This window comes from Mytilus edulis, chromosome 4 (genome assembly GCF_963676685.1).
Source record: "Mytilus edulis chromosome 4, xbMytEdul2.2, whole genome shotgun sequence".
Classification (NCBI taxonomy): domain Eukaryota; kingdom Metazoa; phylum Mollusca; class Bivalvia; order Mytilida; family Mytilidae; genus Mytilus; species Mytilus edulis.
Window position 1 is genome coordinate 67798105 of NC_092347.1, and position 144179 is coordinate 67942283.

Consider the following 144179-nt stretch of genomic DNA (forward strand, 5'->3'; position numbering starts at 1 on the left):
AAATGTTTGGTGTCAGATGGTCTCTTACATATATATATATCATTATATATGTTAATTGTGTTTTCTTTGTCACTCACTATAAGTTTATTTCATTTTATTAATCTCAAATTTGAGAAAACATATGTAATTGACAAAACTTCATAACAATTCGTGGAAGTATGTCGAGAGCCTCAAACCTTCTCTGTGAATTCGACTAAAAATCAGGAAAAATATAAAGTCATTGGAATAGCCGATAACCTTTTGTCTATGGTGCTTCCATTCATTTCCCTTACAATCTTCTGTTGTCAATTGCAAAGGTACTTAGAAAACATACAAAGCTTTGGAAGATGCATAACAAACAAATAGCAACAAGAGAAAAGTCTACAAATAGATTGGTAGATTTCTCAGATATCGCACCATCGTTTTTATTTATTGCATTATACTCCAGCTTTATCTTTAATGTTTGTTATATCTGTTGCATTCCAATTACACTTTTTATGTTTAGCTGGCTCTCGTCGTCATTTCGAAATGGTATGAACAATGCATGTGCAAGAATTTAAAACAGCAATGTTATATCTGTAAACTTACTTTCCTTTATCGATTGATGACTTTCTTCGTCGGCTTGAAAAAGCTCTTACATTTCAGACGAAGTATATGTTAATTATAGTGTTCTCTTTGTTCAATCCTATGATATCCGTAGGAGAATATCATAAAATACAAATATGTAGATGCTACTGCTTGCTAAGTTTGACAGTCCTTTACCAAAAACAGCGGATATGTAAATTAATCCATCTACATGTATATATATAAAACATCATGAACTGTGATACAACTCTAGACGAAGACAACAAGAAAACTAAGCATCACTCGATTGACGAAAAATACTTTTTTATAACCAAATTGGTCGAGTGGTCTATAGCAGGGGACAAAGAGCAGGTGGTGTTATTCATTAAAAATATTGAGTTGTTGTTACATTGAAGTGTTCTCCACTTCTCCTTGTATTCATATTTCTTCAGGACGAGCGTGCAAAAAAAACCGCAATAACACAGTTGTGCTGAATTGTGTATATTCGCTGACCAAGAATTTCAGCTGCCACAGAAACATCGATATGTTTGTGTAGGCATAATATCATTATATGAATCTTTAAATCCAAAAATTAATTAGGTAAAAACCATCTCACACATATCAAATTGTACTTTTAACACGGTCATTTTGTTTCAAAACGGACATAACTAGAAATTGACGTACATTGTAACTTGATGCCCTATTGTTCTAAACCTATTGATTATCCTTAAACGAAAATCTTTTCGCAGAGTATATGGAGGTTGCTAAAACAAAGTTCATGAGATTTTTTGGTTATTTAAAAAAAACGTTCATCAACTTTCTTTCTTTCCTATTTTTTTTTTTGTCGTGTAACACCTAAGTCATTGAAAATTAAAAATTGAATAAACTTTTTGTCAGTGTCAAGTAAGAACATAACTTTTGTTTAAAGATAAGGAAATTGTAATTTCCCCAACTATGTTGGAACAAAAATAATGATTCCATACATGTAAAATCTTAACTTATGTGCATATATTTTGAGTACATTATTATATTGTTTATACGCAGTCCAGGATATAAAATACTGACGAGGCCCCTCATGGGGGGGGGGGGGGGTCCTAGTAATCACATAATCACCATTTTTTTGCCAATATAATCACATAATCATTAAATATTTGCTTATCTTTAGTAATCAAATAATCATAAACAAAAAATACAGTCCTAGGTAATCAAATAATCATGAAATATTTGGCTTAATAATCAAATAATCATTAAAAAAACGGCCAAGTAATCACATAATCAAAAACCCCATGAGGGCCCTCACTGACGTAACTAGACATCATTGAGATGGGAGCCTTCTCTGTGGGCCCCGCTGTAAATAACGTGTGGTAAAAAATTTGTATTGATAAGCTGATATGAAGCACTTTTTTAAGTTATTACATAGTTTCGTTATGTGCTGAGAGTGATTTTATTCTATGTTTTTTAGTTAAAGTGTTGGTTAATATAAATGTCAAGTATAAACTTTGAAATCATAACGGTTCTCAAGATACAGCGGACACGATATTTACCACAGGACATGCAGTTGTCAACTGAAACCAAAGTTTTTTTTACCTAGGAAGTTGTACATACATTATGACACACCCTCTATTGTTGGTTAATGTACATGTCAAGTATAAACTTTGAAATCATAACGGTTCTCAAGACATAGAGCCGACATAATATGTATCATAGGACATGGGGTTGTCAACTGAAACTGAAAAATGTTTGACCTTGACCTTTGACCTAGGAAGTTGTACATACATTATGACACATCCTCTGGTGTTGATTAATATACATGTCAAGAATAAACTTTGAAATCATAACGGTTCTCAGGATATAGAGCGGACACGATCTTTATCATAGGACATGCAGTTGTCAACTAAAATCAAAGTTTTTGACCTTGAACTTTGACCTAGGAAATTGTACAAACATTCTGACACACCATCTGGGGTTGTTTAATATACATGTCAACTATAAAGTATGAAATTATAACGGTTCTCTAGATATAGAGCGGACACAATGTGTTACGGACGGACAAACGGACGGACAGACTGATCACTAATTATTCTTTATTTTGTTGGATTACATTAACTAGTATACAGAATTATAAAATATATAACAAAACGCGTTACCTTGGACAAAACCAAAACTGCAAAATAAAAATGTAATGTAAAATGTCTTGTTAAGACATTAGTTTTAGCACGATAACAAAATTTATTAACTGCAACTTGGTATATAAAAATATCAAACATTTGAGGTACACCTTTTATTTTTCTTCGGTCAATTTTGTCAATTCTAAAAGTTGTTGTAATAATGCCCTAGAGTTGAAAGATGGGGTCCGTTCTCATCAAGAAGGCTGGCTGCTGGGAAAACCCAACCATCTCCATGTGTTCTGCTGACGAACCATGAGTAACGGTAGACATATGAAGCAGATTCAAGTCGAGGTAATACAGCCTTCATGTAATTTAGTTGGTCGTTGACAGAGTTTTTCTGCGGACATGCAAATTCGGTAAGCCATATTGGTTTGTGGAATCTATCCCATAATTTCTTTAAGAAATTCATTGTAATGTCTGCATTACACCAATAGGCATGAGTGGCTATGTAATCAACTTGGCAACCATGACAATGTGAAAAAAATTGCTCTAACCATACCACTGGATCTAGGTAACCACCCGGGGCAACGGCAGGGCTTACCAACTTTCTCCCGTGAGCAATTGATTCCAATGATTTCCAGTGAGTTGCTGCATCTTGGGGTGACATATTTGCTTGTTGCCGAAAATTTGGTTCATTGAAACCCAGGACATAGTGGGTGTTGTGTTGTAAATGGACTGGTTCATCAATGTTATGTCGCCATGCCCAGACCATTGGCACATATCCTGATTTTACACTTGACGAACAATGTTTTGTGCTGTGTTGCCACGGAGACTCGTGCCAATCATACCTAAAAGTGTAGAAAAAACGGTTTGCTTAAAAAACAGAAAATTAAACTTTGACACCAGGAGAATAAATCTCCAACCGCGGTTGGCATCGACCCAGTGTTTTTCAATAAACTCTTCATAACCAGGATTAAAATTGTGTATATGTGCCAGACTATATGCGTTTCGTCTACAAAAGACTCATTATTTACTCTCGAATAAAGAAAAGTTACGAAGGTGAATTCGAAGAGCATTGGGAACCAAACATTCATATTTACTTTGCCAAATACAGCTAAAGTAATCTTTTCTTGAGGTAGAAAAGCCTGAGTATTTAAAACATGTTAAGTTTTGTAAACAGTTAATTTATAATTATGAACATATCAATGATAGCGCATGTCAACACAAAAGTGCTGACTACTGAGCTGGTGAATAGTCACTTACCACCAGTGGATATTAGTAAGGGCATCTTCGTCTCCACAATGGTAACTGTGTCCGCCATTTATGGCAACTCCCTTTTTGGTGGAAGCTTCACAAAGACTGAAAATCACCAGCAAGCAGAATGTGTAAAGCATTCCTGTTAAAAAATAAAATGTTGGGCATTAATTGGAAAAGAGCTAAACAACCTTGGTATTCATTGTCGAGGATAATCTTTAGAATGTAGTATCATGGTGAAATTTAAAAAAAATCAAGAATTTAAATCGATACTTTTAGTCGGAAGAGTAAAGTAACACAATAAGCTAAGCATTTCGCTAGGTTATGGGGTTCCTTTTTGGAGATATTTATTTTTTTTAAATGACTCGGAATTGTACCTTATATAAAAAAAAAAATGTTATTATCTGGGTCTCAAATTGAAAAAAAACGAAATCTAGAATTTTGGTGATTTACCTTTTATGAGCTTAAGAAGTCTTATAAGAACAGAAAAATGGGCGTAATGGGGCAAAATTGGTTTACTCTGTATCATGGGGGACAAATTAGGAGTCCGACCATCTGATACAAATTCCTAAAATTGACATAAGTACACCCTTTAATAATCTTTCAAAAATCTGAAGAAAAAAATAATCAGGTTCAAATAGTAGATAGAGCGACAGAGGCAAACCACGTCACATTAGGACTTTAGTAAGAATTACGACCAAATTACTTAAGAACTCTTTCAGATGCCCATAATTGTAAGTGACCCGTTCCAAGTTTATTTTTTCGTCCTGATTATAATTAAAATAGTTTCTACTGGATATTAAGAGAGCAACAATCAATTAATTACATACCTATTAATTCGTTTAGTAGTACGTGTATTCGAAGATATCTTTTCAAGAAACCAAGGAAACTACCCGGTATATGCTATAACTATATATACGTTAACAATAGTTATAAGAAGATGTGGTATGAGTGCCAATGAGACAACTCTCTATCCAAGTCACAATTTGTAAACTAAGGTAAACCATTATAGGTCAAAGTATAGTCTTCCACACGGACCATTGACTCACACAAGCTTTTAGTGTATTTTTTTTTATATTTTTTATTTTTTTCTTACCTTACAGTGGTGTTTGATTATTTTTGAGACTTCTACAACACTAGTGCTATAGTAGTCTCAGATTATTTGAACTAAATGTACACTCACCCATGTTTTGGTATTACAAATCCTGTCGTAATACGACACTGATCTTGTACCTTAACATTGCTTTTCATTTTATATAGACTGTTTATCTTTATCTCTTAAAGATAACCCAGGTGTTAATTTCAAGAATGACAAGTGTTACTATGTGTTTCGATTATGCCACCGATCCAAAAGAAATGACCTGAAAGACCTAGTTAATTTAAAACAAAATATACGTATATATAATTTGGGTGTTGCTTCGGATTTTGATGAAATTCTGAATGTATCTATATCTCGTTAAACTGCATCTGAATTCCGAAAACTAGCGTTTATAGTTTGTAATGATAGTCTTTTGAAAATGTAATAAAGCTGTATAAATGTATAGAATATATGTTAAAAAAATAACGTAAAAGATATGCACTTTTTTCAATTTATATTGGAATTTCTTGTAATTCTTACAGCTGTTAACAGTATCGTTTTAACAATACGAAATTATAAGGGGGTCGCCAGATTCTTTTTGCTGTATGTACTGTCGGGTATTGTGTGAAAAATAGAAAAGTAACGATTGTCTTTTTTGTTGTTTTCCGGTCCAATTTTCAAGTTACATGTATCGAGGCTTATGGATTTCTATTGACTTATAAAAATAAGGAGATGTGGTATGATTGCCAAATGAGACAACTCTCCACCAAAGTTCAAAAGAAGTCGATGTAAGCAATTATAGGCGACCGCAAGAACGTTTCAATAGCTTTAGTTTTGTATTAATAAACACCCTATTTGACCTGACTTGGCACTAACATTAAAAGGTCGTTTGACTTTTTATCTGCACTCAGTTAAAGCCAGTTATTACTTGTTCAGGTATAAATGATAATCGATTCTGGATTATTTCACACAAGAGTTTAAGCAGCTTAAGGCTGTATCCTAGGTGTAAGATGATTGACCATCATTTCACTGCCTCACGGCTTTGGTCCTGATAACGCTTCCTGTCATCTTTAGCACTACGTCCAAGACTCATCTACCAGTACTCCATCATCGAGGTTAGCGGGCTGCCAAGCTGACCAAACTGGCCCTGAAAGCAGCCGTTGTGAAGAAATAACAACAAAATAGTAAACAAACCTAAAAGAACTCTCAAAACCAAGATGGCGACCTCCAAAATGGCGACCACCACCTGTCAAATTGGTACTTTTACTATAGGGTATTATTTAAAGATCGAAATAAGCTAAAAAAAATATTGATAGGTCATGGAGCTCCTTTTTGAAATATTTGATTTTTAAAATATGGCGGGCGGGAAAAGGCTGACTCGGACTTTACCTTATATTTGCATTGGTATTATTTGGGTCTCGAATCACAAGAAAGAAAATCAAGAATCTGTTTAAATTCTGTCAAATGACCTTTTATGAGCTATTTAGAATAGTCTTATGTTAAAGATGAACGGGTTTTATGGAGAAAAATATTTTACCTTGTATCGTATTGAAAAACACCGAGGAATCCGAACAATTGACCCTCACCTAAGAACATCCTTAAAACAAAGTGCAGGACAAAATTTTCTTCATCCTAGCTCCCCACCCTAACAAAATCAAATGGTAACTTCTTTATTGAATCCATTCATTTTATGTAAAATAATTCAATTTAAATTTAAATCCTAGCAGAGCAGTGGCGGATCCAGAACTTTTCCTAAAGGGGGGGGGGGCTGACTTACCTAAGGAAGAGGGGGCGCTCCAGTCATGCTTCAATGATTCCCTATATAATCAACCAAATTTTTCCCACGAAAGAGGGGCCCAGCCCCCGCAGGCCCCCCTAGTTCCGCCTATGCAGAGACATGTATACTAAATGTATTTATATGTCTCTGATCCTAGACATCAAACGTGTTATCCACCAGTTTTCAACGCAAATATTGCAGGCAATAGCCCTCTTATTACATGCAGTGCCCTAAAACGAAACACAAGAATGTATGTGCAGCTGCAGAAATGTCTCGTTCACTGACAATTGAGTTTTATGTTGAAAGTCTTAAAAGTAAAGGTAAGACTAAAAGCATCACAGAAAGTCCGGTTCGATAAATGATGTCAGAAAAACATATACACTTACATTTTTTTATTACACAAAATATATTTCAATGATTCAACTTTGAACCATTTCATTTGAAACTGTAATTAATTTGAAAATTAAGCTCGACTAAGAACGTTGTTGTGCTTTGTTCTTATAACTTAAATTTTGTGTTATTGTGTGTATTATAAGTTGCTCTCCGTAAAGGATATCACTTCCGTTTTCATCTAAAAATGAAAAATTCGACAGTCTAAAGTTAAACTACAGATTATAGTACTTTGCGTCTTATTTTCGATGAATGCAATCAAATCATTGTTACAGAATGTTGTGAAAACTACACCACATTCTTATGAAACTGCTCAAGGTTCACAAGAACTGTACATCGACGTAAAAAATAAGAACAACAAACCAGACGTCGTTTCTTCAAATGAAACTGGCAAGACAAAATCTGCAGTGGTGTTACCAGTTATCGACCAAGAATGTAAACAACTCCAGGAAACCATATTTGGTAAATTTTATGACTTTATGTGCACATTCAAGTACTTGTTCAATCTTGTAAAAACTTGGTGTCATGTCAACCTCTGTTGTTACAACCAACCAGTTGAATCCGGGTCCGTTTGCACCCATTCACGTTCGCACCCATTCATGTTCGCCCCTTTCACTTTCGCACCCTACATGTTTGCACTCAAAGTCTGTTTGCACCCAACATGTTCACGCCCAATTTTAATTGGTTTTGTATTTATTAACTATAGCTTTTTTATCAAGTTTTGGCAAGTGTATTCTTATATTTGTTGTCATTGTCTCAAAATAAGTGAGACAGCATTTTTGGAAAATGACGCAGTCATTGTTCCATTACTGGCGACCTGAACTTCATTACATTTCTCTGCCTACCGCGCTTGGTTTCGTATTTACTATTTTCTATACAAACTAGAATCTGCTTGTGTTATCATTAATTATGCATGAGAGGTCATTGTGTAGTAATCAGCCAGGAACCAGTTTACAAACTAACTGGTTTCTGCTTGTATTCCACTAACTCAGACAAAGTGTTGTAGTTTGACGGGAACCAGTTTAGAATTTGTAAACTACAAAACATAATCAGTTATTGTTCATTCCGTTTTGGTGTTTCATACCGACTTTTATGGTTTGAATAAGCTTAAGACCCTTCAAACATTAATGTGATAGGTATATTAAAGACTGTTTTACAAAAGGATGGAACTGTTTTGCTTTCAAAGTCGTACTATAGTGATATCTGTTATGTACGGATTTCCACTCTCTCCGGTTAATTTCTTTTTTTACACGTGCTTTTGAAACTTCCTGTTTAAACATTGCAAGTTTTAAAATTGTTTTTTGAGTGAATTTAACTTATTTTAACAATCATGAAGCGTTCCAGAATCATTTTCAAGCAGTTTCTTCTTCTCTTTGATGATGGAAAATAGGTTTTTCTCAAGAAAATACCGCAAACGATCGCAGAGGAATTGAAACGTACAAGTCAAGTCGGCACCTGGTTAAATTGGCATCTAGTCAAATCGGCACCTATTTGACGTCAATTCGGCATCCAATAATATTTGTTATAATATTTTCTATTCAATTAATTAATAACTGTTACCCAGTACATAGTGAATATGTTGTTGTGTATTTAGGTAAACAACGAAACCAAAGTGAAATTATGTTGTTGTGTATAAAGGTAAACAACGAAGACCTTACCCAAGCTGTTGTTTTAACAATTAGACAATTATTAAAAAAAAATGGAAAACTATGAGTCCCTTTCAATAAATCAAACTTTCATGCCAAATAATAAGCAAATTTAAGGTGTTTTTTTTTCAGTAAAGTCAAGGATTTGTATAGTAAGAAATATATACAAATCCTTGGTAAAGTTTAAAAAGCATTAAACAAACAATCCTGTCAAATGCTCAACTGGTTTAAATAATGCATAAAAATATCCAATATCTCATGTATTAGTCCAAATAATTATGACGTCTGGCAAGGCTATTTTATTTTTTTTCTGTGACGTCTTCCTACGAAGTTCGTAGGAAGGCGTCCCAGAAAAAAATTAACATAGCCTTGCGGTCATAGAAAGGTGTCCCAGAATAAAATTAAAAAAGCCTTGCCAGACGTAATAATTAGTTTGACTACTCATATATATATCATTAAAAATACACCAAAAATGTCATTTAGTTGAGAAAAATAAATATATACAAAATGACTAAATGTACAATGAACACCCAAAAATGTGAAAGTTAGTATTTAACTCTTTTTGCTTAAATACTGAAAAAAATTCTGGCAACCCCTTACTTATTTTTACTCTATTTGCTTAAAATACTGTTAAAATATATATTTAACATGGGTGACGAATTGACTATATCAGGTGTCGATCTAACCAGGTGCTGATTTGTCCAGGTGCCAATTTAACCATGTTAACCAGGTGCCGGTTTGACTAGAATTCTTTGACAAATGTTTGAAATTACCGGAGTTTCATTAGACCTTTGATAACAGTAACAAAAAGATTATTTACTTAATATTTTGTGGTATCAGGTCTGTTCGCCCCCAATACACTTTCGCACCTTGCAGGTTTGCACCTCGCACGTTCGCACCTCGCACGTTCGCACCCAAGGTCCGTTCGCACTCTACTCATTCACGCTCAATTTTAATTCAAATTCAAGTTGAATAATTGGAAAATCATGATTGTTGTTTTAAATTGCTTTGGTGTAAATACTGAATATATTTATAGCTTGGTATGAGTAAAACATTGAAGATTTTAAAGGAAAAACACAAAAGATAATTGTTTTTAACAGCTTGGTCCCTTTGATCTGAAACAACGAAACAATAAAATATGGGAACCAAAATATAGCAATCCACTATTATAACCAAAACTTGATAAAATCTATTCAACACACAGAAAAAAACATAGTCAGAATCTCACTTCATTTTGAAAGAAGTCAATGAAACAAAGTTATAGCAATACACTAACCAAAACATGATTAAGAGTTATTCAACACAAAATAAAACGTTGACAAAATACCACTTTAATTAGAAAGGATTATTATTATTTTTAACAATACGCTATCCAAAACATGATTAAGATTTATTCAACACAAATAAAAATGCTGTCTCACTTTATTTTGAGACAATGACAACAATTATACTTATAAGAAAACACTTGCTTACAGAGTTATTAAACACAAAACCAATTAAGATTGGGTGCGAACATTTAGGGTGTGAAAGTGAAAGGGGGCGAACATGAGTGGGCGCGAACGGACCCGGATTCAGACTATGTACCAGTGAGAAATATACAAGCCTTTCTACGGTATTTATTTGTACAATTCAGGTAGTCTTGACCTATTCATTTGTCTTAAAAAAACAGCCAGTTGTCACCTTCACTTCACACACACACATATATACGAATATCAATTATATGCTTACAAGACATGTTGCATTGTTAAACTAATTACGGTATGTGAAAATCAAGACTTGCATAAAAACTATCCCAATATTAGAGACAGTGGCGTCATTTTTCTTCAGAGCTTTCAGCTCTTTGATTTTTTTGTGTTGAATAAATCTAAAGTCATGTTTTGGATAGTGTATTGTTAAAAAAAAAATCCTTTCTAAATAAAGTGGGATTCTGTCAACGTTTTATTTTGTGTTGAATAACTCTTAATCATGTTTTGGTTAATATGAGGCAGGCATTACCTGTGAATGGGGACGAAGTTTGTTTAAATTATTTTTTTGTTAAAAAAAAGATACGGAAATACCGTAACGTTTCCGATTTTGGTTCTGTTGTTAGGCATTTTACTTGTGACGTTATTTAAGTTATGACGTCATGTTCAATGTAAACAAAGAAACGCAATTCATCCGGTAGGCCTAACGTTTATTCATACCAAAGACAAAGAATGATTAAAAATGAAACATTGGTATTGTGTTCCTTGAGTTCCTATATTTTACTAGACTAATCAAAGTCTCACGACAACAAGACCGGAAAAAGGAAGTAGAGTTATGTGTTCTGCGCAGATCCGGAAATTTAAAAACACGACAAAAAAAAATTGAACGATTTTGAGTTCATTAGTACAATGAAAAATTCGGGAAATTTTACATTGTCCCCATATAATAGTGTATTGCTATATTTTTATTGTTTCGGATCAAAGGAACCAAGCTGTTAAAAACATATTTTTTTTGTGTTTTTCATTTAAAATCTTGAATTTTTTACTTACACCAAAGCAATTTATAACAACAATCATGATTTTCCAATTATTCAATTGGAATTTGAATTAAAATTGGGCGCGAACGTGTAGAGTGCGAACGGAGCTTGGGTGCGAACGTGCAGGTGCGAACATGTAGGTTGCGAAAGTGTATTGGGTGCGAACGAACCTGATACCCGACCAGTTGAAGTTATTTCATCAAAAACTGTAGAAGCTTTTAAAATTAGTATAGACCATCATTGGAAGTCTAATTCACTAAATCAAACATTTTTTTCTAAAATTTAGGTTTCATTAAAGAAATCACAGATCCAGGGATAATTCAGACCTCATTTACTTATTTCATATTTCAGGGGTTTTTTCTACATGTTCTAGGTTCAAAGTACATTTGAAGAGGTAATGTGGAATAAATTATAAAGTTAATTCAGGCATATAATTTACTCTTTATCAGATCTCATTAGAGGTATTATAGATCCAGAGAAGCCACAGACTTTAGAAGATTTAGAAGTGGTAAATGAAGAAGATGTATGTGTTTACAGACATGATGAGGAATTATGGGTCAGGCTTATATTTACTCCAACTGTTCCTCACTGCTCACTGGCATCATTGATAGGTGATTATTTAGATAGGAAGTGACTGAAAATTCGTTCAAGAAGTGTTCTTTATAGTATTTCACTATTTGTAATTAATACATCCCACACAACCAATGGATCACCCACTTTGTCAAGGGTTTTACTGTCAGTTAGAAGAAGATGTACATGTGATCCTATTTTTATACCCTAGTCACCTTTGTAATCTCTATCATACAGATGAGATTCAGTCTGATAAAATTATGTCACAACTAGGAATCTTCTTTATATCAGTATTCTGAGTTAACAAAAAATGAAATTCTAGATGAGGTTCAAAATATCTTTTGTTTTGAACTTGAACAGAATTGATAGTAGTTTCATTTTTTCAGTCATGAAATACATGTAACATTCACCATAACCTTATCTTGATCTTGAGATGATCATATCTCATACAGTTCTAAAAATTAGCTTATGCATTCTTCAAACACTCCCCTAATATAGAAATAACAAGATGTGGTCTAATAATTGTCAATGAGACAACCTGAGATCAAACAAAGAGTATGTAAACAACATTAAAGGTATTATTTGGACTTCAACAATAACATGAAAACAAGTTAACATTTCTTGAGCAACATTGCCAATTCATAAACCTATAACAAGTAACTATATGCACCTGTAAAGAATAAATATGTATACAGTGTAGGGGAGACAATCAATTTCATAAATCTATATTTTTGACAAATTTTTATATCAAATTCCTTCATCTGTGTACATCAAATAAAACTTTTAACTTGTCATCAAAAGTAAAATAAGTCATATCCTTTTCTTCTTATTTCAGTTTATAGAAACTATAATGTTTTGCAATATGAATCTAAAACATTATCATGATCATTCAGTTCAGAAGACTATGTAATTATATGAGCATCTATGAGATTCACAATGCTATTAACATGATTGAGTATCAAACATTCTGTGAAAGTTTTCTTGAATGCAGCAAATTGTGTTGTGGATACAAGACACCAACGTTTTTTATACATTTATCTATATGTCAAAATAATTTTTTTTTGTGCTTAGAAATCTATATATAAAAAATGAAATATTAAGTGCACATTGCAATTAGTTATCACAAATTTTATGAAAGTTCCATTGTTACTATCTTATAAAAAATGCCTAGTTCTAAATGTGAAAGGCTTCACAAAAGTACAAATCTTAAAGAACAAATAATGAATGAAATGAGTATAATTTTTGGAAGACTCATGATGAATTATCATATCTAATTTTAATCCTAATCTGTTTTCTGATGCAGGTCTTTGTTTAAGAAGCAAGTTGGAGACATGTTTGCCTGAAAGACATAAAGTATGTATGTTTAAGTTAACCATCATTCTTGGACATTTTAATGACAGATACATTTACATACTTTGCAGATTTTTATCTTTGTCAACCCTCCAACTATGTCTACAGCTAATTTGAAAACTTTATTTATCATAAAAGAAATTACTTATTTTATTCCATTCAAAAAACGAAATAGATTATTAACAAGAAAAAAAAAACCTGCTCAGTTATTTATGTGTTTAAAATAGTTTAGATAAGAGTCTATAAAAATAATAATTTCTGTCCTCATTTCTATAATTATTTCGTTTTTGTTTAAACTAAAATCTGGAAGAAAGGTTTTTCTGCAGAATAATTGAAAGAGTTGTTATACAAATTAGAAATAATAAAATCAAATGCTTCTCATTTAAATTCATATTCATTGAAATTGGTATCGAGCTGTTGACCTGTTCCATATATTTTCTGCACTAAACAAACAAGTACGCTAAGGGTTGAATGGTGCTTTAACCTATTTTAATTCTTATCACTGAATATGAAGTTAACCCAGATATCAGTGTCCAAAAGTAGTAACAGATCTTTAAAAAAGATAATTAACAAATGACAATAACATAAACTGACAGAAGTAGATTAAATGAACAATGATAATGATGAAAATGTGCACTGAATATATAAAAAAGAAGATGTGGTATGATTGCCAATGAGACAACTGTCCACAAGAGACCAAAATGACACAGACAAAAATATATCACATCTTAATAATATCTCAAATCTTTATAAACTTTTAATATTGTTATTAACAGAAGTAGGTAACAAACACATACAAATTCTATTAATCTTATGTAAAATAAGAAAATTTGTTTGTAAAACCTGTGACTATTATATTTATATATTATGTCTCAGCTAAAACTAAAAGCAATAGAAATTCTATCATAAAAGGAGATAACTCTGTTTACAAAATTATATAATGTTTTGGAAGATATAAATGTAGGTTTGCATGTTTTTTTGAATTTCTTATACATTTGTCATGATGAATTCATATTGTCACAGATTTTAAGAAGATTTTGTATGCCAAATTGAGTTTGAAATAAAAAAAGAAATAAACTAATATTGTTTTGATTTTTGAAATACAATGTAATACTAATTCACCTCATCTCCAATCATAGATTTTTCTTATAAAATGATTAACGATAGTTGTTGCATTAAAGATTGCCATTTATTTGATTTATGAAAATTATACACACAACATATTCAATCTTTATGGAAAATGTTGCTAAAATCTGTAACAATATCCAACTTATGCGTCTTGACACTAATGTCTTCTATTTGTACTACAGTATAGTATATTTAGCTCATTAATGCAATAATTGGATACACAATGCAAAAAAATGCAAATTTTTAGCTATGAAACGAAAATTTATCAGAATATTAATTGTGTATAGAAACTTTATTTGATTTAGATTAAAATCAGGGCATTTCCATATCTAATTCAACAGGTCTTTAAATGAAATATTTACAGATGTTAAAATTGTGCAGGGTTATTTGACATCATATAAAGATCATAACTTTATTAATTGGTACCTTAAGATTTTTTTATGCCAAATGTTCATTTATATTTGTTGACTACATTTCAATTGCTAAAATAATCTTTTGCATTATTTTTTAATAGGTTGACATTTATATCAAAGAAGGAGCACATTCAACAGCTGATGAAAGTAAGTATTTAGTCCATAAGACTGATGGCATGGCCATTAAATTGGCCATAGTTGAGAGTTGATAAATTTTCAAGGGGAGATAATTGTTTACATTATCATGAACATTAATGTCCTGTTATAACCAGTTTTGTGTAAATGTGGTATGAAAATCAAAACATATTTCATATCAAGTAAATTATAAAATGAAATTGTTTGTTGTTTTTAAATGAAACAGTAGACCAGAACCTTCAAAAAAATAATTAAGGCCAACAGGATTTTTTTTTATAAGGATTTTAATCCTTTATACTAAGTCACAAAGGCAATCAAGGTAATAATTTGGCATTATCAGATTGATATTAAAAAACAACATTTAGCTACAGAATTTTAATATAAATTTGATGTCCTGCCGAAAAATATTATATTGAAAATGCATCAATCAGAATGTGCAACTTCAGCATGCTATCATTTTCTATTTATGAATGCAAAATCATGCTGTCTGAAATTTAACTTTTGTTTTTGAAAAGCATATTTTCCTTACACCAGATGTTGACTTGACAATGGTAAAACACAGTCCAGAGACCTATACGTAAAATCTGTGTATATTTTCAAAGCACAATTGTATTATAATAGTTCATTCCACATAAAACTTTTGAACAGAAAAAATGTATGTTTATTGAATTTGAGTGGTATTTTGGTAACGAGATTTCCCAAAAAAAAACAATAAACTAAACTGCAAAGAATAAAGTATCAAAATTGGCTGAGCTGCTCAATTATCATCACAAAAAAGGTAATAAAAAATCAGAAAATGAAGTCTGCTTATTTTCAGTATTTATTGGATTTATGAAAATAAGGTAAAAAATGTTGACAATTTGAGGAATGAATGCTATTTGAACTGAAATGATTATTTATTTAATATCATGACATTATTTACTTGTATGTTAATTCAGAAGGGAAGTCTGGGCAAATATTTGCATGATCATGTACTTCGATAACTTTATCAGTTTGTTATCATTTTAGAGATATCATTTTCTTCTATTCAAACTTTGATATGATTTCAGCAGTACGTTCATTGATAAAATGTTTGATGGGGGTAGTATTTTTTCTCTGTACAAGGTTGAATGTGCATGAGTTAAACATATGCATTTCCAGTGTAAACATTTGCTTTTTACCATTAAACTGTAGTAATATGTAACTTAGACAGGGAAACAGAAAAATATCAATTAAAAACAAAACTGGCATTATTTTAAAAATCAGTTCATTTAACTAGGGACAAATCTACACAAAAGTGGTAAAACATACCCTTTACTATATAAAGATAAAAATTTAAGAAATAAGCAATATGTCTAATATATATGCAACATCTAAACAGTCACAATTCACAAAGAAAAGTTCAATCAGCATTAAATCTTAGTTATATGCATTCGATTTAGTGATATGTATTGAATTGATTATCCAGCTTAAGTATAACTTGAAGGTCACCTTTCTATGGTGCACATGCTGATTATCACCATGTTTATACTTGTCGTAATCAATAGTGCATCAGTAACTTTAATAACACTTCTTCAGGGGCCTGAAGGTCAGCCGTAGTTTAAAAAGGATTCATGTTTCTCAATAATTTATTTTGGAATTACTGTTTTTTTAAGGATGTATTCTATTGATGTTTCAGTCTCATTCGAACTCATTGAAATCTTATTCTGGAATTATTTCCAAAACGTGTGATACAAGTGGAAAATAGCAATGAATTTGATAATTATCATAATCAAACTTAACTCCGTGAAAGAATTGTGTATTTCCAATAAGTAGATTTGAGTAATGAAATTTTCAAATTTTATTACTAATCAAGTCAGTCTTTTTAGCTGAAATTTTGAGAAAAATGGGTGACAAAAAAGATTTTACCAGAAATATAAACCATATAACTTTTTCTTTTCAAATTTATTAGATATGTATTTGTTTCAATCATTTATAACACGGAAGTAGAAATAATATGCATTTTGTTCTTTAACGAGAAAAATCACAAATTTACAAAATTGACAACATGGTAAATTTGACACGAAAAAGCATCAAAATATGATAAAATTTTCTTATATTAACATCTACCTATAGTTTTTTTAGTTGAATTAATTCAGATTGGTCACCTTCATCTTTATTGAGAGTATGAAAAAAAGTTCAATTGTGGAACTGTGATTTTTTTTCACGATAATTGCCCAACAATGGGTAAAAATTGATGTAAAATGGAAAAATCATCAAAATTGTGTACTTTCAAAGGACCTTAGCAAAAAAGGAAGTGCACCACCATATGATTTTTAGCTCACCTGGCCCGAAGGGCCAAGTGAGCTATTCCCATCACTTTGCGTCCGGCGTCCGTCGTCGTCGTCCGTCGTCCGTCGTCGTCCGTCGTCCGTCGTCGTTAACTTTTACAAAAATCTTCTCCTCTGAAACTACTGGGCCAAATCAAACCAAACTTGGCCAAAATCATCATTGGGGTATCTAGTTTAAAAAATGTGTGGCGTGACCCGGTCAACCAACCAAGATGGCCGCCACGGCTAAAAATAGAACATAGGGGTAAAATGCAGTTTTTGGCTTATAACTCAAAAACCAAAGCATTTAGAGCAAATCTGACATGGGGTAAATATGTTTATCAGGTCAAGATCTATCTGCCCTGAAATTTTCAGATGAATCGGTCAATCGGTTGTTGGGTTGCTGCCCCTGAATTGGTAATTTTGAGGAAATTTTGCTGTTTTTGGTTATTATCTTGAATATTATTATAGATAGAGATAAATTGTAAACAGCAATAATGTTCAGCAAAGTAAGATCTACAAATAAGTCAACATGACCAAAATGGTCAGTTGACCCCTTTAGGAGTTATTGCCCTTTATAGTCAATCTTTAACCATTTTTCATAAATCTAAGTAATCTTTTACAAAATCTCCACTGAAACTACTAGGCCACAATCATCTTTGGGGTATCTAGTTTGAAAAATGTGTCCGATGACCTGGCCATTCAACCAAGATGGCCGCCACGGCTAAAAATAGAACATAGGGGTAAAATGCAGTTTTTGGCTTATAACTATGAAACCAAAGCATCTAGAGCAAATCTGACAAGAAGTTAAATTGTTAATCAAGTCAATATCTATCTGCCCTGAATTTTTCAGATGAATTGGACAACTGGTTGTTGGGTTGCTGCCCTCCAATTGGTAATTTTTAAAGAAATTTTGCCGTTTTTGGTTATCTTGAATACTATTATAGATAGCGATAAACTGTAAACAGCAATAATGTTCAGCAAAGTAAGATCTACAAATAAGTCAACATGACCTAAATGGTCAATTGACCCCTTAAGGAGTTATTGTCCTTTATAGTCAATTTTTTACAATTTTCATTAATTTGGTAAATTTATGTAAATTTTTACCAAATATAGTTCTCTGTTACTAATGGGCAAAGTTCATTATAGATATAATTGTAAGAAGCAAAATCGTTCAGTAAAGTAAGAACTTCAAACACATCACCATCACCAAAATAGAATTTTGTCATGAATCCATTTGTGTCCTTTGTTTAATATGCACATAGACCTAGGTGAGCGACACAGGCTCTTTAGAGCCTCTAGTTTCTTCACTAATCATTTTTTTACATTCATATAAACCCAAAAATCAGGTTTAGAAAAAAAGTTTAATTCTAGAAATTTTTGGCTCCTCAGAGGTGTACATCCTTTAGGGATTGGACGTCTTGATTGAAATAATAATCCTCTACAGCAAGTGTGAATTTATTTGAAAAATGTATTAAAAAGTAAAAACTACAGATAAACCATTGACTGCCATTTTTTTTATCAATTAAAGTCAAGGTTTGAAACATGGGAAAACATTTTGTTTTATGATTAATATATTTTTATATTGCTTCAATCATATGAAAGTCAGTGCTTTGCTTTTTGTAAATGTTTAAATAATTTAAAGGATTGTTCTTGCATTCTGCAGTAAAACCACCACTCTTGTATATAACAATTCAAAAATTGTGCAGAATTTATAAAAACAACCACATTTTGAGTAACTTATAAATTTTAAAAGCAACCCAGATTATCCCCTGCAGTCACAAAAAGTGCAGATATGTGCATATCAATATTATATCTAAATTTTAGCCTCATTAAAGGCATGTATTTACATATAAATTTCTATATTATCAGTAGAAATACTATAATCAGTGTTTGACGTCACATATAAATGGTAATGAATTTAGATAGTTTCGATTGATATACACAGATAAATATTTGGAATTCTTGTTTGTGCACCAAGCACATTCTAAATGCACTGGAATACCAAACATTGTCAATGTTTTGACCTTGGAATTTTGTCTGCATTGGGGTTACAAACTGTTCCGGCTTTAACCAAACTGTTCCGGCTTTAACTGAAGTGTTTTGAAGGAGATATAACGATTATAAAGCTATCAGAAAGATAACCTGAATTGTTGTTGTTAAAACTTTACCCCCAAGACTTGTAGGAAAGTACTTTTTGTCAAGATGACATCTCCCCTGGTGAAAATAAATACTAGTTGACTGCAGGGAACTTCCGTGCAATTCTTTGTTGGTAGTAAAGAAATTCCATATTGATCCCCAAGATCTGTAGGGGTTATAACTTTACATAATGTACTGAATTTTACATATTTAATTTAACCAGCCACGTCTAGTGCAAAATTATAATTAAAATGCATGTTCTCAATACCCCTGCAAAAAAATTGCATTCATTTATTGCTTTCATGTCATTGCCAGAGACAGCAAAGTCTGATTTTGATTCAGTTTGATTTCTGACAATAACTTTAGTATGCCACTTGGAAATATTAAATTTATGGTTAGCTCTCTCATGGGTACAATTCTGGACAATTTTTATGCCCCATATATGGGCATAATGTTTTCTGGTCTGTGCGTCCGTCCGTTCATTTGTTCATCTGTTGTACCGTTCGTCTGTCCCGCATCAGGTTTAAGTTTTGGTTAAAGTTTTTGGTTGAGGTAGTTTTTGATTAAGTTGAAGTCCAATCAAAAATTTGTACACATGTTCCCTATGATATGATCTGTCTAATTTTAATGCCAAATTAGAGATTTCCCCCCATTTTCACAGTCCACTGAACATAGAAAATGATAGTGCGAATGGGGCATCCCTGTACTGGGGACACATTCTTGTTTATAAAACTTCTATAGTATAATATCAGCAATATTTCAGACAAGTCCTATAATGATGTAGGATCTACTTTTTTTAAAGGGTTATGTCCCTTTGAAATATTAAGTTTATGGAAAACGACCTCATTAGCACTCTCTTAGGAACAATTCTTGCCTGATTTTGATAAAACTTATACAATAGGTTAATATCAACAATATCTTAAAAGTTCTGTAATGGTGAATGATCGCTTTTGTTTAAAAGAGTTATGCCCCTTAGAAATATAAAGTATGTGCAACATGGGAAATTGGAATTCTTTTCTTTTATAATGTTTTAAATCTTTCTTTTTTAGTTAATAAACAGATTAATGATAAAGAGAGAATAGCTGCTGCAATGGAAAATCCAAATCTTCGTGAGCTGGTTGACAAATGTATTGCAGATGAGGGATAATAGGAAATGATATTTTCATTCAACTATAACTCAGGAATCGTGCTACATTCAAAACTTGCATTACAATTCTCCAAAAATTTTCATGATACAAAGTTTTTTTATAATTTAATAATATGTTATTTTGTATTTTATGATCTCAGAATGGCTAATGGCAATGTCTTTTCTCATCATCAAGTCCCAGTTAGTGATTAATATTTATTCAGTCAATTAGACAGTGGTTTATGAAACCAGGGTAAAGACAAAAGTTTCAAGGGAAGATTATAATATACATTATTTTTTTATATATATAATTGCATGATCTTGTGATTTAGAGTAATTCCTTTTAATTTTTTATCAACTCTTTTATATTCATATTGGTTTGTTTGATTCTTTTAATTTATGTATGGAAATTAATATAATATAAAAATCATTAATTTTTAACAAACATTGCGTTCCAGTACAATCTTAATGCTGTATTTTAAAATAGCTGCTGCCACCAGTAAAAATTTTGCCTGTGCATACTCTAAAATCTTACTTATGATTACCGGTACATGTAGAACTCTTAGATATTTTGAAGGTTTTGATTTTAATATGCAAATGGTGACTTGCATTATAATTTCACTTTTATGAATATTATAGCTCAGAAAAAGAGTGGTATTTGTGAATGTTAGACAGAAAAATGATTTTTCCAAATAAAATAAAATGTTGAACATTAGGTTATTATTCTCAAACTCAGCCTTCCCATACATATAAATCTTCAGGTCTTTGTGTAAAATTCTCAGATGCCAAAATTTCATGATTAAAACAATTTTCTGCTGTAGAGTTATTTTCCTTACATTTGGTGTTGCATCATAATTCTTCTCTATGCTGTGACTTTTAAACTGTATAATATAATACAATTATGTTTTAATTGTTTTGAATAAATGCACCTATCAAATTATTTCAACAATTTAAACAGTGTAAATTTTAGGGAATTTTAGACGAGATATATTGTTATTTCAGTATTTTTTTAGTGTTTTTTTTTTAAAAGTGATTGTTGCACATTTGACAAAAATTCAAGGTATGCTATTTGGATTTGAAAAATGCTTCAAACAAAAAAAAAGCTACCACACTGTAAAATGCTAAATGTTATTTTCTCTAAACTGATATTGCAATTTATGCAATAACAAAAACCATCACAAAAATGTCTGTTTGAAATATTTAGTCTTGTATCCAGTTTTATTGGAATTATTCCTGTGATATTATTTTTTATATTATATAATTATTTATTTAAAGTTATTACACTAGCAATCATTTTTTATCTTTTTTCAATTATAGCCAAGAAAAATTTCATGAATAAAAACAGTTACCTTAAAATAATATTTTCATAATAAGATTTCAACTTTTGTCTGTTGACAATCTAATTCACTTATTAAAAATTGCCACCATTAGTTTCTGATTTTTTTGTTTAACATGGAAATTCCTAAAAGAAAAGTCTGAAATAAATATACATAATATATAAAACCAAAATGAGAATGAAAATAATGTTTTGTATTATCAAAAGTTAATTTATATGTGTAAATATACAAAATAAAAGAAAGTGATTTATAAATGTTCTTATTACTTATTCCAAATATTATAGGGTTATTGCATGAATATTGGGGAATATTGTCCCAAGTAGAATTTTATATTGCATGAGCTTGCGAGTGCAATATATGTTCTAAGAGGGACAATATTCCCCAATATTAATGCAATAACCCTTTTATTGTATAGCAATATAATATTTGAAAGTAAAAATTGGTTTAAACTAACATTTTGTAGTTGAAGATTTATTTCACTTGTGCAATATTGGAATTTATTGCATGCTTACTTTTAGTTACTTTCTGTGGGAAATATTATATTGCTATACAATAAATACTTGTATTATATGATCAATTCTGATAGTACCAAAGTGTGTGAGATAGAACTGAGAATTGAAAAAGGGAATGTCTCAAAGAGACAACAACCCAACTAAAGAGTAGAAAACAGCCCAAAGTCACCAATGGGTCTTTAACACAGTGAGAATTCAACACCCCGAGGCTGGCATCAGCAGGACCAGAACAATAATATATACTAGTATACTAATTCATAGAAATGGACACCATACTCTGAAACAGGTTGAATGTACCAATATTTTTTTTATGGCTGTACATGTTTGTCAAGTATTTCTGTAGTGTTTTCAGTGGTCTGCAGCTAAGTCGATGAACTAAACATTCTCTGTTTCACTTGAAAGGAAATCTTTAAAGACTCAGAATATCTTTGCTTTTCCCTTAGACTTTGGTGACTTTACAAACATTCAAATCAACCTGTGCAAAGATAAGATCACATTATTCCAAAACAAAGTTGGAGTATTCTCTACTTTCATGTACAGTTTCTTAATTGTTCAAATTCCAGTAGGATTTACCAACTTTTAGATTTTGACCCTGCAAGTGAAACAGATACATATAAGAGGAACTTGGCCATACTTATTTGAAACACAATAATAAAAGTTGTCAATGGTAACTGAAATGAGCAATTGGTATGGCATAACAGAAAGGAGACAAACATGGAGTAGGAGCAAGACCATGTTATCTCTGGCACTTCACTTTGCAGACTGATTTATTTAAAGGCCACTGAAAAATGCATGAAGTTAGGCTTTTAAAAGCATCAAATAAAGCTTTATTATTTCAATATCTGTTTTAAGAATAGAAGAAATTGTTTAGAAAAGATTTACTTAAGTTCCTTGCTCCCACAGCCAACTTCACACTATTCTGCATAGGTTTATCCTACAAAATTCAATTTTGGACACATTTTGAATGGTATTTAAATTTATTCAAAATGTATTTATGCACGTAAAATATCAGCTGTTTAATTGAAAATGATAGGGATGGATGCTTTATGTGCACATTAACTGATGCACTAATTAGTTATCATGTTTGTTCCCCTTTTTATATCGAGGGTTGCAAGTTTTCCTGCTGAACGATGATGGTTCTCTCCAGGCACTTATGTTCCCTTCAACAATAAAAACTGTCTGCCACAATAAAGTGATCAATTCGTTTGTTCTTGGAAAAGTCAGATATTGCCGAAATAAGATTGAATATGCATTAAATAACTGCCACTGGACGTTAAGCAAGCAACAATTAATCAATCAAGAAGTGAGCTAAAAAGGGCTAAACTTGATTTTCAAATATCCTTTCCTGAAGAAAAAAAACTACTGAACCAATTGAACTGAAACTTTCCAAGTATGTTCCTGCAAAGGTCATTAGCCAGTAATGTTTCCAAGTTATATTCTTGTGGAGGTCTTTATTGAACAAGAATTTTTATTTAAATGCCATTCAGAATCTCATAATGCTCTACATTGGAACCACATGAAAAAAATATATGTTGCTCCTCTTTTCAAGAACTGATTTAATGACATGAAAACAAAACACACGAAAATGGTATTAAGAAAGTACCTACCAAGTGTTACGTTGGAGCCTCTTAGACTTCGTTTTTGATGAGGTTCGTGTTGCTCAGCCTGTAGTTTCCTGTGCTTTTGTTTTTTTTTTAATGTTACTTGTCTTTTCATAGTTTCTTCAATCTATGATCCATTGCATTGTCAGTCTTTTTTCTATTTATGAATTTGAATATCCTGTTCGTGTTTATCACATCTCTATGGTTGAAAATTATAATATGGTTAAAGGGAGAGAATAAGGTGCAAATGGCTTGCATTGGTCCAATCTTAAAGATCATCTTCAAGAATCAAACCGAACCAAAAACGTTTTCCAGTGAGCCTAGAGTTTTTTGTATTAAATTTTGAATTGTTTTGATCTTGGTTTTTTTATTTATTGTTTTGTGTTTATGACCCATGCAAGTCCTCAAAAGGCCATGAGCTGACGTCAAATCAATATCGGACTACTTTGAAGTGAGTAGATCCAGTGGCGGATCCAGCCATTTTAAAAGGGGGGTCCTAACCCAGGACAAAGGAGGGGTTCCAACTGTATGTCCCCATTCAAATGCATTGATCGGCCCCAAAAAAGGGGGGTTCCAAACCCCGGACCCCCCCCCTTGGATCTGCAAATGAGATCATTAAATAAGACCCCGTTTACACTGACAAAAAAGATCGATCTTCTTTGGTCCAGTGTAAACGTGTAAAATCGATCTTCAATCGGACTTGAAAAATCTACCTCTTGAGGTGGTTTTAAAAAGATCGATCTTATTTGAATCGATCTTTTTTTGGTGTAAACGCTTAGATCGATCTTTTGCATGTGTTTGTTATATTTAGATAGGAAAATAAAGGTCAGACTGTTTCTTTTTATGTTGTAGTGTAAACGCACTGGATTAAATAAGATCGATCTCGATCGATCTTGCTTGTGCAATGTAAACGCGAACAGGGCTGCGTTCAATATCGTAGCTGCTACGTAGTGCTACGTAGATTTTGACTATTGAACGTGTAGCTATAGACTAGCTGCTACATAGATATTGATAGCATCTGCTACGATATTGAACTCAACCCTGGTCTTTTTAAGATCGATTCAAATAAAGATCGATCCAATTTCGTTGCCAGTGTAAACGGGGTTTATAAGATCAACATGTCTGTTATTAGTCTGAGGTTCTGAACTAACCCTTGCTTCGTGTTGGCTTCTTCTGAACAGTGATGCAAGCTCCCAGATTAGAGTAATCGCCTTTTGGTATCAATCGAGTTATATATATATCACTAGGAAAACAATAACAACGTTTCCTAGCTGTAAACAATCGATGGTACAATGTTCATAAAAAAAGAAAAGAGTGAAATTCTGTAACGTTTCCAGAACAGGCTGTAAATAGTCGATGGGACAATGTTTATGCAAAAAGAGAGAAAGTCCATCACGTTTCTAGAACAGGTTATAACCAAATGTTACTGACCTACTGAACTTTTGTTGGAAAAGATATACTAGTAAATATATAATTAGGGATTTGTCCATTTCAACATATGTAATGACAACCAAATTATTTCAATGTTAACCTGACGCCTATATCAAGGCTATTGACATGGTCATCAGGTTACATTCTTGAAGAAACCAGTTCTGATATTACAAACATTTTTGACCGAATGCGATTTCATTCAGGGTGATTCGACGCCAAATACTAATAAGTAACAGATTATCTTAAAGCTGGAACTTTACCAAGGACATAGATTTTATTCCAAATATGACCCCTCGAGTGGTAAATAATTGAATGCTCCAGATGAAAGTCATATAATCTACCCGTCGAAGGACAATACAAACTAATTGTCATTGTAATAAGCAAAAACAAATCGCTAAATATGCAGAAAAGATTTCATTCCAAGTATGGTCCTTCAAGTGGTAAATAATTAAATGCACCCGATGAAGGACACATCAATCCGCCAAAGACAAATACAAACTATTGTCTTTGCTATATCTAAAGCAAATAGCATTAGGTATACATACGGAAAAGATGAATAAATGAAATTCGAAACATGCAGTGTTAAATAAGATAAGATATAAGATAAGATATTTTTTATTTCCAATAGTGGACCCATTACGGGCATAATATATATGTATCTTACATTTATTTCTATTACATAATCTGTTAGAGCATGCATACGTTTTGAAAAGATATTCGGTTTTGAATATGATCGATATGTCTTGAAAATACGTAACCAAACTTCTAAGCACGAACCGAAGCTTTCAAACTCCACACTCAATCTAGATCTACAGAAATATTCGCAGAGCTGACAATCGTGCTTCAGAAGTTGCAAACTGACCTCAGACTTCACTCATAGGATTTTTTTTCAACATGGCGTGTTACATTTTGGGTGAAAGTCTTTTTTAACAATGCTCTGAAAATCGGTAATAGGAATCACGTAATCGATTTTTAAAAATTTTCTTTATCTCTCCCGAGTTTATTTTTTCACTGAAAAATGAAGCTATACCTCAGTGTGTCTAGCTGAAATATGGACAACACAAAAAGCTAGACAATATGATTATACGGATGGAGGAAAGACAAGCCGAGAAAGCATATAATATCTTTTGTTAAATAGCATGACTGATTCAAAACCAGTAAGATTGGATATCACTTTATATCAACTAGAGTTATTTAATTTTAATTTATTAAGAAACACCAGAGCCTTTGGCGAGATTATTATTACTATTTAAATTAAATGAGGATATTTGATATCAAGCTATATTCAATCTTGACGAGTTGTGAAACATATTTTGTTATGATACATTCTCTTTGTGTTAATTAGAAGTTTCGTGACTCGTTGATCTAGTCTATTGCAGATACGCATTTGGCTTCAATCTGAAACATCGAACAGTTTAAAATTTTGTACGCTACGGCATGTTTTACAGATGCAATTCAGACTTTGAAGAAGGTCATTGGTCTCTGAGAAAAACTTGAGATTGGTAATCCAAATGGTGTTGTCAAAAACGTCTCGTCCCTTTTCTTAAGAAGTTCTTAGAAAAATCCACAGACTTTATATATTATTATTTAGTCTCTACTTCACAAGTAATACAAGAAGGTCTTGATGTGACAAAGATGTGTATCTTTTTATTTACTTAACAGTTTTCTTTATATTTGTCTTTATTATTCTTTTGGTCGTATGACTCTTGACGTGAGGCTCTGAATGTATTCATGCATTAGATATTTAGCCTGTTACAGGTGGGTACATAGATGTGATTCGGACTCGAGAAAACTTTAGTGTTGTTTTCATTTTGGTTACCATGTATTTTTTTTTTAATTACTTAATTTGTACTTTATCGAGAAAGAGACTGCTGCGTATACTATATATACTGAATGTACTAACTACAAACACTTGTTTGTTGGCGTCTTTGTCGAATTCGTATCATCTACAAATAAAAATTGTCGGTGGTTTGCACAGGCGCTTGTCTCAGAAATAAAATCCTATAAACCTCAATATAACATTATATTAAGATATACCGGTAAAGGGCAAAGAATATTCAGATACAAGTGCCTGTGTGTTTTTGTTAGACGTATTTGTACATGTGTTTGTATTATTTATTCAGTTGAGTTGTATTTCTGTTGTGTATGTTTACACATATTTGGCTGCTGGATCCTAATTGGTGTCCTATTAACCCGATTGGTTTTCCCATCCTATTATTTCGGTATAACGAAAATATAAATATCTATCATACAATTGGGAGGTTTAGCTAGCTATAACGTCAGGTTTAACCCATCATTTTCTCCGTAAAATGCTTGTATACCTTGCCAGGAATAAAACAGTTGCTTTCCATTCAAACAACCTGGTTTCACTCAACTTGTTTCAACTTTCGATTTTGTTAGTTTTTATGCCCCCCCCCCCCTTAAGTTTTACGTCAACTTAAGATATAAATAGTAAGCGGGAAATTCATTTACGTGTATGATCATCCAATAAGGATCATTTAAACATTTATAAAGCCTCTAGTATATATAACTCAATTCCAAAAGGTCTTACCATAATTTGAATTTTTTACTAGTGTTTGTAACAATATCAATCTTTTTTTTTAGAACTACACGAACTTTGTCATATCTTGAGTAGGGTGTTAAGTCACAGAAACTACTGTAACACAAGAACAAACAGATTTTACATTCAAAAGTTATGAACCAGACCGCTGAACAACTATCAGTGAAATTTTCATATTATTGCCATTATACCTCAGTCTCAAAAGACAGCAGAAAGAAAGTCGCTCATCAACTGGCCATTTTTAATTGATATAAGCATTCTTGCAATTTCATTTTTTTTTTTATAATTACAATGTTAATGTTACTTTTGGTAAATGTTGGGGGGAAACAGACGGCAAGGCAAATCCTCTGGTAACATTTTGTTCTTACATAATTGACGATTGATTTCTTAGTTTATGCCGTAGTATGAACCGTTTGTATCAAATACTAGTATAAAGTGACTTTTAATTTTGCTACATGTACACATTCATATTTCATAATGGCATAAACTGTATAAATTGTAAAAGTGTAAGATTTGCTCTCTTCTCCAAATACAGACCAACGTGCCGCATATTTCGATCATGGGGCATTTCTCTTATGTATCTAACTCTATATACAAGTGTTGACTGGACCGTAGATCAAGTTTAAGATGTCCTTGACCATGCAAAAATACCAAACTGCACGCATGTTTTGTACTCACATGCAAAAGACATTCCTTAAAATACTATAATGTTAGTTTAGTGCATTTTGTTTACATGTATAGCTGCATTTGTGAACCAGTATATATCAACAGTTATTATCATTATTGATAAAGAATTAGGGCAGCGATATGTTGTGGAATGTTGACTTACGGTCCGACCATATAAATCACGCATGTCCCTTTTGATTTGGTTCTTTTCATTCGAGACAAGCTCTGCGTCGGACCAGATTTCAATAGTCTGTTTTCAGCTATTTACCTGGTAAGCAATAAACACTTATTGTTTTCCTTTAAAAAAATGTTTATTATAATATATCTAAAAAAAAAAACTTTTTAAAGATTTCTTATATATTGGATTAAGATTAATACATTTCCCTCAAAATTTAACTTTTTTAGAATCTGATTTTCATACAAAAAAGAAGATCAAATTTGTTACAATATATAAATATTTTTTAATTTCTGATTATTACTTTTACCATTTTCTAATTGTGATGTATGAGTAATTAAGTATATGAGAACACGATACATCTATAGATTTGACGAATTTAGTTTCTGAGAAAATAAAGCTGCAATATTACTTTCGTTGATAATAAATTGATAATTTGGTATTAAAAAAACGATTCAATGTTTGTCTTGCATTTATAAATTGCTGAAAAAAATACGTTTCCCCAATTAACGTTTAGGAATTTTGGTCCTCAATGCTCTTCAACTTCGGACTTTATTTGGCCTTTTAATTTTTTTTTAGATTCAAGCGTCACTGATGAGTCTTTTGTTGACGAAACACCGTCTGGCGTAAAAACAAAATTTTATTCTGGTATCTATATGATGAGTTTATTTAGAGAAAGAAATAAAGATCTTAACTGTAAAATAATCTGCAGGCTGCATCTTCGCTGTGACGAAAATATAAATATTGATCAATTTAATGCAAAACAATCATTAAAAACAGTGTTTTTTTTTATTTCATTCAGTTCTATCATTTTTAAGAACTCGGCGAGTTTTTTTTTTACATCACAGTCATAGACTACATGCCGTTACATATATTGAATTATTTGAGCTATGCCCTTTCAATCTAAATAAGTATTGACTCGTAACTCCTCCTGTATGCTTAATAATATATATAAAAAATTAGTTATGCACGTGTGCATTTAGATAGTATGTTCCTGGCCATTGAGCTTATCTGTAGAGTAATGGCCCTTATACACTGCTGGTCCATCTCATCACGATTTTGTCTTTTAAGCGGCAACCTCTAAAAATGAATGAATCATTTTTTGTCAATTGTTACTTGGATGGAGGGTTGACAAACTCGCAAAAAAAGTTTGACTTTCCGTTGGTCACAGTTACTGAGCTTTGTCTGTAAATCCATGGAAGTCATAAAGACATTTGCTGAAAGTTTGCACAGGATCCTAATCGGAATAACTTATACCTTGTATATCGTGAAGAGACGTGTGTATATCTGATTCTCTGCTTTATAAATATTTTACACTGATTCAAAAGGCGTTTAAATTTATAGTAGTCTAATATAAATTATTATGACGTCTTTTAGGTAATTTTAGTAAGTAGATTCATCTATTTATAAATATGAAACCAATACACACAGTGGCGGATCCAGACATTTTCATAAGTGGGGCCCACTGACTGCCTAAGAGGGGGCCCACTTTAGTCACGCTTCAGTGATTCCCTATATGAGCAACCAAATTTTTTCCCAAAAAAGGGGGGGCGGGCCCCCTGGGCGCCCCCCCCCCCCCTAAATCCGCCTCTGAAACATACGGACATGGTATAACTAAGAAAATCACAGGAAATTTCCTCTGAAATAATCCCTCAGAAAAAAAACTATATATATTTTAATTTATTCAAGAACGGATTATTTTTATTGTCATATACAAATCCTTGATTCAAGTTTAAAGGTACAAAAAATCAGAGATAAGTGTCTGTGCCGAAATTCGCGGAAAATACAAAGACATATATATATATCAGGTCAGAGACATATGTAATACAATTGCATAATATGTCTCTTCTCTACTAATTATAGTTTAAAAATCCAAATCAACACTCTCTGTCGGTATAATATCGTTTTTTGCCACGGTTTTGAAATTTTACTCGGGGAAAACATAAAACATCAAAGGTATGTTACAGTCGAATCAGATACGTGTGTGTAGGCTTAAATCGTTAGAAACAAGGGATCCAGAAATGTTCATAAGAGGGGGCCCACTGCATGACTGCCTAAGAGGGGGCCAGCTCCGGTTATGCTTCAGTGATTCCCTATAAAATCAACAATTTTTTTTCCTGGTGGGGGGACCCGGGCCCCCTGACCCCCTCTAAATCCGCCTCTGATCAGGAACATAGATATAATGACTGTTCCCAAAAGAAATATACTGAGTGCTTCTGCTGAGGATATATATATATTATGGCGTATCAAAAGGGTCAAAAGTATATTTTGTTGCAAAAGCTATATCTTCAATTGCAAATGCTATATTAAATACTGCAAATGCTATATAATTAGTGCAAATGCTATAATAAATACTGCAAATGCTGTAATTGTTATAGCAAAAGGTATTTTACCTGTATTTGTAGCAAATGCTGTATACTTACGTATCAAAAGGCTCAAAAGTATATAATGGTGCATTTGCCATCACAAATGTAGCATTTGGACTTATAAGTATAGCATTTGCACTAATAGTTTTAGCATTTGCCATCATAGATGTAGCATTTGGACTAATAAGTATAGCATTTGCACTAATATTTATAGCATTTGCACTAATTAAAATACCATTTGCACTAATATTCAGTTACCATTTGCAGTTTATAAATATAGCATTTGCAATAGTTCAAATTATTTAAATTTTCAAGAATTATGGAAACGCCTTGTTATTTCTTTTTACTTGAGACTCCACCTATTTCTAAATTTACCTCAGCCTCTTTTAATTACATGTTTGACATGGCAGAATAAGAACTCTTCTGACATTATTCCTGTAAAATTGGTAAACTTCTACAACATGTGCAGCGTTTTTTCGTTAATGGCGTATACAAATAATTTGCACGGATTTCTGAGCGTATTTCAAAACATTGTTAATGACGTGACAATGACGATGCTTCCTTTAATTTTCTGGATGATGCATTGAACTGGGTAATTGCATTGTAAATAAAATTTTCAAAACATCTTTTTGAACAAGTAAAATACATACAAACTACTCATTGAAGTATAATTACTTCGAAAAGGAGTTATAACAGCTTGAATTTTAAAATTAAAAGGTCTATAGTAGAGGGTTAAGTATGTTTTTATTTTTTAAATATAACGTCCATAGTAGGGGTTCAATGTAAAATACGGGGGTCGCCCCGATATTCCGACACCTCATTAGTCCGACACTCCAAATTAGTCCGACAAAGTCTAATAACTATACAGTAATAGAAAATCTTCTTCATGAGGGTGTGGGTGGTGTTAACGGAACAGAGAATAATGGGTGAACAGATACAGAATAGAGAAAAAAGGACAAAGAAATAAAGAAAAGCATTTATTAAGATGCTAAAATATAAATAAAAATGTACATACAAATTAAAGTATACAGAAATGTATGACCCCCCTTCAAATCAAGACCCTCCTTCGTAGAATCGTTGTTGACATGGTATTTGAACTACTCTTTTTTATATTAGTATACCACAACAGATACATGTAATACCATACCATCTATCTGGTATTACTATAAAAGATATACCATGACTCGAGAACCTTGCAAGTTTTGATAAACATATACAAAATGTGATCTATATGGGAACACGTTGTACTAATCTAAGGATATGTCATCAGATGTGGAGTTAATTAATAATACGCTCAAAAATAGGCAAGTTTAAGTTTAAACTGTGACATCGATAGTAAAATTATCAGTCGGTGACAATGTTTCTATACAAACAAGTGTGGACACAGATCAGTGTGAATAGTACGTTTGGATGTTTGACAGTGTTTTCTGACAAAAAGAGTTTTCTGGTTGTCCGCATTGGGTTCTATGTTGAACTGTTGTGCCCAGTGACAGTCAACCTGTACCAAACACTAAAAATGATAGTCGTACATTCAATATTGTGTTTTACCGTGATCAATATATATAAGATGTGGTATGAGTGTCAATGAGACAACTGTTACTCTCCATCCAAGTCACACTTTGTAAAAGTAAACCATTATCAGGTAAAGCAAGCCTGTCATGAAGGAGACACTACTTTAATCAGTGCTGACCGTTCATATATTTTCTTTAGCTAGACATTGCTTTTAATATCAAATCTACATATTTGGAAGAGATATATAGCTGCGTTTTTTCATGTTAGTTATTCGACAAAACTTCACAAATAGATATAGGAAAATGTGGTATGAGTGCCAATGAGACAACTTTCCATACAACTAAAAATGTATAACAGTTATAGCTCAAGGGACGACCTTCAACACGGAGCCTTGGCTCACACCGAACAGCAAGCTATAAAGGGTCCCCAAAATTACTGGTGTAAAAACCAACGGTCTAATCTATATAAAAACCAGAAACGAGAAACAATTATGAACCACATAAACAGACGACAACCATTGATTCACAAAGTGTGTTCTCTACTCCGCATCTCAATTATTCTATATCATGTATTAAACGTTGTTTGAGTAAATATATCCCACCATTTTCACTAATACATATAGTACGGTGACCGAGTAAGGAAAAGTCGCTTATTTAAGGAGTTTAATTGTCATTCGGACTATACGGCTATAAATCACAGTATTGGTAGTTCAAAGATTAAACTTAACATTTTGACTTGTCGTCAAAAAATCGTACGGTGCAATTTTCGTAAAATGGGCTTTGAAGTACGTTAATTAACTTGAACGAAAAATCGACTAAGAAATGTTTTGAGGTCAACATTGTAAAATAACATCCATGATATGATTTCTGTTATTTATATGTTATTTCATACATTTGTACCTTTATTAATCAATAGTATCAAATTCATTTGTCTCAGAAGCACTATTTCAGCAATTGAAGCCAGACAAAATTCATAACGCTCATATGACGGAGCTATTCGAAGCTCATATACAGCCTCTTATAGATACATATACGCTATTGGGATGTGATGTATTACTTACATTTACATACTGGGATATGTTCCCTGAAGCAGTAGACATTTACCTGTCAAATGTTAGAGCAGAACGAGAGGGAATTGGTCTCTTCCTTGAGATCGTCATCTCAAATGTAAAATTATATTTTTGTAACCAACCGTACTCCACGAAGGTGGATGCCATTTTACATACTCGATATGCTTCAATTTTCTGTGAACATTTGATCACCTTTTATAGATGGCTACTTTGCTTTTTAGACAGATTCCTGGGCATTTTAAAAGTACTACGACATGGCAACAGAAAAGACCGTTATAAAAGCCTCAAGGGGATTAGGTGACACTGTAGGCATAACAATTCAAAAGTCTGCGCTTGTTGGATTGGCCCTTACTAGACATTTCATAGAATCCATTAGTCGTGTAATACTGAAAAGGAATGGAAATGCTGAAAATTATGCAAATTCACAGTAAGAAACAAAGCCAACAGCAATGAACAGAGATGAAGAACATGTTATTGCCATTGTGAACCATCTAAATGATCCATGACTGATCCCTTTGGTGTGGAATCCCACCCTCAATGTCTTAGCAATATCTCTTCTTAAATGCATGCTTCAAGACGTATTCGAGGTTCTTTGCTCACAGTTGTCGAAGAAGGCTTGAAAATGTCTAAACATTTTATCATTAGTGCTCTTTCTTAAGATCACAAGGAGTTCTTATAGTCCAATATCAAAGTCAAACACAAACCTGAAAAATAAATCGGGGGAAATACTTTCAGGTCGCATAAATCCATAACTTGTAATTGGACGTGCACTAATTTCGGCAAAATGTAGAGATGATGTTATCAAAGAACATGTGTTGTCGCACCCATTCCATTATCCCCTTTTCAAAATGACGGCACAATGAGAAAATCATGCAAGTCGGATTTTGTGAAGCAATTCGAATCTTAAAAGTCTCTTGTGCACTTTCCCTACCTTCCTTTATATCATCGCTCACAACTTACATAAGAGATGGTATGGCATTGGTTCAATTTATTAATGCTAAGAAAGGTAAAACATGCGGCGACCTTGCAGCTTACTATTAAAAAAATATGTCCCAATGAATTTCTATGGCGCACATAGTAGCACATGTTTTTGATCGCTACGACACGAACAACTCTATAAAGTCTGCCGAAAGGGAACGCCGCACAGAGACTACAGCTTCCATCAAAGTGTATCAGATTATAGAGCGGAGAAGTATTCCTGACTGGAAAACCTTGACAAATCCGATAAGATTCCACCTGATGTGAGCTTTACATAGTCAGAACGTTTGAAACTTAGTTATTTATACCAACACTGTTCATGGCTGTCGTAACTTGTTCAGCACTCAAGAGAAGGCCTATACCCAATGCCTTAAACTTTGACACGGAGTTAAGGGAAATGTGAAAGAGTGGAAGAACAATCATACAGACCTCTTATACAATTGTAATTGTTTTGTGTGTTCGCTACTATAAAACTAGGACACATACAAGCGAGTTGTGGTTGCAGATGTGGAACATTAGCAGTGTAAATGATGGGCGGAGATTTTCACCCATTCAATAACTATGTGTCTGTCTTTCCCCAACAATTTGTAAACTATTGCCTGCTGCACATGTACTTACCGGATGCGACGCAACTTCGTCTCTGTTTGGAGTAGGTATACAAACTGTCTACAAGACTTCGAAGGACACGCACGACTATTTTAGTTGTGTTTAGAGTTTCGGTAATATTGACAATGATGAAGCCCTTGTTTTGGCATGAAAGATAATTTCAAAGGTTTATGATCAGAACTATCTCTTTAAAACCACTCCATCATAATAATTATTCAAGTTTACCCCACGTAAGATGTAAGTTTAGTCAGGTTACCTTCCTGCGAGACGGCACTGAAACAGTATGTTTTACGTACTTCGTTTCAAACAAAAAATTTGAAACGCATTACACATTGCTAAACCCCTATCCGGTCACCTTTAGAATACGGTTGGCGAGATTAAAATGATTCATTACACCCCATGTATTTTAAAAGGCATATTTCAGCAGAATTCTTGCAGGATCTTGTGTCTTTATTGAAGGAAAATCTGCATGTGAAAGAGTCATGTGTTTGTTCACTACAAAACCTTACATGTCCGGGGCTTTGGTCCTGTAAAGGGTCAGAATTATGTAGAAATTTCAAATCATGTTTCTTGACAATTAACCAGAAGATATAATTCTGTTGTGTGGATCTCTTTGATTGGAATGTTGAATTGTAACTATTTTCGAATAATTGAGTGCTTTTTAGTTTTAATGAATTTCATGAATGGTCTTATGCAAAATATGCCTTCATGAGAGAAGGATGCAGGTAAAAATAATTTTATCATTTATTGATAAGGTTGGATGTTAGCCGGCAAGGTAACTACAGAAATTTTAACAGAATATGTGGTGATCTTGTGTAATAGAACAAATATTTGAAAAACGCCAATTTCCAGAATAAATTGATTTCTCTTTCATTTTTTTTAACATTTTCGAGATGATTCATTGAAAATTGATATAAGAAAATGTATGTATCTAGAATTTAACCTAAATTGTTCTATATTTCTTCAAATTTTGAAAGTATAGAAGACTGAGAAAAAATAAAAACAGAATTTGATCTTTGACCTCATTTTATGCAAAACTGTTACCACATTTCTTTTTGACGACATCGATATTTAAATAGTACTCATTTTTCCGAATCCAATGATACATAATATAGCCATATAGTATGTTTGACGATTAAATCTAAAAAATATTAGGTCTGGTCACCGTACTAATATCTACCAACCAACATTGATAAATTGCATTATCTGTTCTTAGTCATTCGATGGACAAGTTCAAGTGATTTTAATATATATTTACAATGCAAGTGGATATAGAAATATGATCATTTGGTCTTCTTCCGAATGGCAGTAAACCCTTGCCAAAGTTGGACGTCCGTTTGGTTGTGCGAGATGCAACAACAAATGTCATGCAGAGTGGTGTATATAGAGAGTAACACGCTCTCTGCAGGTTTAGAACCATTGCAACAACTTCTTGAGGGGCTGTCGGTGATTTTTGTCTGAGTATATTGGAGTTGATACACATACTTATTGCAACTGCTCAGTTATCCTTGTTCTTCTTTCGTTGTTTGTGTGTCCACTGTCCTTCTGTGGAGTTCTAGTTCGATGGTTTTTTTTTTTATCTTGATCTATTTTCTTTTTACTAGATCTTCGGTTTCCACCTTTCGTTTCAAGGGATTGATTCATCACTATTAACTACACAAATAAAAATATTCGAGTTGGATAACTCTATGTACCCGCCTTCTTTGGTCGTATCATTGTCTACCCCTTGTACATGTATCACTCATCTGAGTTTTATCTAATTTTGTGGCGAACATTAGCGACTAATGTAGCGTGAGCGAAAAATGATAAAATCAGGAGACAAATTCAAACCCAGGACCTTAAAAATTAGAGTGGACGAAATATGTGCTCCAAAAAGATGAGCGATTCCAGATTATGTCAATTTATTAAGACACCCAACCGTGCGATTTGATGAATATCGTGGTGACCATGCAATCAGACATAAATGACGACACTCATAGGGGTTCCGATTTTATATCGCGAGCTTATTTTAAAATTCCCCCAAACATGCTACTTTTATACTGGTTGGGGGAGGGGCAAGGCTGATAAAATATAATAAAACAAGTTACAAAATACAAGTATGACAGACATGAACCAACGACAACCACTTAACTACCAGCTATACTGACTTGGGACAGGCGCTTTAAGAATGTGGCGGGGTAAGTTATTTGAAGGCACCCTACCCAAACCTGGGAAAATGGTGTAACAGCACAACATCCTGAAAACAAACTATATCAAGAATGTGTCCATAGTACACGGATGCCGAAATCACACTATCATTTTCAACTTAATAAAAAAAACTACCTTCACCAAAAACTTCAACCTGAAGCGGGACAGACGGACGGACGGACAGACAGAGGTAAAACAGTATACCCACACAGAGGGTATAGATTGGGTCAACATTAAGATCAATCTAATTAAATTGCATTAAGATATTACAATACTAGTATAATATAGTCATTATTATATCACCATAAGCCTCAGTCAGAGTCGGAGCCAAAACAAAATAGAAATAACAACTAACATATTCGTGTATCAAAGACAGTGACGAAATGTCATCATTTCTTAATTGCGATAATGGAGTTCGGCAAGGAGAAAACCTTTCACCTTGCAGTGTATTTATAAAAAAGAAGATGTGGTATGATTGCCAATGAGACAAGTGTCAACAAGAGACCAAAATGCTACAGACATTTTACAACTGTAGGTCACCGCACGGCCGTCAATGATCTTGGAGACTTATTTTTAGAGAACGATGTTACCCACTTGCAATGTCATAAGACAATTGTCTATGATCTATCAAAGCTCTGTTAGCATTTAAAAATTTTTGTCTAAATGTTGTGCCATACAATGTTCAAATCGAACGAATCCGAATTGCATAAGTTTAAATGGATTGAACATGTTTAATCCATAGTTGACAATACTGGATTTAGCTTCATATGAAACACTCAATCATTTTTGTAAGGTTTTGACGGTCGTTGTTCTTATTACTTAAAAAAAAAACATAATTTTTAGCTGAAAACTATCCCCTTTTTATCTCACCTGCCCCAAAGGGCCAATTTAGCTTTTCTCATCACTTGACGTCCGTCGTCCGTCGTTAACTTTTACAAAAATCTTCTCCTCTGAAACTACAGGGCCAAATTTAACCAAACTTGGCCACAATCATCATTTGGGTATCTAGTTTAAAGAAGTGTCCGGTGACCCGGCCAACCACCCAAGATGGCCGCCATGGCAAAAAAAAAGAACATAGTGGTAAATGCAGTTTTTGGCTTATAACTCAAAAACTAAAGCATTTAGAGCAAATCTGACAAGGGGTAAATTTATTAATCAGGTCAAAATCTATCTGCCCTGACATTGTCAGATGAATCGGTCAACCCGTTGTTGGGTTGCTGCCCCTAAATTGGTAATTTTAAGGAAATTTTGCTGCTTTTGATTATTATCTCGAATACTATTATAGATAGAGATGAACTGTAAACAGCAATAATGTTCAGCAAAGTAAGATCTACAAATAAGTTAACATGACCGAAATAGTCAGTTGACCCCTTTAGGAGTTATTGGCCTTTATAGTCAAATTTAAACAATTTTTCGTAAATCTTAGTTATCTTTTACAAAAATCTTCTTCTCTAAAACAACCAGGCCAAATTAATCCAAACTTAGCCACAATCATTTTTGGGATATCTAGTTTAAAAAATGTGTCCGGTGACCCGGACATCCAACCAAGATGTTCGCCACAGCTAAAAATAGAACATAGGGGTAAAATGCAGTTTTTGGCTTAAAACTCGAAGACCAAAGCATTTAGAGCAAATCTGACTGAGGTTTAATTGTTTATCACGACAAGATCTATCTGCACTGAAATTTACAGATTGATCGGACAACCTGTTGCTGGGTTGCTGCACCTGAATTGGTAATTTTAAGGAAATTTTGCAGTTTTTGGTTATTATTTTGAATATTATTATAGATAGAGATAAGCTGTAAACAGCAATAATGTACAGCAAAGTAAGACCTAAAAATAGGTGAACATGACCAAAATAGTCAATCGATCCCTTAAGGAGTTATTGTCCTTTATAGTCAATTTTTAACAATTTTCATAAAATTTGTTAATTTTCACTAATATTTTCCACTAAAACTACTGGACCAAGTTCATTATAGATAGAGATAATTGTAAGCAGCAAGAATGTTCAGTAAAGTAAGTTGTAGAAACACATCACCATCACCAAAACACAATTTTGCCTTGAATCCATAGATGCATCCTTTGTTAATATTCACATAGACCAAGGTGAGCGACACAGGCTCTTTAGAGCTTCAAGTTGTAAAGTCGCATACGCGTAGTCGAAAAAATCATTTATTGATATAGATTTCCACTTTTTGGAGGAAAAAAGATTCAATTTGTCGATCGTTCTTCAGTAAAAAGGGTATTTATTCAAATTGGAATTAGATATTCAATTTTGTTTTTCCTTGAAAACGGCATGCGACCTTTTATCTTGATTTTTGAAGTACTGCACCATATTATCTATGGACGACCAAAATAATCTCAAAGTGTTTTTTTTTTATTATTATCAGATGTAAATGCTGTATGTGTGTGCACCAAAATCGGTCATATGATTTTTAAAAGGCGTAAAACTTTTATATATTAATTGAAGTTGCGAAATTAAGGTTCACATTAGCCATAATTATATATATTGATATATCCATGGCTATATGTATCAAAATTATATGATCTATAAGATATTTATTCAGTCATTTTTTTATATATATATATCATCATTATTATTATCAACTTTTATAATCATATATATTGTGTGTTTCTCGTCATTAAAGATTTTCTTTATATACTGTAAATAGTATTTTATTTCATATCATTTAGGGGACGACCATTTGATATTCTGGGGGGTGGGGGCAGGATGATTTGTTTTTGATCATTTATTTATATTCTTAAACTAAGAGGGAAGACTATTCATTTTCTGCACTGTTGAAGCCAGATTTTTCAGTTTCATTAAAGCAAGGGACTGATTATTCATTTTCACAACTATATTTATGATATGCAAAATCATACAACTTTTAAAAGATTTGTTTATTATAAATAATACATGTATAGTCAATTCATTATGTATCATTTAATCAGAATTAATCATCATTCTCTGCAGAAATGAATCTTTCCTATCCCCAACTGCATATTACATGTACTGCATACATACATAGTATTAAAGTTTGGTGTAACTAGCCTCTTGTAAAAGTCTTGGAAAACATATTTTGCCGTGCGGAGCGAGGACATTTTTTTAAGGGTTTTGGAGTCACTGAAGGCCCAAGAAGCTTTTAGAACAAATGATGCAAAATCCTGCTTTCTGAGTGTTCAGAAGAAATATTCATAACTTTGAAAATGCAAAGTTTTGTTTTAATCATTTTTTTTTACAATATTTTGGTCTCAAAGCAAAATGTATAAATTTAGTTTAAGACTTAAGTTTCTAGGGACAACATCAAAAGACCAATGTGCATGATAAAGTAAAAAAGGAAATTCACATAGTTAAGTCTGTGGCTGCTGTTTTTTTTAAACTCATGATCAAGTTTATAACAAAATTACTAGATTACAAAAAGAATGCGACATTAACAGAATACAGAAGGTCAATGAACAAAAGACAAATAAATAAGAAACATTGATCCCGAAAAATCAGGGTTACATCTGAGGGAAAATAATTGCTTCTTGCAAGGCACTCACTTTGAACACAATTTGATATGGAGACAATTAGCATTTGGTTTTGAAATTTCCTACATGAGGCATTTGCCTCAATGTAGTTACGGCCCTGTTAAAATAAAAGCGAGGTAAGGTTTCCTGAGACAATATATCTCAAGTTAAATGAAACCAATTTTAAGACATTTCAAGTATTTTTAAATAATATTTTTACTTTCATTATAAAATAAAATTGTGATGTGTTTCCCCGATTTGTTTTGGGAAAAAAATGAATTGATGAAGGAATCTGGTGCCTTCTCATACTTTCGATTAGACCTGCTGAGTTATTTATTTTCAATACATTGCAAGTCAAGTAATTTATTTTCAAATTACCACATAACAAACCATTTATTTTTGTTGTTATCAAGGCTGAGTTATTTATTTTCAGAATCCCCCCCCCACCCCCCCGAAATATCAAATGGTCGTCCCCTTAGTATATTTTTTTTATTAAAAAATGTTTAAAAGTGAGTTCTCACTCAAAAAATGTCTTATCATCTCAACTAAAATCAATATTTGTCAAAAGAATAATTTGAAATACCTGCATGACTGATTTATAATATCTTGTGGTACTTATTTTATATATTATGAAATAAATAACATAATATGTAGAAATGTTTGAAGTTTAATTGACCTGACGGGTTAAAATGCACACATAATATACACATGTTACAAGAAACATAAATACATGCACTTGTTAAAATAATTATATCATTAAAGGGCAAGTAAAAAAATCACTAAAGACTGCGATTTGGGCATCTTTGTTAATACAGGTATTACATAAATAAGGCCGTTAGTTTTCTCGTTTCACATACCGCATAGTCAGCTATAAAAGGCCCCGATAAGACAATGTAAAACAATTCAAGGTTGAATTGTTTTACATTGTCTTATCGGGGCCTTTTATAGCTGACTATGCGGTTGAATTGTTTTACATTGTCTTATCGGGGCCTTTTATAGCTGACTATGCGGTATGGGCTTTGCTCATTGTTGAAGGCCGTATGGTGACCTATAGTTGTTAATGTTTGTTTCATTTTGGTCTTTTGTGGATAGTTGTCTCATTGGCAATCATACCTCATCTTCTTTTTTTTTTATATTATCTTAAGATTGTCTTAAGATACCTTGAAGGCTTCGATGCACATGCAGTCTGAGATATATCATAAGACTGTCTTAGGTTTGTCCTATAAGTTGTTCTAAGATAATTTTATGACAAATCTTAGGACACTTTTGATGTCACAGCCCGGACCCCATTTCTCAGTCCCAGTATAACTGTATATTATGTTTCATAAATAAAAATTGTGTTTATTAGTTTTATTACTAAAATATTTTTCCTTCACCAATAACTAGATTCCAAATTTATTGAATCGAGAAAAGGGTTAAAAGCCCCCCCCCCCCCCCCCCCCCCCCAATAAAAAACCAACTCGGTAAAAAGGAAAAACATAAATGGTCGGTGTCTGATATTAACAAAGTGTTAAAAAAAGTTCTTGAATCTCTTGATCTTTGGCTAGTTTCGGGTATCATTCTGCAAATATTGACACTGCATAGATGACTGACTAACACACCTGCATTATAGAATTTTATAATTGGCATGAATGTATAATAAAACTAATTCATTGTAATATTTATTATTCATTCATGCCATATTTCACCATTTCATAAAATAAGGTGGATTATATATTCAAATTTATTCTAATAAGATATAATCATTTAGCAAAAAGTAGGAGGACCTATTGAAGATTAACCCATTTATTCTGAATGCATTTGCGAAATGCAATTGCGAATGGTGCAAATGCTACAATTTGTTGCTTTTGCAGTAATTTACTTTTGACCCTTTTGATACGTGAGATAATAGCAAATGCTACATTTAAAACAAAAATGGCATTTGCAGTTTTAATTTTTGCATTTGGACTTACAATTGTCGCATTTGCATTTACAATTGTCGCATTTGCTGTTACAATTTGTCGCATTTGCAGTTACAATTACCGCATTTGCAGTATAATTTATAGCATTTGCTATATCTATTAGAGCATTTGCAGTATTTAATATAGCATTTGCAACAAAATATACTTTTGACCCTAATGATACGCCATAATATATATATACGACTTTTTTGTGCCGTGCTTGTTCTTTAATCCCTATTTGCTGCCCATGTTTTTATTGAAAAATTAAAAAGCAATCCAAAAAATGTGAAGGTATTTTAATGTACCCCCGCAATTTTTCTCCAATAATGTATAAATTTCACACCTGTAAAAAGTAATAATGAATCACAGTCACGTGATATCCATATTTGGAACTTATTCAGGTCAAGGTACCAACCGGAAGTGCAGAAGTTAAAAATTTTACAATTTAAAAATACACACACAGCAAGAATGAAGACAAAACGAAAGAAAATAAAGTAAGTTGAGGATCATTATAACCCAATATATATTCCTATGAACTCATTTACTAACAAACAGTCATAAAACATAACTTTAGTGAAATTGTACTTGAACAATAAACAACACCGGGAACGACAGCAGGTGCCCTTTGATCGAACAGTAACTTTGTTTACAAACTATTGCCCGAATATTGGGATCTGTTTCTGTTTCCTACTCTGACAACCATATCAGAAGAACAGTTCTAACCTACATATCTGTCTCGACAGAAGTTTTTTGCAATCTGTTTTCATTATTTGATTTCATAACGTTTGATGAAATGACTATTCATTTAATGAGGGGTCGAATTCAAGTGTTTAAAAAAAACCCACTTCTTTGTACAAAAGGGCACATGTTTACATTATTTGCAGAACATTTTCACACAATCTTGAACGAATACATCCATCTGGTATTCTATTGAACAAATGCTTACTCTTTTTTATTTTTGAAAATAAGTGGACCCTTCTTTTAGAAAAGTTGTTCAAAATATGATGAATTTTAAAAAGCAGGAACCGTCTGGCAGTCTCGAAATGCTAACAACAACTGTTCAGGATTAAAGCAGATTTCAACAGTTACATTTCGATATTATTTGATCATTCAGTATAAAGATATATTTTAGTACTAGTCCATAGTTCCTAGTCCAGATAATTGTGAAATTTATAAGATGCATTAATGTTATCTTGAATCAATTTCCGTCCCATTAGAGGTAAGATTCCTTGTCATTCATTTTGTCATTCCTCTAAATCAATACAATCTGGGAACAGTATGTCTAACATATTTGTTCCTGATACAATGTAGAATAATGTAGAGACAATACATATAGGGTCCTTCAAAATCACCAAAAAGAGCATTTTATTTCCTAAAAGTGTTATTTTTTTGGTGTCTTCTAACAACATTGTTTATAAAGACTATGATTTTGAAATCATTTCATAAGTTTTTTTCTCAATTAAAATACAATTTTTGTGTTTCTGATGTACGAATGCCAGTTCCTTGAATGACAATATGCAAAACTTTGAAACTTTTGATCTGACAGAGTTATCTAACTTTTGCATAACTAAAAGTTTATGTCCTCTGTACTGTTATGGATTATTCAACTAAAAGTGAGATCTATGAGGGTCTGGATGGGGGGTCTGTTATTCTGTAAACATTTAATTTTCACCCCTTTTTTCTCTAATCCTTAAAAAATTTACCCCTTTTTTCTCTAATCTTCAAAAATATTTACCCCTTTTTTCTCTAATCTTCATTTTTTAAGGGCATTATTCTCTAATCATTTAACCCCATCCAAACCCTCATCTATAATTGATTTATTGATTTGTACTCTTGTATTTTTTGTTGCTTTCCTCATAATTTTACCAAAACTGTGAGGTAAAATATAATTAGGACCTGTCTTTTTCATTGCCAGACATATATATAGTGGAATGTACCTTTTCATCCTTTTTGTGTACAAAACCTTGGATGAAACCCAACTTAACAGAAATTCCTTTGAAATGAAAAGTTTTTTAAAAATATAATGTAAAAATTAACATATATTAACATCATTTAAGTTTTAAAGCTTGTTATAACAATGTGTAAAATTGAGAATGGAAATGGGGAATGTGTCAAAGAGACAACAACCCGCCCAAATAAAAAACAACAGCAGAGGGTCACCAACAGGTCTTCAATGTAGCGAGAAATTCCCGCACCCGGAGGCGTCCTTCAGCTGGCCCCTAAACAAATATATACTAGTCCAGTGATAATGAACGCCATACTAATTTCCAAATTGTACACAAGAAACTAAAATTAAAATAATACAAGACTAACAAAGGCCAGAGGCTCCTGACTTGGGACAGGCGCAAAAATGCGGCGGGGTTAAACATGTTTGTGAGATCTCAACCCTCCCCCTATACCTCTAACCAATGTAGTAAAGTAAACGCATAACAATACGCACATTAAAATTCAGTTCAAGAGAAATCCGAGTCTGATGTCAGAAGATGTAACCAAAGAAAATAAACAAAATGACAATAATACATAAATAACAACAGACTACTAGTTGTATACAATAACACTTAAAATTGAAACATTATTGTGTTTGTTTTGACATAATTTTATTCAGTTTTGTATGAGATTTATGGATTAAAATTCTTATTCGTTTGATATTTTGGATCAAACTATCTTGAACATATTAACCCATGACATCATGGAGAATCAGTGGTGAGATTAATACCCCAACAGGTAAATTGATGTATATAACTTTCTGACAAAGACTGTATGTACCTGTATTAGAACTGACCACATGAATGTTGATGACTCAGAAAATTTTGGTTTTTGCACCCACTCAACCTTCTGGCCATGATTTTTTTCAAAATATTTACATTGTATATGATGTTAATTTAGGCTATTGTGAATGTTCAGCTACAGAGGAGAGAAATATTGTGTCTTTTCTAAATGTGGCCACTTTAGTACAAAAAAAGTGAAAAAATATTTTAAAATAATATTCAATTTGATAGGAATGCCTGGTTTAATATATCTGTCTGTCACAAGTCCAGAGGACTTTTCAGGTATGGAAATAATAAAGCATGATTTTCTAATTTATTAAGCATGATACATGTACTATACAAAAACTATCCTTCAATAATCTCAAGTTCATTTTTTCAAAAAATTTACAAAAATTGTACATCTTGTCCTCTATAAATGTTGATATTCAATTCCAAAAATGAGTCAATGAAAATGAGTCAATAAAGGAATTTGATCTTATAAAGAAAAGTTTGAATTCAATTGGACTTGGCCTTCAATATATTAAAAATATTAGATGTTAAAGCATAGTATAAGGTAAACGGTTATATAAACGTATCACTTCATTGGTAAAGCATAAAGGCAACATAGAAAGGAGACTATTTGTTTACAAAAAGTCTTTCAAGAAATATATATTCCCTGCATAAATGCATTTGATTGTGTAAACACCCTAAAATTATTGTTGTGTAACTTCGGTAATACATATTTTTTAAATCCCCCTCAGCTGTGTTTTTCTGTATAATTTACCGATATAGATTTATAACGATATTGGGTTTTTAGAAATGAACACTTTTATACATGTATTTGTCATACTTTGATTGTTTTGTTTACATCTATTTTTAGTTTGTTATGAAATTTATCAAAATATTTTGTTTCAACTTTTGATTTCTAAAAGGCATTTTATTTGACATTTTATTGAAATACCTTAAACGTTTGAAGACTGTACGATGTACATTTGTAATGCTTTGATGGTTTTGTTGACATCTATTTTTAGTTTCTTATGAAATTTATCGATTTGTTGTGTTTCAACATTCAATTTCTACAAAGAATTTTTATTTAACATTTCTTCAAACTATTACAACACCTGAACTTATTTTAAGACCATTTAATAAAAGAACAATACACAATTTGATTAATACATGGTCAACCAACTATTGAGGGGAGATAACTCAGAACAAATTAAACACTCTCACACCTTTGTCTCAAATAATTTGGTTCATTGATTCCTCAGTTAATCCCTAGAGGCTGTTCACTCATTGAACTGTCCAGTCCAGGTGATTGTCCATACATAATAAAGATTTATTATCCCCTGGTATTGAAAATTGATCAAGCATTACTTGTATAGGTGCTCATTTGAACAGGTAATCTCAAAATCATTATGGTCATTTTGGACTTTGTTTGATGTTGGAGTTTGTAAATAATGAAATGTCATGCATACAGTATATTCAGAAAATGATTTATTGAAATGAACTTTTAATGCTGAGGAATTGTGCTATAATATTCAACATGAATTGGTCCTTATTATCAGGTATGTGTTATTTTAAAATTTCTGTTATCTAGACATTTTAATTTATGACAATGCATTTGAATTTTTTCTCAATTGTTTTGTTCTTGATGCCTTTAGCTTTATGATAATGCACTTATATAAGGATTAAATGCTTCAAGTGTAAGTTATTAGGGGTGCATCGACATCACAATTAATAGTTAATGTTGGCAGAAAATGGCTGAGCTGGTTTAGTTACATGAAGCTAATTATTACTATAGACCATCTTTGATAACTTTGCAAGGTTTTATTATCTCTTGTTTCAATATGTATTGACTTGCTGTAAAATGTGAATTAGGAAATTTTTGCATGCATTTATTGGGATTTTTGAAGAATGGACAAAATTCTAGATTGAGGATTTTGGAAAAGCTGCATACATATACATTGTATATATGTGTCAGATACATTGTATCAGTATTTCAGTTCTTATTATTGCATTATTTGCCCAGTTGCATGATTTGCAGTAATGAAACCTCACAATTATTTACAGAATTCAATTAAAAAACAAAGCTTACTGATGTGGTACTAATCAGTTGTGTATACGTAGAAGGGTAAAAGTACAGAATTACGACATAAACCAAAACTGGTTATTCAGGAAATTAAATGCTGTTTTCTCTTCAACTGTACAAACTCTCCTATGGCCTTGAGCCCCTTGTTTAAATGAAATGGATTTAGAACATAATGGTTTTATTTGATCATTTTAAAAATAGAGGACCATGGCCAGAGAGTAAGAAATATCAGATTTTAAAAAATTTGTTCATGTTCGCAATTTGTTTTACATGTATGTTCAATTTTTTACATTATAAATGATATAATCTGAACACAAGATTATGTACATTATCTATCATTCACCTGATCTCGTGTATGTGTGAAGTCAAGCATAGGTCAACCTCCAACATAATGTTTCGATTTAACATATAAGTTACTAAACTTCATGGTCTACTCTACAACTCTTGATTCTGTTATCTCCCATATTTATAGCTTGTCATATTTGTCCTGAAGACATATTTCTAAAATTAGAGGTAAAATTACTATTTTTGGATCTAGTGAAATACATCAATTTGCCCTATGGTTGAATAAGTCTTGGTATAATTTATAACAAGACTGATACCAAAGTTTAAACTGTTACCTTATATTTTACCGGGCTAGGATTGTACTTTCACATTGTCAACTGTCGATCAGCTGTTGAAGGAGATCCACCTGACTGAGCAGGAATATAAAAAGAGACTTTAACTTTCCCATTTCACCAGACAGATTGTTGGTCTCTTTGGTCCAGTTCTAGGGGAATATTGTGTTAAAAAGTCTAATAGATAACTTTTATTTAATAAAGTTTTGATTAGTTTTTGGGAAACAAAATTCGAAAAAAAGGTACAGTTATTTATTAATTTCTTTCATGTAGATGTGTTTTCTTTATTCATTCATTAGGTATATAATGTGCAGGACTGTTAATTATGATACTCTTGCCTTTTGATTGAAAAATTCAAAGAAAGCAACTGTTTTTATTTATGAAGATGTAACATGCTATTAAGCAGCTTTTGTAATATTACATATTTCAGATCATGAATTTTGTAAATGAGTATTTGAAACTAATTGCTTTGTCAGGGATTTTTTTTTTTTACAAGTGAAGATCATCATCACAGTTATCAAGTTTATTTTTATACCCTATATATTTCTTTTTCCAAATCATGAAAATAAGGGATTTATATTTATTTGTTATTGATACAAATCTTGCAGAGTCCGCATTTAGCAAGTATGACAGTGAAATTTTTTTAAAAGTAAATTTAATTTTGGGACAGATTTACAAACAATTATTAATTTAGACTAAGTTTGTAATCTTATCAGATAATTTTTAATCATAATTCTTATAATCATGATAATAAGATAACAAAGATAAAGAAGGGATAATCTAATTAAGACTTATATGTTATGGTAATCAGAAGAATTGTTCTTCAAAAGAACACTGTCCAACACGTCTAACCTTTTGACACCACCTGTTTATCATTCTATGTGATGTATACATTGTATATATTTTGTCCTGTATATTTGCATTAATAATGTTGTGACAACAACAACAAGATTAAATTTGTCTGATACTGTTTTTGTTTAGTCAGCAAAATTCTTAGTCTGATGTTCAAATATTTTGCTATAAACATCAGCATCTTTGTGTTTGAAGAGATGCCAAAAAAATGAATTATGTAAATTAATGTGAATTATTCCGGGCATATGATATTTTTCAATTTTTGCTTCTTTATAATCTTTGTTCCATTGTCATTGGCACACTGTTGCAATTTAGACTACAGCTCTTTGGGTCATCAGAATAGAAATAATACTAAATTAAGTAATCATGACCCTGAGTAACTATGACTACAGCTTATTTACTAGTGCTTATAATTAAAACTATCATCACTTCTATATTGAAATTGCTGAAAAGTCCAATCAAAATTCTTTGTCCTTCAAAGAGAATTTTATAGAAATCAGGAGATTACTTCAATCAAGAGTTCAATTGGCATGGAGAAAAGCAACTGTAGGTCAATGCACAACCTTCAACAATAAGCATAACCCAAACCTTATACATCAAGCCTTGGTTTATTGTAAGTATATAAGGTTACTAGAGTGCAAAGTGTTACATTTGGCAAGTTTTTTCCCTGAAGACAAACCAGATGGTACTCCTAATAGAATCTTGTACAGCTTCTGAGTGGATGATACTGAATTGTAATTACTTTTACTGAAAAGATTATTCAATTAAGTTTAAAAAAAATCTAGAAAATCAAACTCAAATTTTCAAAGTATCTAAAATTTTATTAAATTTCTGCATGTAGGAGTCTTAAAAAATTTGCCTTTTTCATGAACCAACAAAATATTCACTTTTTTTTTTTTTATTTCACTCTCTTTTACGTCAACTTGTGCCCATAGCCTGGGGTCCTGGCTAATCTTGTCAGTATAGCCAGGCGTGTATCAATGTACTGCCTGTCAATGATTGGTTAATACTAATTTTGTCCTCAATGTTTGTTTTACATCTGTATTCAATCAATTCTTGTTTAACATCAATTAGTAAAAATTAGACTGTAATTATTTTTCTTTATGAATTGATGTATAGTGTTATCATATCTAATTATACCCCACGCAACGAAGTTGCGGAGGGTATAATGTTTTTGACCCGTCAGTCTGTCCGTTCGTCAGTCCGTCCGTCCGTCAGTCCTGTTTCTTGTCATCGCAACTCCTCTCAAACCACACAACAGAATTTCACGAAACCTTTTCAGATAATAAGGACATACTATGTTGTTGTGCATATCACCGGGAAATTGCGATTCAATTTTTTTTCTAGGAGTTACGCCCCTTTGAACTTATTTACTTTAATGTATTACTGCAACAGTTTGTCATCCCAATTCCTCTCAAACCACACAACAGAATTTCACAAAACCTTTTCAGATAATAAGGACATACTATGTTGTTGTGCATATCACCGGGAAATTGCGATTCAATTTTTTTTCTAGGAGTTACGCCCCTTTGAACTTATTTACTTTAATGTACTACTGCAACAGTTTGTCATCACAACTCCTCTCAAACCACACAACAGAATTTCACGAAACCTTTTCAGATAATAAGGACATACTATGTAGTTGTGCATATCGACGGGAAATTGCGATTCAATTTTTTTTCTAGGAGTTACGCCCCTTTGAACTTATTTACTTTAATGCACTACTGCAACAGTTTGTCATCGCAACTCCTCTCAAACCACCCAACAGAATTTCACGAAACTTTGTAGATAATAAGGACATACTATGTAGATGTGCATATCAACAGGAAATTACGGTTCAATTTTTTTTCTAGGAGTTAAGCCCCTGTGAACTTATTTGCTTCAATGTACTTCTGCAACAGTTTGTCATCTCAACTCCTCTGAAAACACACAACAGAATTTCATGAAATTTTGTAGATAATAAGGACATACTATGTATATTGACAGGAAATTATTATTCAATATTTTTTTTATACAATTTTTTTTTCTTGTACTTATTTAATTTCTCCAATGACAATGTGGGGACGTGGGGTATGTGAGCGTGCTCACTAAGGTTCTTTAATTAGTAGTATGATGATAATTAGTAAGCAGAAAAGGGTTAATTCTTATCTGCAATCGCCTGGTGAGAAAGTTAAAAGTTTAAGATTTCACATGTCCAAGGTGTCAATTGGATTCCAATTGTGCTGGTTTACATCAAACATCAAAATTTATGCAAATATTTATTCAGCCTCACTTTAGATTCAGAGTCAACTGGCACTGAATCGCTCACATGGTATTTGTTCCCCCCCTGGCCCTTACGACGCGCAGCTAGATTGGGCCGGATCCCAGGCTACTTGTGCCCATTGGATATATGGCTGTTATGCAATGATGACATCTCTAGTATAAGGAATTGATACACATTTTTTTGAGTTTCTGTATTCTTCAGGAAATTAAATATGGAACAACACTGGTTCTCTATGCAAAATGCATTACGATTAATTGTGTTCTTATAACCTTAAATTATTTTTTAACATTTAACCTAATCTTTTACAAACTTGTTAGAGCTACAAATTACTTAACCATGTAAACATTGGTCTGTAACAAATATACACAACAAATCCAGTAGCATGTAGGCTTGACAAACAGGAAACTATTAGGGAGGGATGTTGTAAGTTTAACAAAATAGAGGTGTAATTAGATTGCCTATTTTAGTCAATCTTGTCAAAAAGATAGATTTTGTCTTGTTTGTATCCAATATGGAAATGGGTTTGTTCACCTTGCATCAGATTTATGTCACATTTTAGAGTTTAAGTCTGTTTTGAGATTGAACTTTGTTAACATGGTTAAGATGAAAAGATGTTGAAGAAAATAAGATTTGTTAATATAGGTAATAGAGGAACATAATGGAATTTAAATTGTAAAATTTGCATGCTGAAAATATAACTTGTAATTAGAAATAATAGACCTTCATGGCAAAAAAAGCTTTTTTTTAATTAAGACAAGTTGGATAGAATAATAGCACTTGGGTTTGAAATGAGCCCATCATACATGACTAGACTAGACTAAAGCTTAAAGTGAATTGAGAGCCGTGAGAGGAACCATAAAACCTATTTGTAATTGGTACAAGGAACAAACAGAATAAGCATTTAAATTATAGTTTATAACATTGTAAACAAATAAGCTGTGCTATAAAGGACCAACAGCAGTGTTAGCGAAATCTTTTTCCCCCTGGTGGTCCTTGAAGAAAATCTGCTGGTCCTCACTATCAATTCTATTGAAAAATACTAAAATTGTGTCAGTCCTATGCAAAATTTTGATGGTAAAATCCTGAGGACCGCCACTTTTCGCAAACTCTGCGAACAGAGAATTTATAAAATGGCCCTTTGGATCTCTGCTTATTTTTTTGTTTGCATTCTTTGTTATAATCATATATGTTCTTCGTTCGGAAAATTTCTTTTTTTGTTTTGAATTTTTGTAAGAATTTCAAAGGTATTCCCTTTATATACAGGGATTGATTTACTGGAACTTATACATAGAATTCAAATAGAAATATGAAAGGCCTGTTTTCATTACATTGACTCAATATTTGAAATTTGAAATTAAGAAAAGAATTGTTGATTGCAGGTTTGAAGAAACTGTTGATAGTAAAACCGTAGATGTACAAAATCTGTATACATGTTACATCTATGGTAACATTAGTTTAACAATGTCACATTGAAAGTAAGAGGGTAATAGAACATTTTGCAGAGCAACGGTATAATTGAGTACACATGGTAAAGAAGTAAAACTTTATAGAACTGTTATAATATAAAGATTTGAATTCAGAACATGTCCATGTCAAATTGAAGAGCAATTAGTTTCTCTCCTAATAATAAGTTGTAAATATCTTACATGATATTATGTAAAAAGCCATAAAGTTGTGACTTCTATGTCATAAATACATGTATTACACAGGTTGTCTGCTTATACATTTTAGTGTGTTGGTGTCATTAATAGAACTTTTGGTTGGGCAAATTGCTGATCAGTATATTCTGATGGAATGATTAATGTTGTGATATGGTAAAATGTAAATTCACATGCAGATATTGTAAAAGGTCATGATATAATAATTGAGAGAAAGAATAGTCTGTGTTGCTGTGATGATTTCCTGGCTACATTGTACATTGGCCAATGATAATATTGATGAGTCATGTATTAGCATTGCAGTTGTAGAGAATGAAGAATGATGAGTCTATACATTGTCCACATATTTTGCAAATGGCACTAGCAGGATGTACAAAAACATTCATTTATTTTCTAATACCTTTTAGTCTTCAGTTGATTCAACTATCTAATGTAAAAACAAAATGTTGCAGGCTTTGGAAATTTGGAAAGTCTGACATGGTCTTGGGGAAAATTCAAAAAAAATGTTTAGGCACTTTCTGTTCTTCTTTTTGGTCTATATGCACTAATTATGTTTTAATTCTTGATTTTTGTATTTTGTAGGACTTGCAGACATTTACCAGATTTAAATGAGGCCCAAACTTTCCAGCACGATGAAGGAGCGTAGGCATTCTGCTTCACTCTCCCTCGAGAATCTTATTATGGATTTTGAAAACCCCTTCACCCCTATTCAGAAGAACTACAACAACGCTATTCTACGACAATCTCATGCCAAACAATTGTTAGTTGGTGTTACATCATTTGAGATTTATCGTAACAGAGTACCAAAGAAAGTGAAATTATTGGACGTCAAGTTATCATTTTCATACCAAGATAACTACCAAACTGAAACAGATCTGTTGGAAAAGGAACTTGTCCGTAATGGCAAGAAATGGACATGGCCATTAAAAAAAGGGCAGGATCACTTGATTACATTCCCATACGCCCCTGGGGATCGTGTCAATCTAAATTTTGGCATGACTGTATTCAAGACAAAGAAAATGAGCGTGTTTAGCTCTGAGACTTTAACATCACCTGTGGGAAATGTTACCGATTGTTTTGTCCTCGCCAAAAACAATGGAGTAGGAATTGGACTTCCACTTGACTCTGTGATCACAAATCATGTGAGACTGAACTTTAGTTTAGATGGTTATGCTCATCACATGACCATCAAACTTAAACTTGGTTTGATCGAAGAAAGTAGCGGAAATCCATCACTGTGGCTGCGGCCAATCTCTATAGACAAACCGTTTAGAAGTTCACAGACTTTATTGGAAATGTTAGGTGATCCAACTACCTTTCCTCCAATGTCAAAATTCAATGATGAAGAAGTGGTGAAACACAGAAGCTATATAGCCAGCTCACAGAAGTAAATATTTAATTTAATACTGAATTTTTGATGATCCCTTTTTAATTGACAAGTTAGACACCAAGGTCTTTAATTGACCAAAGCAATTTAAACTTGTTCAAAATCAAGAGCATTAGTCCTGCGTCATACATGTATATTCGTCTAATTTTGTCTCCATTGTATTTGTCCATGAAGAAAGTTTGAAGCTTATTTTATTTCAAGGTCAGATACCAATATGAAAATACCAACATACTGTAATGATGGGAGATAATAATCTGATTTAAACTTATCATGCTTGTAGATACCCTGAAGCTCTTGTCTGAAATTTCTTTTCTTTTCAAAATCATCCAAGCTCAAGGTCATTGAACAAGCTGAAACTTCATTTGTTTTCATACAGATATCAGAATGCAAGTTTTTATTATTGCAATATTCACCAAGTTACGTTTTTCACAATATAAAACCTCATAATAATTTCTGAATTAACTGTGCTTCTCCGTGACTCCCTCTGGTATCTTTCATCCCTCTTTTAAATAAATCCCATTCCTAATATTCCTGACACTGCCATCATACAAAATTTTTGGTTTTCTGTACATAAGATCTGATAGCACAAATTAACCTATGTTTCTTTTATTTTTTATTAGAATGGTGAATTATTTAAGATCAGGAGTTTTGGATTGTTGGTCTGTACGACCATGCTCAGGCGCTTCTGAACTGCCGTCCGGTATCCAGATCAGAATGGCCTCCTCTAATAAGCCAATAGCCTGTATACTTCCTGTTGTGGAGAGATTGGAAACACTACCAGATGTATGTATACCATTCAATTTGAGTTAAAAAAAACAACCTTGAAATATTCCACTTACATATAATATTGTATTTATATATTTGAAAAAATGAGGTGCAATATCTCTAGAGAAATGTAAATAGTATGTGGCAGGTTAATAATGATCTACTTTCAAAATACAGTGTGTAAAGGTAGCTTGTAATGATCCTGCTAAATACCCGGCCTTGTACCTAAATACTGAACCATATCTCATGATTAGAAAATTATTTCAATTTCATATGTAAGTATATCGAAATCTACATGACAAAGGTTAATTTAAATTTTAACTTTGAAAAATGAGATGGCCTGCATCAGATAACAGCAGAAAGATCTTTAAATATCCATCTTATGATGAAACAAAATTAACTTTCGGTCTTTAGGTCATGGACAATAAAACATAAAACCAATTTAATGTGGGTTTAATTTGGGGTATTCATATTCATTCCATTTTGGTGTACTATTAGATGGGAGTATTGATGTTCATTTCACGGGTAGAATTACTGGCAGACAGTCGGATAAGAATTTAGAATTGACACTTTGTGAGGATGATCTATATCAAGGCCATGGCCCAAATATAAGCATTTTATTATAAAATAAGTAGAAATTAATGTACTTAGAAGTAACACAATAGAAGCCATTTAAAGGGGATCATTATAAGGTAAAAAATAATTGGCGGGTCATCAAAAAAATATGTTAATTACAAAAAAGGTGCCATATGTTAATGAAAAAAATATAATATCTTATTTTGAAAGTATCATCCATTTAATTGTTCTTAAAATAGTTTTGTTGGTAAAAATATAAGAATTGGTGAACCTTATAATTAAGATCCATGCTTCTAATGAATTCATTTATCATTTTTCATTTGTCATGTTTATGACAGACTTGCAAATTTATTTTTCATGCTCTAAATAACGTTCTTAAGTGGTCATTTAAATTATTTAATATCTATTGATATAACTGCTGAACTGAAGAAGGTCCTTTCTTGTCAATACACAAAAGTGAAGGCTTTTCTTTGATATATTAATTTTACTACTAAAAGTGTATTTACAAATACTTCAATCTATATTGATAGAGGATAGAGCCTGCTACTGTAAACTAAATTTGATCTGAGATTTATCTGTTAATTGTGCTTGGAAAAAAAAAACGTTTTGGAAACTATGAAAAAAGTTTTTATAAATTTGCAGCATATTGGTACTCTAAAATATGTTATACATGTACACACATTTGTAGCTAGCATACATCAATGTACAAAGTATTTATCCACAACTAATCATATTTGATAGAAAGGAAACAGAATACCATATGGCCCATGGCAATTATGATAAGGATTTGAAATGTACTTTTGACCAGTGACCTATACAGTAGTTGTTAGTCTTATACGTCATAATCGTCATTTAGGATGTGACAGTGGTAGAGAGTTGTCTCATCAGCGATAAAATAAACATCTTTTTATACTGTTATTAATGTCCTCTTTATCTGTACAAGTGTCCATAGGTTGCAACACAAGGGACCTTGGGATTATCGTAATGAATATGTTTACTAACAAACAAATAAAAAGAAAAAAGCTGCGGGATACAAATGATCTGTAAATGATACAATCAAATAGTACTAGGGGTGTTTAACAACCTTGACCCGCTGCAAAAACCATCCATGCTTAATCGGAACAAAAGATATAAAGGCAGTGTAAGAACATAAACCGTTTGGTCTGAAGTTGACCTTTCTAAAAATAATCACACCAAACGGAATGTTTCATTATTATTCATCTGTGAATTGATGATCATCGATAATTTTGTACAATGTAATAGAAGTAAAGGTACAGATATTATGCTTCAAACTTGTTGTCCATTTAACACACGTTTTGTCCCGTTTCCTCTGCATAAATTATGAATTTGTAAGCTATAGGCCGAATAATAGATTCAAGAGATTCTATGCATGGTCAGTTATCTGATTAGAAAATATGATGGCCTGAATAACACAAATTGAGAGAATACTTACTATAGGCAGAAAAATGGTTTTATTTATGGACAAATAAACCCCATCTTATATGCATGGTTAAATGGAACTTAATATTTAACCTTTTAGGTATAGAAATTTGATTTTAATTACCATAGTTAGGAGAAATTTACACTGAAATGAGAAGATTGATATAAACGATAATATTTAAAGTAAAGATGATAGGAGTATCATATAAAAAATACCATCTGACATTGAATTTAATAAATGCTTGGTCTATTTTAATATACCAGTAATAAAAGGTGGGATGAGTACAAATACATTTTGTGAATTTTAATTTGCTTGGTCATCATTTGGTTTTCAGTGGACAAATGTCAATGTCGAATGAATAAATTAATAATAAAAATCATTCTCAAACTCCTCAATATTGTACCTTAAATAATGTTAAAACTCAATTTTTTAAAGAAACAAATGATCTTTACGTACAGTGTCATATTTATATACAAGACTTTTTTTTCGGATGAAAGAAATCCTCAAAACTGTTACACGTATATCATCCCTTACAGCAAGAAAATACTTTTTATATTATGCAATATGGCATATAATATTTGAATAAGTGTTAAGGAATGTGTTTTAAAAGTATTTAAATTTATTAGTCCAAGTTTAATAAAGTATACAAGACAGTGGCCAAAAAGACTTTAAAATACTGTTACTTTGTGTTATATTTCCTTGAAGCATGCATTTATATTATGTTTCAACTGGGAATCAGACACAAGTTTCAAGCAGATTAAAATTGTTTTTCTATCATATCCCATTTAAAAAATATATTGTTTTGGCGAAATAGAAAATTGACCCAGGGGGAAACCTGATGACCAATCCCATTTAATATATATTGCTTTTGACCAAAGAGATGGCAAAATATAAAATTGACCGAGGGGAAAACCTGATCATTTTACATGTATTTCCTATGATATCTGTGATGCTGCAGTCAAATCTGTGATGCTGCAGTCAAAGTTAACGTGAAATAGAAAATTGACCCGGGGGGAAACCTGACCATTTTACGTGTATTTTCTAACATATCTGTGATGCTGCAGTCAAAATTAACGTGCTAATTATTGTCGTCATTGTGCTCAATGACTAATTAACCTACGTATCTGTGACAGACAACTTCCTGAATATCTGACCTAAGAATGATGTCATTTACACATCAGTATAACGATAGTATGTCATCTTACACCTGTATAGCCATCAATGTCCATCGTCGTGACAGGTATATTATACCTTTATATTACCTGCGTTTACCTGTCTGATTAGTATAGAATAAAACAATAAAAATTACAGGAAATATGGCCCTTATAACTTGTTTGATGTGAGATTTAATCCTTAGATAAGCAAAAAATGTAATTTATTCAGTAATGAATTGTCTCAAGATTATGGAAATTAGATTGAAATTGCGTTTCTTGAGAGTTTGGGTGACTAGAACACTTGTTCTCTCGTGGAGACCGTGTGAGTGCTGAAAAAATATATATATATATATAGCCAATCAAGGTCGTTTAAAACTCCCATCATCATAGAAAACTTGTTCTTTGTTGCCCTTGAAATAGATACATGTATGATATCATATTTCCTCAAGTTTTTTCTGGAAGAGATCTATGCATGTTCCATGTGCATGTACATGCATTGTTGTGGTTATGGTTAATAAATTATGTCTGACACCAATTGATAGATTTATTAGTAGACTTCAACAGTTTTGCATCCCTTGTTTAAAATGGTTATGGACAGAAAACGTGATATGGGTTTAATACTTTTTATGCTGTCAGATCAATTCCCCGCCAAATTAGGGAAAATAAGACTAGTACTAATAGAATTAAAATATGCAAAACTGAATATTTCTTATAAGATGATGTGTCAGCCCATGAACTTAGGAATTATATTACATGTAGGTCACTGCACTGACATTTTACAGCCATATTTTTTACTTGATTGGGCCTTTTAACTAGGGAACTAGGAGGTAAAAGATGGTACTGTGCATGATGGTCTAGTGTATAAGCTATGGTATCATTCTGATTATGCATGTTATGTTTGCTGCTGGATCATGTCGATGCCTAAGCACCAATTAATCAGTCCAAAGCTAAACTCCTTTTATATTTAAATACATTTACCTTTGTATTCTTTCATTTCATTTTCATGCACTATAGATTGCTCTGACATTTTGCAGCCTTATTTTTGACTTGCTTTGACTATGGAACTATACCTAGGTCATGAAAAAATAGTGGTGGGCATGTTGTTCTAGTATATAGCATGGTATCATTCTGATTATGCATGTTATCTTTCCTGCTGGATTGGATGCCTAATCAGTCTAAAGTTGAACTCCTTGTGTAATTAAAAACCTTTTTATTGTTTATTGATACCTTGTCATGAAGTTTAAATTAGTACATAGCATGTAAAGCCATACATCATATTATGTCATTATTCCAATTGTGTCTTGATGGTCTTCTGTCAGTTTATAGTCCAATTATGGTATCAATATTAAAAATAGAAAATATCCCTGAGCTTGCATTTTCAAGTCTACATCATTGGTCTACATCATTGATAGATCAAGAACATGTAATATCTAGAAGTTAGCCAGTTATTACGAGTTTGCTGGAAGGTACTTGTACATGTATTACATGTTACAGTTTTTGTAGTTAGATAATCTAAGGTGGTTTTATATGTAAATATTAAACGATAATTAATTTATAGAGAGCTTTCATTCTGACACTATAAATCAAGAACTTCTGATTGAACATTTGTGAATCACCATAAATTTGAAACAACTTAAGGGCATCATGTCTTATGATTTTTATCTGGATTTTCCAGTTTCGGAGGGAGAATTCTAGTTATTTGCTCACATGATCCTCTTTAGTGTGGGTCTCATTGAGTTCTAAGCGTGACACAGATTGTCCGATTATTTTAAGCGTAATTTGTGAAAGTCAAATTATTGTGAATGAAAAGGGAAACAAAGTCTGGCAGGGCAAAGTGAAATAACAAGTGTTATTATTCCAATGATAAGCAGGATAGTGGAATCTAATAAAACCATATAAGCAGGATCAGACCCCCTCTGAACTTTTCCAAGCAAAATTTGACCAAACTTGACCACAATCATCAGAGGGATATATCTAGTTCAGAAAAAGTGACTAGAAACCCTGCTTGTCAACCAACATGGCGGACATGGCTAAAAATTGAAAATAGTGGTAAAATGCAAGTTTTATTTTCCTTGCAATGCCTATTGAACCAATTAACCAAACCTTTTCTTATTTAATATGTTGATACTGATAACAAGATGGAGGTAAAGTTTGATATTAACAATGTTAACTTGTGCTGTAAAGGAGTTATTGATCTTGTTAAATTGGAAAATGACACCTAATGAATTGTTTCTTGGCAAGAACACATATATATGAATCTTCTACAAAATGTAACCAATGCTTAAAAATTCAATATGTTGTTACTATGACAAACTGAGGTCAAGGTCAATAATGATTAATTTTCATCCAAGACTGAGGAGTTATGGTCCTTGTTAGAATATGATTGGCATAGAAATTGGTAAGTCAAACAAGCCTGAAAGTGACTTCATAATGCAGAAAACTTGGTGTGCTGTCAATTGGACAGCTAAATTTTTGACTTTTCTCAATCTATTTTAGAATGTGAAATAGATAATTTTGTAAGGGTTAAAACTATTGATCCCCATTCATATATATTTGACCACACTTTAAAAGTTTTATATCTTCCTGACATAAGATGTACATTTGTGACATCCTGTTTAGTTAATGCCAGTTACAACAACAGATCATCAGTGTTCATACTGTTATACATAAATTGAATTTACTTATAACATTTCCTTGAGGGTTAGATATATATTTAGACCAGAGCTTTCCTTAATTAGCAACATACAAATAATCCTCATACAATAACTATATGTAACTTTTTTAAAGAGACATATTTACTTAGATATTAATTATGATGTCTGAAGGGAAAGTTACCTTTATATTTAGTTAGCAAATACAAATATTTTTGGCTGTTTTTTTTTCTTCAAAAAATAATTTCTTAGCCAAATTATTGAATAGACATATATGAAAATTGAAAATTGGAAATTGAACTTATTTTTTCATCGGAAGATGTACCTTTAAATATATATGAAAATCTGTATGCATTATTTAGACGGGTAAAACATATAATCAATTAGCCAACTACCACAAATAGTTAAATAGTTTATATTATAATTTAGAGACAGTATGTCCAAAGTATAAAGAAGTGTCACTGTAACAAGTGCAAAAAAGTAATACATATCAGTCAATGATGATTTAAAAGTTTGCTCAGTTTACCTCGTCAGAATATAATTACAAGTCTACTGTCTACTGTATTTAATATTATAGGCCTCTTTCTATTGTGTGTGTATTGAGAAGTATTTAATAGAAAAGTCGAAGAGGCGTAAGATGGGTGTTAGATTATTGCGAAGTTTTCAGCAAAAACCAAATCTATTGAAAGTTAGAAAATGTTAATAGTGTTTTATTTGATTGGGGAGGTCATTGCACCATTATAAATTTGGTATTATGTATAAGCATTCAACAATGAAATTATGTCCTTGGCAAAAAGATTATGAGAAATTAATGGTTTCTTGCATGTGCAAGCTGTGTTTGTCAATTTATAATAATATTAAAGTTTTAATTTCATATGTTCTAGTACTAGTGTTGTTAGGGTAAGCCTCCTTTGATGTCCAGTATAACAATAGGATAGACAAATCAAGGTTGAAGTGATATTATGAAATGCAAAACAGTGAAATGATCCTGTATCAAGCTAAGCTTCAAATGTGTTACGTAAGACACGATAAAACATCTCAAAACATATTAAGTTCCCACAATATTTTGATTTTAAATATAAAGGATGAATTAGCAGTGAAGTTTAATGTGAAATGTTATCCCTTTCTCACAATATATTCCTCCTGATGTGTTTACAAACAAGGTTGTGAATTGTGAAGGATTTACACATTGCTGTGCCCAAAATGCAAATTTTTAGTACTTTTAGTTTAATATTTTGGTGTAAACAAGTCAAACACCAATGACGATGTTCCTTAAAGTTCATCAAACTTTGTATCATATGTCTTCCTAAATACCAGACCTCAAGTAACTGAGACCTTCGTACTGAGTTAAACAGCTCAGACGGAGACCCTTTGTACTGTTGGGTACACGAATACTGATAGGTTATTGACGTACAAGATTTTCCATCAAAATTTCAAAACAGCAATTGATAGAAGTGGTTTTTTTTAACAGGACAATATAACTTGATAAATTTATTGTTGTTTTCTTAATTTGTATAGTTGTAAACATTTCATGACGATGATTTACATTCAAGTTTGTTGGCATTGAACTTTCTTTGTTAGTATCTCATCCACCAATAGCAAATGCACCATAAACTATTCAAATTGAAACTGTTTAGTACTTATGATCTTGGCCTTTTTGGACTGGAAAGTACATTGAATTTATTTTTTCAAGCACTTGATAATTATTTACAACTAAAAAAGAAAGAATAGTGAATTTATGATAGTATTACCATTATTAAGTGTACTTTTGGGGGTGTACCGGTAGGTACATATACTAATTTTTAACTCGGTGAAGGTTACACTGAAAAATCATTCAAGAAGCTGTGGTTTCTTTGGTGCATAGTCAATGCGTGGAGGTCTAAGTAAGAGTTACTATGATAGGGAATGCAACTTTGTACTTTATTTGGCCTTTTTAACTTTTTTGGATTCAAGTGTCACTGATGAGTCTTTTGTAGACGAAACGCGCGTCTGGCGTATATACAAAATTTAGTCCTGGTATCTATGATGAGTTTATTGGACAACATGTAGTTAAACTTGATTTATAATGGTGTTTGTGCATTATAATATGCACAGTGCAGTGTCTGATAAAAGTGCATGTGTCTTGAATTGCATTTATTATCCTTAAATGAAGAAGGGAATATGCATGTTCTTTTGTTGATGGAATATTTCATCAGATTTTGTTCATGAGTTTTAGAATTTTACACAATATAGTCATGAGTGTACATGTAAGAACTTCATCAAATTTGTTCATGATTGAGAATTTGTCGTAAATTGTTTATAATTCTTTTATTACTCAATTACATCTCATAATTGCTGTGGTAATAGTCTTCCTCAAGGACAGTTTGGTACATTTATTACTTACATATATATGAGGTAGAAGTCTCCCCCATGGATAATAGGTATATCATATAGACTTATATTAGTCATAAATCCTTAGGTACATATATACATGATGAAATCAATGAAATTGAATGAAATTTATGAATTGAATTGCATAGATTTTTTTTTAATTTTCAGACAACACCACATCTTAGACTTGGCTTACTAGTAATTTGTGGATCTAAACCTTACTGTTTGTGTTCAGCTAAATGGAGAAGCTCAGGTATTAATCACAAACTTTTATACCATTATGACAATGATGATACAAAATGAACACTATCCATAACTATTTTTAGACTTAATGCTTACCTTGGGACATACTGCAGATTCATTCATTTTTTTGTGATGCCAATTTTCATGGATTGAGGACGTATTTCGGTGAATACATGTAGTTGTCACATTGATATTGGCATCAAACAGTATTTGCTAATTTTATAGTGATGATGTTCAATACTAAAATCCTTGATAGATTGAGGTATATCAGGTCTCAAAAAGTTGGAAAGGCTGTATACCTATTTTTTTTAAATTAGTCATTTTTTTCTGATTTTCACTTGACAAGCGGAAAAATCTTGAAACCTGAATTGAATACACTAAGCTTACATGTTTAACTAACATACATGTCGAAAGTAAGACTATTCTTGGCAAAGAGAAAATAAAGCAAATACGACCAGAACCAATTTTGTAGGGATAATTTGGGGTTCAAAACTGGATAACAATGCATTGCAGAAGATACTGAAGAGACAATTAACATGCATGCTTTTTATGTTAAATGCTGATAATAATCTTTTTTATGTTTTGACAGATAAGTTTGACTTCAAGATCCACTACTATGAAAGTGGTGAGACATGGGGACAAAGAATCAAGTGGAATTCACGAGACTTTCTGGACATCAATCATATCATATTAAACAGTACAGGACATCAGTATTTCTTCAAACCAGGTCACGATACGGCTTTACAAGACATATGTATTGGATTGTGCGGAAAATTCTTGGTCCGCTTCAGTAATGAAATTCTTCCATGGAAAAAAGAAATGTCAACTCCATTAACTGAGGTTGATTTGGATTTGGACCATACAGATGAAGGATATTCTGATGAATCATTAAAACTAAAGCCATGTAATCCAATAGACAGTTGTTTGAGAACTATCCCAGAATTCCTCAGATCACATGGTTTGACATTATATTGTGATATTGCAGCAAGACTTGATGAGATTCAGAAACTAGACCATGAGAGATTGGTAGAAAAACCAACGTTACGGAGAATTAATAGTGCTAGTAGCTATGGTGACACGTTTCAAGGTTATATCAAGAACGATAACAGAGGTTCAAGAAAAAGTCTCAAGAAATGTAGCAATAAGGACCATCGTGGAAGCGAAGGTGATATTACGACGTCAGGTTTTGTGGAAGATTTCACAGGTTACTCATTTTCACGAACAGCATCGTACAGTAATATTGAATCAATGATTGATTAATGACGGCTCAATGCTACAGCTCATTTATTAGGAGTTCTTCTCATTATGTGCATTTAATACACAACCTTTGTTAAGTGTATTGCACATTAACAACAGTCCCGTGTACCTATTCCAGAATATAAACTGAGAAGGGTGGATCAATGCTTCTTAGTTTTACAATGAAGCAATGGTGATGGACGGTCCTACTAAAGGGATTTTTTGCACACAAACATATATATTTATATATACATAGACTTCAATAGAAGCATATAACTGTAATATAAGTTATTGAAACCAGTATTTTATGTTAAGATGTGTTTTTTAGCATGTAGGAATTGATGTAATTGTCTTAAAGACAAGTATGAAAAAAGTGACAAAAACATTAAAACCGACTTTTTATACATCTGCCTCTAGGAAATGTGTTATGACAACATCAACATTCAGATACTTGGTACCACATTGTACAAAAAGGCTTCACACATTTGTATGATATTGTCATGATTTAGTTTTAATAACATCTATTTTAAAATGGTTTTGTTTTGACAATTTCATATTCTGAAATGCTATTTTTGAAGTTGTTTAAAATACAGTACACCTAGTTAAAATAACTTTGAAACTAATCAGTCACATGCTGAAAGATCACCATTTACTAATGACATCTATATCAGTATTTTATCAATACATTGTATCACTAAATGAGGATGTATTCTAACTAAGTGTGCCGTGATTGTTTAGACTACTGTTATATGATGCAATAGAAATACCTCACTTTATTATTGTTAAAAGTTTCTATATTTTATGACATATGAATAGCCATTTCATTGAAATGCAATTGTATTTTGTGATTTTGTTTTAAATCCTCTGTAACATCTTTATTTGTTGTTTTTTTTGTATTTCGGGTTGTTGTCTCTTTGATGTAAACCCTATGTCTACTTACATTCATATTGGCAATACTTTTTAACTCTTATAAAATATTAGGAATTATTCAATCAATTGGTTTTTAGGGGCCATTTTTCAGTTGGAGGGTAATATTGATAGAAAATTCATAAAAATGTGCATGATTGTATTATTCTACAAAGTATTTGGTTTGAAATTGCAAAAAAATTAATAATCCAAATTACATGTATAGATAGAATAATGTTTTAATATTGAATCTCAACTTAAACAGTATTTGTATAAGTTTGTAAATGTATATTATATTCTTAGTTTTAACATGTTTAAAGAATATATATGTAAATGGGAGAATAGATTTATCATGTTTCGCCAATTGTTTCGCATTTCGCTCAGATAGGTTTATTCTTTCAAAATCTCTTTTATAAATAAGTTTTTTCATTGAAATCATGTGATTTCTCATGCTGCAGTTTTTGTAAGTCAGTGATAACTTGTTGTACAACATTAATATTATTTCAATTGCGGTTGTTTCTCTAGATAATTTTAATTCTAGATTTTTAACCCGCCAAAATTGACAAGCTCAAATAAATGTTTTTGTTATTTGAAATAGGATGTATATGTAAATTAGAAACTCAGCAAATTTTTAATCTAAGGGAACATTGCCAGTGAAGGATTTTGAACTTTATAAAAATGTATTCACCTACTAAATAGTCACATGATAGTCATGTGATGGTTTTTACAGTAAAAAAAGTACTAAGTTATATATTAGGTAGAACTAAGATACTTTATCACTATCTGTTCATATTTTGATTGGCACAAGTTCTATCCTTTTTATCTGTTCACATTAACAAAATAAACAAAATTAAAACAAATTATTGATAACACAGTTTATATTTCGATTTGGAAAAAGTTATTGTTAATAAGGTGAATTTGATATCTTTGATTAAGTATATTGAACTTTCACCTTGTACGTACGTGTATTTTACAATATCTGGACCAGATTTAATTCATGTAAACAACTTTTAAATATGGGTGACCACAACAAATAAACAATACAATACAATCAGTTTCACTAAAATAACTTCTAAATATGGGTGACCACATCAAATAGACAATAACATACAATCAGTTTCATTATAATTATGATAGTTGGTATGTACAGGGCATAATCTGTAATGGCTAGGTTGTCAAGTTCATATCTTTATATCATATATGTAAATTCTAAAGTTTTGACATTTATTAGACAAATTTGTAGCATTTGGCAAAAGAAAGTTAGATAGGAAGAACTTTCAATTGCTGTGGGATAAGAAATTTGAAAGGAATATGGAATCTTTTTTTACTTTTGGTTGGTTAATTCCAAAGTTTTTATGATAATTTTTTTTCAATCTCCAGCAGTTTGGATGTTTTAGTTCTTAATCAATGATTATAATTATTGCATATTCAAATATTTTCCATGATGATTTACACATTGGAATTGTGAAAAATAGTATATCTCTATTATTCAACCAAATCTTTTCAACATGAAGTAGTATTTTGGAAATTAACTGCTAAGATGTTGGTTGATGAAATGAATACATGCATTACATTTAGCTCAATTTGTTTTTTTTCAAGGTTAAACTGTAATTAATTCTTGACCATGTTTATATGATATAGGTTGTATATGAGTTTTAGAAGTGTGCAATAGTGTTTTACAAATGTAAATAAAAATTTGTTGGGAAAGTTTTATTTCTTTTGAGAAATTATTCTTTAATGTCTTTATAAATATATTGTATGTAATGTTGAAACTTTTCTTATATATATATGTACTTTCATTTTTCAATATTGACATTATATTTCAAGCAATGAAAAGCAGCATGTGAATTTTTTTCTGCAATTCTTGTTAAGAATGTTTTGAAATGACAGAAATAAAATGTTTCAATGTTAGCTAGTCTAGCAAAAGAAAAGTATATTTAATCAAGATATATTTCAATAAATAATTATATAAACATATAGTTTACCTTATCAGTATTAAAAATTGCACGAATTGAAAGAGAAAAAAATCCTTTCTTACACCAACATTAAAATTTACTAGAAATAATTACCAAGACGAGACACGTTTACGGTATTTAACACTAAATTCAATACAAAATTTGATAATGACAACCAACAAGTTAGTTTCATAGTAAATTGTATTTAAAGTTGTTTTTGTTTTGTGTTTCTCCAGTGTAATCATTGGTGGATAATTATTTGTTATTTATTTTCTTTAACATTTTCATGATATATATTTAGTCCCATTTTTGTATGACCACATAATTATTCTGCATATCATGATATAACTGTGGTTACATTGTTTTAATCTTCCCCTTATATAGGTATGATGATTATTTCTTTTGCTTTAGTTGAAAAATCTTAATAAAAATGTTAAATAATAAACATGATAAACACAAACTAAACCAAATCTTAAAATACTCAGGCGCGGATCCAGAGGGGGGTTCTTGGGGTTGGAACCCCCCTTTTTTTTGGCCGATCAATGCATTTGAATGGGAGCATATAGCTGGAACCCCCCCCCCCCCCCTTTACTCTGGGTTGGGAACCCCCCCCCCCCTTTTTAAAATGGCTGAATCCGCCCCTGATACTTAGATTTAACTCTTGAATTTCATGGGCACTTTTGAAAACTCTGCTTGCATTACAAGTATTAATATTCAATGAGAATTGTATTAGCTGTTACAGTTACCAAGTACTATTGGCTAATGCCTTTATAAAATTGGTCCAACTTTTTAATTTGGCAAGCAGTGGTCTTTTTTTTTGGTTATATGAATTACACTAGTTGAACTTTTGCTTATTGACATGCTTTCGTCATGCCATACTATGTCAGATGTAGCCCTTAATTAAAATTATGTAAATATTTAATAGTCCCATATTTACCATAGATTTGTACAACACTAAGGCCAAATAAAAAAATATGTGTGTTACCTATTTTCTTACTTACCCTATATTTTAACCTTAGAAATAGCATACCTTTGATTTATTTTGTCATTTTTCAATAAGTGTGATTAAAGTAAGAATTCCTCTCCTATAGAGTCAATGTAAAAAAAATTGTAAAATAAAATAATTCCCTACCTACCTACCCTAATATTTTCAAAGATGTAATAGGAAACACACATATTATTTTATTTTGCCTTAGCAATAAAATTCTTACACAAACCACATTTTCTTTTAATATGTATTATAGCACCGAACTTAAAACATTTTATGCAGACACATGTTTCATTCTACATAAGTATTGCATTTATTATAGAGTATTAATGTATATTGTGTTTTATTTCCTGTGGTTTTTTGGGGATTAAATTCATTTATAGTGCCTTGACAACAGTGTCACATTGTTTCTGTCATCCTACATGTATGTCATGTTAAAAATGAGTAATTAGTTATTTCAATTCAGCATGAAATTTATGATGTATTTTGTTAATAAGACATAGGTCAAAAGGTTTATAGAATGCATCTTGTGCACATTTATGCACAATATATGTTAACAATGTAATTACTATATTTAAAACCATTAAAACAATCTTAAAATTATTATGTCATTTGTTCTAGATCTAAAATTAGCCAGCTGAATGATTCAAAACGTCAATTTTTTTTTTGAGATATAAAAAGGCAAAGTAAAAATGTTCATCCTAAATAGAGAACCATGTCAAGAATTGTTTCAATCACTAATGAAAACAATTTCACACATGTACACATTGGAAATTAACAAATTAAAGGAATCATTATCCTTAAATTTATAAGTTGTGTCATTCAAAGATAATGAAAGGGAAAGGGGCAGGGCAGGGCTTTCATTAAAAAATGTTTGGTTATACTTTTCTATTTCCTTGAATAAAATCTAAGCTCACATGTAAAATTGTCATTGATTCATTAATCAGATCAATTCAAAGGTGAAAGGATGATTATTATATTCAAAAATTATTATTTATGTAACAAGTTTATTCAGTAAATCTATAAACCATAGATTTTTATATCATATGTATGCAAAGCAATTGTGTCAAATCGGTGCTCTTGTTAAGGTCATACACTATAGCAAAAGGTTACAGAAACATATCAGTCATTTATATTACCTGTTTTGTCCTTCATAAATATCTTTTTTTAAAAGCTGACGTAGTAGATATAGAAAGTGTCATAATTGAGACTTCGTAATTAGGTGGTTAATATACTGCTGTCAAAAATATTAATGATTCAGGGATTTCCCTTAAGTGTCCTCAAGCTAATTTGACAATTGTATAATTACATACTCTCTAACAAACAGTAATAATTTATACAGAAATATTACATTTGTTATGAATGTTGTTTTCTGTAAAAGAAAATTTAAAGTCACATATTATATTTACTCCTAACTTCATAAAATGTAATATTGTTTGTATTTGTGAACAAACATTTCATATAATTTTTTCTCAGCTTTTTATTTTTCTATTCATTTAGTAAGGAAATGTCCTCATTTATGCAATAACCTGTGTCTTTTTTTCATTATACCATATCATACATTGTTGTATAGAACTCAAATGATGTCCACACACATGTGAATATCAGTATATTTTGTTTACTCCATTGTTCATTTTATACAGAAGTTTTATCATGTAGCTTTAACATGTTTAATGATATTAAAATTCATCAAAGTATTTTAGTTTTGTTAATTATAGATATAGGAATATGTTACAATTTATAAAAGTAAACCATTGTAGGTAAAGGTACGGTCTTCAACACAGAGCCTTGGCTCTCACCGAACAGCAAGCTATAAAGGGCCCCAAAAATTACTAGTGTTAAACCATTCAAACAGGAAAACCAACGGTCTAATCTATATAAAAACGAGAAACAAGAAACACTTATGAACCACATATGTTTGTTTTTGCCATGAAAATGTAGTTGTTGTCTGACATACATGAAATGCATTTCACAGACCTTTTAAAAAATGATTTAAAAATCAAAGTAGAAATGAACAGCAAGAAAGCATCCACCATATTTTAAAAACAGCATCTATAACTTGCATCTATAACTTACACGACATAATTGTTACATCCAAAAAAGAAAGATATCTTCATTACAGCAGGGACTAAAACTACAACTATGTTATGTTCTGTCAGTTTCTGGACCATGTATTGTATGCCAGATTGTATTATCTGTCCCATTTAGTTTCTTGGAAGTGTATTGGTTGCCATTACAATTTTATCTCTTCAATTTCTTGACCAAACAATGCCATTTATATTTTATTTCCTTTCAGCTTCTGGACAATTTATGAAAATAAGGAGATGTAGTAGGATTGCCAATGAGACAACTTTCCTACACAGTTCAAATAAACTGGATGTATTAAGCAATAATATGCAACCATACGGAAAGACCCATACTCTATAAAATAAAATTAAGAATGGAAATTGGGGAATATGTGAAAACAATCTGACCAAAGAGCAGACAACAGCCGAAGGTCACCAATCGGTCTTCAATGCAGAGGAAAAATCTCGCACCTGAAAATGGTACTCAGCTGGCCCTAAAAATAAATTGTGTACTAGCTCAGTGAAAATGGAATTTCCACTAAACTCTAAAACATTTAAATGAAAATATGTTGAAATTTAAAAAGAATCAATATATATAAGACTAACAAAGGTCATAGGCTCCTGATTTGGGTCAGACGCAAACATGCGGCAGTGTTAAACATGTTTTGTGAGATCTCAACCCTCCCCCTATACCTTTAGTCAATGTAGAATAAGAAACACTTATCAATACGCACAGTAAAACTCAGTTTAAAAGAAGCCAAAATAGGTAACAAATGAAACTAAGCAAAATGACAATGATACATAAATTATCAAAAGACTACTAGCAGTTACTGATATGCCAATTCCAGACCTCAATTAAACAGATTGAAGGATTATGTCTTCATCATATGAAAAACATGTACAATTTTGTAAATGTTCTAACATGAAAAATGTGAAAAATTCAAACGAGAAAAGGAATGTCCTTAATTTATAATAAACCAATGTATGATAAAAAAAAAATGGACGAACACTGAACTACATGCTCCTTACTTAGGCATATAAAGTATGTTGCAGTGTCTAACTTGTTACCCCCTAACCTAAGACCGTAATGAAACATGGCATGTCTCTCACAATTAAAAAAAAAACTGATTATTTTAGAATATAGTGTCCTACACCACCAGCAAAAGGACACATTCTACAGCATACACACAGCACGAGCAACAAACCCTGCAATCAATATAAAAAAGGGATATATGGTATAATTGATAAAAAAAACATGTGATGTGGGAGAATTACCAACGAGAAAACCATCAACCAGAGATAAAAGGAAGTGGATGTAGGCAAATTCATACAACCACACCGCCTCGGACAATGAGGAAAACCCACACTGTATAGTCATTTAAAAAAAAAAAGAACATGACAAATTTGATAAAAATCCAACGTTAAAAAACCGAGGCCCATATTTACAAAAAAACAATTTACGAAGAAACAAATACAACAGACATCAACTGTAGATTCTACTGTTTGGATTAACTATTTTAGTTTCTGGACCACAAAATGTATGCCATTTTTAGTTTACGTCGGTGCAGTTTTTGGATCATATGATCTTTGCAATTATTATATAATGTCCATTCAGCTTCTGGACAATACAATGTTTGCCATTACTTATATATATCCCTCCAGTTCCGAACCATATTAAGATTGCCATTGCTGTACTATCTTTCTTCAGTTTCTAGAATATGTTATGTTTACCATCACTATATTATGTCCCTACATTTTCTGGACATTATAATGTTTCAATGTTTTGTCATTAATACTAAGGCACGTCCTTCAGTTCCTGGACTATATTATGATTGCAATTGCTATATTATGTCCTCTCACTTTCTGGACCATATGATATTTACCATCACAATGTAATGTCCCTATAGTTTCTGGACCATATACTATTAAAGTTTTCCTATTACTATGTTATGTCCTTACAGTTTCTGGACCAAATAATATTTTGCAATTACTACATTATGTCCCTACATTTTCAGGAACATATAATGTTTTGCCATTACTACGTTATGTCCCTACATTTTCAGGAACATATAATGTTTGGTAATTACAAAGGTATGTCCCTTCAGTCTCTGGACTATATAATGTTTTATAATTACAATTTCTGTCCGATAAGTTTTTTTTTATCATATATTGTTTGCCATTTCTGTCCCATTGCATATTATGTCTCTTTTTTGTTTGTTTTACACGTAATGAAATTGTATGCTACTGTCATATGAATAAGAGCTTTAGCTATATATAAAACCAGGATTAATCCATCATTTTCTACATAAGGAAATATCTGTACCAATACCGGAATATGACAGTTGTTTTCCATCCGATTGATGTGTTTGATCTTTTGATTTTGCCATTTAGTAAGGGAATTTCTGTTTTGAATTTTCACTGGAAGTCGTTTTTTTGTTTTGTTATTTTACTTTTTAGTTTTTTATAGACTTCTCTTTAGTAAATATTGATATAAATTTCACTTTTTATTCTATGCTTTTAATTTGAAAACCATATATTCATTGCAATACCGACAAAGTATGGTTAACAAAAGCCAATTCCACTCTGATTACTTGGGACATTTTGAAACACATTTCAGATTTGATAAAAGAGGCGATGTAATGCGCAAAGTATTACTAATAAATGTCATCAAGTCAATTGTATTGTTACATATTATTTACAGCAATTATTTAAACAGAAATATTTAATTTTTTATGAATGTTGTTTTCTCTTAAATTAAAATTTAAAGTAATTTATATTTATTCTAGCGTCATAAAATGCAAAATTGTTCGTCATCAAATATAAATTGTGCGTATTTTTGAAAAGAAAATTACTTTTTCTCAGCTTTTAATGACAATTCATCAAGTATAAGGAAATTACCACATTCATGCAATATCTCTTTTTTTCATTTTACAATATCAAACATGATGTATAATACTAAGATGATGTGATGTTTGCCATTACCATTGTATGTTCCTTCAGTGACTGCACCATGAAATATTTGCCATCGTGCTTTGTTTAGTTTAAACATATTTTATTTACTCAAAGTAAAATGGATTGGACACAAGTAAGCCATACTTATGAAGTCCTGTCCGAATGACAATAATTTACAATACAATTTAATATGAGCATGCAATATCAAAATAAACAATATTTTACGAGTCTATCAATTGAGAAAAAAAAATGAAACAGAAATATATGTAAAAAATGAAAACGATAATGATGATGATAATGATGACGTGGATGTACTGTAAATACATTTTTCTACATAACAAGAAATCTCTGAGACCTTTTGATAAATTCACGTTTTGATCATATGAGAGATTCGGATTACCAGATGTAAGTAACTTATCGTGCTTTGTATGTCCCTCCAATTTGTGGACTATATAATGTTTGCTGTTAATATTTAAGGTCCTTTCAGTTTCTGGACTATATAATCGTCGCCATTACTATTTTGTGTCCATTCAGCTTCTGGTCCAAATAATATTTCCATATATCTAGGTGCTTTCAGTTTCTGAGACTATATAAAGTTTGCCTTTACCATTTTATATCCTCAAGTTTCTGGACTATATAATGTTAGCCATTACTATTTTGGTCCCTTCAGTTTCTGTTCTTTATAATATGTGCCATTAATTTGTCATGTCCGTTAAGTTCCAGGACCATATAATGATTCCCATTACTATTTAATGTCTCTTCAGTTATTGGACCATATATTGTTTGCGATTACTATAATATGCCCCTTCACGATATTTTGCCATTACGTTTTTATGTCCCTTCCGTTTTTGGACCATATAATTTGTGCCATTACTTTCCATGTCCCTTCAGTTTCAAGACCACATAATGTTTGCCAATACTAGATTGTGTCCCTTCAGGTTCTGAAACATTTAATGTTTGCAATTAAATTGTGTAAGTCCCTTCCGTTTACGGACCATATAATCTTTTGTCATTACTATTGTATGTCCTTTCAGTTTCTGTGACATATAATTTTTATCATTACTATTTAATACTCTGTAAGGTTCTGAACCATATGTTTTTCATTACTGTTTCTATCCGTTAAGTTTTTGTATCATAATAGTTTACCATTTCTGTCCCTTTACCTATTATGTCTACTTGTTTTGTTCACACACTGATGTTATTATGAGGTGCATACAAGTGAGAGGTTTATTTACCTTTAACCTCAGGGTTAAATCAATATTTTCTACACAAGGAAATGCCTGTACCAAGGCAGGAATACGACAATTGTTTTCCATTCGTTTGATGTTTTTTGGCTTTATATTTTTGCCATTTTATGAGGGACTTTTTGAATTTTCCACGGAGTTAGGTATTTTTGTTATTTAACTCTTATGTTTTATACTAGTTTTTATATTAGTATATATTTCACTACTAATGTTATCCATTTAATTTGTAGACCATTTATTCATTGCAATAACATATATCGACTAAGTATGGTTAAAATGGGGCAATTCCACTCTTAATTACTTTTGACATTTTTAAACAAACTTCAGATGTTGATGAAACAGGCGTTGGTATGCTACAAATATTTATAATAATAATCCTCAAGCTAATCTGACATTTGTATTATTACATACTTTTTAACAGTAATTATTCATACAGAAATACTTTTGTTTTAATAAATGTTGTTTTCTCAAAAATTGAAATTGAAGTCAATTATGTTTTACTCTAACGTCATAGAATATAATATTGTTCGTCATAAAATGTTTAATGAACGTATTTTTGAAATAAAAAACACTTTTTCTCAAACTTTTTTACAGTTCATTTAGTTAGCCATTGATCTTATTTATGCAGTATCTAATGTTCTTTTTCTTTATACCATATCATTGATATTTTACAAGATAAATAAAGGCAACAGTAGTATACCGCTGTTTGAAATTCATAAATCTATTGAGAATAAAACAAATCCGGATTACAAACTAAAACTGAGGAAAACACATCAAATATAAGAGGAGAACTACGACACAGCAGAAACACTTAAATGTAACACACACAGAATCGAACTATAATATAACAATGGCCATTTTCCTGACTTGGTACAGGACATTTTAAGAAAAAAAAATGATGGGTGGAACCTGGTTTTGTGGCTAGCTAAACCTCGCACTTGTATGGCAATGTTAAATATAACACTAAAATGACACCAATACATGACAGGAATACAGTACACATAGATGCAAGAACATTCAGGACAGAGAATTATGCAAATAATACAATACAATATAGTACATCTCGACAACGAAACAACAGAAACACTGAAGTGAACAAAAAATAAACTACGATGCAACACACACAGAAAAAAACTATACGATAACAATTGTCATTTTCCTGACTTGGTACAGGACATTTTTGGGGGGGGGAAATGGTGGGTTGAACCTGGTTTTGCGGCTAGCCAAACCTAGCGCTTTTATGAAAATGTTAAATATAACATTAAAATGACAACATTACATAACAGGACTACAGTAGAAATAAATGCAAGAACATCCAGGACAAAGAAATACACAAGTAAACATTACAATAGGACATTTCGACATGCTAATAGTTATCAATCGGTACCATGCTTATAATTCAATACACCATACATGCGTTTCGTCTACACAAAACTCGCCAGTGACGCTCAGATCAAAATAGTAAAGAAAGCAAAACAAGTAGAAAGTTGAAGATCATTGGTGACCCACAATTATAAAAAGTGGTGCCAAATACGGCTAAGACTCCAATAATGGGGATCATACAATGCATGTCATTTCTATTGTATGTCTTTTCAGTTTCTGCAACAAATTGTGTTTGACATTATTAATCCAGGTCCCTTTACTTACTGGACTTTATCATGTTTTTCTGTTTCTATTTTGTCTCCCTTCAGTTTCAATACCATATATTGTTTTCCCATTACTATTTTATCTCCCTTCAGTTTCCGGTCCATAAATGTTATCCATTAGTATTTTAGGACCTTTCAGTTTCTTGGCTTTTATCAATTATATGGTCATTTGTATAAATTTCCTGTTACAAAACTTTGAATTTTTCGAAAAACTAAGGATTTCCTAATCCCAGGAATAGATTACCTTAGCCGTATTTGCCACAACTTTTTAGAATTTTGGGTCTTCAATGCTCTTCAACTTTGTACTTGTTTGGCTTTATAACTTTTTGATCTGAGCGTCACTGATGAGTCTTATGTAGACAAAACGCGTGTCTGGCGTATAAAATTATAATCCTGGTACCTTTGATAACTATTTAATGCTTTCCATTACTGTTTTATGTCCCTCCAGTTTGTGGACTATATATATTGTTTTGTCATTACAGTAAGTTGTTCTTTCAATTGGAGGTCTAGTGAACCCTGTCTGACGAACATGAAGTCCGACCTTGCAAGGAACCCAATTACCTGTTTTATAGTTATATTAATCAACATTGGTGGGAACTTGACATGACAAAACAACTATTAGTATGAATAAAATTCAGGAGTCGCTGAACCATGAAAATGAGGTCAATAAAAAGAATATACGACAGACGAAAACTTTGTCACATAGGGTATAAGTATGCAAGGTATGAAACATTCATATTTTTTACTCTTTGAAATATAAAGCTTCTGACAATCAGTTGACGCCAATGATGGATTGTAAAACCTATGTCTTGTATTCTCGTAATTGCAACTCGAGCAATATATTCTATGATAGTGTTTACTGTTTGGAAATGAGACAATTTTTTTTAAAACTTAGCATTGTAAGGAGTATTGGAAACACAGGCACTTTAGTAATAACAATCAACAAACTTATAGAGCTGCTGTCCATAAGCCAAATGCTATGTCAACACACTGGACACAGTACACATTACTTAATAGAGAAAGTGAACTGCAGTTTCTTCTAGAGTCCCCACGGGAAAAAGATAACGTAAGCTGTATTTGGCAAAATCTTTCGAAATTTTCCATCACTAAACATTGAATAGTGAAAGATGTAGTGATATTTTTCTAATGGGGATGTATGATTAAAAAATCATGCCATGTCATTTTTCGTTGCAGATTTTGTTCTCTTAGCACAATATCATATGCAAATTTGAATTCGCATCTTGTTTCGGAATAAGAAATATGATGATATTTTTGTTGAGTTATTTTATGCATTTGAGTAACCTTAGACATGTATAGTATTCTTTTGTATTATAAGTCTCTGGAATCATAAAATAGTTCATATATAAAATTGAGATAAAAATAAAATAAAAACTGTGATAACCGCCAACACATTTATCCTAGTCATACCAGAGACATACACAAGCAACGAAAGATAACTCAAGCTTTCAATGCACTTTAGTGAAAACCTCTACATATTTTTTTAACTAAGGAGATCAGGTATGAACACTGACACTAAGTCAAGTAAATAATATGAAAATAAATACATATATAATGTAATTTTATTATTCTTTTATTCACAATATATATGTGGTTTTAAGCTTGATTCTGACCAATGCTTAGCCTTATATTCCAAATGTATATGTATATATATGCCGCTATTATTGTTGTTATTACCAATTATGTAAATCAATTGTAACTGGTTTTATGCCCTTTATGTGGTAGAGTGGATTTTCTGCCATTTACCCTGGATGCATTGATTATATTATATGTACTAATTCTAAATATCTCTTGCAGATGATTTATTGAAGTAGGTGATTCGTTTGCAATCTACTTGTGATTAGGTCTTATTTTATTGGTCATTGGTGGTCTTGTGATATATTAGAGAGGGAATTCAAATTAAATGGCTGGTCAATTTTGGTCTTTGTTTACAAAAGTTTAAATAGTTTAATTATTTAGTATCCAGTCTTTGTAGTTACTTTTCATATAAGGATTGAATCATTCAGTGATATTGGATACATTTATATTCAGTCAGGAACCACAAATATAGCATATTTTGGTAAGTTACATTTATTTACATTGAGAGCCTTTGTTCTGACAGATGGATGAAGTATGAATCCTGATTATGATATTTCATTAACATGCAAGGTAAAAGTAAGTTTCCCCAATGTCCAAGTGAGTGTGAGATTTTAGTTTGAGAGATGATTATGTGATTTGCTTGTTTTGAGAGCTTTTGTGTATTCGCTGTACGGGTGAGTTTGATTTATTTTAACAGTGACCTTGACCTATGTATAGTATGGTATTGTCAATAATGACGTAGACATTTAAAGGTAAACAAGTTGGATGATATTATGTTTGTTTATAAATGAAAGTACCTTTTTGTAAAGATTTATTTGATTAATAGAATCTTGTATTTATAATTATATTATTGATTTCAGATAATGATATTATGTATTGACCATAGATCCATGATATATTGATCTGTATAAGGACACTAGGATAGAAGTTAAATAGTGTAGCTGTTGATGTTATATATTGTACAAACTCAGTTCCACAAATTGGTGAGTTTACTTAACTGTGTAAATTGATTGCATTTGTATTTTATTTATGTTTACCTGTATAACTTGACTATGACAGATATTTCATTGTCACTTTGGAAATATTACACTGGGATTATCTTCCCTGATTATGAACATTCAAGCTAGATTCACATGAAGTTCAATATTTATGTTTACATTGATGATAAATGATAATTCATTTATATTATATTATAAAGACATTATATACGAAACTCAAATTATCTGTAATGATAATTTGCACGAAGTTATTGTTTATTGTTTGTAAATTTACATTTTGATATTTTCAAACCGTATACCGTTTGTATAGAATTTATGATGTTTGTATGTATTCAGTCAGATCGATTGAGAGAAACGGTTATGAGTTTAAAGGTTAAAATATAGGATGTTTTAACTATATAAGAACATGTGAACTGAAATGATAATAGAAATGTAATAGACTAGTATTTTAAGCTATTGAATTGTATCGTTTATTTGATTATCTTTACCATTGTTTATTTGTTATTCCAGGGTTAGTGTATGTAATTGTAAGATGAATGTATGTGATGTACAATTGACGAATAAAGAACCCTATCACTCAGAAAACTTAGTTGTACTTGGTGAAACAGAAAATTAGACTTTTACATTTATGGGCCCTGTAATTTGGGAAATCAAAATATTCTATTCTATTCTATATAAAAGCTTTCATTATAAAAAAAAATCATTCCTTTTCGGTTGTTAAAACATAGAGGGGGCAAGGGGTTTAGCTGTTATGCTGTTATGGGGCATTTTAATTCTTTGTTATCTTTTATTCTGAAAATATATTTGCTGTTAGCTGTTATTGACTTATTCTTTGTTAGCTGTTATTGGGCTTTTAAATTTTTTGTTATCTGTTATTGTGATAATGTATTTGCTGTTAACTGTTATCGAAAATTGGAATGTTAGCATTTTTTCGACAGCCACGAACGAACATATAAAATTAGAACAATTCTTAATATGACAAAAGGAAAACATATGGCCAGGAATATCTGACAAGGATCTCAATTAAGGACTAGGTCCTTGCAACCAGTTAACCTTTTATATTATATGGTACATAGACTCAGCTCTTTTCATAGCAGAACCAAATACATTGTGTACAATGAAAGTTCCCACCATGTACTGGGTCCAAGGCCGAAGCTGCACATAACTCATTACAAACAAAGATTTATTTCGTCTTCAAGCCATCGTTCCACTACTAAAGTATGTATTCTACTTATTAGTAGACTTGGTACAATCAAAAACCTGATAAAAAATTGTTCAAATAAGGCCTATGAAAATAGAGGAATAAATTACTTTTGGAGTGTCAAAATTGGTTCGAGATACTTGATAAATTGCATGCTTATAATTGGGGCTTTTGATTTTTCTACCCTATATACAACTTGGCCTATTAGTCTTATTCAGAAAAAATCACACACCTCATTAAATGGGCATTTAAAAAAGTCAGAATGCGAATATATATATTAAAACTCTTTTAGGTCATTTTTTTGTAGCAACAAACACAAGAACTATGTCAATGGGACCTTCCTTGATACCATAACTGCCCTTGAATTTTTACTAGATATCTTTTTTGTCTCTTTGACATATTCCTCATTTTCATTCTCAATTTTATTACTCACTATTTAAATTACAAGCATGTGTGAGTTTCTATAATTGTACAAAAAAAAATGCTGAAAAAAAGTATACTATAACAAATAAATAGCTACGCCATAAGCACATGATACGCCCGTCACCTTTTTGAAATATTCAAGAACTTCTCAATGTCATATCAGATATTTATAAAAATCAATATATATCATGTATATAAACAATACACCAAAGTTTCATGAGAACTGCTGAAAACATTTATGAGTTATTGTCCGAAAACTGGAAAATACCGTCTGTTTTAATGAATCAACCCCTTAACTGAATAACATAAAATCGAAGAAAAAAAATAAAAAAATAAAAAGGTTGCTTACAACAATAGATATAAATAATTCAGAAAAATTTCATGAGAACTGCTGAACACGTTTTTGTGTTAATGTCTGAAAACTAGAAAATCCCTTAACTCGGAAACGTAAAATCTAAAATTTATAAAAATTGAAAGGGAGCTCATGACAATAGATATAAACAATTCACCAAAATTCCTTGCAATTTTGTGAAAGGATTTTTGAGATATTATCAGAAAACTGAAAAAAAAACCACCATTTTTATTGAATAAAACCCCATTACTCAGAAACTTAAAATCTAAAATTTATAAAAAAAAAAACGATAGGGAGCTCACGTCAATAGATATAAACAATTTACCAAAGTTTTATGTAAATTGTTTAAAGAGTGTTTGAGTTAATGTCCGACATGTTGACGACAGACGGACAAGAAAATACTAAATACATATCTAGATACATAATTCTAAAAACCATGTTCATAGAAAATGGAATTCATTACAAAGGAGTGTACCCGTAATAAGAAATACTGGATTTGACAAGGACTCGACTTATTTTAATATTTCATTTACTGTTATCTGTTTTTGTCCATTTCAATTCCTTGTTATCTGTTATAAGCCAAATCAATTTTCTGTTTTGCTGTTATTGGGGCCCCCTTGCACCCCCACCCCCCTCAACATAGTCGCTACTAGTTCTAAACTTTGATTGACTTATTTTCCGTTAAAGCTGCAAAACAAATCTTTACAACAAATCATTGTCTGCGTTCGTGCATGTACACTCCCTCCCCCACCCTCCTCAAAAAGAAAAAAATAATCTTTTATACTAATTCTCAGTCAGGTAAAAAAAACTTACCCCTCCTCTCAAAAATATATTATGATTCTTCAGTAGATATAAATAGTTATTTGGCATGGCTAGCGGTTATTTCGTCTCAGAAATTTCAATTTGGGATTTAATTTACGTGATGAAGGAATGGAAAATGTTTTCTCGTTGGGTGAATTCGTGATGAGACCCTTTCCTACCTCACATCCCATTATTTTACATTGCAAAGCTTTTCTTTTCTTTTTAAAATAGTATCATTTGTGTAATAAACTTTAATTTATACCACTGGTCGAGATTCAGTGATTCAGTATCAAATACAAATACCAATTACACTATTTTTATTGGCACAAACTATTTAACGTTACAATAAATGGTTAAGACCTAATTAATATTGCATATATATAATTATATTAATTGACATAGTAGAAATGATGATGGAATGAAAAGTTACATATTGATGTATCTCTATTGAAATATTCATTTCCATAATAGATTATAATATGAGCTGAGACTACTATAACGCATGTGTTATAGTAGTCTCAGATATGAGGTACTCCTTTACTGGAGGAAGATTCGCCATGCAGTTACAGATTTCAATGTCTTACAAGTCGAAAAGCAGGTGCTCAGTGGCACGTGCTAATTAAAAGTCAATTAACGTGATAATTAAAATATCTTTCTACACCAAAGTTTAAGTCATCCCCGCAAGAACCCCATGTTATTTTTATCAATCGCTCCTTCGGTACAAAACAGAGGCTCGAGAAGAGGGTACAAAATGGCGACTGGATAAAATAGTGGTTTTCTTTGCTATTCCTCAGTGACTGCTAAACGAATGCAAAAATGGACAGTGGCGAATACATGAGTTTTACGGCCCAGGTAACATATTTACACATTATAACGCGTTTTCAATCGCATTCAGCATACGAACTCTACAAATTTCAACATGTCTGCGAAATCGTCTGACCCACTTTATAGAAATGTTTAGAGCCTTATTAACATTTATAAGTAATTACTTCGTCGAAAGTTCAAACAATTCGTATTTATTTTTTATATGATGCATGCTGCCATTCTTATAAATAACTGTCACAAACCGCTAATGTGAGGTTTGCATTGAGAACGACTTCTCTCAGTCTCAAGGGATAATACACTTTTGTATAGGGGAGGCTCCGGTGGGTTCGTGATAACACGTTAGAAGGAAATAACATATATATGCATGATATGAGCATGATATGGCTGTGTTTTCGCCACAATCTACTCTAAACACAACACCTGTGCCTATAGAAATTTTAAAGACATGCCAGGAATAGAAAAGATAAAGATATTAAAGTTTTATTCCAATTGAAAGAGCAACGTAATATTTACAATAATTGACATAATAATGTTGATGTAAATCATACATGAATATACATTCATTGGGGTAAAAATGTGCATTTATTTAATAAACATATAATATAAATATGAATCTAATCATCTCAATTTTTAGATTTTAAACCACAGCCAGATTAGAGCCATTCACATATTATTGAAAAAAAAGCATAACAATTATCTATTATTCATGATATTAACAGGCAAATATTCATGATACTAACAGGCAAATATTCTCAACAGCATTAAACATAAAAACATATCTGTACTATATTGGTTTTACACTAGTAATTTTGGGGCCCTTTATAGCTTTTTGTTCAGTGTGAGGCAAGGCTCCGTGTTGAAGGCCGTACATTGACCTATAATGGTTTACTTTTATAAATTGTTATTTGGATGGAGAGTTGTCTCCTTGGCACTCACACCACATCTTCCTATATCTATATATTGCTAGCTTTCTGAGTTAAAAAAAATTATTAATATAAATTGCAATAATTTTCAATACCTCTAGGTTTTCTTGAATAAAAGACTTATTAAATTTGGCGCTTGTGCTTAATTTTTTAGAAATTTTTACAACTTTAATATCAAAATATTATCATAAAATTTCTTTTCTCATGAGATTATCCAGGCGCAATTAACTTATAAAATGGTCTTTGTCTTCAACTTTATCCAAGGTGCATAATTACATAATCTGTTTGATTAATCTACATGTATATAGTTTTTGGAAAGATTGGAACTTGTTCTAAATCTTTCCTAAGGCACTGGCCTCCCTAACAACATGACAGGTTAGCTACTATTACTGCACTTATTCACATGAAATATAGTTCCCTATAGTTCTCATGTATGTGCACATAATACACATATAAACTGCGAAAAATGGGTACATTTTTGGAGCAGTTCATTCAAGAATGTATGTAATTAAGGTGTGTTGATGTGCAGGCTTTTTTTAAGCATTAGGTAATTAGTTTTGATACAATACTAGTATGATTGACAACTGTTATTATCACCAAACAATCAGGGACAAGGTGGACCTTAAATTACAATGCCCCACCTCCTAAACTGTCAATCAAATTGACCACATTACTTATCAACATCAGTGTTACATAATTGTACAGACCCAATAAACATCTATATAAATACACAAATATTTAACTGTGTTATTACAGATACTTTCACCTTAAAATTTCTAAATCTGTAATAACATATGCTTGTTATTTGTAAAATTATTTCATTTATAGTGGGCTCTAGGGAACTCTTGAGACTTTGCACAGAAACTAAATGCATAGTCTTGATAACTAATTTTTTAATTAAATTAATACATTTTTGATGGACCATGGTAAATCATGAGTGGAGGCTATTAAGGTGATAAACTTAGCTGTGATAACAAGGCTCAGTAATAAAGGAATGTAACTTATTATAGAAGATAAGATAAGATAAATACGTTTATTGCAATAAGCACAATTATGCTATAGCACATTTAAGACACTTGGGAATTACTGAGAAACTTGTGCAGAACCTCATTACATGCTCTGGTCATTATTACTTACAATAAAACTACATTGTAATTAAGCATGATGTACGTATGTCTGAGCAAATGCTTTGAAGTGATATAGAGAAGCTGTGATAACACCCTTTAGTTATTACAGGCATATTTTTTCTATTAAATGTATAACATATAGGTGTACTATGCAAAATTGGCAAACAATGAACTGTTATATCTTTAAATAGTTAAGTATACATATAGAAAAAAGTAATATCAATAGAACTTTTATACATTTTAACTAAACTAATGATGTATATTGTCCCTTTGAAACATGTAACATACATATGTTATCATGAGTTCTTTGATTTTTTAGTCCACAATAACAAATGTATGTTATTTTTCTGTAATAACCCTATAGAGTTATATCCTTGACTGATAATTCAATACACAAATGTATATATTAGATGTTTGATATATAAGGATGATAGATTTATTTATTGCCTATTACTTTTGATCTACATTACATAAAGTGATTCTGTAAATTATGTCTGAAAGATAAATGATTAAGGATTAACACTTTCTTTAAAAAAAAAATGAAATATAAATATAAATATTAATATATATAAAAGGTATTCAATTTAGGCCTATAATTTACTTGATAAATTTCCAATAATCATCTGTAATAAATCAACAATTTAGGTAAGTTCACTTTTTTTTTTATCAGAAATTGGCTTGAAACAGTTTTAAAATTTTTATTTATTTATTTATGACAAACCATTTTTTATTAATTTATTCCTCATCAATCATTATGTCTATTTTAGTCATTTGAATTTTTATAAGAAGTGAATATATATTTTTGCTATCAAGAAAAATCTGCATTTCAATAAAATAAGTTTTTTAATTTGTTTACATTGAAAAAGTACATTTTCAATGCCCTGTGCTGAATAAATACTTTATAAATATATCAAAAGGCACTCTACAACTTTTAATCTTCAATGTCATATAACCTGTTTCAACACTTTGATTTGCATAGGAATATGATTAATTCTAAATAAAAAATACCTGGCCTACAATAGTCCAGTCAACTAGAATAAATTTGACCCTAAACCTTTAAGTGATTGCAACAGATAATTTTCAAGTTTTAATTTTTATCATTATACGGTGTTATACCCCAAATATACACAGAAAAAGTCCAACAAAATCTAACTTTAGAAAGACTAAAAAAATCAAAATTTTAAAATTCCTATGGAGATTTGTATTGACAATGGGAGATAACTCTGTAAAAAAAGACAGAGAAATATCAATAAAAATTGATACAAAATTAGAACTTTACATCTTCTATCCAGCCTATGTATTGATTCTTGCTAATTTAGCCGTCTTTAGAGTATAACAAACAACTCTAAAGATGTTTTCATATCTTTTATCAAGCTACAATCTAGATTTCGTAATTCATTAGTTGACCATTTATTAAATTTTTCAGCATGTCAAGTTAAAGAATTTTAAATTTGATAAAAATAATTATTAAAGCATATATTCTTCTTTTTGTGGTTTTAAAGTTTTTTTAAACAAGTTAAATGCTGAACAAATATAATTTACAGATATAAACAATACCAAATTTTCACATTATTTTTTCAAAATGGTCACAAAGCCATAAATTAGCAATTTCTTTCATGAAAAATGAGCCAAAAATAAAAATACCCATAACACTTCGGTTTTGTACATTTCATGAGCAGAAGATTATATAAGAAAGTTAAATACAAACTTGTAACCCCATCAAAGTATCATACTTTACACAAATTTTAAGAAAATTAACCAAAAATTGAAAAAATAGACTAATTTTTGCAGAGTTATCTCCCCTACCAATGTTAATTTTCATTTAAGAAATTAAAAATGATGATTTTGAGTTTTCCTCAAGTTAGATTTTATGGGACTTTTTTCTATTGCAATTAGTTTGAGGTTAAAACTTAATTTGACTGGACAACAAGGGACAACCTGAGTATTTAACCATGTTAACTATGACCTTTAAATTTTTTTTAAATGCATTATGTTTCAAAAATTAAAAAAAAAATACTTAGATTTTATGATAATCCTTTTTTTTCAAACAGAAGATGGTAAAATAAACAAATACTTGCATTTAATTTGACCTATTTGCCCAGTTAACATGGTTTTTATTTAATTTTAGATATTGTTGTTTAGAATTTAGCCAAAGTGCTCTCGACCAATGAATTGATTGGTTCCTGCTCAGTAGTCATGCACACTTTTATCAACTGCAACATTTTTTAATTGGTTGATTGATAGTTTGTCTTGATATATATATTATGGTATTAGACATCATATTTTAGAAGTATTAACTGACATGCATTTTTCATTTACTTTAGCTGAAAGAAGCTGAGAAGATTTTCCTCAGACTTACCACAGAAGAAAAAGAAAAGGCATTCAAAACTATCCTTACATTTAAAGCGAAGTGTACGGAAGCTGTTAACAAGTCCCACGAAGCTGCTTATAAACAGGACAAGGTAGCTACCCAAAAAACAACAAGGAAAAAATCAACAACAAACAAGAAAAACAACAAAGAAAATAAAGAGGAAATTAGTAATGAATCATTCATCAGAAACTGTCTTGATGAACTTGTCTCTGATGCTGTCAGTACGGTGGAAGATAAAAATAAAGTATGGCCATCAAAACGATTAAGGAAAAGAAAATCCTCCACATTACCAGAAGTTAATAATGAGGTTGACGATGATGCAGCTCTATCTCCCCAAGCCTGGGAAGATGCAGCAGATGATACTGATGATTATGAATTTGCTAATTCTCCTCTTTCTACGCCATCAAAAAGAAAGAGGAAACAGAATTTTCCAAGAAGAACTACAGCTTCAGAGAAAACATCTCCAAAACATAACTCAAAAATTGAAGATTCACGATCAGAAAAGGTTAACTTGAAAGTAGGGTTATCACCAACAAGAGGTGTTGACTTAAATGAAGATGACCCTGTGATATTAAGACTTGCAAAAGAGGCAGTTGAGATGGCAAATGCTTTATCTGATGAAGAGTATAATGATGATAAACCTAAAAAGAGAAAGAGAAAAATGAAATCTAAGAAATTCACACACCTAAAGATTGGACGTCCCAGGATCTTGTTTAAATGCAAAGACGATAATGAAACATTCACTCATTCAATTTCTTATTTTGAACATATGACCAAACATGGGCATAGTCCAATGTCTTGTAGGATGTGTATGAATGAATATGCAACAGCTGATGAATTTAAAGACCATATTTGCCAACCAAAAGAATTTAAAAAATGTATTTATTGTCCGAAGCAGAATAAGCGATTTCTTAGTGTCAAAGATTTAAGGGCACATAAAAAAGAAAAGCATGTAAGTGAAATGATGGCAAGAAACTATAAGTGTTCCTTTTGTGACAAGGCATTTACTACCAAACTATGGCTTCATCATCACTTGAAAAACCATGCTGATGGAAAGAAAGTTTGTCTCAAGTGTGGGGAATTTTGTAACGATGATGAGACTCTTCAAGAACACATGAAAATCCATGAGAAAGATGTTCATTACAAGTGTCTGAAATGTGATGCTGGTTTCTATCATGCACGTCAGTACGATCAACACTTACTGGGTCATTATCAGCGGGAATGTAGTATTTGTGAAACCAGTTTTCCGTCACGTACTGAACTTTCTCGTCACTGTAGGTCAGAACACAGCATGAGTGTAAATGAAGTCAACCAGAATAAACAGAAGTATCCATGTGATGAGTGTGAAAAAACATTCGATAGACCAAGTGCTTTGATTGTACATCAGAGGATACATACAGGTACGCAAAAGTCAAATAGTGAAGTTTTTTTGTTGAGTCTGCAACATTTCATGCATTTTGTTGCTGAAGTTAGACATAGCGAACCTAATTAACTTTCATTCTTCAGCTTCATCAATACAAGTTTCAGTCTGTTGACCAACCAAGAGCAGTCTGCATCATAAACTTTTTCAACTACATGTACTAGTCAGAAGACCAATATTCCAACATTTCTTTTATTTAAAATCCACTAGTCCAAATAAATTTTTTCAAGTCGGGGGCATTGGACTAGTGGCCGGCTAACCATGCAGACTGCAAGAGGCATTATGTTTTTCTGTCTGTGTGTCCATTCATCAGTCCGTCCGTTCATCTGTCTGTAACGCTTCAGGTTATAAAAAAAAATTGTCAAGGTAGTTTTAGAAGTTATATCCTCTTGAAACTTAGTACACATGTACCCTATGATATGATCTGTTATATTTCAAAGTCAAATTAGAGTTTTGTTTCATGATCCACTAAACATAGAAAATGATAGTGTGAGGGTATTAGTGTGCTATGGACACATTCTTGTTTTGTTATCAAAAGTACATGTACAATATATGTATGGAATTTTGTTTTTAATTCTGCTAACCAATTGCAAGGTAATTAGCCGGAAAGTTCAAACCCTTGATGCATTCATTTTGAACATGCAATATGGCATAAATTTGCAAAAATCCAAAGAATTTGAAAATCGAAAATAATCATAATTATAGTTATCTTTCTTTCTGACATATGACGGAATTGTTTCTAAATGTAATAAAGCAAACAATTTTAAGAGCACTTACATGTATAGCATGGACATATATATAACAAGTTTTCTTTTCATTCCAGGAGAAAGGCCAGTGGAATGTAAACCATGTGGACAGTTTTTCAGAACTATGAAATCACTAGCTAAACACAAACAGACATACTCACATACATTGAAGGCTGGAGAGAAACTCAAAGAAAGAAAGTTTCTCTGCTCAGACTGTGGGAAAGCTTATTTCAGGTTTGTTCATGCTATAGTTTTAGTAAAATACATCTAATTTACCAACATTTGAAGTTGATTTTCTGTAATATTTTTTATAACTGTAAGATTCAAGTTATTTAATAGCTAACATTCTAAATATGAAGTCAAAATAACGCCCTATATTATTACAGAAACAAAGAAAATTCTAACAAAGGGAAAAAGTTTAATTTTAGTCAATTTTCAAAGAAGTGTGTCTAGAAATCTTAATATAGACATTTTTTTGTCACAAAATATATCACAAAGATGATATTGGCATGATTGGTGTTCCAGTTTGAATGATGAGATAGAATATTAATAATAAGATTAATATAAACATTTAATTTTGGTCCACACATACACTATAGATAATCAATGAAAGCAACTGCCGATTAACAAATTGGAATTTAAATCAATTTAAAAATGTTAACTCAATTAGAAAATAGTAGGAAAACTAGATAACACACATTATAGTCATCTGAAAAGTAAGAAAAGATGAATTGAGGTCATCGACAGTAGCAAGATTAATTTATCAACTTCCTGAAAACTGTTGACAATGCATAAAATGGCTCATCATAAATCATTTGACTATATGACTATCTCATGGAAAAAAGTTTTATCCCTAATGGGCTTTTGTTCCACTACAATATCATTGTCTACAGAAACCAGCTGCAATCTCATTAAATTTGAAGAGAAAAAAAACAAGATAGAAAAGATTTAAAATCCATATAAAAGAATATAAAAAAAATATATGCAGCAAAAATTACATAAACACTTGACATATTTCAGCTACTGTGGATTTATTTATTTTCATGTGTACATGTACCAATTTTGGTGGTTTGAGGAAAATTTGCATATTCGTGAATATTTAATTTCGTGGTTTTGCCAAAGTCTTCACACATTCCTTTAGGAAATTTGTAATTTGTTGAATATTTGAAATCGTGGTTCTTCTATACCATGTATACCCACGAAATCCACGAAAATTAGTATCCAACGAATATTAATGAATTCACAGTACATGTATATCAGAATATATTGATTCACTAAAGATTAATTTATACATTGAATTATGCAACAATGTGCACATTTTTTTTTACAGAAAACATGCTTTACAGAGACATATGAGATACCATACTGGTGAGAAGCCACATACTTGTCAACATTGTGGCTATCAGTGCCGCGAGGCAAATAATCTCAAACGCCATCTCTCACTCCACTTTGAATCTGAAAGAAACTTCATATGTGAATTATGTGGATCTGCTTTTCATGCCAAGAAAACTCTTGAGATGCATCATGCTTATAAACACAGCGATATTAGAGAATATTCTTGTAGTGTATGTTCTTTAACATTTAAAGCCAAGAATGCTCTGAAACGACATTACAAAGTACATTCCACAGAAAAAGATCACAAGTGTTGGTGTGGCACAGCATTTAAACGTATGTACAATCTCCGTAGACATCTAAAAACTGTACATGGAGCAGACACTATTTTACCTCCTGTGAGGAGAGTTCAACCTTTGGATCAACCAACCAAAGCTCCTGTTTCTAAAACAGATTTGCAAAATCCAAAGATAGTGGCTGAGAAGAAAGAGAAAGTTTCTAAACCTCGAAGGAAGCCCTATCAAACCATGCCAAGAGAATTAACCAACAATCCAGACATGTACCAATCTATTACCCCTACATCCTTAGCCGATGAAATCACTGAAGGTTTGAAGTATGTGCCATCTTTGTTAATGAATATTGATAACCGGAGGACTGACCACAATTCAATGTCATCAGCAGAACATTGTTACAGTATACAGACTTCTCCACCCACTTCTGCTCCTTCTCCTCACAGACAACAAATCATGAGACAACAACAGCACACACCTCATTCTCAAGCAGAACCAACTCAGCATATGACAACAGAAGATGGGCAGCAAGGAATAAGGTACAACACCAGCCATGATGGTCAAGTGTACTCAAACATAATGGAGCGTCCAGCACCTTTACCTCATAATATTGACCCAAATGATCCATTTATGCAACACATGAACACTTCCATTGGAAATCCAAATTTTATTCCACAGGCTGTGGCATACTCCACCATCATGAGAGAATATGGGTCACAGTTTCCCTTCATACCAGATGGGACTAACTATCATAATTATGTTAACAAGGCTGTCTGAATTTTTAAATGCATATTTCATTAGAATTTATATATGTTAGTGTATATAATGTTTCTTTAATGTGATAATGTTTTTGATTATGCATAATAATGGGCATATTTTTCCAAGCAATAAGTCCTAATCATGCTAATATAAACACTTCATAGTAGATTGGTACCTTCTTTATTGATTGATCTATAAATGGCTTTTTAAGAATACCTTTAATTTACAGGGACTTTATTAAGATGTAAGAATTTTTTTCCATATATTTGTAGATATATGTACAATAATGAACATTTCAGAGGTTTACATCTTAACCCAATTCAGTTTTAATTTTGTGGGTAGCAAGACAAAAAAAGAGGTGTTAAATGCTTTTATTTAAAAATAAAAATGTGCTTGATTTGAAAACTGAGGCAAAAATATCCAACCCACCATAATCCTGACCTTCATACATGTACATATTTGTAACACTTATTTGCTCATTCATATAATTCTTCAAAATTTTACTGGCATTGTTCTTTTGTTTTGGCCAGTTACATAATGTAATATTATCTCATCTTGAATGGTTCCTAAGAGAAGCCTATGGAAAGTCAACAGGGTCAAAATTCTTAATTCGTAATTGTCAATTTGTAACTTGTATCTTTTTAATTTTAAAATTCTCAATTTGTAATTTGTAACTGTGTGATTTCAAAATTCTTTATTGGTAAATTGTTTATTTGTATATTGATGTTTTGTAACTTGTATCATGTCTATTCGTGAAATGCCGATGTAGTATATATATGTCTCTGCAAAGATACAAGTTACAAATTGAGAATTTATGAATTAAGAGTTTTGAAATTACAAAGATACAAGTTACAAATTGACAATTTACAAATTAAGAATTTTAAACCTGTTGGCTTTCCATAGAAACCAAGGCAATACACTGATGTGTTTGACAGTTTGTTGAGCATTTTTCATTTTGGTAACTGATTGGTTTTTTGCCTGAATTAGTATTAGTTCAATTGTAATACTTTTTCAACAACAGTTGGTTTATTTTTAAACAATCAATTATAGTAAACAAAATTCAGGAATACATTTGTACAGTATCATGTTTAAACATTGTTACGAAAGAACTTGTATATGTATATAATAATTGCATCTTTTTTTCATTATGTTATGTTTTATACTTTAGGTAATTTGCCTATACAGTATTTGTTGTTATTCTGTTATTTTAATTTTTTTTTTTAGCCCAAATGAATATTTTGTATAGACTATGGTCATCCCTTTGTGTACGTCATTCAACCAGTGATGGCCTGTATACAGAGCCAATTCCAAGAATTTAAATAGTTGAAGGTCTTCAATAAGTCCAAAGTATTAATGGCCTGAAGATATCTTGAGTTCTAGTCACATATAAATGTTAAGAAAGATGGTCAACAAAGTTGCCTTGCTTTTGATACCAAGATGCCATATACAGGGAATATAAACTAAATAATTCACTTAAATAAGAGAAAGACCATTAGATTAACTTGATTCGCCAATTTTACATTGCTCTTCTGTTCATGTTTTTTTATCATTTACAGCACAACAACAATAACAAATACATTTTCACACATATAAACAACTTTACTTATTTTAACATTTATTTTAAAAACCTGCTTAAGAGACCACCTGTATTAAGCAAAAACCTGTATCATAAGACCATAAATTTTAGATTTAATATAGTTTGAACCTGTATTAAAAGATCCACCTGTCTTCAGAGATACCTTTTTGTTCTCCCTCAAGTGGTCTCTTAAAACAGGTTTCACTGTATATATATATACACCTTTTGACTCCAAGACTAGAACCCTTTGATAAAATCCAAACGGTTGATACTTTTATGCACCAAGATTTACAAACCAACTAGGTCACATGAGAATTCATATCTTGAACCTTCAGTTTACTAGAATTTTTTTTTTGGCCTTTGAAACTTAGGATATTGACTTTAAAAACTATCTCTGTTATCTATGGCACGCCGTTATTATATTTATTCAATTTTTAGATATCTTATTTAGTTAAATAAGATATCTTATAAACTAATTGAGATATCTTAATAACAAAATGAGATATCTTAATAACAAAATGAGATATCTTATATATTAATTGAGATATCTGATTTATTAAATAAGATATCTTGTATATTAAATAAGATATCTTTTTAAAATGTTTATAAAGATATCTTATTAAATATATAAGATATCTTATTTAAAATATAAGATATCTCTATTAATTTATAAGATATCTTTTATATAGTTAATAATAGAGATATCTTATTTACTTAATAAGATATCTCCATAAGTTAATAAGATATCTCTATTAGTTTATAAGATATCTCTATTAATTAATAAGATATCTCTATTAGTTTATAAGATATCTCTATTGATTAATAAGATATCTTATAAGTTATGTATTTAAAACATATCTTTATAAAGAAGTAAGATATCTTATATACTTTATAAGGTATCTTATTAATTAATAGAGATATCTTATTAACTTATGGAGATATCTTATAAACTAAGATAGATATCTTTTAAACTAATAGAGATATCTTATTTACTTTCAATCTTATAAAAATTAAAGATATCTTAATACTTAATAAGATATCTTGTTAAATAAATAAATTCAAATTTGAATAAATATAAAAACGGCGTGCCATAGTTATCAGTCAATAATAGCTTTTTCATTTTATTTTGTCTGACTGTTGATTCCAGTTTCATTGTTAATAGTTCTCGACTTTTTGTGAATAATTTTATGCAAAATGATCATATTTGTAAACCTGTATTTGTGATAGTTAAATAACTGTATATAGCTTATCTGTTTCAGTGCTTTGTTATAGTAAAATCTGTAACAAATTTTCATCACCTTTTAAGTTGGCTGGATTGTGTGTTCTTCCTTTGTTAATGTTGTTATTGTATTTGTTCTTTAAAGATTTGAAGTTTAGTAATTTGTTTAGATCATGAAAATCCTATTGTTATTTTGATAAGGACATAATATGGAGAACTATTGTACAAGTAATGAAACAGTTGGATTTTTATAAAATTAACTATTTTTCTAATAATTTAATATGCCTTTGACATAAAGTGGAAAGAACATATAGAAATAGTTGTATCACAGTGGCAGATCCAGAACTTTTTGTAAGGAGGGGCACACTGACTGACCTAAGAGGGGATACTCCTCTTTCCACATACATTAAAGGTTCCACTCTTTTTATTTATCATCTTGTAGATATTTTGAATGCTGTTGTTTAGGTAAAAAGACACAATGACATAATTTTGGTTGAATCATTGTTCTTTGACTAGAAACTCCTGGAAAAAAATAATAATTGTGTTTGTATATAAATGACTACCGTAACCATTTTGTATGCAGTTGTATGTTGGGAAGTAACATATTAAAATACTGTAAAATTCAGAAATTATTGTGTGCATTTATTATTGCCATTTTGTCATTTTAGACTAAAAGGCGATTTTAATATTTGCAATACTCAGAAATATCCTGTTTGATACATATAAAAAAATTCCAAAATGCGAGTTTTAATTATTGCGATTATAACCCAGTTGCATTTGTTGCAATAAAAAAAACATTGCAATATTTTCTGAATTAACAGTATTTCATCAAATGTTTTGGGTAAAATTAGAACCCTTCACTTCAGAAAGATGAAACCTATATGTGTACTTGTACTTGACCAAGTTTTCTTTATTTGATTGCATTGTGGAAATTTGCTAATTATATTATTTGGAATTTTGTGTAATTTGCAAGTTGACATACTTGTGTATGGTATTTTATGATAATTGTGGTTTACATACTGTTTTGGTTTAATTCTTTATAAATTGATTATTTTTAGCTCACCTGGGCCAAACGGCCAAGTGAGCTTTTCTCATCACTTGGCGTCCCTCGTCTGTTGTTCGTCATCGTTAACTTTTACAAAAATCTTCATCTCTGAAACAACTGGGCAAAATTTAACCAAACTTGGCCAAAATCATCATTGGGGTATCTAGTTTAATGTGTCCAGTGACCCGGCCAACCAACCAAGATGGCAGCCATGGCTAAAAATAGAACATAGGGGTAAAATGTAGATTTTGGCTTATAACTCTGAAACCAAAGCATTTAGAGCAAATCTGACATGGGTTAATTTGTTAATCAAGTTAATATTTATCTGCCCTGAAATTTTCAGATGAACTGGACAACTGGTTGTTCGGTTGCTGCCCCCCAATTGGTAAATTTTAAAGAAATTTTTGGTGTTTGGTTATTATCTTGAATACCATTATAGATATAGATAGAGACAAACTGTAAACAGCAATAATATTCAACATATTTGTTTAATATGCACATAGACCAAGGTGAGCGACACAGGCTCTTTAGAGCCTCTATTTATGTTTGTTGAGGGTATTTGTTAATTTTGTGCCTGTTATTTTAACAATTTTGACATCATAGAATTCCTGATTATAAAGAAAACTGCTGAGTCATGAGGAGTGTTCTTTCTTTTACATGAAAACACAGATTTTTTATTCTATGACAGAAATGCATAAAAAAAATATAAAAAAAAAATTAATTTGTAAATCCTTTTAAAAAAATTTTGGCTTGCAAATTTTTCAAAAGAGAAAGTTTGAAACATTTTTTCAGAACAAATTTTTATTGAAAAAAATAATGGAAATCTCAAATGATTTAAGACATGCTACAACCATTACCATCAGGCACATAGTAAAGGTGTCATAGGTGGCCATGATGCTCTGACGTGAATAGTCAAATTTCAGTGTGAATCTCGACTTAGATAGTTATACATTTTTTTGCTTTTCAATAGATTGAATATTAAGAAATGCCTCTTTTTTTTTGCAGTGGCTATCACTTGCTGTCAATCAATGTTGTTTTAATCATCTGTCATTGTAAAAAAAAAAACTTCCGGTAAAAACCTCTTGACTAATTTCATCTAAGCTGAATGAATGTTAGGGTATTTATTATAAAGTTTATGTTTTCTGGGTCTGTCAATCAACAGACTTTGTTTATAAATAGAACTTTAGCAATGGTAAAATACATAAATTATCCAAAACCTTAAAAAAAAAAACACCATAAAAGATAGAGAAAATATTGATTAAAATGTAAACTATTTCCAATATTATTAGCTGATGACTCCTTCTGATAGTTTTAACCTTTAGAAGACCATAATATTTAGTTTTAACCATTACAAGGCTATATTTTTATTCTAAAATTTGAGTTTTTGCCTATAATCTTTAATATGAATGACAGAGAGATAGAAACTGTAAACAGTTGAAAAATAATTACCAAATGATTTCCCTTAGATGAGGTTATTTGCATATTAATATCTCAATTTATGACAGATGAGGGATTAAGGCTTTTGGAAGCCTCTTAGATCTGAAACTATCCTTAAAAATGTTTTTTTACATCTGGGGTCGGTTTAGAATGTGTCAGCAAGATCATTATTCATATTAGACTGCTATATAAAGAAAATCAAGTGAATAAAACCAAAAATTATGTGAAAGGAGTGAAGGTAAAAAGTGATTATTGTGCTAACCATTTTTTTTATGCCTCAGTTATATTTGTTAATTGTGCTAACCAGTCTTTTGTGCCTCAGTTATATTTGTTAATTGTGCTAACCAGTCTTTTGTGCCTCAGTTATATTTGTTAATTGTGCTAACCAGTCTTTTGTGCCACAGTTATATTTGTTAATTGTGCTAACCAGTCTTTTGTGCCACAGTTATATTTGTTAATTGTGCTAACCAGTCTTTTGTGCCACAGTTATATTTGTTAATTGTGCTAACCAGTCTTTTGTGCCACAGTTATATTTGTTAATTGTGCTAACCAGTCTTTTGTGCCACAGTTATATTTGTTAATTGTGCTAACCAGTCTTTTGTGCCACAGTTATATTTGTTAATTGTGCTAACCAGTCTTTTGTGCCACAGTTATATTTGTTAATTGTGCTAACCAGTCTTTTGTGCCACAGTTATATTTGACTAGTTGCAGTTTGCTGCTTTTTAAAACAGGTTTACAATATTAGTGCTGTATTTGTTGCTTATTTATAATATTAGTTGCTTATTTACAAATAAATCAGAAATAAATTTCATTGTTCTTTCCTTTTCTATGTTCTTCCTTTTTATACGACTGCAAAAAAAATTTTGCGTCATATAATGCTATCATGTCGTCTGCTTCTTTGTCGTCGTCTGCTTCGTTGTCGTCATCTGCGTCGTCGTTGAAGATGCATTTAGATTCCGGACAATTACTTAAGTTTTAGTGAATAGATCTTTATAAATACTAAGCAGAAGGTTCAATACCACTAAAGGAAGGTTGAGATTAATTTTGGGAGTTATGGTCCCAATAGTTTAGGAAAAAGGAGGCCCAAATAAGCATTTTTGTAGTTTCCAAACAATAACTTGTGTTTAAGTGTATGAATCTCTGAAATAACACAAGTTTCAATACCATGATGGGATGGTTAGTATTGTCTTTGGGGGGTTATGGCTCAAACTGTTTAGGAATTAGGGGGGAAACTAGTTTTTTTCTGGTCAATGAACAATTAAGAAAATTTAAAAGCAGTGTAAGGGAGGTAATTAAAAAAAAAATTAAAATACAATGTTTGGTATGTTCAAATTTACCTCCCTTACACTAATTGTAAATTATGTATAAAGAAATGTCAGGTTTTGGACTATTTGCCAAAAAGAAGAGAGGGGGGGGGGGGTATTGCACAAAAGCAAAATATGTATAAATTCAAATCATACTACCAATTCTAAGTTCTTAGCCTACAGTTATTCTGTGTCAGAAACCTAACATGTGTCAAATATATAATACCAATCAAAATTCAAACCTGTATCAAGCACAAATATTGTGTCCATTTTTGCCCCAACTGTTCAGTGTTGGACCTCTGTGGTCCTATCCAGCTGAGCTCAGCAACGCAATTTATTCCTACATATGAGAGAGCAACTTTTAAATATGATTCCACGACAGTCTGCACACATGCCCTCATGTATCAGAGCTTCTTAGAGGTCTGTTAATATAGATCATTTAATTGTTATAGGATGTAATAGTATTTATGTATTTGTTTTACAGATCAGTTTTGCCCAGTACCTCTCCCTAAATGATAAGATGTTTGCAAAGATTGTCATATTTTGCCACCATTTTGATACAATATATTTTACAAAGAGGTTACATTTTCTTTGTGCCTTGCCTTGTAACAATTTGTATTAAAATCTCCTTAATCATCATGAATTGAATACCAAGCAAATGATAGTGCCTGATCATATAATACAGCCCTCATCTGTTTCAGTTTATTACTAGATAAGTCATGCCTCTTCAGCATTTTGTATTTGCCAATGCATTTAAAGACCATGTAATATCTTTTCTTTAGGGATCTGTCTAGCCTGTAATTCCTGCAATTGTGTTCTGAAGACCTATTGGTGACCTTCTGCTTTTGTCTGTTCTATAGTCAGGTTGTTGTTTCTTTGATACATTCCCCTATTTCCATTCTCAATTTTATATTCTACCCTGGAATTTCTGTAACCAGTAAATCTGGTAACTGGAGGTGAGCCATAGACCCAATGAAATGTTTATTTAATCCTATAACCATTTTCAGATTTTTTTATGATATTAAAAAGAAAAGGACTTTAATAGGTGAAATTTTTCAGCAAAAGAAATAACAGCAGAATAAGATCTTTAATTTACCCAAATTTTGTTTTGCTTGGATATATATACAACATTTGATTGCTTGTATACCCATCTACGTTCTATTGAATTATAGTTTTACATACAATTTAGTATTGTCAAAACAAGCTGGTGTTCAATGAGCTAGTGTAATTGTGTATGGTTTGCCTCCAGTCTAAAATGTCAGCATATTTGGTGTCACTTCATGATTGTATATTAAGCAAACTGAATGGTTTGCACTCTAACCAGCCGTATGTTGTCAAGAAAAAAACAGACACTTGCCGTGAAAACAATTTGATATGAAGACAAGCTTTTGTTTCAACTTTTTTTTATTTTCAAGCATGAGTCATTTGCTCCATTTGCCTCCATGTAATTACGGCCCTGCCTTTGAAGGATGTACACACATGGTGTTTTTTTTTTTTAGAAATAGCCTTCACGGTAACTTGAATGCAAAAAAAATCTTTAAATATGTTCTTATTTATAATCTGAAATACGTTAAAATTAATCAATCAAACTGGCAATCTGTTTGTATTTACGGAATGGCCATCTCCAAATATGAGTCATTTACATCATGACTATCATAAGTATGCTCGAACCTTACTGTAGCTGGGAAAACACAGTCATTGTTATTTATAACAACCCTTGACGGACAAAAAACATCATGATTCGATGTGGTAAATCATAAATTTTATTTCAAAAAGTGTACTTTCTTGACATGGATGTTCAGTTCTTATGGTAAAAGCATCTAAGACCTTTTTTGACGATACAAGTCATCAACAGTAAACTGAAACCAGCCTGAAATGACAGAGAAATTATAATTTCAGCTTCAGAATACTAAAGGCATAAGAAAAGGTGGTCACTAGAGTCTTATAAACTCACCTTAACACATACTACACAAATACTACAATAGTAAATGAATTATTATCACTGTAACCTGAAAAAGGGTTAGCTGCAACATATATATTATATGTCTCTGGCTGCAAGTATCTCGCCATGTAGATTGGAAGTACATAATTATACGCCATGTACGCAGGATTCCCTATCTTCTGCGCTGACAATATTATACTTTTAAGTTTACTACCATACGATCCAATGAAATACAAGAAATATTGGGCACAGTATATTATACATGTTATACTTATGATGGAGATCATAGACTTCAATTACAGTCTGTGATACTGTGTGCAAAGATATCACTACGAAACCGTGGTAAAAAAGTGTTGATGTGGGATATAAGGTAAAAATAAACTGCTTCGCTGAGTGCAGCTGGATACGCCTGCAGAGGTCCAACCCTGAACAGCTAAGCAAAAAATGGACACAATATTCAAGCTTGATACAGGTCTGAATTTCGATTGTAACTAAATATTTGACATGCGTTTCCGTGAATAAATGCAGTCAAAGAACTTGAAATTTGTTATATGAATTGAATTCATATTGAATTAAAGGTTTCTTGCTGTTGTGCAATACTAACTGACTTAGTAAATCTTGAAAATCACACTTTTTTTTTTTAAAATGAATAAAATCTTATAACTCGGAAACGTAAAATCGTAAATTTATAAAAAAAAAAAATCAAAAGGGAGCTCTCAGCAATAGATATAAACAATTTACCAAAGTGTCATTGAGTTATTATCCGTAAACTGAAAAATCCCCCCTTTTTAATGAATAAAAACCCAAAACTCTGAAACGGTAAATCCTAAATCTGTATAAAAAACAAAACAGAAGGGAGCTCACGTCAATAGATCTATATTATATAATAAACAATTCACCAAAGTTTGATGCGTATTGGTTGAAGCGTTTTTGAGTTGATGTCCAACATATTGACGACGGACGGACAAACAGACGGTCAACGGTACACCATAATACATCCCGTAAAATGAGGTCAGTCAAAAGATTAGATAAAAATTAGAAATGGGGAAAACTGAAATGCAGAAAAGCTGGATTTAAGAGAAGAGCAACCCGTATATCTCGTCCTCGTCGCTGTTCATGTATGGTTTTATACACTATACATGTAATGATTGTCCTGATTAAATATGTCTGGGCAACAATTTAATATTATCCCCAAAGAGAGCCATGGTGTAGTTGTTAGTGCATCTGACTACTAAGGTTCCTTGTTTGGATCTCCTTCGGCTCTTCCTTGACACCATTTGCGAGTCAATGATGGTCTTGAGGAAACGATGATAGTCTGAAGGGGACGATATAAGACTGACCCGTGTAAAGAGAGAGAACAATATCTCTTACACGTAAAAGACACCCTTGTAGATTTCGAATAAGAGCAGACTCATGTCGCTACAAGTGGAAAGGGATCAGTAATGTAAGTTGATATAACTTGTTTACCAATCCAATATGGTTTGTAATCCGCTATGTCTAGCTCAGACCACACGCACTCGTCTCAGAAAGATATATAAAGGTATATAGGGGGTGGGAATCTAGCTGAGACGAGTGCCTGTTCCTCAGACTAATTTTCCTAGGAGGTCAAATCAATGCATAGGGGCACTAAACCAGCCCCTGTTGTCAATTTCATTAATATTCCTTAGTAAAAACGTTTAGTGTCTTTTTTATAGGAAAAATATTATTGATGATAAAATTCAATTAAATAATAAACAATGGACTATTTTTCCTCAGAACTCATATCATGTCCACGTTCTAGTTTATATTAAGACTTGTGTATTAATATTCTAATACGATTAACAATCAAGTCATCTATGAAGTGCTCCTTACATTAAGGAGGAACATACAGATATTTTAAATAACAACATGTTTTTTCCCGTTTCATTCCCCTGGATGGATAGGACCCCTAAATATTCTAGCAAAAATGCAGAACATTTACTTCACACTGTTTTATGTTAAGGTATTATATACAATCCACATATGTATGCATATTTCGGTAGTAACACATGCGTTTGTGAAAAGGCCCACCCTTTCTTATTTTTGATGGTGCTCATTTCTTTTTAACAGCTTATTATTTCTAATATTCATGTTGTTTGTGGATACATATTATACAAGACTACGATTACAGTTACAGTTATTGTAGTCTCAGATATTATATATTAGATATACATGTAACCTTTTCCAGGGTTTCTATTTCATTGATGAAACATTTGTTTTCATGTTTTGTATTGAAAAAAATCCTATGCGAATCAAGTATGTAAAAAAAGAGTTCCATGGAGGAAAGGGTTTACTTCTGCCCTAGTGCATGTAGTGAAATAATCTCTAAATAACTTTGTCACTGTTAATGTTGAAAGATGACATCAAAATTTGTTTTCATTTTCTGAATTTAGGGTATAATAAATGTGTATTCAGGGTTACAACTATATACATGTGGTCCAAGGACACAGTTATCGTGCTTTGGTTTTGTTGTCTAGGAATATAGTCCCTAGTGTAAACAGTGTATAACTTGCATGTTTTATTTGATACACTTTCCCAATTTATTTCTTGATATTAAAGGGAAACTTCGCCAAAAAATCAAAAATTGATATTATGTTCATTCTGTATAAAAATGCTCAAATTCATAGATATTAAAGTTTTATTCCGCTAGATAAGCGATCACCATCGATTTTAAATTTAGAGTATCAATTCTCTGTGTTCGGCCATTTTGTCTTCGTTCCAGATTAATAACAACGATATGTCTATAAACCACAAAGGAACAAAACTACAGTAACAGATGTAGTCATAATTGCGTGTCGATATCTTGTCAATCGTACGGTTGTTTTATCCGACTAACTAACTTGATACGGAAAATATTCTTATTTTTTTTAAATTACCATGGTCTGTTGTTTTTAAACTGTTGATAATGGAATTAGGTAAAAAGTCAAAGTTGAAATCATAAATAAGTAAATAAAATTGTTTTCGAAATTCTAATTTGTTCATAATTCTTTAAAGTAATAAACTTTTTTCAAATAAATTCTGATCTTCCCTCATCTGATCACCAGCATGGCTAAAGGTATTACTTTCAAAGGTATTGTGAGGGGTGTGAGGTGACACGTCCAGGTATTCAAGCGATTTCCTGTTGGGCTTGCAAGCTCATGCATCGTTTCACTTCTGCAGGTATTGATCAGTGTACACGGCCATTAACTTATAACTTTCCATTTTGAACTATCAGATGTATAATATACAACTCTGTCTTACATGACTTTACTAAACTCATACGCTTGTTTATAAATAATATTTCTGGTGTAAAGAATATTATTCATAAAAATATAAATAATACCCAAAAAATAAGATTTGATGAAATTAAAACTCTATTTAAATATTTTTTCCAAGGGTGAAGTTGGGAAAATGTAATATATACTCATTGTCAATAGTGAAGGACAGATTGGAACATACCAGAAATATTGATTTTAAAAAAATGTACGCACTTGTCGACGATTCGTTTATACGACTGGGGAGAAAGTTACGGCACTATAGCGCAATTTAAAATATATACATGTATACATTGAACATAAGAAAAAAACATATATTTTGAATAAATTGGGCTAAAAGATTTGTAAATAGACTAGTCCACGTATGCCAACAGTATGTAATCATCGAATGTCGATAGACTATTGTATACCAGAAGAAGAAGAAGAGAACCAATTTGATTTAAATACAGGTCGATGTATAATTTGCTTTGGTTCATCGAAGTTGTGGACATAGTAAAATCACAGATTTATATTTTAATATTAAGATTGTTCACGAACAAAGGAAGGAATTCGTCATCACAATTGTTATATATATGCCACTGGACCAACACTGATTATCCCCAAGGGATGTGAATATTTTGCTGGGAAACTATTGAGTATCAAAGTTTCAAATTAATTTCGGGATTTATTTTCTTTCTTGGTATTCAATAACAGAAAAAAGAATAAATTACTTGTTCCGCTAAATAGGGGTATTCTTGTCAGATAAAAGACTTTTAGTTATATTTTAAAAATAGGGAAATATGACATTAAATTGGTTCTGTCTTTTTTTTAAACATCGTTAAAAAGATGTGTGTCTAAGGTGAAAGCCACAAGAACCCTGTAATACTAGTACGAGAGTATAGCATGTAAACATTCCTTCTCAATAATATGGTTGTATTGGAAAGCTTTTCATACAGATTGACAACTCATTGTCCGATATGCATGTAATATTTCCCACATGACGCCCATAGTTCTTTCTACCATCATCATCTTATTCTTTGATATTGCTGTAAACATCGATGGTTCACACCCAAACAAAATGGGAGTAATGTACCTTCAGAGCTTCTCCGTGTTATACACTTGTGAAACTTAATATATAGATGAAATTTCTGTATTGAAATGAATCTTCATCTCACAAACAGGTTTCAAATAACGATTTTGAGTAATCACCTTACAAACCAATATAAACGTATGGCAAGATATAACCATGAAGGAATTTAGTTTTTGTCAAACGCAAGAACTCATCACTATCATTTAACAAGAATAAATTAAAAGATTGATTATGAGAAGGGCGTGAAATATTCGCTGTGTTCAAGAACGCAAATCGCCGTACACTATGTCACAAATGACAAATGTTTGCGAGTAAAACACCTTGGATTTATTTTATTTATACAATGACTTTGTGTCAAGAAATTTGGACTGTGAAGGAAACCCAAAAGCGTCAGAATCGTGGAACACATTTGACTGGAATAAAGAAATTGACACAAGCAGGAACTTTTTAGATTAATGACCGTATATTGAGTTCAGAAAATCGACAAACATACGCATTTTTAATTTATTAATTTACAGCAAGCTCTTAGAAATAAATTTAGCCATGCCTTTCGTTTTTTTGTTTAAAAAAAAACAACAGCAAACATCCTCTGTCCCAATACCCACGATAGAGTCATTAAACAACTCTGTTCTACATTGTAATTATATTTGCATCTTGCATATTAAGGGCCAACCCTATTATTTCAACACTGTTTGAGTTTTCATTTTATTCTGTACTTATCGTACTCGTGTTGCATACCAATGGATTTGCTTCATTTTATTCGGACAACAAAACATAGCTCAGAAAGCAAAATATATTTCATGTAGGTAGTCCAACTTAAGAGAGCATTTCCTCACATTTCTGCTGTTTACTATAAAATAGGTTTCTAAAGCGGCAATTACATGTAGAAAGGTGGTGGCCAATCAGAGATATATACTTGAATACGAATTTGAAAAAGCGGCACCAGCATATGGAGTAAATGTGTCTCAATCTAGAGCTAGCTCAAAGTACATGTATGCTGATTTCGTTGAACGAGGAGTACTGCTTTCTCAAAAGTTGCTAAGACAGGGCTATGAATCATCAAATTAAGGTCATCACTCAATTGTATGGTTGCCATCATGAGCTGATTGGCCATTATGACAAAAGTGTGTCAGAAATCATATCTCAGTGATATTCTTCCTCAGTCATAACAACCTTCCATCATTATTGAACTGGACAAACAAATAACGTTACGGGTGCCGTATACGTTACAGGAAATGCTTACCTTTCCGGAGCACTTGATTTCATTCCTGGTTTTTAGTGGAGTTTGTGTTGTTTCCTACTTATTATTTGTAACTGTTGGTGCAAATGTCTTTTGGTTTTATGAGTCTTTGGTTAGCTCTTGTTATTGTCTTATACACGATACCTAATAGATGTATTTACATGATACAAGCATATTATTACACTTGCATATATATGATCGAATAACATGTGACAAGAAGGTTTCATATGAAATAAAATTTAAAAAATAAAATCCTCCCACCCGCCCTATTTTGTTCAAAAATTTGGATGAAAATCTACTAATTAATTTTAATTGGCCTTACCTTCAAAGTTTAAGACTATACTTCCAAGTATTAATGCATAAATTAAGATTTCATTTGAAAGTGTCATTGGGAGATAATTTTTATGGTTCTATCAAGCTGATCAAGCCCTATCAAGCTGTATAAGTTTACACAGTAGAATACACATGTAGTTATCGTCATATAGTGAAATAATAAAATTGAGAATGGAAATGGGGAATGTGTGACTGTCAAAGAGACAACAACCCGACCAAATAAAAAACAACAGCAGAGGGTCACCAACAGGTCTTCAATTTAGCAAGAAATTCCCGCACCCGGAGGCGTCCCTCAGCTGGCCCCTAAACAAATATATACTAGTCCAGTGATAATGAACGCCATACTAATTTCCAAATTGTACACAAGAAACTAAAATTAAAATAATACAAGACTAACAAAGGCCAGAGGCTCCTGACTTGGGACAGGCGCAAAAATGCGGCGGGGTTAAACATGTTTGTGAGATCTCAACCCTCCCCCTATACCTCTAATCAATGTAGAAAAGTAAACGCATAACAATACGCACATTAAAATTCAGTTCAAGAGAAGTCCGAGTCTGATGTCAGAAGATGTAACCAAAGAAAATAAACAAAATGACAATAATACATAAATAACAACAGACTACTAGCAGTTAACTGACATGCCAGCTCCAGACTTCAATTAAACTGACTGAAAGATTATGATTTCATCATATGAACATCAGGCACAATCCTTCCCGTTAGGGGTTTAGTATCATACCATCATAACATATATGAGAAGAACATAACCCGTGTCATGCCAATAACTGTTTTTAGAATAAATGTGTTTAGTTCTGATGCAAAGACCTTATCAGTGACTCAATATTAACGCCAAAATATGCAATCTTTAATGACTTGACAACAGTATCGTAATTATATCCTTTCTTAATAAGTCTATTCAAAGGTTTTGTAAGTTTCTGAGGTGAATACTGATACCTTTGTGCTCTATAAAGAATATTTCCATAAAAAATTGGATGTGAAATACCTGAACGTATTAGAAGTCTGCATGTTGAGCTATATTTACGAATGATGTCTTTATACAATGTTATACCGATGATAAAATTTAGTAAATGTTTTGACTAGTTTGTGATATCGAAAACCCTGGTGTAATAATTTTTCAGTAATACATAAATTTCTCTCGTTAAAATCTAAAACATTGTTACATACACGAGCGAATCGTACAAGTTGAGATATATAAACACCGTAAGATGGTGACAAGGGAACGTCACCATCTAAAAACGGATAATTAACGATAGGAAATGAAAAATCATCCCTTTTATCATAAATTTTAGTATTCAGCTTTCCGTTAGTGATATATATATCAAGATCGAGAAAAGGGCAGTGGTCATTGTTAGTATTAGCTTTATTTAAAGTAAGTTCAACAGGATAAATTTCATTAATATACATACTGAAGTCGTCATTATTGAGAGCCAAAATATCATCCAAATATCTAAAAGTATTATTAAATTTGTTTATCAGATGTTGTTTCGATGGGTCTTTGCTTATTTTTGTCATAAATTGTAACTCATAACAATACAAAAACAGGTCCGCAATAAGTGGTGCACAGTTAGTCCCCATTGGAATTCCGATAATCTGACGATATACGGAATCCCCAAAGCGAACAAAAATGTTATCTAGTAAAAATTCAAGGGCATATATAGTATCAAAGCATGTCCAATTAACATAGTTTTTTTGTTTATTGCTACTAAAAAATGACCTAAAAGAGTTTGAACATATATATTCACATTCTGATTTTTTTAATGCCCATTTAATTAGGTGTGTGAATTTTTTCTTAATGAGAATGTGAGGCAATGTGGTATACAGGGTAGAAAAATCAAAACTTTGAACAGATTCAAAATCACCAATATAAGCATGCAATTTATCAAGTACTTCCAACGAGTTCTTGACACTCCAAAAGTAATTTATTCCACTATTTTCGAAGGCCTTATTTGAACAATTTATTATCAGGTTTTTAATTGTACCAAGTGTGCTGGTAAGAAGAATAGACAATTTAGTAGTTGAACAATGGCTTGAAGACGAAATATATCTATATTTGTACATGTTGTAAGGGGTTTTGTGTAGCTTCGGAAGCCAATACATAGTTGGGACTTTCATTGTATTTGGCTCTGCTTGTAAAGCGGTGGCTAAAAGTTTATGTTTGTTACAGATTTCGTTTTCTGAAAATGGAGTCAGTTGGAATGTTGGTGAATTGGTGATTTCCTTTTTCAGAACCTCAATGTAAAATTTACGTCAAACAATAATAATATTATTAGCAGCTTTATCGGCTGGGACAAAAACAAATTCCTTCGCTAGTTCTTTTAGTTTATGTTTGATACGAGAAATAGGTTTATTGTGGTTATTGTTTATAGTAAAATGTTCTTTAAAATGTTGAATACGTATATCAACTATCTTCATTACTGAATTAAAAAAAAGAGTCCAAAGATTTTTGTCAGCTTTTTCCTGTTTTATCCATTTCATACAGTAAGTATGGAGTGAGTCGTGGATGATATTACGACACTCATTCCAATTTATAATTGACGGGGGACGATATTTAGGTCCTTTACTGAGGAATGATTTTAACTCTCGGTCTTGAACGATGTTAAGATCTCCTGTTAGGAATATCTGTTGACAGTTCTGATCGTCTTTATACCACAAAATTTAATCTTAATACTAAACAGAGTAAGAACTACCAGTTTATAACATGTATAAGCCTTGCATTTTCAATGAGCATGATGAGGTTTTACACCCACTAAGAAGATGCCACTGCTGGCGGGTATCACCACCCCATTAATCAGCACTTTGTGCTGACTTGAAGTTTCATTGAAGTGTTATTTTTCTGATATTACTGTTTATAAAATGTTTGGATACATTCAAAGTTCTATGTGGTATGTCTACCCTTGGCACATGTAGATATGGATTGCTTAAGCGGTATTTGGCACAACTTCTTGGAAATTTGGAAAATGTTTAATTTCATGCTGTTTTATTTGACTTTGCAATAATTTAAACTTGAGAGTCAATGTCATTTAGTTTCTGGTGGTCATTTGTCTCATTGGAAATGATGCCACATGTTCATATCTTTTAATTTTTTCCTGTATACTCTTGAAAAGTCGGCATGGATAGACCTAAATAAACAAAATCTAATTACGTTATGTTTTAGAAAAAAATATAGCTTTCCTGTATTTCAAAGATATATGGTTTAAAAATGTTGTTTTCTAGGCAATTTATATTTATTGAGTTAGTGGCTTTTGAGCTCTAATTTCAGATAAAAACATGTTTTCCAAATTTTGCTTGAAAGCACATTTTTTATTTTAAAGTTTTTCAGTTGTTCCTTAACTTGATGAAAACTCTTAGGTAAAATATAGTTTTAATACAAATAAAATTATTGACATTTTCACATCAAAGCAGCCAAGCTTTAAAAATGGTTTCTGAATCTTGTTTGCCAATATTCATTTTTTAGAGTATTTGTATAAGTATATACATTTTTTTACCTATACAGTATTTTGAAGAAGAAAAAAAGGACCCAAAAGTCTTTTAGCAACAGAAAGTATTCAAAGATTTTTAGAGCCTTGACCTTAAATATAAAAAGTGTAGTCACAGGAGACTGATGCAGTAAATATTTCCAACAATACATAATGTACCTAAGTTAAATGAAAAAGATGCATTAAGCTTTTTCGCAGACTTTCTAACAATTAAATTAATTCATCTTTTTACTTCCAGCTTAAATCAGCAGAAGATATTTTCCAAAACAATCTTTCTGCAGAAGAAAAAGAGGAAGCCATCAATTTGTTAGTATCTTTCCAAACAAGATGTCTACATTCTGCAAGTACTTCCTTTAGTACAACAGAAGTGCCATCTACCCAGTCAGGCCAGTTATTTCCATCAGATGATGCAAAGAGTACTTTGGATAGGATATCTACCATTTATAGGGCCATTCACGAGGACATAACCCATGAAGCCACCTTAGTTAGTGAAGAAATGTGTAAATTTGAAAGAAGTGGTATGAATAGTCCATCTACTAATAGGTTTGTTGCAGAGGCAATTAATTTTAAAACCTGCAACAAAATTATAGATCAGGCTGTTCAAGACACTACAGAAGATATTACTGCCAAGCCAATAACTACAGCCAGTTATCATACAAGTAGTCATGGCAGTAATGATAGTAATGTTGTAATCGAGGAAAGCTTTTTCGACCATTTTGAGGTGTATGATAATCATGATATTAGTGAAGATGTTATTGCTGAGGAAATGTCCCAGACACCATCAAAAACATGGCCGGAAAGGCTGTCTGCTTCACAGGAGGAAATGATCATTGATGTTTTTCCAAGTTTGTCTAATAACAACGAGAAAGATAGTTTGTTAAATGTAAAAAAAAAGATGTTGAAAAAGTTCAAGATTAAGAGTGACAAAACTGTGGCATATAATTTTAGATGCAGTGAGTGTAACATTGGATTTTATTTTGGAAGGCATTATGACAAACACATGATGGAAACACATCAGAATTTGGATTGTGCGATCTGTGATAGAAAATGTCAGTCATTTATAGAGCTTTCTGATCACTACCAAATAGTACATAGTATGAATGTTTCCATAAACAATATTAATGCTGTCATCAAAAAATATGCATGTAACAAGTGTGATAAAACCTTTGACAAACCCAGTAGTTTGTATACACACCAGAAGCGGGAAGGTATGTATTTCTTTTATTCTCAATCTGGCAGCTAGGATCTGCTTACCCTTCTAGAGCACCTCAGATCATACCCAGTTTTTGGTGGGGTTCGTGTTGCTTAGTCTTTAGTTTTCTATGTTGTGTCTTCTGTACTATTATTTGTTTTTTTGTCTTTTTATTTTAGCCATGGCGTTGTTAGTTTTTTTTCAATCTATGAGTTTGACTGTCCCTCTGGTATCTTTTGTCCCTTTTTTAAGTTATATATATGCAACCTGATTTCCATTATCCTTTCTGGCCTGGCAAATATATAGTCAAACGTATATTCTTTATTATAAAATTTCATTTCAACAATGTTCATGATGTTCCATTAATACATTGTACACCAATTTATTTTAATGTTAATACTTGCATTTTATATACATTGTTTTTGTATAAAGCAAAAGACAACAAATATATTCTGAATGCAGATTTTCGCTAAACCTTAATTATGGTGTTAAATTCTGAAAAAAAATATTTTTGATTGATAGTATTGAAAAAAATGTTCGTGCTTAGTGCTGGAAAAATTTCATATCTCCCCCTTGAAGTTAAATGATTGCTCTCTAAAAGCATCAGTTACAAGAGATGTAAAATGTTCAAAACTGCACTTGCAAATGTGTTGCATTTGAAATACATGTACATGTATGTATCATTGAATTATCTATCTTTTTGCAGGACCTTTTCAGTGTGAACCTTGTCAGCGTGTTTTCAAAACAAGATCCAGATTATTGAAGCATGAACAATCGTTCGCCCATTGCAAGAAAAGTGGACAGAAATTTACATTGGAAAGAAATTTCTTGTGTACTGAATGTGGAAAATCATTTTATTCGTGAGTAATTAAGATAACATATTACATGTATTATGGAAGATTTTCTATTGTCATTTTTCTCCTGCGATGAAAGTTGTGATAAATTAATGATATTTGGTATGCAGTTGCATTGCAATCAGAACATATTAGTTTGACAACTTTTTTTAGGGCCTACCCTCAGGTTAAGGTCCAGTGAATTCCAATCAATTAACAATTTTCCATTTTAAAGTTTTCTGATTAATCTACTTTATAGGAACTACCTACAATATACAATATTTTCTAAATTGTTACTTTGCTGTCTGTATATCTTAGTTTTTATACGCCCGTCGTCTTTTAGACGGGACGTATTATGGTATACCGTTGTCCGTCCGTCCGTCCGTCCGTCCGTCGTCCACACTTCGGACAATAACTGAAAAACGCTTTCAACAATTTCCATGAAACTTAAGTGAATTGTTTATATCTATTGACGTAAGCTCCCTTTCGTTTTTTTTTAATTTCAGATTTTAAGTTTTGGATTTATGGGGCTTTATTCATTGAAAAAGGGGGGATTTTCAACACTTTGGACAATAACTCAAAAAGGCTTTCACCAATGTCCATGAAACTTTGGTGAATTGTTTATATCTATTGATGTAAGCTCCCTTTCAATTTTTATGAATTTCAGATTTTAAGTTTTGGATTTAGGGGGCTTTATTCATAAAAAAGGGGGATTTTCAACACTTCGGACAATAACTCAAAAAGGCTTTCACCAATGTCCATGAAACTTTGGTGAATTGTTTATATCTATTGATGTAAGCTCCCTTTCAATTTTTATGAATTTCAGTTTTTAAGTTTTGGATTTAGGGGGCTTTATTCATAAAAAAGAGGGATTTTCAACACTTCGGACAATAACTCAAAAAGGCTTTCACCAATGTTCATGAAACTTTGGTGAATTGTTTATATCTATTGATGTAAGCTCCCTTTCAATTTTTATGAATTTCAGATTTTAAGTTTTGGATTTAGGGGGCTTTATTCATAAAAAAAGGGGGATTTTCAACACTTTGGACAATAACTCAAAAAGGCTTTCACCAATGTACATGAAACTTTGGTGAATTGTTTATATCTATTGATGTAAGCTCCCTTTCAATTTTTATAAATTTCAGATTTTAAGTTTTTGATTTATGGGGCTTTATTCATAAAAAAAAGGGGGATTTTCAACACTTCGGACAGTAACTCAAAAAGGCTTTCACCAATGTCCATGAAACTTTGGTGAATTGTTTATATCTATTGATGTAAGCTCCCTTTCAATTTTTATAAATTTCAGATTTAACATTTCCGTGTTATGAATTTTTATGCTTAAAAAAGGGGGGATTTTCCAATTTTGGGACAATAACTAACACTTTCACAAAATTTTATGCAACTTTGATGAATTGTTTATATCTATTGACATGAGCTCCCTTTCCATTTTTATAAATTTTAGATTTTATGTTTTCTTAAGTAATGAGTTTTTATACTTAAAAAAGGGGGATTTTATGAAACTTTGGTGAATATATTAATGTAACATCCCTTTTGATTTATATATATATTTCTAGTTGATCATATAAATTCATTTAAAGCATAAAAGACAAGTTAAAAGAGCAACGGGCGTATCATGCGCTCAAGCGCAGCCCTTTATTTAGAGGCCCCATCCACTAGATGGTCCAGTGACTAGAAATTAATTAGCTGTGTTGCTGTCCAATAGATTGTATTTTTCTGAATTTTATGCAGACAGGCAAGACATTTCTCTGTGTCCACAGTCTATCATGTTTATTAATCAGAAGTTTACATTACAGCTAATTTCCTAATGCATGTAAAGCAAAACTTTGGTTGGCTTGCTTGCTTTGTTTGTATAATTGTTTATTCAAGCTTGGTAAATAAGATTGACATCTTTAAACAATATATATATGTATGGGCATAGTTTAACCTGTATATATAATATTTGAATTTAATTGGGTGTTATCCTAATGATTGTACAATATAAAAACAAAGCAAGCAAGCTAACTAAAGTCTTGCTCTACATGCTTTTGGAAATTAGCTGTAATGTGATCATTGTTCTTACATATATATATATATGTACCAGGTAGATAAAATATCTGATTCATGATTTCTCTTGAATGCAATCAAACAGTACTAATTGTTCATATATTTTGGAATATAATTCATACAAGATGCAGTCAGGGGCGGATCCAGCCATTTTAAAAAGAGGGGTTCCAACTACATGTCCCCATTCAAATGCATTGATCGGCCAAAAAAGTGGGGAGGTTCCAACCCCTGGATCTGCAGCTGACATTCATGACAGTTAAGTCTGAATCATATCTTTCATTGTGAACATGGTGAAATTGACAGTGAAATGTAAAATAATAAAAATTCTAAATTCAGAGTCAGAGGAAAATTCTAAAAAGGTCCCTTTTAAGTAAATGGCCAAATCAAAGTTCAAATGCATGAAACAAATGGATAACAACTGTCATATTCCTGACTTTGTACAGGCATTTTCTTATGTAGATAATGGTGGATTTAACCTGGTTTTATAGCTAGCTAAAGTTCTCTGTAAAACAAACTAATATGTCAACAAAGAAAAACAAACAGACATATTGACAAAGCACATTAACATAAATGAAAGACAAGAATACAAAAAAATTCCACAGTACAAATAACACAGTGATAGACTGAAAAGTACAAATAACACAGTGACAGACTGTAAAAGTACAAATAACACAGTGACAGACTGAAAAGTACAAATAACACAGTGACAGACTGAAAAGTACAAATAACACAGTGACAGACTGAAAAGTACAAATAACACAGTGACAGACTGAAAAGTACAAATAACACAGTGACAGACTGAAAAGTACAAATAACACAGTGACAGAATGAAAAGTACTAAGCCACATCAAATGGAGACTACCAAAAATAGACTAAACAGTCAAAGTAATAATTTAAAAAAGAGAAATAAAAAGAAAAATGTAACACTTTATTAAGATGATTAACAAGGTCAGTACATTGAATCTATACTTCAAGACCATCATGTATTATATGTGAAGTTGATATGAAATATTTATCAACAAAGTCTTGGTATCTCCCAATGAAATTTTTTAAGAAAAATTATGACACGCTTTTTGATATACCCCTGGTTCAGTAAAAGGTTGTTGAGACTAAATATTATGACAAAAGTGATGATTTCATTTTTCTCTTTGCAAACTTTCCATTTCTATGAAGCAACATTCCACCAGCACTGGCATTTACAGAACATTGCTGTATAAAAAGTTTATTTATTTATTTAAGTTGTCCAGATGAGACATCATGAGTGATTATATTTTCTTATCATGATTTCCTTGATGTATGTTTTTCTTTGATATATTTGTTAATACATGTGAATATAGGACACTAAACAGAATTATTCAATTCAGGTTTTTTGTTGTTGTGGAGTAGCTGAAAACTTATTTGTATCTGTATTAATGAACACATTAATTTCTCTTTTATTTTCAGAATGAAATATTTAAAGTTACATATGATTTGTCACAACACAGAAAAGCTTTTTTCCTGTAAACACTGTAGTTATAAGAGCCCATACTCAGGAGCAGTCAAGTCTCATACGAGAAGACACTTTGAATCAGAAAGAACATATCTGTGTGAATTATGTGGTGCATGTTTTCATGCATATAAAAATCTAACAATACACATGTCATTTAAGCATAGTGATGCAAGAAATTTTAGCTGCAGTTCGTGTTCATGTAAATTCAAGTCAAGACAGGAACAGCTTCGTCATACCAGACTTCATCATTCAGAGATCAAAATGCAAACATGTTTTTGTGGGAAGGAGTACAGACACAAGACAAGTCTACGTAAGCACACGAAGTCTGTTCATGGTAGTGATGCAAATTTACCACCAATTGTCAGAGTTGAGACACTGGACCAGCCTACCAAATCAATATATAAAGACGACCAATCAAAGCCAAAACCAGTTAAGGTAAAGAAAAAGAAAACGGAACGTAAACCCTTGTCTGGCTTTAAAAAAATTATTATAGCAAGATCTCGTGATAAAGGAGCCATGAAGTCAAACTTAAAATCGGTCATATCCACTTCAAAAAAACCAAACCAGGAGTCAACAAATAAACCAGTAAATAGTAAGAATATTGCTGAAGACAAAGAAGTGTCCTTAATGTATGAGAATGATAGTCTAGATATTAACAAAATTACCAAGGAAAGATATAAAAAGATACTTTCTAAAGAAAATGTTAAAAAGAAAGACATGAAGATAACTGAAGTCTCATGTACTGATACTGATTGTCAATCGAAACTTGTGGAAAATAGTCAAATTCCATCAAAACAAGACAAAAAGTCAGTAGTCAATCAAGCACTGGTAGAGCAGAAAGCAAACAGTTACATACAAATTGATCATAGTTACTGTGCCGAGAAACAACCAGTTATTAATCAGCTTAATGGAATACCTCACCCGACTAACTTTTTTGTAAATAATACACAACAGGCCTTTTATATTAACCCACAACAGAACAATTATATCAATTTACAACAGAACACTTATGTAAATTTACAACCGGCCGGTTATATTCAGCCTCAACCACTGTATATTCCATTGTTTACATTTATGGCAATGGGGCAGTAGGCCCTCTTCCCCTTAATCAAGGGGTCATTTTACCACAATAAATGGATGGACTAAATTTTATATGGACATTTGTCACAGGTTTCAATGTCCTTAAAAAAAATTGTAATCTAGACTTTTAGTAATATTGGATAGGATTATTTAGTTTCATTATACATGTAATACATGTATTTATGATAAAATGATTATCTTCAAGTTTCCTGTACTGTTAACGATGAAATTATCTGTCGACCTAACAGGTATGAATGTTAATTATATATATAGGGTGGACCAGCCTTCTTGAACAATTGCTAAAAATGGTATAAATGTATCAGTTGGCCAAATTTTGTTTTTGTTTGTTATATTATATAATTTTAGATATATATATTATAAGATAAATTTGTTGTTGAATTCTCATTTGTTAGTTATGACTGTATTCTAAATAAGTAACTTTGTTTTTGTTAAAAAAAAAAATCTAAACTTGACCTGACCAGTAATTGTAAATTGTATCATGACTCATTGTGTTGATTAAAAGATTCTTAACCATTGCTCTCTTATATCAATGTATATTGTTCAGTTTACAATAGTTTGATGCATCCCAGATACCAACTGAATACTTTTATTTTCAACACCTGATGATTTTTACCAAACACTGGATAACAGGAAACACAACATGGATGTGATGACAATTTGATTTTCCATATTAAGTTTGATATCAATTCCATTTATTCCTAGATATCAAAGCCAATTGTTGCTAAATATCAAGGAAAACCTAGCTAAGATTCAAAGTCATATGTTGTAAGATGTCAATACCATTTATTCCTGTATATCAAGTCCATAAATGGATGTGACTAGATGTTATTGTGAAGGTCATATGGTGCTATGTATCTAAGCAAAAAAAAACATGTTGCTAGATATCAATATCATAATTTGAATCTTATAAATGTAATCCTTATGTTTCTTTAGATAAATACCATGTGTTGCTAGTCTAGTAGATATCAACAGATATAAAAAAAAAAGTGGTATGAGTGCCAATAAAACAACTCTCCATCTAAGTCTCAATTTGTAAAAGTAAACCATTATATGTCAATATCAAAAAGAAGATAGGGTATGATTGCCAATGAGACAACTCTCAACATGACACAGAAATTAACAGCTATAGGTCAACATATGACCTTCAACAATGAGCAAATCCCATAACGCATAGTCCGTTAAAAAGGCCCAAAACTTACAGATGTAAAACAATTCAAACGAGAAAACTAACAGCCTAATTAATGTAAAAAAAAACCGTAAAACATATATGTAACTCAGCAACAAACGACAATCACTGAGTTACAGGCTCCTGACTTGGGACAGGCACATGCATACAGAATGTGGCTGAGTTAAACATGTAAGTGGGATCCCAACCCTCCCCTTACCTAGAACAGTAGTGTAACAGTAAAACATGAAGAACAAACTGTATAATTAGTTGAAAAAGGCTTTACTCATCAGATACAAATAGAAATACATAAAGTAAATACACAGAGTGGACGTGGGAGGATACTTGTACATCCCAACAACAAAAAGACGCTAAGTAAAGATCTGAGAGTACCTGCAGTAACTACAGTTTATATAGCTAGATATCACACGCACATGTTGCTAGATACAAAATCCATATGTTGCTAGACCTGACCAACAAACTCATCTTAGATACCAGGATTGAAATTTCGTTTATACTCCAGACGCGCGTTTCGTCTACAAAGACTTATCAGTGATGCTTGAATAAAAAAATGTTAAAAAGGCCAAATAAAGTACGAAGTTGAAGAGCATTAAGGACCAAAAGTTCGTTAAAGTTTTGCCAAATACAGCTAAGGTAATCTATTCCTGAGGTAGAAAAGCGTTATTATTTCAAAAATACAAAATTTTGTTACCAGTTCAATTTGTTGCTAAATATCAAGTTCGTTATGTTACTAGATATTGAGGCAACAACTTCCAATAGTAGTAAGTTCCTATGTAGATAGACATTAAGACTATGTGCTGACAACTAATCAAAATGATGAAAGATTTAAATATAAAGATGGGAAGAACTGATATGATTTTGGATGAGACAACTATCCACAAAATCCTAAATATCATGCATATAGGAAACTATAGGTCAAAATTAGGTCTTCAACAATGAGCAAACGTAATTCCACATAAATAGCTACGTCCATATGTTTCTGGATATCAAGTTCATATGTTGCTAACTTCTCTGAAATTTTGGTAATTGAACATTTTTGTATAGTAGCCCAATATCTGGATATCCTGAAAGAATTTTAAGTCATATCAAAGAATATTTCAAGATCTACACATTTCAATTGATAGAAATATTTTAAAACAGATTTTAGGATATCCTGAAAGCGAATAAAATAAATCCTTAAATCGATGTGTACTAATCGAATTTCCTGAAATCAAATTAAAGAATTCAGGATATCCAGAAATCGAGGTACTGTGCAAAAATGTTTCATAGGAGTGTTTGCACTTAAATGAGTGTATAAAGAAGACTTATCATCTATATCATCACCTTTACAGTTAGGAGTGATAAAAATCAACGTTCCCAATTTTCTTATGTAGAATAAGTTACTAACAAGAATTTTCTATATTACATGGATGCCCCACTCACACTGTCCATTTTCTATGTTCATTGGACCATTAAAATTAGAAAGATCATATCATCGGGAACATGTGTACTAAGTTTCAAGCTTCAACTTCATCAAAAAGAATGTAGGACAGAAAGTCACAGGACAAAAAATCACGGACAAAAAGTCACAGGACAAAAAGTCACAATTCATTTTTTCTGATTATTTTCTTTGAATAAAAAACGCTTATTTCTACAAAAATATTTTTGTATTTTTCTTAAACTATTGTATATAAACCATCTTTTTAAACAAAATATATCAAAAAAATATCAAAGATTATCAAATAATTGTTAAAAAAACGAAATGTCAAAGTGACTTGGCACTTAAATGGCTTCATGGTGCCAAGAAAAACATCTTTTGCATGATTAAAATTAAATAAATCTTCATTTTTCAAGTATAATGACACATTTCCTAAACTTTAATATGAATATATGTAACTATTCAAAAGTAAATATTTCAAGATATATTCTTATATATTAAAACAATTGTCAATAAATTATTTGTGACTTTTTGTCCTGTGACTTTTTGTCCTACCAAATTTGTGACTTTATGTCCTGTGACTTTTTGTCCTGTGACTTTCTGTCCGTTTACCGTCAAAAACTATCTTGACCAAAAACTTAAATTTCAGGCGCGTAGCTGCCTTTACGCAAAAAATCATTTGCTTGCACATGTTTTTCACAAAAAAAAAAAATTAAAAAAAATCCTGAAATTGAATTTCGGATAGTCTTTAGTCTTTCCGGATTATCGTGTCTGGCGGTGTCTGTACTTGCAACTACAATCACGACACAAAGTTTAACCCCGGTAGAAATAAAAATAAAAATGAAGAAGCTAGATTTTTATTTTAGCAAGAAGGCAGCGGATAACGAAAGCCAAAACGTTTTATCTAATTCGCCCAGCAAAGATGTAAATGAGCCATGTACATCGTTTTCACAAGACGTTACTGCAAAGAAAATAACATTGTTTGACCCCCCTTATCCTGATATATGTCTAGCCTAACAAATGATGAGTTGTCAAAACATGAAACAAAAGTCAACCTACTGCAGCAAAAATGGGAGCCAAACTCGTATGGAAATTACTCTTTCACATCTAGGTAATTAGAATATGAAAAAAACAATATTACTTTTATATGTTATGATATAAATACCCCACCCCTTCCTGGCTTTCTGTAGTAACTTAGTAGGCTTCGGATATACATGTATATACAAAGAATTTACATTTTGCACATGAACACGAGAGTCTTCATTTTCACAGGACGATTTGAAAAAGAAAATATGATGCACCCGTGCAGAATAATCATATATAGGGTAAAGATGGGGAAAATCGGACAACGGGGAATTTCGGACATTTTTATAAATTAAGCATTTTAGATATGATAACAATAAAAAAAGTACCAATCTTATATATAAATGCATTCGTATATATATAAATAAATAATTATTTTATGCTGTCCTCGGAATTTGTTTACGGTATGCCGAATTACCACGTGACATACTTCTGTACTTCCTGGATCACTTCCGTCAACATTGGAAAAGAAAGTTTCTGTGGCGGCAAATACAAACGACAAGAATCTCTATTACCCAGTATTTATAAACAGGTAATACATTATTCATGTGTTTTTCTGAGCAAACGTTTGTAAAAACCCTTTGGGAATTCACTACTTGTTAGAATATTGAGATTTAGTAAAAAATAAATGATATTTCAGTCTTTTTTAGCTGTCCGTATTTCCCCATACAACTTCCATAATGAAAGGGGAAATTCGGACAACGATTTCTATTAATTTTCAAAATGAACATCTTACTTAAACACGATATAACCACAATTTTAAACAATGTGCACAAAATTTACACATTCCAAAAACAATGATACACAATATTTACACACTTTAAAACAATATACACAATATTTACCCACTCTAAAACATTATCAGAAGATTCTATGTAACTTGTTTTGACTAGTCTTGATATATTTAACATTATGATTAAAATGGAGGAACATTATATAAGTATTGTTCTTTTTCTCATCTCTGTTGAAAATATTGTTACCATCGAACATCAACCTTGTCATTTTAGGATGAAGATGCTTATTATTCATAATCTTTGGTGTGTTGGAATGCACCACTGGGGATCAAGGCAACTAGCCGTTGGCGCAGGGTATAAGCTATGTAGAGAATCGAACAACCCAAAAGATGCAAATGCAGTTTGTGTTTTGGATGGGCCGAACAAAAAAGCATACATGAAGAGGGAAGATGCCCAAATTATTTCAAAAATTATAGATTTGGGATTGTCAAACAATTGGCTTCTCAAACCAAAAGAAGACGCTATTGTTAAACAAAGGAGGACTGGGCCTCAGCAAAGATGCTCAATTGGATGCAAAACATCGAGTGTTGAAATTGATAATGCTACTAACCATTTAAGGAAACATGGAGTATTTTTTGAACTTAAACTATGCTGAAACCACAAAAAAAAAATGAATAATTCTTATCTTTATTTTTTTGTTTGTTTCTCTTATATAACTCCAAGCATACCTCTAGATAATATGTATTTCCGACTTTGAAACTTAAAAGCACAGTATTTTCGTTGCATTTAGAATGAGTTATATCAAGGCTATAATAACTATACATTTCTATTATTACTAATTATGAAAAGTAGATGTGGTATGCTTGTCAATGAGACTAATTACAACCAAAGACAATATGACATAGAAATTAGCAACTTTAGGTCATCGTATGGCCATCAACAATGAGCAAACAGCATACTGTACAGTCAGCTACTGAAGACCCCGAAATGACAAATGTAAAACAAATTAATACTTTACCACGCAAATACGCTTTTTACGCTTACCCCCTTACACCGCGTATACGCTTTTTACGCTTATCACAAGAAACTAACCACCTGATTTTTACCACAGGTACTCAACTACAGATTAGATATGAAGTCCGTTAATCGTCTACGTCAACACTCGGCACCCCTCTAGGTGTGGATATTACGTGTGGATGTTGGCAGAGACATATAATACATTTATTATATGTCTTTGGTTGTCTTAACTGAAAAATGCACGTAGACGATGGACGGGGTTTATTTCTAACCTGTAGTCAATACCCTGTGATTTATAAAAACTAAACAATGAAAGAAAAACTAAAAGGATATACAGCAAGATAAAAACGACAAAGCACTCATTAGCGTTGTGTCATGCTATAGTTTTTGGTCAAGCTTAATAAACTATGTTCCACCTCAACAAATCTTGCAGTCTTCTACATGGTGTATACATGTATTCATCTGTCTTTGCATATAATCTAAAGTTCTCTCGCTAGGAAGTTATGTTATATTGCCAAAAGTTAAGCTTGTGTTCGATGGTAACAATAACAGAGATGAAAAAGGGAACTTTTTCTTTGTTTATAGCCAAAGGAATCATTCCTTTTTTCTCTCTGTTATAGGATGGCTAGAAAAGTTAAAGGGTTGTATCAGAAACAGTCACCAATGCTTCAAAGAGCGATTGAGGCAGTCCGTTCAAATCAGATGTCGATCAGAAAAGCAGCTGATCATTATGGTGTTAAAAAATCTACCCTTGGGGATCATGTGTCTGGAAAAATTGCAACTGGCAGGAAAAGTGGTAGAAGCACAGTTTTTGAACTGTATGTTGAAAAACAGATTGTTGCGAAAGCCCAATTGGTGTCACAACAAGGGTTCGGGGTATCAAGAAAGCAGCTTATGAGAAAGGCAGGGCAATTAGCTCGTACAATGAAGCTTAAAACTCCATTTAAAAAAGGCATTCCGGGTCAAGCTTGGTGGGACGGATTCAGACAAAGAAATCCGGAACTAGTCCTTCGAAAGCCAGAAAAACTAGCAAGTACAAGGGCTAGAAATTTAAATAAGCCAGTAGTTGATAACTACTTTAAAGATCTGGATAACACCTTAACTGAGCTAAATTTAAGAGATTCGCCAAATGCCATTTGGAACATGGACGAAACTAATTCAAACATGGAACACACACCTGCTAAAAAGTGTTCTAGAAAAGGGGTTAAATCGGTCCCGGGATTAGTTTCCAACTCAAGGGAATCAGTTACGGTTGTCGCCTGTATTAGTGCCGCAGGTATTGCAATGCCCCCAATGAATGTTGTAAAGGGGAAAACAGAAAAATCATTAAATGGATTTAACAAGTCAGAAGGGCATGAAAACGCCGTGTGGGCATTTCAAAAGAATGCATGGATTGATGATGCAGGTTGCCTTAAATGGTTCCGTGAGGTTTTTCTACAGAACTGTGGTCCAACACGACCACAACTGTTAATAGTAGACCAACACAGGTCACATGAGGCGTTGGATTTACTGGAAGAAGGTATGAGGGAAAATATTAGGATACTAGCACTACCTCCCCATACTACACATTTCTTGTGTCCGCTAGACCGCACCGTATTTGGACCCTTTAAAAAACATTACAATTCTGCATGTGACGATTTTACCATGCAATCACCAAGCAATCTGGTAATGAAATGGAATTGGCCAAAACTTAGCAATGATGCGTTTAAACTAGCATTCAGCCACAGAAATATTGTGAGCGGTTTTAGAGCGTGTGGTATATTTCCTTTCAACCCGTCTGCTATCATGATGATTGGTCGTTTGAAACTTTGGGGGTTCTAACTTCTCTTAAATTAAAACGCATTTGAGACAAATTACGAAGTGTCCGAACTTCCCCATCTTTACCCTAATTGACACCGAGAGAGTTCTGAGATCATTTGCCTTGGCAAAAAATAGATATATGGACTTTGGATATTAACTAGTCTATACTTTAGTTTAAGTCTTACATGCAGTATTAACATTTAATTATACAGGCTCAATAAAATCACCTTGAAAACATCTTAGATTTATTTCCCTTACTTATAAGTCAAGACTTAAAAGTAGCCGTTCGATTTCGTATTCCCATTGTCATTTCGTCCAAAAGACTGTTGATTCACCTAGGGTATCTGTGTTACAAATGACCTTCTACCGTTGTCGTTGAAACCTCTCATTTGATTTTAAAATGACCCTCGTGAGAAACACCACGGGTGTCTTGCAAGAAGCAGGACCTGCTTACCTTCGGAGCACCGGAGGTCGCCACATTTTTTCGGGGTCCGTGTTTTTCATCTGTAGTTAGTTTTCAATGTTGAAAGTTTTTGCTTGTCATTTTGTGTCTTATCTGTTCCCGGGTTTCCAAATTACGAAACCCACTAGGGATCACTAGGATGTTACTATCGTTTCTTGAAATATGGTATAGTAAGAAACAGATAGGGTATTTATCATTTTCATCATAAAATGGTCCAAAAAAAAATTCGCCTCGCTCCGCTCGGGGATATATGCTTGCACTTTATTTCAACTCAGCTACGCCCCCTGACTTTAACCTGAATCGGGACAGACGGACGAACGGACGGACACACAGGACAAAAAAATAATGCCCTTGAATAGGCACAAAAAGAGTTAGTGCTTAAGATGCAACCAAACGATAAAACTTCAATGATACAGGCCATATTTTGTTCAGAAAAAAAAATACAAAACAAGACTCATTCACAAAAACAAAAGAAATATGAGAATCTCGGTCAAATTGGTGAATATAAATTTGACATGTAATGCCCCTTTTTAAAAGAGTTTCCTGTGAAATATCACTGTATTTCAGCTCCTGTAGTTGAAGATATAGGCATACAGGCCAACCAACGGATGTTTCTTGAATCATACATACAAACAACGCTTTGCCATGTTGGTATTTGGTTAGTGTTTTTGTTGGCTATACGGTTTTTTATTATCGCTTAAATCAACTTCATTGTCTTACATTATTCATTTTGGGGCCTTTAATAGCTGACTATATATAGTAGTCTGTTGTTATTTATGTATTATTGTCATTTGTTTATTTTCTTTGGTTACATCTTCTGACATCAGACTCGGACTTCTCTTGAACTGAATTTTAATGTGCGTATTGTTATGCGTTTACTTTTCTACATTGGCTAGAGATATAAGGGGGGGGGGGGGGGTTGAGATCTCACAAACATGTTTAACCCCGCCGCATTTTTGCGCCTGTCCCAAGTCAGGAGCCTCTGGCCTTTGTTAGTCTTGTATTATTTGAATTTAAGTTTCTTGTATCGATTTGGAAATTAGTATGGCGTTCATTATCACTGAACTAGTATATATTTGTTTAGGGGCCAGCTGAAGGACACCTCCGGGTGCGGGATTTTCTCGCTACATTGAAGACCTGTTGGTGATCTTCTGCTGTTGTTTTTTTCTATGGTCGGGTTGTTGTCTCTTTGGCACATTCCCCATTTCCATTCTCAATTTCATTCAATTCCCGAAATGAATAATGTAAAACAAACAAAAAATCTAACGACCTGATTAATGTACAAAATAAATAAGAAAGAAACAAATATAGTATATAGAAACAAACGACAAACACTGCATTACCGTCTCGTGACTTGAAACAGACACATACAGATAGTGGCGGGATTTTACTTTTTTAAGGGCACGCCGACACTCCCCTAACCTCGGGCTGGAACCGTGTGTACCAGTGCAACAAGCTTTATACCAAATCAACCGTTATCTCCATCATCTTCATTTTCATCAACCGTCACATGACATGTTTTAATATTTCTACACATTTCACTCATGGCCACAGGTCTGCACATGAAAGGTTCTGCTCAAAGCAAACACGTTATTTTGAGTTTTTCTTTACAAGTACAGACAAGGTATTGTAGGAAGTCCGAAGACATTTGTTCCTAAAAAAATACCAGCTTCAAACCATCCCTAATATGAGAAAGGCGTTACCTTAAATGCCAGCTTTATACCAAGACAATGTCCTATACACAATGTATATTGATTGGTTATTGGTTGCTTAACGTCCAGTGGCAAATATTTCATGCATGTTCCGGACAAATGTCCTAGGCTACATTAACAAATAGTTTTTGTCTGAAATAGAATAAAAAGTTCAGATGGAAAATGTTTAGGGAATGATAAATAAATGTTTCATTTAACTTCAAAAAGCAGGAGGGGGTATAGTATTTTTTTTCAATAAAACAAATATTCAATTCCCAAATTGATGAAAAAAATATCTGTTCAAGCAGAGGACGAAAATAATCTGACTCGGAACAAAAAAAACATTTGTATTCCTGATCATTTTCAGTTTATGGGTTCTACATCAATTTCATGTACTTATTCAGAGTCAGTTTTATGTCATTTCTTGCATACATTTTTTTGCTAGCTTACTTTTCAAGTTTTTATTATATGACAGCAAAATAAAATTGAGAATGGAAATGGGAAATACAAGGATGTCAAAAATTTGCTTACGAGTAATGCTTAATCATGTCATAGTTGTTTTCAACAGACATATAATGTCTCTGTTTTCAAGTAGACATATTTGGTTTCCAGCTAGACAATAACTTTAGTATAAGTGATCGATATATCGAATGGATCTCTATGAAATTGTGCTAGAAGGTTCAATACTCAAAAGGAAGATTAGAATTGATTTAGGGGTTATGGTACAACATTTTTGGGGGTGTTTTATTACCAAAACTTTGGGTTTTTCTTCAAAAATTTACCATATTTACATTGATTATTACTCATCTAGTATATATATAGATTCAACTATTACTGATTTTGAAGGAGATGCACACAAAATAGGGTGGTTTAATTATTTTATCTGTGATTTGTGCATTTTTTCCTACCTGTGTACTCCTTGATAGTATCATGACAAAGAAAATATATTTGGTAAGTATATTCACAATTGACATGCGCCAGTGCTCGTCAAAAGGATTTTTTCCACTTTAATTCCAAAAATTGCACTTGATTTTTTTTCTGACAGAAACACATGAGTTATTTGGTAAATAAAACACTTGTCATTGATTAAAACTTTCAGTAATCAAAATTTAGTTTTAAGCCTTTTTGAATGTTTCACTGATTGTGTGAAAATTTTAACAGAAAATGTACAAAACACTTGATATAAAAATTGCATTATCTGCAGAATTATAGATAACTTTCCTTACTATTCACAAGGACATATATATCTAACATATTGTCCATGCTATTCTGATCTGAGTTTTTATTCATACATATACATTTTTACTGGCATGGCTGGTGCTGTTCCAAGTTGTCTTCTTTTTCTGCTTCTTGAGAAGTATTTGTTTAACCTGTTCAGTCACTATAAAGTGTTACAATTCTTATTTAGACGCAACACATAAATAGTGACCAAAAAGGTACTGCTTTCACATGAGAGAAGCTAGAAAGAAAAAAATCTACACATTTTCAATATTTTTGTAGGACTATCATATAAAATTAAGGAGATATGTAGTTAGAGACTGCTGCTGAATAGAAATGTTTGGGTTCACCTGATACCTGTTTTCAAATTATTCTATATTGAAGTTTGAAGGGTCCAAAATTAAAATATGCTTGATTTCAACTGACATAAAAAATTTGGTGTTTTTTATATGCTAAATATACATCTGTACCATGGTCGTATCAGGATGTGCATGGCGAAGCATTTTATTGCCTTTAGGTTTGTACTTTTTTTTGTTTTGGTCCTAAAAATAAATTTGTAGTTGTGAAGTTGCTAACATGAGAGTACCCAAATTGCACATATATTGTTAGTTTTTTCACCAATTTTTTTTTATGAACCATTCTGTGCTTATTTTGTAGGCTATCCTTGTTTACAATATATTTACACCAATTTAATTTTGAGTCCATGTATGTAGAGTCATAGAGAAAGGGTTTGAACTGACCTCTAAAGATCTTGAAAGGAATGATTGAAAAGTTATAGAAATTAAGGTTAAGACAAAACAACAGTAGACTGTTTCGTATTTAATTACAATAAACAAATAAACACATAAAACATATTAGTGCCGAAATTTAAGTGAGGAAATTGCCTCATTTGTCTCAATGATAGTTACGGCCTTGCTGACTCCATCCTGCTTTTTTGGGGGTTCACCGTACGCATATCCCTACTATTCACGGTTCATTAAGCCGCTTTCGGTTAATTGGTTGATGTATTTGGCGGGAAATTATGTGGAGGCCGGAAGTCATGACCTAACACTGGAACTGCTAGAATTTAACACCTACCTACTTAATAACTTGATCGCTTTGTGTTTGGAAATTCATTATGTTATCAGTCAGGTCAGTCTTATTCTTTCTTTAATGACACAAAATGGCCCTGCCACTGTGTAATTTAATGTTAACCGATAATATAATGAATGTTTAGCTTGATTCGAATGACGAGAACGAGTAAATAAAGATATTCATATGATATACCTCGTGTTAATGGCTAGAATATGTCTTATTGTTACCAGTCCAGATATTCATCTTAAGTCATAACTCCTGCCAATGAAAGTTAAATGATCAAATATGCGAAAATTAAAGTTGACATATTTAAATGAGCTAAATTAATATGGGAATCGAGTAGACCGGTATCCATGTAAATGATATTAAAAGTGTATTTAAATCGACATGTGTAAATAATTATAAAACAGAAATAAAATCACTCCACTCTGATAATTTGTAGAATAATTATTTTTATAATCAACTGAGCAATACAAAATTAATGGCAATTTGTACTACCTAAAGACTGCAGCAAATTTCATTTAATAAACAAACATTCTGTGAATATAGCATGGTCAGTTACCATAGGTGGATCCAGGGGCGGCCGCCACCCCCCCCCCCTTTTTCGTGGGAAAAATTTGGTGGATTATATAGGGAATCACTGAAGCATGACTCGAGCGGGGTCCCCTTAGGTCAGTCAGCAGGCCCCCTCTTTTGAAAAGTTCTGGATCCGCCACTGGTTACTGGTTAAAAATTCATTGTTTTGATGTTATATGTATATGTAAATTTTTCAGAAAACAAAATACTTAATATATGCAATACCTGGATTTTAATGGGCATTTTTTTCCAATCTGTAGAAGATAACAAAGTAGACAAACACACGAGTTTCATTTGATATGGTCCACCCAGTTACACAGTTTAAATTTATCAAACCTCTTTCCCAACTTAGATTGTTTGGCATCTTCTGCAGGTATGGAAAAAAATGAATAGCAAAGTCTTGAAAAGTGTATCATTTTCTGGAACGTCAAATGCATTTGAAATTTAATTATGTAGTTCATGCCATCTAAGTACACATGTACTTAAGTTAATACATATAATATCATCTTTCCAATTTTAATGCCAACTCAAGAGTTTTCACCCCAATTTTTTCAGTCCACTGAAATAGACAATGACAGTGCTAGTGGGGCCTACTAATGACTAATTCTTGTTTTATATATTTTCATGTGTATGCATGGTTGTATATATATTTATATTTCATTTCAGAGTAAAGTTGCTTCAAAGAAATAAAAAATTGGTTGATCAATTTATTTTTAGTTCGCCAAGCTCATCTCATGCATTTGGCGTCCGTCATCGTTGTCCGTTAACTTTTACATAAATCTTCTCCTCTGAAACTACTGGGCCAAAAAAAAACTAAACCTGGCCTAAATCATCCTTATTGTGTCTAGTTTAAAAAATGTATCTGATGACCCGCCTGCCATGCTGGGTAACCAGATGGCTGCCATGGCTCAAAATAGAACATAGGGGTAAAATGCAGTTTATGGCTTATGTCTTTGAAAAGCATGTAGAGTAAATCTGACAAAAGGTAGAAATGTTCATTAGGTGAAGATCTATCTGCCTATTCGGCAGTAAGGTTGATCTATATCATTTAGTATATTTTTATGTGTTTGGTAGTCAAAGATATTTGGTATGTAGTTGTATTAGTATTGGCACATCTCATTACCATGGAGATTATTTTGCTCCGCCCACCTTCTCAGTTATGGTTTATTGACTTTGAAATTTTGCTTAGTTTATGTATTAGTTTGTTAAGTAAAGGCAACAGTAGTATACCGCTGTTCAAAACTCATAAATCCATGGACAAAAAACAAAATCGGGGTAACAAACTAAAACCGAGGGAAACGCATTAAATATAAGAGGAGAACAACGACATAACACTAAAATGTAACACACAGACAAAATCCCACGAGAATAACAAATATAACATATATATATATATAACATCAAAACCAAATACATGAATTTCGGATAGACAAGTACCGTGACACGTCTTATCGCAATGTGAATTTACACTCAAAAATAAGAGAAAACAAACGACACAACGTTATAATGTAATACACACAGAAACGAACTATAATATATAACAATGGCCATATTCCTGACTTGGTACAGGGCATTTTTAAAGGAAAAAATGGTGGGTTGAACCTGGTTTTGTGGCATGCCAAACCTCGCACTTTTATGGCCATGTGAAATATAACATCAAAATGACAACACAGGACTACAATATAAATAAATTGGAGAACACAATTGACAAAGAATCACACGAACAACAGCCAACAAAAGGCAACATAGTCAAAATTTTAATACGCCAGAAGTGTATTTTGTCCACACAAGACATACGTGTGACGCCCAGATGCAAAAGTTTAAAAGCCGAAACGAGTACAAAGTTAAACAGCATCGAGGACCAAAAAGATCAAAAAGGTTGTGCCAAAAACGGCAAGGGTTTTCTGTTCGTTACCAGAAAATCCCTATAATTTAGAATAATTTATACTTTTGCAAACAGTAAATTTTATAAAATGAATATTCAAAAGATGTACATGATAAAACTGAAGTATTAACTAATTACAAGAAACAACTGAAATACATTTACATAAGGTTTGTTTAAAGGGAACTTCTTATTTCAAGATGTATTTTTCATGTGTATGGTTGTATATATATATTATTGTCTCGCTTGACAGGGTCTAAAAGTGAGACAAATGTATGCTGTTTCTGGCATCCACCACAGTGGCAGCAATGTATTTTAAAATTTGTGATTAGATCTAGTTAATGTGGTGAACTACAAGTTGTAGATCAATCATATTTGGTATGCAGTCCTTTATTTTAGTCCTAATAGTATTGGCACATCTCATTTCCATAGAGAATATTGGACCCTCCCCCTGCAATCATGGTCTATTGACTTTGAAGCTTTTCCTTATTTTACATGGATTTGTTTGTGATTAGGTCAGTTTATTGGGAACTATTGGGAACAACAAGTGGTCAGTCAATTAAATTTGGTATGCAGTTGTATAACCATTTGAATCGTTTTCACAACGATTATTTGGCTCTGCCTCCTTAGTCATGGTCTATTGTCTTTCTTGCTAAGTGAACATGTTTTAGTTTCCAATTCTATCAAGGAGGACGGAGGAAAAATAGAATAAAAAGACATGGAAAATTCATAATGTCAAATTTACTTGGTCTAAAACAAAGAAACCCTTTTATTTTATTGCTGTTCTTCACATACAAGTTCACAGACCAGTCCTTCAACAATGAGAAAGAAAAAAAAATTGTGTATAAAAATGTTTTGATTTGTGTACATTACCTGGCATGCCTGGGTTATCTGAATAATAATGACTTTCTTTTATTTCCAATTCTACCAAAGAGGACAGAAGAAGCAGCTCAAAGTGAAAGACTTGAAGAAATATAGGCAATGTAAGTAGGATTAAGTGATTTTGCTGTTTGTGGCGTTTCCTCGAAGTAGCTGGTTACCTCCAAATGGGACGACAGTCATGGATGTTGAGATGGCCTACGTCGCAGACTCGCGAGGATGGGCGGCTGGGATGTTCGCTAGCGACCGAAGAAATATAGGCAATGTACGTAGGATTAAGTGATTTTGCTGTTTGTGGTGTTTCCTCGAAGTAGCTGGTTACCTCCAAATGGGACGACAGTCATGGATGTTGAGATGGCCTACGTCGCAGACTCGCGAGGACTGGCGGCTGGGATGTTCGCTAGCGACCTACGACAGCTACAGGCTTTCTGCCTATGCCTGTAGAAGGGGACTTTGAGATGTCATGCTGAAGTTTTCTGGAGATTATCTGGTTTCATTTTTGGGAAGCAGTCCACGTGGAAAAATGATGCAGCCAAACTAAAGATATGCTCGATTGGTTCTTTCTTATGTCTCTGTTATTAAGAAGCAGGAAAAATTGAAGAATAAGAGAGGGAAAATGTCAAATTTACTTGGTCTACAACAAAGAAACCCTTTTATTTGATTGCTGTTCATCATATACAAGTTCACAGACAAGTCCTTCAACAATGAGAAAATGTTTAAAAAAATCGTGCTTAAAAATGTTTTAATTTGTGTACATTAATCTGAATAATAATGACTTTCTTTTATTTCCAATTCTACCAAAGAGGACAGAAGAAGCAGCCCAAAGTGAAAGACTTGAAGAAATATAGGCAATGTAAGTAGGATTAAGTGATTTTGCTGTTTGTGGCGTTTCCTCGAAGTAGCTGGTTAACTCCAAATGGGACGACAGTCATGGATGTTGAGATGGCCTACGTCGCAGACTTGTGAGGACGGGCGGCTGGGATGTTCGCTAGCAACCTACGACAGCTACAGGCTTTCTGCCTATGCCTGTAGAAGGGGACGTTGAGATGTCATGCTGAAGTTTTCTGGAGATTATCTGGTTTCATTTTTGGGAAGCAGTTCACATGGAAAAATGATGCAGCCAAACTAAAGATATGCTCGATTGGTTCTTTCTAATGTCCCTGTTATTAAGAAGCAGGAAAAATTGAAGAATAAGAGAGGGAAAATGTCAAATTTACTTGGTCTACAACAAAGAAACCCTTTTATTTGATTGCTGTTCATCATATACAAGTTCACAGACAAGTCCTTCAACAATGAGAAAATGTTTAAAAAAAATTGTGTATAAAAATGTTCAGCTGTTTCTTACAGAGTTATCTCCTTAGTGTTATGTAGGTGTCAGACCACCAATTACTCCCTCAAATTTTGAATGTATGTAAAAGTAGGCCTACTGTAACACAAAATAGTGCTTTTGGTGTCATTGTTTACTTAATTTAACCAACAAATTTGCAGAAATGAAACTTTTGGTGAAAGAGAAATATATTTCGACCATTTTGAGCTAAAATTCACTTGTCTGTCAGTTTGCATTAAAAATTTTGGGATTAATGCGCTCTATAGTACACTAATTTAAGATTTCCAGAAAACCAGGGGTTATTTTTGGAGTACCGCTGTTTTGAAGGTCAGATGTACCACCTTAATAGTTGAATTTTGTAACAGAATATTATATTAATCTTAATTTGAAAACAATTTGATATTGACAGAACAAATATCAAATGATCATTTCAGAAATACATTGTGCTTCAAGTGCAAAGACTCTTCTAACAATTAACAGTTGTTTTCTGTGCCAGTTCTGATTGGTCAGGTTTTATTGTCTGTTTCTTGCTTTTGTTCTATGGATAGTTCAGTGGTATCTTTTTTTTTCAGGATATGGTGTGCGTTATTCAAAGGGATCTTTTTATGTAATTTTGAAATGATATACATTTGATATTTGATAGTAATTGACCGATTCAATCCACAAAAAAACATTCTTATAAAGAAACCCTTTTATTTTATTGCTGTTCTTCATATTCAAGTTGACAGACAAGTCCTTCAACAATGAGAAAATGTATCAAAAAAATTGTTTATAAAAATGTTTTGGTTTGTGTTCATTAATCTGACTAATAATGACTTTCTTTTATTTCCAATTCTACCAAAGAGGACAGAAGAAGCAGCCCAAAGTAAAAGACTTGAAGAAATATAGGCAATGTAAGTAGGATTAAGTGATTTTGCTGTTTGTGGTGTTTCCTCGAAGTAGCTGGTTACCTCCAAATGGGACGACAGTCATGGATGTTGAGGTGGCCTACGTCGCAGACTCGCGAGGACGGGCGGCTGGGATGTTCGCTAGTGACCTACGACAGCTACAGGCTTTCTGCCTATGCCTGTAGAAGGGGACTTTGAGATGTCATGCTGAAGTTTTCTGGAGATTATCTGGTTTCATTTTTGGGAAGCAGTCCACGTGGAAAAATGATGCAGCCAAACTAAAGATATGCTCGATTGGTTCTTTCTTATGTCTCTGTTATTAAGAAGCAGGAAAAATTGAAGAATAAGAGAGGGAAAATGTCAAATTTACTTGGTCTACAACAAAGAAACCCTTTTATTTGATTGCTGTTCATCATATACAAGTTCACAGACAAGTCCTTCAACAATGAGAAAATGTTTTAAAAAATTGTGCTTAAAAATGTTTTGATTTGTGTACATTAATCTGAATAATAATGACTTTCTTTTATTTCCAATTCTACCAAAGAGGACAGAAGAAGCAGCCCAAAGTGAAAGACTTGAAGAAATATAGGCAATGTAAGTAGGATTAAGTGATTTTGCTGTTTGTGGCGTTTCCTCGAAGTAGCTGGTTACCTCCAAATGGGACGACAGTCATGGATGTTGAGATGGCCTACGTCGCAGACTTGCGAGGACGGGCGGCTGGGATGTTCGCTAGCAACCTACGACAGCTACAGGCTTTCTGCCTATGCCTGTAGAAGGGGACGTTGAGATGTCATGCTGAAGTTTTCTGGAGATTATCTGGTTTCATTTTTGGGAAGCAGTTCACATGGAAAAATGATGCAGCCAAACTAAAGATATGCTCGATTGGTTCTTTCTAATGTCCCTGTTATTAAGAAGCAGGAAAAATTGAAGAATAAGAGAGGGAAAATGTCAAATTTACTTGGTCTACAACAAAGAAACCCTTTTATTTGATTGCTGTTCATCATATACAAGTTCACAGACAAGTCCTTCAACAATGAGAAAATGTTTAAAAAAAATTGTGTATAAAAATGTTCAGCTGTTTCTTACAGAGTTATCTCCTTAGTGTTATGTAGGTGTCAGACCACCAATTACTCCCTCAAATTTTGAATGTATGTAAAAGTAGGCCTACTGTAACACAAAATAGTGCTTTTGGTGTCATTGTTTACTTAATTTAACTAACAAATTTGCAGAAATGAAACTTTTGGTGAAAGAGAAATATATTTCGACCATTTTGAGCTAAAATTCACTTGTCTGTCAGTTTGCATTAAAAATTTTGGGATTAATGCGCTCTATAGTACACTAATTTAAGATTTCCAGAAAACCAGGGGTTATTTTTGGAGTACCGCTGTTTTGAAGGTCAGATGTACCACCTTAATAGTTGAATTTTGTAACAGAATATTAAATTAATCTTAATTTGAAAACAATTTGATATTGACAGAACAAATATCAAATGATCATTTCAGAAATACATTGTGCTTCAAGTGCAAAGACTCTTCTAACAATTAACAGTTGTTTTCTGTGCCAGTTCTGATTGGTCAGGTTTTATTGTCTGTTTCTTGCTTTTGTTCTATGGATAGTTCAGTGGTATCTTTTTTTTTTCAGGATATGGTGTGCGTTATTCAAAGGGATCTTTTTATGTAATTTTGAAATGATATACATTTGATATTTGATGGTAATTGACCGATTCAATCCACAAAAAAACATTCTTATAAAGAAACCCTTTTATTTTATTGCTGTTCTTCATATTCAAGTTGACAGACAAGTCCTTCAACAATGAGAAAATGTATCAAAAAAATTGTTTATAAAAATGTTTTGGTTTGTGTTCATTAATCTGACTAATAATGACTTTCTTTTATTTCCAATTCTACCAAAGAGGACAGAAGAAGCAGCCCAAAGTAAAAGACTTGAAGAAATATAGGCAATGTAAGTAGGATTAAGTGATTTTGCTGTTTGTGGTGTTTCCTCGAAGTAGCTGGTTACCTCCAAATGGGACGACAGTCATGGATGTTGAGATGGCCTACGTCGCAGACTCGCGAGGACGGGCGGCTGGGATGTTCGCTAGTGACCTACGACAGCTACAGGCTTTCTGCCTATGCCTGTAGAAGGGGACTTTGAGATGTCATGCTGAAGTTTTCTGGAGATTATCTGGTTTCATTTTTGGGAAGCAGTCCACGTGGAAAAATGATGCAGCCAAACTAAAGATATGCTCGATTGGTTCTTTCTTATGTCTCTGTTATTAAGAAGCAGGAAAAATTGAAGAATAAGAGAGGGAAAATGTCAAATTTACTTGGTCTACAACAAAGAAACCCTTTTATTTGATTGCTGTTCATCATATACAAGTTCACAGACAAGTCCTTCAACAATGAGAAAATGTTTAAAAAAATTGTGCTTAAAAATGTTTTGATTTGTGTACATTAATCTGAATAATAATGACTTTCTTTTATTTCCAATTCTACCAAAGAGGACAGAAGAAGCAGCCCAAAGTGAAAGACTTGAAGAAATATAGGCAATGTAAGTAGGATTAAGTGATTTTGCTGTTTGTGGCGTTTCCTCGAAGTAGCTGGTTACCTCCAAATGGGACGACAGTCATGGATGTTGAGATGGCCTACGTCGCAGATTTGCGAGGACGGGCGGCTGGGATGTTCGCTAGCAACCTACGACAGCTACAGGCTTTCTGCCTATGCCTGTAGAAGGGGACTTTGAGATGTCATGCTGAAGTTTTCTGGAGATTATCTGGTTTCATTTTTGGGAAGCAGTCCACGTGGAAAAATGATGCAGCCAAACTAAAGATATGCTCGATTGGTTCTTTCTTATGTCCCCGTTATTAAGAAGCAGGAAAAATTGAAGAATAAGAGAGGGAAAATGTCAAATTTACTTGGTCAACAACAAAGAAACCCTTTTATTTGATTGCTGTTCATCATATACAAGTTCACAGACAAGTCCTTCAACAATGAAAAATGTTTAAAAGAATTGTGCTTAAAAATGTTTTGATTTGTGTACATTAATCTGAATAATAATGACTTTCTTTTATTTCCAATTCTACCAAAGAGGACAGAAGAAGCAGCCCAAAGTGAAAGACTTGAAGAAATATAGGCAATGTAAGTAGGATTAAGTGATTTTGCTGTTTGTGGCGTTTCCTCGAAGTAGCTGGTTACCTCCAAATGGGACGACAGTCATGGATGTTGAGATGACCTACGTCGCAGACTTGCGAGGACGGGTGGCTGGGATGTTCGCTAGCAACCTACGACAGCTACAGGCTTTCTGCCTATGCCTGTAGAAGGGGACTTTGAGATGTCATGCTGAAGTTTTCTGGAGATTACCCGGTATCTGGTTTCATTTTTGGGAAGCAGTTCACATGGAAAAATGATGCAGCCAAACTAAAGATATGCTCGATTGGTTCTTTCTAATGTCCCTGTTATTAAGAAGCAGGAAAAATTGAAGAATAAGAGTGGGAAAATGTCAAATTTACTTGGTCTACAACAAAGAAACCCTTTTATTTGATTGCTGTTCATCATATACAAGTTCACAGACAAGTCCTTCAACAATGAGAAAATGTTTAAAACAAATTGTGTATTAAAATGTTCAGCTGTTTCTTACAGAGTTATCTCCTTAGTGTTATGTAGGTGTCAGACCACCAATTACTCCCTCAAATTTTGAATGTATGTAAAAGTAGGCCTACTGTAACACAAAATAGTGCTTTTGGTGTCATTGTTTACTTAATTTAACCAACAAATTTGCAGAAATGAAACTTTTGGTGAAAGAGAAATATATTTCGACCATTTTGAGCTAAAATTCACTTGTCTGTCAGTTTGCATTAAAAATTTTGGGATTAATGCGCTCTATAGTACACTAATTTAAGATTTCCAGAAAACCAGGGGTTATTTTTGGAGTACCGCTGTTTTGAAGGTCAGATGTACCACCTTAATAGTTGAATTTTGTAACAGAATATTAAATTAATCTTAATTTGAAAACAATTTGATATTGACAGAACAAATATCAAATGATCATTTCAGAAATACATTGTGCTTCAAGTGCAAAGACTCTTCTAACAATTAACAGTTGTTTTCTGTGCCAGTTCTGATTGGTCAGGTTTTATTGTCTGTTTCTTGCTTTTGTTCTATGGATAGTTCAGTGGTATCTTTTTTTTTTCAGGATATGGTGTGCGTTATTCAAAGGGATCTTTTTATGTAATTTTGAAATGATATACATTTGATATTTGATGGTAATTGACCGATTCAATCCACAAAAAAACATTCTTATAAAGAAACCCTTTTATTTTATTGCTGTTCTTCATATTCAAGTTGACAGACAAGTCCTTCAACAATGAGAAAATGTATCAAAAAAATTGTTTATAAAAATGTTTTGGTTTGTGTTCATTAATCTGACTAATAATGACTTTCTTTTATTTCCAATTCTACCAAAGAGGACAGAAGAAGCAGCCCAAAGTAAAAGACTTGAAGAAATATAGGCAATGTAAGTAGGATTAAGTGATTTTGCTGTTTGTGGTGTTTCCTCGAAGTAGCTGGTTACCTCCAAATGGGACGACAGTCATGGATGTTGAGATGGCCTACGTCGGAGACTCGCGAGGACGGGCGGCTGGGATGTTCGCTAGTGACCTACGACAGCTACAGGCTTTCTGCCTATGCCTGTAGAAGGGGACTTTGAGATGTCATGCTGAAGTTTTCTGGAGATTATCTGGTTTCATTTTTGGGAAGCAGTCCACGTGGAAAAATGATGCAGCCAAACTAAAGATATGCTCGATTGGTTCTTTCTTATGTCTCTGTTATTAAGAAGCAGGAAAAATTGAAGAATAAGAGAGGGAAAATGTCAAATTTACTTGGTCTACAACAAAGAAACCCTTTTATTTGATTGCTGTTCATCATATACAAGTTCACAGACAAGTCCTTCAACAATGAGAAAATGTTTAAAAAAATTGTGCTTAAAAATGTTTTGATTTGTGTACATTAATCTGAATAATAATGACTTTCTTTTATTTCCAATTCTACCAAAGAGGACAGAAGAAGCAGCCCAAAGTGAAAGACTTGAAGAAATATAGGCAATGTAAGTAGGATTAAGTGATTTTGCTGTTTGTGGCGTTTCCTCGAAGTAGCTGGTTACCTCCAAATGGGACGACAGTCATGGATGTTGAGATGGCCTACGTCGCAGATTTGCGAGGACGGGCGGCTGGGATGTTCGCTAGCAACCTACGACAGCTACAGGCTTTCTGCCTATGCCTGTAGAAGGGGACTTTGAGATGTCATGCTGAAGTTTTCTGGAGATTATCTGGTTTCATTTTTGGGAAGCAGTCCACGTGGAAAAATGATGCAGCCAAACTAAAGATATGCTCGATTGGTTCTTTCTTATGTCCCCGTTATTAAGAAGCAGGAAAAATTGAAGAATAAGAGAGGGAAAATGTCAAATTTACTTGGTCAACAACAAAGAAACCCTTTTATTTGATTGCTGTTCATCATATACAAGTTCACAGACAAGTCCTTCAACAATGAAAAATGTTTAAAAGAATTGTGCTTAAAAATGTTTTGATTTGTGTACATTAATCTGAATAATAATGACTTTCTTTTATTTCCAATTCTACCAAAGAGGACAGAAGAAGCAGCCCAAAGTGAAAGACTTGAAGAAATATAGGCAATGTAAGTAGGATTAAGTGATTTTGCTGTTTGTGGCGTTTCCTCGAAGTAGCTGGTTACCTCCAAATGGGACGACAGTCATGGATGTTGAGATGACCTACGTCGCAGACTTGCGAGGACGGGTGGCTGGGATGTTCGCTAGCAACCTACGACAGCTACAGGCTTTCTGCCTATGCCTGTAGAAGGGGACTTTGAGATGTCATGCTGAAGTTTTCTGGAGATTACCCGGTATCTGGTTTCATTTTTGGGAAGCAGTTCACATGGAAAAATGATGCAGCCAAACTAAAGATATGCTCGATTGGTTCTTTCTAATGTCCCTGTTATTAAGAAGCAGGAAAAATTGAAGAATAAGAGTGGGAAAATGTCAAATTTACTTGGTCTACAACAAAGAAACCCTTTTATTTGATTGCTGTTCATCATATACAAGTTCACAGACAAGTCCTTCAACAATGAGAAAATGTTTAAAACAAATTGTGTATTAAAATGTTCAGCTGTTTCTTACAGAGTTATCTCCTTAGTGTTATGTAGGTGTCAGACCACCAATTACTCCCTCAAATTTTGAATGTATGTAAAAGTAGGCCTACTGTAACACAAAATAGTGCTTTTGGTGTCATTGTTTACTTAATTTAACCAACAAATTTGCAGAAATGAAACTTTTGGTGAAAGAGAAATATATTTCGACCATTTTGAGCTAAAATTCACTTGTCTGTCAGTTTGCATTAAAAATTTTGGGATTAATGCGCTCTATAGTACACTAATTTAAGATTTCCAGAAAACCAGGGGTTATTTTTGGAGTACCGCTGTTTTGAAGGTCAGATGTACCACCTTAATAGTCGAATTTTGTAACAGAATATTAAATTAATCTTAATTTGAAAACAATTTGATATTGACAGAACAAATATCAAATGATCATTTCAGAAATACATTGTGCTTCAAGTGCAAAGACTTTTCTAACAATTAACAGTTGTTTTCTGAGCTAGTTCTGATTGGTCAGGTTTTATTGTCTGTTTCTTGCTTTTGTTCTATGGATAGTTCAGTGGTATCTTTTTTTTTCAGGATATGGTGTGCGTTATTCAAAGGGATCTTTTTATGTAATTTTGAAATGATATACATTTGATATTTGATAGTAATTGACCGATTCAATCCACAAAAAAACATTCTTATAAAGAAACCCTTTTATTTTATTGCTGTTCTTCATATTCAAGTTGACAGACAAGTCCTTCAACAATGAGAAAATGTATCAAAAAAATTGTTTATAAAAATGTTTTGGTTTGTGTTCATTAATCTGACTAATAATGACTTTCTTTTATTTCCAATTCTACCAAAGAGGACAGAAGAAGCAGCCCAAAGTAAAAGACTTGAAGAAATATAGGCAATGTAAGTAGGATTAAGTGATTTTGCTGTTTGTGGTGTTTCCTCGAAGTAGCTGGTTACCTCCAAATGGGACGACAGTCATGGATGTTGAGATGGCCTACGTCGCAGACTCGCGAGGACGGGCGGCTGGGATGTTCGCTAGCGACCTACGACAGCTACAGGCTTTCTGCCTATGCCTGTAGAAGGGGACTTTGAGATGTCATGCTGAAGTTTTCTGGAGATTATCTGGTTTCATTTTTGGGAAGCAGTCCACGTGGAAAAATGATGCAGCCAAACTAAAGATATGCTCGATTGGTTCTTTCTTATGTCTCTGTTATTAAGAAGCAGGAAAAATTGAAGAATAAGAGAGGGAAAATGTCAAATTTACTTGGTCTACAACAAAGAAACCCTTTTATTTGATTGCTGTTCATCATATACAAGTTCACAGACAAGTCCTTCAACAATGAGAAAATGTTTAAAAAAATTGTGCTTAAAAATGTTTTGATTTGTGTACATTAATCTGAATAATAATGACTTTCTTTTATTTCCAATTCTACCAAAGAGGACAGAAGAAGCAGCCCAAAGTGAAAGACTTGAAGAAATATAGGCAATGTAAGTAGGATTAAGTGATTTTGCTGTTTGTGGCGTTTCCTCGAAGTAGCTGGTTACCTCCAAATGGGACGACAGTCATGGATGTTGAGATGGCCTACGTCGCAGACTTGCGAGGACGGGCGGCTGGGATGTTCGCTAGCAACCTACGACAGCTACAGGCTTTCTGCCTATGCCTGTAGAAGGGGACTTTGAGATGTCATGCTGAAGTTTTCTGGAGATTATCTGGTTTCATTTTTGGGAAGCAGTTCACATGGAAAAATGATGCAGCCAAACTAAAGATATGCTCGATTGGTTCTTTCTAATGTCCCTGTTATTAAGAAGCAGGAAAAATTGAAGAATAAGAGAGGGAAAATGTCAAATTTACTTGGTCTACAACAAAGAAACCCTTTTATTTGATTGCTGTTCATCATATACAAGTTCACAGACAAGTCCTTCAACAATGAGAAAATGTTTAAAAAAAATTGTGTATAAAAATGTTCAGCTGTTTCTTACAGAGTTATCTCCTTAGTGTTATGTAGGTGTCAGACCACCAATTACTCCCTCAAATTTTGAATGTATGTAAAAGTAGGCCTACTGTAACACAAAATAGTGCTTTTGGTGTCATTGTTTACTTAATTTAACCAACAAATTTGCAGAAATGAAACTTTTGGTGAAAGAGAAATATATTTCGACCATTTTGAGCTAAAATTCACTTGTCTGTCAGTTTGCATTAAAAATTTTGGGATTAATGCGCTCTATAGTACACTAATTTAAGATTTCCAGAAAACCAGGGGTTATTTTTGGAGTACCGCTGTTTTGAAGGTCAGATGTACCACCTTAATAGTTGAATTTTGTAACAGAATATTAAATTAATCTTAATTTGAAAACAATTTGATATTGACAGAACAAATATCAAATGATCATTTCAGAAATACATTGTGCTTCAAGTGCAAAGACTTTTCTAACAATTAACAGTTGTTTTCTGAGCTAGTTCTGATTGGTCAGGTTTTATTGTCTGTTTCTTGCTTTTGTTCTATGGATAGTTCAGTGGTATCTTTTTTTTCAGGATATGGTGTGCGTTATTCAAAGGGATCTTTTTATGTAATTTTGAAATGATATACATTTGATATTTGATAGTAATTGACCGATTCAATCCACAAAAAAACATTCTTATAAAGAAACCCTTTTATTTTATTGCTGTTCTTCATATTCAAGTTGACAGACAAGTCCTTCAACAATGAGAAAATGTATCAAAAAAATTGTTTATAAAAATGTTTTGGTTTGTGTTCATTAATCTGACTAATAATGACTTTCTTTTATTTCCAATTCTACCAAAGAGGACAGAAGAAGCAGCCCAAAGTAAAAGACTTGAAGAAATATAGGCAATGTAAGTAGGATTAAGTGATTTTGCTGTTTGTGGTGTTTCCTCGAAGTAGCTGGTTACCTCCAAATGGGACGACAGTCATGGATGTTGAGATGGCCTACGTCGCAGACTCGCGAGGACGGGCGGCTGGGATGTTCGCTAGCGACCTACGACAGCTACAGGCTTTCTGCCTATGCCTGTAGAAGGGGACTTTGAGATGTCATGCTGAAGTTTTCTGGAGATTATCTGGTTTCATTTTTGGGAAGCAGTCCACGTGGAAAAATGATGCAGCCAAACTAAAGATATGCTCGATTGGTTCTTTCTTATGTCTCTGTTATTAAGAAGCAGGAAAAATTGAAGAATAAGAGAGGGAAAATGTCAAATTTACTTGGTCTACAACAAAGAAACCCTTTTATTTGATTGCTGTTCATCATATACAAGTTCACAGACAAGTCCTTCAACAATGAGAAAATGTTTAAAAAAAATTGTGTATAAAAATGTTCAGCTGTTTCTTACAGAGTTATCTCCTTAGTGTTATGTAGGTTTCAGACCACCAATTACTCCCTCAAATTTTGAATGTATGTAAAGAAATGAAACTTTTGGTGAAAGTGAAATATATTTCGACCATTTTGAGCTAAAATTCACTTGTCTGTCAGTTTGCATTAAAAATTTTGGGATTAATGCGCTCTATAGTACACTAATTTAAGATTTCCAGAAAACCAGGGGTTATTTTTGGAGTACCGCTGTTTTGAAGGTCAGATGTACCACCTTAATAGTTGAATTTTGTAACAGAATATTAAATTAATCTTAATTTGAAAACAATTTGATATTGACAGAACAAATATCAAATGATCATTTCAGAAATACATTGTGCTTCAAGTGCAAAGACTTTTCTAACAATTAACAGTTGTTTTCTGAGCTAGTTCTGATTGGTCAGGTTTTATTGTCTGTTTCTTGCTTTTGTTCTATGGATAGTTCAGTGGTATCTTTTTTTTCAGGATATGGTGTGCGTTATTCAAAGGGATCTTTTTATGTAATTTTGAAATGATATACATTTGATATTTGATAGTAATTGACCGATTCAATCCACAAAAAAACATTCTTATAAAGAAACCCTTTTATTTTATTGCTGTTCTTCATATTCAAGTTGACAGACAAGTCCTTCAACAATGAGAAAATGTATCAAAAAAATTGTTTATAAAAATGTTTTGGTTTGTGTTCATTAATCTGACTAATAATGACTTTCTTTTATTTCCAATTCTACCAAAGAGGACAGAAGAAGCAGCCCAAAGTAAAAGACTTGAAGAAATATAGGCAATGTAAGTAGGATTAAGTGATTTTGCTGTTTGTGGTGTTTCCTCGAAGTAGCTGGTTACCTCCAAATGGGACGACAGTCATGGATGTTGAGATGGCCTACGTCGCAGACTCGCGAGGACGGGCGGCTGGGATGTTCGCTAGCGACCTACGACAGCTACAGGCTT

At 32.2% G+C, this 144179-nt stretch overlaps 6 protein-coding genes and 1 long non-coding RNA gene across 12 annotated transcripts; 6 read left to right on the plus strand and 1 right to left on the minus strand.

Annotated features, from left to right (window-relative positions):
* Nucleotides 1-2809: 2809 nt before the first annotated feature.
* Nucleotides 2810-5154, minus strand: LOC139520300 (uncharacterized). Its single transcript, XM_071312831.1, has 3 exons — nt 5089-5154; nt 3915-4047; nt 2810-3499 (listed from the first exon to the last, which is right to left on the minus strand). Exons 1-3 carry the CDS (start codon nt 5090-5092, stop codon nt 2854-2856), a joined length of 783 nt encoding a protein of 260 aa, XP_071168932.1. The 5' UTR covers nt 5093-5154; the 3' UTR covers nt 2810-2853.
* Nucleotides 5155-7286: 2132 nt separating this feature from the next.
* On the plus strand, nt 7287-22036 carry LOC139520303 (cytosolic iron-sulfur assembly component 2A-like). The gene is made up of 5 exons (XM_071312832.1): nt 7287-7612; nt 11746-11907; nt 13170-13219; nt 14859-14904; nt 20369-22036. Exons 1-5 carry the CDS (start codon nt 7399-7401, stop codon nt 20464-20466), a joined length of 570 nt encoding a protein of 189 aa, XP_071168933.1. The 5' UTR covers nt 7287-7398; the 3' UTR covers nt 20467-22036.
* Nucleotides 22037-28710: 6674 nt separating this feature from the next.
* On the plus strand, nt 28711-70488 carry LOC139520304 (uncharacterized). Of its 6 annotated transcripts, none has more exons than XR_011663858.1 (6): nt 43282-43387; nt 53702-54506; nt 55127-55289; nt 63632-63716; nt 64296-68288; nt 68456-70488. XR_011663858.1 is itself a non-coding variant. In XM_071312833.1 (5 exons), the coding sequence occupies exons 2-5, from the start codon at nt 53728-53730 to the stop codon at nt 64964-64966; spliced, it is 1698 nt and encodes a 565-aa protein (XP_071168934.1). In that variant the 5' UTR covers nt 28711-28823; nt 53702-53727; the 3' UTR covers nt 64967-70488. The 6 variants fall into 6 exon arrangements, 4 of the variants coding, with proteins under 4 accessions (XP_071168934.1, XP_071168938.1, XP_071168935.1 ...); XR_011663857.1 differs by lacking the exon at nt 43282-43387 and adding an exon at nt 48362-48588; XM_071312833.1 differs by lacking the exon at nt 43282-43387 and adding an exon at nt 28711-28823 and having other exon boundaries at nt 64296-70488.
* Nucleotides 70489-78438: 7950 nt separating this feature from the next.
* Nucleotides 78439-79508, plus strand: LOC139518512 (uncharacterized). Its single transcript, XR_011663386.1, has 2 exons — nt 78439-78776; nt 79156-79508. It is a non-coding gene; the product is annotated as an uncharacterized lncRNA (long non-coding RNA).
* A 3263-nt stretch (nt 79509-82771) lies between these two features.
* LOC139520305 (zinc finger protein 271-like) lies at nt 82772-92280 on the plus strand. Its single transcript, XM_071312838.1, has 4 exons — nt 82772-82922; nt 87270-88716; nt 89560-89716; nt 90813-92280. The coding sequence occupies exons 1-4, from the start codon at nt 82887-82889 to the stop codon at nt 91879-91881; spliced, it is 2709 nt and encodes a 902-aa protein (XP_071168939.1). The 5' UTR covers nt 82772-82886; the 3' UTR covers nt 91882-92280.
* A 10004-nt stretch (nt 92281-102284) lies between these two features.
* Nucleotides 102285-116987, plus strand: LOC139520306 (zinc finger protein 652-like). Its single transcript, XM_071312839.1, has 4 exons — nt 102285-102367; nt 110033-111002; nt 111693-111846; nt 115327-116987. The coding sequence occupies exons 1-4, from the start codon at nt 102332-102334 to the stop codon at nt 116462-116464; spliced, it is 2298 nt and encodes a 765-aa protein (XP_071168940.1). The 5' UTR covers nt 102285-102331; the 3' UTR covers nt 116465-116987.
* A 5544-nt stretch (nt 116988-122531) lies between these two features.
* Nucleotides 122532-123731, plus strand: LOC139521491 (tigger transposable element-derived protein 1-like). Its single transcript, XM_071314966.1, has one exon. It carries the CDS (start codon nt 122532-122534, stop codon nt 123729-123731), a length of 1200 nt encoding a protein of 399 aa, XP_071171067.1.
* The last annotated feature ends 20448 nt before the right edge of the window (nt 123732-144179 follow it).

Excerpts from the sequence above, each read along its gene's own strand:
- LOC139520305 (XM_071312838.1), top strand. The coding sequence starts at position 82,887 with ATGGACAGTGGCGAATACATGAGTTTTACGGCCCAG. Across the intron at positions 88,717-89,559 it reads ACATCAGAGGATACATACAG|GAGAAAGGCCAGTGGAATGT; the intron begins GTACGCAAAAGT and ends TTTTCATTCCAG. Across the intron at positions 89,717-90,812 it reads TGTGGGAAAGCTTATTTCAG|AAAACATGCTTTACAGAGAC; the intron begins GTTTGTTCATGC and ends TTTTTTTTACAG.
- LOC139520303 (XM_071312832.1), top strand. The coding sequence starts at position 7,399 with ATGAATGCAATCAAATCATTGTTACAGAATGTTGTGAAAACTACACCA. Across the intron at positions 7,613-11,745 it reads ACTCCAGGAAACCATATTTG|ATCTCATTAGAGGTATTATA; the intron begins GTAAATTTTATG and ends ACTCTTTATCAG. Across the intron at positions 13,220-14,858 it reads GTTTGCCTGAAAGACATAAA|GTTGACATTTATATCAAAGA; the intron begins GTATGTATGTTT and ends ATTTTTTAATAG.
- LOC139520306 (XM_071312839.1), top strand. The coding sequence starts at position 102,332 with ATGCAGAACATTTACTTCACACTGTTTTATGTTAAG. Across the intron at positions 102,368-110,032 it reads TCACACTGTTTTATGTTAAG|CTTAAATCAGCAGAAGATAT; the intron begins GTATTATATACA and ends TTTTACTTCCAG. Across the intron at positions 111,847-115,326 it reads TGTGGAAAATCATTTTATTC|AATGAAATATTTAAAGTTAC; the intron begins GTGAGTAATTAA and ends TTTTATTTTCAG.
- LOC139520304 (XM_071312833.1), top strand. The coding sequence starts at position 53,728 with ATGAGGCCCAAACTTTCCAGCACGATGAAGGAGCGTAGGCATTCTGCT. Across the intron at positions 55,290-63,631 it reads GATTGGAAACACTACCAGAT|ACAACACCACATCTTAGACT; the intron begins GTATGTATACCA and ends TTTAATTTTCAG. Across the intron at positions 63,717-64,295 it reads AGCTAAATGGAGAAGCTCAG|ATAAGTTTGACTTCAAGATC; the intron begins GTATTAATCACA and ends ATGTTTTGACAG.
- LOC139520300 (XM_071312831.1), bottom strand. Across the intron at positions 3,500-3,914 it reads CTTACTAATATCCACTGGTG|GTATGATTGGCACGAGTCTC; the intron begins GTAAGTGACTAT and ends CTACACTTTTAG.
- LOC139521491 (XM_071314966.1), top strand. The coding sequence starts at position 122,532 with ATGGCTAGAAAAGTTAAAGGGTTGTATCAGAAACAGTCACCAATGCTT.